The following is a 144,179-nucleotide window of genomic DNA, read 5'->3' as shown; positions in this document are numbered from 1 at the left end:
TGTATTTTTGTACCCATTAACCATCCTCTCCTTATCCCCCTCTCCCCACTACCCTCCCAAGCCTTTGCTAACCATCATTGTACTTTCTCAGGAAATTTTCATTTAACTGTTTCCCACGCAAAGCCAAGATACAGAAATTTCACACATCGCTGGCAGGATCATAAAATGGTGCCACCGCTTTGAAAAAGAGGTTGGCAATACATTAAAAAGTTAAACACAGGGTTTCCTTATGACCCAGCAATTCTGCTCCTAGATGTATACCTGTAGTAAATGAAAACAATCACCTGAACTGAATGTTTGAAGTTCAAACTGAATGTTTCTAGCAGCATTATTTATAATAGCCTATAAGTGGAAATAACCAAAATGTCCATCACCTGGTAAACAGATCAATAAAATGTGGTATAGCCAATAAATGGAACATTATTTGACATAAAAGAAATTAAGCATTGATATATGCTACAATATGAATGAACCTTGAAAACCTTATGCTAAATGAAAGAAGTCAACCCCAAAGGCCACATTGTATGATTCCACTTATTTGGGATCTTCAGAATAGGCAAGTCTGCACAGACTGAAAATAAACTAGTGGTTGCCATGGGCTAGGGGGAGAACAAAATAGGGAGTGATGACTAAAGGATACCAAGTTTCTTTTAGGGATGATGAAAACATTCTGGGATTAGAGAGTGGTGATGTTTGCACAGCTCTGTGAATATGCTAAAAAACACTAGGTTGTATGTTTTAAAATAGTGAACATTTTGATATGTGAATTATATCTCTATAAAGCTCTTTTTTAAAAAACAATCATACTAGACTGTATTAAAGGTAATGATAAAAACAGACAACAACTCCACAATTTAAATCCCCCCCACCACCGGGAACAATTTAATATACTTCCTTTTTGTATTTTATCATGTGTATATTTTATTATTTATGATCAGCATATAAATTTAACTTTGTGTTCTGATTTTTTTTTTCACATTAGTCCTAAGCATTTTTTTCAGTTTGCTTCCTGGTCTTGGTGTAACTATCTTCAACAATAATCACTTAATTTCCACAAGTGTGGATGTACCATATTTTATTTAACAGTTCCTCTATTTGTTACTTGATTTCTTTCCATTTCTTTGCTATAATAAAAACCACAATAATAAGTATCTTTGTGCACATAGTTTTTGTCAGTTATTTCCTTAGAGATTTTAAAAAGCAAAGTGTTAATGCTGTGTGAAAGTTTTTGATCATTTCCTGATGCTTGATTAATATTGCCAAATTTTATTCCAGAGGAATTTTTCTATTTTATCCTTTGGGATGAAACACATTCCACTAAGTATTATATAGTTGAGTAACTACATTACCACTAACATAATATGCAGAGGATTTTCTGCAGACCCCATGTGTGAAAATTCACCCCAGACCTTTGAGAAGCTGACCATGTGCCATTGAGTGGGTGAGAGCAGGCGTGAAATTGGTTATGAACAGGTGAATTGCATGACTGATTACCCAAGCCTCACTGTCTCTTCTTTAATTAATCAAAAGCTCTTTATAAGAACCACATTGCAGAGGAGCCCATCACTTATAGAGCAAGGAGGGCACATTATACCAGGAATTAGGAAAGAATGGAGGATACGGTTGAGTAAGGAAAACAGACCAGACTGTCATTTCAGGGCAAGATTCTGTTCCCGTGGGCGTGGAGACTTCACATCATGGCAATACCCTATACGGCTTCCTGTCTGAGCATTGAAATCTGCGGAGTACAAGCTTATTTTCTGAGGCCTACTCTTTATAAAAGTTCTGTAATTGCTAAGGGAACCAGGTTTCTTTGTGCCAAGTCCCTGCAGACTCTGGAAGTCACATTTGGAAAACACTCACCCACCCATAGCCAAGAGTTCTCAACAAGCTTTCATAAAGGAGAGTTTTGTCATTGATCTAAGTATTCTACCTGAACATACACATCATATGCTGGCTCACGGGCCCTTTTGAGCCTAAAAAAGGAACATTTTCTTACTTATTTCAATGCAGAGCTGAGGCTAAGACCCAATTCTAGGTGGTCCACCAAAAACAAATGGTGGTGTCAAGTAGAACAACTGGCATCTTTTGCAACATGAGCTCTCCGGGAGAGAAGCTTAAGGCAAATCACCAACTGGCATAGCATTCTAATTTCTGACAGGTGTATTAATCACAATGTTTCATTTCCACATGCCCACACCCTCACTTCACTCTTGCATACATAACTGATGCACTTAGTCCATAGTTCACATCGGTAGGTGTAATCTCCAGGGTAGATTCAGTTAGAGTTTTGACTGATCTCTAAAGTAGCTACATGCTCATGTGGCTTTCAGATTCATTCTAGGAGGAGTCTACATTTCTGCTATAAATGTGAAGATGGTTGCGTTATACCACTGCTTTCCTTTTTTTTTTTTTTTTTTTTTTTTTTAACGTTTCAAAGGTCTGAGGGTTATATTTTTCTTGCCATCACAGCTTTTGGGAAAGTTCCTATAATTTATCCATAGTATCTTTGAATGTAGGGTATCTTGTTTATAATTTTTCATGTTTTCAGAATCCACTTTGACTCTACGTCTTTGAATATATTCATTTGACAGTCTCCTCCTGCAATCCTGTTCTGCAATTTGTTTGGTTTTTTTCATTCAATTCAACTGTTTTTATATCCATCTGCAAACATGGAATCATTTCCAACTACTAATATAGAAATGGCAAATCAGGCCAGGTGCAGTGGCTCATGCCTGTAATTCTAACACTTTGGGAGGCTGAAGTAGGCAGATTTCCTTAGCTCAGGAGTTCGAGACCAGCCTGGGCAACATGGTAAAACTTCACCTCTACTAAAAATACAAAAAATTAGCTGGGCATGATGGCATGCATCTGTAATCCCAGCTCCTGGGAAGACTGAGGCACGATAATCACTTGAACCCAGGAGGCGGAGGTTACAGTGAGCTGAGATTAACTTATTCAACAGTGTTTTAAAATTGAGTAACTCCTGTTTTTCCTTCACTCTGCTAAGCCACTAGTAAACAAAAATTGTCTCCCTATCTTCATGAACTTATAGTCCAGTAGAGGTGCCAGAAAAGCAAATAAGGACAAGATTTTTAAAAACAACTACAAAATTGTAACTGCTATAAATGCTCTGAAGGAAAGGTCTGTGATGCTGGGAGGATGTATGAGAGGAGGATATGACCTGGTCAGGGAAAACTTTTCTGAGAAAGTGACACTTCTCTGGTACATGAAGGATAAATAGAGTTACTCATGTGAATAAGGAAGAGGAGATAAGATGTTTAAGGCAGAGGGAACAGCATGTACAAGCTTTGTCATAGGAGCTGAAAGTCTCCAAGACTCTGAAGAAAGTCCAGTGTGGCTAGGAGAAATACCTAATGTAGGTGACATGTTGATGGGTGCAGCAAACCACCATCTGCCATGGCACATGTATACCTATATAACAAACCTGCACGTTCTGCACATGTATCCCATAACTTAAAGTATAATAATTTTTTTTAATAAAAGACCAGTGTGGCTGAGGTATATGGAGAAAATCAGAAGCGTGGAAGGAGATGAGTTTGGTGAAGAAAGCAGTGGCCATATTAATATTTGTCTTTGTCCTAGGAACAGTTACATTAATATCAATTATCACTGTCTTAGAGCTGCAAATGTTGATAATGTATAACCATTAGAATCATTATCTAAGCTATTGATTTTGCAGTATCCAACAGCAAATTTGAATTAAAAACCCATATGGACTAAAGCAGTTACAGGTGTTACACTGGCCGTTTGCATATGATTTTTTTTTGCATTTGCAATTGAAAATATTAGTTTTAAGTACCCAATAAAGTTTTTTTATTCTATATTTCCCCTACCTAATCTTTTATTGTAGTGGTACCTAGCATAGTGCTTCATGCTTAGTTGATGCTCCATAAATGCTTGCAGAATGGTGAGAAAAAGAGTGAGTCTGAGGCTGCAATGTGAAGAAATCATCAAGAGAGCCATGCTCATATGTTCATCTACAAATTCATTTATGATACGACAAAAGATAAACAGAGTGGAGCTATGAACACTGTTTCAAATTCAAGTGCATTGCTCTCTGAGTCATTACTACTTCTGCAATTGACTTCTGCATTCTAAAATGATTCCTTCTCTTTTCACATTCATTGTATGGCTGTTATTTGGTTCGGGTGTTGACTGATGTAATCAGAGCAGACAGTACACCCATCTGTTTCAAAGATGTCTCTTGCCGTGGGAATGTGAGAGTGTGAAACATCAAACAGCATTGCAATAGATCACTCACTCCTGGGTTGAAGATAATTGTTTCCTCAGAGTAGTGGGAGGCTTTATAATAACTTGGCTAAAACCTGTGAATCTAGTTAAGCTTATTTCAGTTCTGCAGACCTTCATGGAATGGTTTCTATGTGCAAGACACTCCCTACGTGAGCCGAGAGATACGAAGATGAATGTGCTGTAACTCCAGCCCTTTAGAGGAACTCACAATTTCATGCACAAACATAACTCTAATTCAAAGCAGATGTGATACTTGCTATAGAAATTAGATACTTGGAGAGCTTTGGTAATGAATGGGAAAGAGCGCTAGTTGTAGATAAAGTTGGTGTCTTAGTCCCAATCCACTTATATTTTAACCAAATTTTTTTACTCAACGATACCCATTGAGTCCTAATTTTTGTGTTTGGTCCTGGAAATAAAAGGATAAGACATTTCTAGCCCTGGAGGAGCTCACAACTTTTGATGAAAATATATGAATAGATACATATTTTAGTATGATAAAATGTGGCAACTATTTATATGATATCAGAGGTATGTGTATAATTCTAAGGAAACACAGAGGGAAAAGCCTGGAGCACAGGGTGGAGCTGAGACCATTTTTCAGTGGAGCTGGTAGGAGCTGGGTCCTAAAGGATGAGTTGGCAAGGGACAGGTCAGGTCAGGGGGGAAGGATACTGAAGGCGGTGGGAAGAAAATGTGCAAGACTCAAAGAAGTAAAAGCTTGCCATGTCTGGGGAATTACTAGTCATTCTAGACTCAAGAAGTATAGTGTGTGTAAAGGAGATAGAAGGAGGAGATGCTAGACAATTTGCTGAGAGGAAAATTTTAACCTGCCTTAGGGAGTTTAGACATTATCATATAGGGCACCTATAAGTCAGAGAAAATTGTAGGCAGTGGCATGATCTAATACATATTTTAGAGGGTGCATAGAAGAGAGGAAGCTGAAGGCAGGAGACCGAGCTGTAGACAAATGCACTGACCACACAGGAACACACTGACCACAGGTGAGGGCAGGGCAAGAAAAACAGCATCAGTGTTGCTGTCCACCTGTTTCAGTATCCCATGCAGGCATAAAAGGAAAGAGTATTTTGCTGTTTCTCTGTTTTTGATTTGGCTGTCATAATACATGCAAATAAAATGCACCATATATTAGATTCCCCCACAGATTTGTTCTGTGTAGTTAAATTAGACTGAGTTAATTTTCTAAAAGAATCAGAAACAAATTAAGCTAATCATGAACACAAATAAGATTTTCAGTGCCCGTATGCAAAATGAGGATAATAATGAGACCGTCCTCATAGGGCTGGTGTGATGATTAAATGAGATGACATCTGCAGAGCACTTGACGCTGTACTGGCATGTAGTTGACAAACAAAAAGTGTTAGCTTCACATGTATACATATGTAACAAACCTGCACATTGTGCACATGTACCCTAGAACTTAAAATATATTTTAAAAAGTTCAAAATAAAATTAACTAATGTTAAAAAAAGAAAAAAAAAGTGTTAGCTTCTATATGAATGGGTGTCATGCGATCTGATGGTTTTAAAAATGGGAGTTTCTCTGCACAAGACCTCTCTTTGCCTGCTGCCATCCATGTAAGATGTGATTTGCTTCTCCTTGCCTTCTGCCCAAATTGTGAGTTCTCCCCAGTAATGTGGAACTGTAAGTCCAATACACCTCTTTCTTTTGTAGAAAAAAAGTGTTAGCTATTATAATCCATTCAGAGGATAATTAATAAGCCACTAGTCTGAACCCTCAGACACTGAGGCACAAAGTTATGAAGAGAAGTAAACCCTGCTCTCCTTAGTCTCATAGTCCTTTGGCAGAAAACACTATATAAAGAAATGATTAAAAGAATAGGGCAAGTACTAATAAAGGGTATGAGAAGGATGTTAGAGGTTCTAGAAAAGGATATATAGAGGGACAAAGTGCAGGAGCTTTTGGGGAAAGGACCATTTTGAGCCTAATCACAGAGAATAATTGAGAAGGGCATTCCAAGTAGTTGCATAGAGCCTTCCTACTCAAAAGGATTCACCAAACTAGCAACATCAGAATCAGCAGCACTTGGGAATTTGTAATAAATGTGAAATCTCAGGGCCTGCACCAGACCTGCAGAATCTGCATTTTAGCAAAATTCCGAGACAACCTGTGTGCATATTAAAGCTGGAGGAGCAGGTACAAAGGTGAAGAAGTGGAAATGAACTAAGTACAGCAAGTACATTTATTTACTGAATCCAAATGACTCATTAACAAAAAATCAAAACCTAGCAGATGACAAATTGATGTTTTTCTTTTTTAAAAAATGTTTATTTTAGGTTCAGGGTTACATGTGAAGGTTTGTTATGTAGGTAAACTTCTGTCACAAGAGTTTGTTGTACAAATTATTTCAACACCCAGATACTAAGCCTGGTACCCAATAGTTTTTTTCTTCTAATCCTCTCCCTTCTCTCACTCTCTTACCTCAGGTAGGCCCCAGTGTCTGTTGTACTCTCTTTCTTCCATAGGTTCTCACTATTTAGCTCCCACTTATAAGTGAGAACATGTGGTACTTGGTTTTCTGTTCCTGTGTTAGTTTGCTAAGAATAATGACCTCTTGCTCCATCCATGTTCCTACAAAGGACATGATCGCATTCTTTGTGTGGCTGCATAATATTCCATGGTGTATGTTTACCACATTTTTTTAGACAGATTCTTGCTCTGTCAACCAGGCTGGAGTGCAGTGGCATGATCTTGGCTCACTGCAATCTCCACCTCTCAAGTTCAAGTGATTCTCCTGCCTCAGCCTCCCAAGTATCTGAGATTATAGGTGTTTGCCACCATGCCCAGCTAATTTTTGTATTTTTATTAGAAACAAGGTTTTACCATGTTGGTCAGGCTGATCTCAAACTCCTGACCTCAGGTGATCTACCTGCCTCGGCCTCCCAAAGTTCTGGGATTACAGGTGTGAGCTACCACATCTGGCCATATTTACCACATTTTCTTTATCCAATCAGTCATGTAGGTTGATTCCATGTCTTTGCTATTGTGAATAGTGCTACAGTGAACTTACATGTACATCTGTCTTTATGATAGGATGATTTATATTCCTTTGGGTATATACCCAGTAATGGGATGGTTAGTTCAAGTGGTATTTCTGTTTTTAGCTGTTTGAGGAATCACCACACTGCTTTCCACAATGGTTGAACTAATTTATACTCCCTGCAACAGTGTTTAAATGTTCCCTTTCCTCCACAACTATATTAGTCCATTTTCCCCCTGCTAATAAAGGCATATTTGAGACAGGGTGATTTGCAAAGGAAAGAGGTTTAATGGAGAACTCACAGTTGCATGTGGCTGGGGAAGCCTCACAATCATGGTGGAAGGCAAGGAGGAGCATGTTACATCTTACATGGATGGTGGCAGGCAAAGAGAGAGCTTGTGAAGAGAAACTTCCATGTTTAAAACCATCAGACCTCATGAGACTCATTCACTATCACAAGAACAGCACAGGAAAGACCCGCCCCTGTAGTTTAATCACCTCCCACAGAGTTTCTCCCACAACATATGGGAATTGTGGGAGTTACAGTTCAAGATGAAATTTGGGTGGGCACACGGCCAAACCATATTAGCAAACTTGCCAGCATCTGTTATTTTTTGACATTCCAGGAATAACTGTTCTGACTGCTGTGAGATGGTACCACATTGTGGTTTTGATTTGCAGAGAAATTGGAATTTCTCCCTTCCATAATTAAATTATTGAACTTTACACTTAAATGAACTTATATGCCTAAATAACCAGTGGATCAAATAAGAAATTACAAGGAAATTAGAAAATAATTTGAGATGACTGAAAATGAAACACAGTCTATCAACTGATGGGATGCAGCTAAAGCAGCTATCAGAGGCAAATTTATAGCTATAAATGCCTACATCAAAAGAGAAGAAAGATCTCAAGTCAATAGCCTTACTTTCCACGTTAAGACACTGGGGAAAAAAGAGCCAACTAAACCTAGAGCAGGCAGAAGGAAGGAAATAATAAAGATTAGAGCAGAAATTAATGAACTAGGGAATAGGAAATACAAAAAAATCAATGAAACTAAAAGTTGGTTCTTTTAAAAGATCAACAAAATCAACAAACCTTTAACTAGACCAGAAGAATGAGAAGACTCATTACTAAAATCAGGAATGCTTAACAACATGCAGAGAACATAGTGGACACTCAATAAAAATGAAAAATTATAAGTAGAGGTGTCATGAAAATACTATATGATTATTCTCAAAATATTAAAGTTTTAAAATCTGTTAGATGAATATGAAATAATTTGAAGTGAATGAAAGTAAACTGTGGAACAGAATTGCTGGAGAAGAATTTCCAATGAATATATTCAACAAAGCAGATGCATGCGCATAGATCAGTAGGCTTACTATTGTTAAAATGGCAATACTTCACAAATTGATCTTGGATTCAACAAAATCTTGATTTAAAAAACCCAGATGGATTTTTTTTTTACAGAAATTGGCAAACTCATCCAAATATTCATATAGAAATGAAGGAGACGCAGAAGAGTCAAAAAATCTTGAAAAAGAAGAACAAAACTATAGAACTTACATTTTTCAACTTCAAAACTTACTACAAAGCTATAGTAATCAAGACAGTGTGATACTTGCTGAGGATAGACATAGATCAATAGAATAGAATTGTTCAGAAATAAACCTTTACATTTATGGTTCATTGATTTTTGGCAAAGGAACCAAAACAACTCAATGAGCAAAGAGTAGTCTTTTCAAGAAACAGTTAAATTGAGCTTGTGGAAGTAAAGAGTAGAATAGTGGTTATTAGAGGCTAAGAAGGATTGGAGAGGGAGGAGGCTAAGGAGAGGTTGGTTAATGGATATAAAATGACAGCTAGACAGGAGGAATAAGTTCTAGTGTTCTGTAGCACTGTTAGGTGAATATGGTTAATGATAATTTAGTTTATATTTTCTTTTTTTATTTGTTCATTTGTGGTTTTTTACATTTTTTTTTCTTTATTATACTTTAAGTTCTGGGATACATGTGCTGAACGTTCAGGTTTGTTACATAGGTATACATGTGCCATGGTGATTTGCTACACCCATCAACCCGTCATCTAGGTTTTAAGCCTCGCATGCATTAGGAATTTCTCCTAATGCTATCCCTCCCCTTGCCCCCTACCCCTTGGCATGCCCAGGTGTGTGATGTTTCCCTCCCCGTGTCCATGTGTTATCATTGTTCAGCTCCCACTTATGAGTGAGAACACGTGGTGTTTGGTTTTCTGTTCCTGTGTTACTTTGCTGAGAATCATGGTTTCCAGCTTCATCTGTATCCCTGCAAAAGCCATGAACTCATCCTTTTTATGGCTGTATAGGATCCCATGGTGTATTTTTGCCACATTTTCTTTATCCAGTCTGTCACTGATGGGCATTTGAGTTGGTTCCAAGTATTTGCTATCCTAAATAGTACTGCAGTAAATGTATGTGTGCATATATCTTTATAGTAGAATGATTTATAATCCCCTGGGTATATACCCAGTAATTGGATTGCTTGGTCAAATGGTATTTCTCGTCCTAGATCCTTAAGGAATCGCCACACTGTCTTCCACAATGGATAAACTAATTTACACTCCCACCAACAGTGTAAAAGCATTCCTATTTCTTCACATCCTCTCCAGTATCTGTTGTTTTCCTGACTTTGTAATGATCGCCGTTCTAACTGGTATGAGATGGTATCTCCTTGTGGTTTTGATTTGCATTTCTCTAATGACCAGTGATGATGAGCTTTTTTTATGTGTTTGTTGGCCACATAAATGTCTTCTCTGGAGAATTGTCTGTCCATATCCTTGGCCCATTTTTTTGACAGGGTTGTTTGGTTTTTTCTTGTAAATTTGTTTAAATTCCTTGTGAATTCTGGATATTAGTCCTTTGTCAGATGGATAGATTGCAATACTTCTCTCCCATTCTGTAGGTTGCCTGTTCACTCTGATGATAGTTTCTTTTGCTGTGCACAAGCTCTTTAGTTTAATTAGATTCCATTTGTTGATTTTGGCTTTCATTGCCATTGCTTTTGTTGTTTTAGTCATGAAGTCTTTGCCCATGCCTCTGTCCTGAATGGTATTGCCTAGGTTTTTTTCTAGGATTTTAGGTCTTACATTATGTCTTTAATCCATCTTGAGTTAATTTTTGTATAAGGTGTAACGAAGGGATCTAGTTTCAGCTTTCTGCATATGGCTGGCCAGTTTTTGCAACGCCATTTATCAAATAGAGAATCCTTTCCCCATTGCTTGTTTTTGTCGGGTTTGTCAAAGATCAGATGGTTGTAGCTGTGTGGTGTTATTTCTGAGGTCTCTCTTCTGTTCCATTGGTCTATATATTTGTTTTGGTACCAGTACTATGCTGTTTTGGTTTCTGTAGCCTTGTAGTATAGTTTGAAGTCAGGTAGCATGATGCCTCCAGCTTTGTTCTTTTTGCTTAGGATTTTCTTGGCTATACAGTGTTATTTTTGGTTCCATATGAAATTTAAAGTTTTTTTCTAATTCTGTGAAGAAAGCCAATGGTAGCTTGATGGGAATAGCATTGAATCTGTATATTACTTTGGGCAGTATGGCCATTTTCATGATATTCATTCTTCCTATCCATGAGCATGGAATGTTTTTCCATTTATTTGTGTCCTTTCTTATTTTCTTGAGTAATGATTCGTAGTTCTCCTGGAAGAAGTCCTTCATGTACCTTGTCAGTTGTATTCCTAGGTACTTTATTCTCTTTGTAACAATTGCAAATGGGAGTTCACTCATGATTTGGCTCTCTGTCTATTATTGGTGTATAGGAATGCTTGTGATTTTTGCACGTTGATTTTGTATCCTGAGACTTGGCTGAAGTTGCTCATCAGCTTAAGGAGTTTTGGGGCTGAGATGATGGGGTTTTCTAAATATACAATCATGTCATCTGCAAACAGAGACAATTTGACTTCCTATCTTCCTATTTGAATACTCTTTATATCTTTCTCTTGCCTGATTGCCCTGGCCAGAACTTCCAATACTGTGTTGAATAGGAGTGGTAAGAGAGGGCATCCTTGTCTTGTGCTGGTTTTCAAAGGGAATGCTTCCAGCTTTTGCCCATTTGGTATGATATTAGCTATGGGTTTGTCATGAATACCTCTTGTTATTGTGAGATACACTCCATCAATACCTAGTTTATTGAGAGTTTTTAGCATGAAGGGGTGTTGAATTTTATCAAAGGCCTTTTCTGCATCTATTGAAATAATCATTTGGTTTTTGTCATTGGTTCTGTTTATGTGATGGATTACATTTATTAACTTGCACATGTTGAACCAGCCTTGCATCCCAGGGATGAAGCCAACTTGATTTTTGGTGGATAAGCTTTTTATGTGCTGCTGGATTCCTTTAGCCAGTATTTTATTGAGGATTTTTGCACTGATGTTCATCAGGGATATTGGCCTGAAATGTTCTTTTTTTTGTTGTGTCTCTGCCAGGCTTTGGTATCAGGATGATGCTGGCCTCATAAAAAGAGTTAGGGTGGAGTCTCTCTTTTTCGGTTGTTTGGAATATTCTCAGAAGGAATGGTGCCAGATCTTCTTTGTACCTCTGGTAGAATTCGGCTGTGAATCCATCTGGTCCTGGGCTTTTTTTTTTTTTTTTTTTTTTTTTGGTAGGCTATTAATCACTGCCTCAATTTCAGAACTTGTTATTGGTCTATTCAGGGATTTGACTTCTTGCTGGTTTAGTCTTGGGAGGGTGCATGTGTCCAGGAATTTATCCATTTCTTCTGGATTTTCTAGTTTATTTGCATAGAGGTGTTTATAGTATTCTCTGATGGTAGCTTGCATTTCTGTGGGATAAGTGGTGATATCTCCTTCATCATCTTTTTATTTTGTCTATTTGATTCTTCTCTCTTTTCTTCTTTATTAGTCTGGCTAGTGGTCTATTTTGTTGGTCTCTTCAAAAAACCAGCTCCTGGATTCACTGATTTTTTGAAGGTTTTTTTGCGTCTCTATCTCCCTCAGTTCTGCTCTCATCTTAGTTATTTCTTGTCTTCTGTTAGATTTTGAATTTGTTTGCTTTGCTTCTCTAGTTCTTTTCATCGTCACGTTAGAGTGTCGATTTTAGATCTTTCCTGCTTTCTAATGTGGGCATTGAGTGCTGCAAATTTCCCTCTACACACTGCTTTAGCTGTGTCCCAGAGATTCTGGTACGTGTGTCTTTGTTCTCATTGGATTCAAATAACTTATTTATTTCTGCCTTAATTTGGTTATTTACCCAGTAGTCATTCAGGAGCAGATTTTTCAGTTTCCACATAGTTGTGCAGTTTTGAGTGAGTTTCTTAATCCTGAGTTGTAATTTGATTGCACTGTGGTCTGAGAGACTGTTATGATTTCCGTTCTTTTGCATTTGCTGAGGAGTGTTTTACTTCCAGTTATGTGGTCAATTTTAGAATAAGTGCGATGTGTTGAAAATAATGTATATTCTGTTGATTTGGGGTGAAGAGTTCTGTAGATGTCTATTAGGTTTGCTTTGTCCAGAGCTGAGTTCAAGTCCTGAATATCCTTGGTAATTTTGTGTCCCGTTGATCTAATATTGACGGTGGGGTGTTAAAGTCTCCCACTATTATTGTGTGGGGGGTCTAAGTCCTTTGTAGGTCTGTAAGAACTTGCTTTATGAATCTGGGTGCTCCTGTATTGGATGCATGTATATTTAGGATAGTTAGCTTTTCTTCTTGCATTGATCCCTTTACAATTATGTCATGATCTTCTTCTTTTTTGATCTTTGTTGGTTTAAAGTCTATTTTGTCAGAGACTAGGATTGCAACCCATGCTTTTTTTTTTTTTTCACTCTTCATTTGCTTGGTAAATATTCCTATATCCCTTTATTTTGAGCCTATTTGTGTCTTTGCACATGAGATGTGTCTCCTGAATACACCACACTGATGGGTCTTGACTCTGTATCCAATTTGCCATGTTGTGTCTTTTCACTGGGGGCATTAAGGCCATTTACATTTAAGGTTAATATTGTTATGTGTGAATTTGATCCTGTCATCATGATGCTGGCTGGTTATTTTGCACATTAGTTGATGTAGTTTCTTCATGGTGTCATTGGTCTTTATCTTTTGGTATGTTTTTGCAGCAGCTGGTACCAGTTTTTCCTTTCCATATTTAGTGCTTCCTTCAGGAGCTCTTGTAAGGCAGGTGACAAAATCTCTCAGCATTTGCTTGTCTGTTAGGGATTTTATTTCTCCTTTGCTTATGAAGCTTAGTTTGGCTGGATATGAAATTCCAGGTTGAAAATTCTTTTCTTTAAGAGTGTTGAATGTTGGTCCCCCATTCTCTTCTGCATTGTAGGATTTCTACAGAAAGATCACTGTTAGTCTGATGGGCTTCCCTTTGTAGGTAACCTGACCTTTCTGGCTGACCTTAACATTTTTTCCTTCATTTCAACCTTGGTGAATCTGACAATTATGTGTCTTGGGGTTGCTCTTCTCGAGGAGTGTCTTTATGGTGGTCTCTGTATTTCCTGAATTTGAATGTTGGCCTGTCTTGCTAGGCTGGGGAAGTTCTCCTGAATGGCATCCTGAAGTGTGTTTTCCAACTTGGTTCCATTTGCTTTGTCACTTTCAGGTACACTAATCAATCGTAGGTTCGGTCTTTTCACATAATCCCATATTTCTTGGAGGCTTTGTTTGTTCCTTTTCATTCTTTTTTCTCTAATCTTGTCTTCATGCTTTATTTCATTAAGTTAATCTTCAATCTCTGATATCCTTTCTTTTGCTTGATCTATTCAGCTATTGATACTTGTGTATGCTTCACGAAGTTCTCGTGCTGTGTTTTTCAGCTCCATCAGGTCATTTATGTTCTCTAAACTTAGCAATTCTTGTAACCTTTTTTCAAGGTTCTTAGCTTCCTTGCATTGGGTTAGAACATGCTCTTTTAGCTCAGAGGAGTTTGTTGTTACCCACCTTCTGCAGTCTACTTCTGTCAATTTGTCAAACTCATTCTCCATCCAGTTTTGTTCCCTTGCTGGGAAGGAGTTGTGATCCTTTGGAAGAGAAGAGGTGTTCTGGTTTTTGGAATTTTCAGCATTTTTGTGCTGGTTTTTCCTCATCTGCATGGATTTATCTATCTTTGATCTTTGATGCTAATGACATTTGGATGGGGTTTTTGCATGGGCATCCTTTTTGTTGACGTTAATGTTATTGCTTTCTGTTTGTTAGTTTTCCTTCTAACGGTCAGGCCCCTCTGCTGATCTACTGGAGTTTGCTGGAGGTCCGCTCCAAACCCTGTTTGCCTGGGTATCACAAGTGGAGCCTGAAGAACAGCAAAGATTGCTGCCTGCTCCTTCCTCTGGAAACTTCATCTTCAGAGAAGCACCCGCCAGATGCCAGCCAGAGCTCTCCCATATGAGGTGTCTGTTGACCCCTGCTGGGAGGTGTCTCCCAGTCAGGAGGCATGGGTGTCAGGCACCCACTTGAGGAGGCAGACTGTTCCTTAGCAGAGCTCGAGTACTGTGTTGGGAGATCTGCTACTGTCTTCAGAGCCAACAGGCAGGAATGTTTAAGTCTGCTGAAGCTGTGCCCACAGCCACCCCTGCCCCAAAGCGCTCTGTCACAGGGAGATGTGAGTTTTATCTATAAGCCCCTGACTGGGGCTGCTGCCTTTCTTTCAGAGATGCCCTGCCCAGAGAGGAGGAATCTAGAGAGGCAGTCTGGTTACAGCTGCTTTGCCAAGCTGTGGTGGGTTCCACCCAGTCTGAACTTCCTGGTGGCTTTGTTTACACTGTGATGGGAAAACTACCTACTCAAGCCTCAGTAATGGCAGGCATACCTCCCTGCACCAAGCTCCAGCATCCCAGGTTGACTTCAGACTGCTGTGCTGGCAGTGAGAATTTCAAGCCAGTGGATCTTAGTTTGCTGAGCTCCATGGGGGTGGGACCCACTGAGCAGGACCACTTGGCTTCCTGGCTTCAGCTCCCTTTCCAGGGGAGTGAACAGTTCTGTTTCACTTGGGTTCAAGCACCACTGAGGTACGGAAAAAAAATCTCCTGCAGCTGGCTCTGTGTTTGCCCAGTCGCCCAGTTTTGTGCTTGAAACCCAAGGTCCTGGTTGTGTAGACACCCGAGGGAATCTCCTGGTCTGTGGGTTGCAAAAACCATGGGAAAAGCATAGTATCTGGGCCAGATAGCACTGTCCCTCATAGCACAGTCCCTCATGGCTTCCCTTGGCTAGGGGAGAGTGTTCCCAAGCCCCCTTCACTTCTCGGGTGAGGCAACACCCCACCCAGCTTCTGCTTGCCCTCCATGGGCTACACCCACTGACTAACAAGTCCGAATGAGATGAACAGTGTACCTCAGTTGGAAATGCAGAAATCACCCATCTTCTGTATTGGTCTTCCTGGGAGCTGCAGACTGGAGCTGTTTCTATTTGGCCATCTTGCCAGATCCCTGTCAGTCTAATGTATATTTTCAAAATGGTAGAAGAGAGGATTTTGAACATTCATGACATAAAGAAATGATAAGTGTTTGAAATAATGGATATGCTAACTACCCAGATTTGATTATTACATATTGTATACATGTATGGAAATATCATGCTATATCCCATGAACATGTACAATTATTACATGTCAACTGGAAATAAAAGAAAAAAATATTTGAACAAATTGAAAAGGCAATCATGTAACTGCATTGTAAGGGAAATGCTAAAGTGTTGATTTCTTAATTTATGGATCTTAAATTTTTAATTAAACTTTTAAAAAAAGAAAGGATGCTAGAACTATTGGTTATCCACTTACAAAAGAACAGAGTTGGACCCCATCCTCATGGCATAAACAAAAGATGAACTCAAGATATATCACAGGCCAAAATATAAGAGCTAAATCTGTAACTGTTAGCAGAAAACATAGAGTAAATCTTCATGACCTTGGATCAGGCTATGATTTTTTTCCTATGCCGTCAAAAGCCTAATTGACCCCAAAATCGTAAAGTCCAGATAAACTGGACTTTACTAAAATGAAAAAATTGTGTCTTAAAGAACACCATTAAGAAACTAAAAAGACAACCCGGAGAATGAAAGAATGTATTTGTAAATCTTTTGTTTATAAAATACAAATATGATGTATATCATATATGTATGATAGGGACTTATCCAGAATATATAAAGAATGCTTACAACTCCACAGTAAAAATACCAATTACCCAATCAAAAAATTGACAAAGGATTTTAACAGACATTTTCCAAAAAAATATGTGCAAATGGTCAATAATCACATGAAGAGATGCTCCACATCCTTAACCATTAGGAAAATACAAGCCAAAACCATAATAAGATACTACTTTGCCCCCTGCCAAAATGCTTAAATTAATAAGCATATATAACAAGCATTTGTGAGGATGTAGAGAAATTGAAGCCTCCATGCATTGCTGGAGGTAATGTAAAACAGTGCAACCACTTAGAAAAACAATTTGGCAGTGCCAAACATGTTACAGATGAGTTACCACATGATCCAGCAATTCCACTCCTAGATATATACCCAAGAGAATTGGAAACATGCATCCATACAGATACCCATGGATATTCATAGCAGCAGCATTCATCACAGCCAAAAAGTGGAAGCAACCCAAATGCTTATCAACTTATGAATGGATAAACAAAATGTGATATATTCATACAATGAAATATTATTCAACAACATAAATGAATGAAGTACTGTTCATCACAATCACTGATACCTCATGATCAGTATCATTGATACAACATCATGGATTAACAACATCCAAAAGAACATTTCAACGAATGATGTAAAGAAGCCAGTCACGAAGAAAAAATCATGATTCCATTTATCTAGAATGTTCAGAATTGACAAATCTTGGAGAAAAAAAGAGTAGATTCATGGTTACCTAGGTCTAGGAGAAACTGAGGGAAAATGGGAAATTCCATCATTAGTGGAATTTAGGATTTCTTTTTGGGTGAGAGAAATATTCTAAGATTAATTGTGGTGATGGTTTGTATAAGTGTAAATATACTAAAAATTATTAAATTGCATAATTTAAATGATCAAATTGTATGATATGTGATCTTAATAAAGCTGCTTTAAAAAAAACCTATATGTATATGGGTCTTAGTCTTATGTCTGTGAACCTCTTGTCTAGAGCTAACCACCCAATATAGTACCTCCTAGCCACATGTGGCTCTTTAAATGTAAATTAAATTAACAATTCAGTGCCTCATTTGCATCTGCCATATTTCAAATGTTCAATAGCCACATGTATTTCATGGCTACCATACTGGACAGTGTGGATATGAACATTTCATCACAGAAAAGTTCTCTTAGCAAAAGCCTAGAATATACATGGTGAAATGTTCACTGGATCCACGAAAACCTGGAAGTGAATCTGAAACCTTGAACATATTTGCATTTTTGGGGGGGCAGAGGTATATAGCTTTCATAAGATTCTCAAAGGAGTTAAGTGCCAGTGTGAACACAGCATTTTCTATAACCACTAACCTGAACTATTAAAAAAAATCAAAGTAATGTCCCACTAATCCTGTACCAAACTAAAATTTTACTTTATTTGAGGGTCTGATTTTACTACCTATTAAAGAATTTAAAAATCTGGAGGAGTGATTTTTGTTAGCACTGTGCCGCTTTTACCTGAAAAACAAAAAGAATTCATAGAAATCTCATTAAATTATTTCTCCCTTAATTAAATCAGAACACACAAATGAGTATTACCCAGAGCAGTAATTATTATGCAATAACCAGCACTTGTGAGGCTCAGAAGGATGTTGACCCACAAAGGAAAGTGAAAGCAAATGTCACACTGAATTTGAATTGACATGAAAGTGGGCATATTGATGAATGATAATGATGAGAACAGGCACAGTGGTGGAGAGGCTGGAACAATACAGAAAGTACAGGAAAATCTGAAGGATCGCTCATGGCATTCACAAGGTATACGTGCTGCAGCACAGTCCTTTGAAGCTCTGACCTCAGAATGAAGGTAAATTCCGGGGGGAGTCCCTGAGAGAAAGGTCATCACAAATCGCACACTGTGGAGATGCAAAGACTTAGTATCTGAAACTCTTTAATTTCATCTGGCCTAGTATGCTTGGCGGAGAAAAAAAAAAAAAAAAATTGAAATCCGCCACCACAGCTGTCCCTTACCACTGTTTGTTTCTAAAATATCAACACCTGGCACCCCACAGTTGTGCTCTCAACTAAAGTTGCTTTGACTAAAAGGAGCAAGCATGGAAACAGCAAGCACATGTGACTGTGGCTGACAAATGGCTTGTGTCAAATTCTTGGGAGATAAATATGCGACCCCCTCCCACGGAGGCTGCACAGATGGATCTTCTTGTAAATCCAACCTCCAGTCAAAGCCACTCTTTGCTTAGGTCACAAGAACTCTAGCTTTTACCTCTCAATGATGAGAAGCCGACATTAAGGACAACGACCTCCCGACCCCTGCCCCACTAAATCATACCACCGGGAAGATCCCAGATCATGAGGTCAAATGCAAAATCATGGGACATGCTGGTGCCTCGTGGTCCAGACGTCAGATGTCATACACACACAGTAGCCTCAGTCATTCCTGACAGTGCCATTTCAAAGGGGGAAAATGTTGTTTTTTTCTCCTTTTGGCACAATATTCAGTTAATATTTCAACATTTACAAGAAACCACAATCTGCTTTCTTTTTCTTTGGGATTCACCTTGAATTTCTTAATATGACAGAGTAGTTAAAAGCTTGAATCTTAAGTGGAGGCCTAGCTGTGACTTCTAGCTCTACTGCTCCTTAGCTGTATGACCTTGGGCACAGTACTCTCTCACTCTGAGCTTTAGTTTCCTTATCGGGAAAATAGCAAGAGTAATAGTATCTGTTTTGAAGGACAGTAAGAAGTAAATAATATGATTTGCGTATAGTTCACAACAGTGCCTGTTGTCGAGCCAATGTCAGAGCTCAAGAGTTGGTGGGTATTGTAAAACCTCAAAGTGGTGTTGATGGCTTTTCTTATATTATCTCATTTCATCTTAATCATGTTAACTGATGAAATCAGAAAAAATTAATGATTGGGAAAAAAATATGTTCTGAAATTTTTTTGAAAGAAAAACCCCATTGCTATAGGAAAACATATCTTAGTATTTTGTATACCTTTGTAATTTTGTGTGTGTAAGTTTCTGTGATATTTGAAAGAAGTACCTTTTCCCATCAATAATGTTCTCTCATCCTGTCTGATGAATTTAGCTCCAGGTAAAATTGATCAGGGCACTTTGATATTTAGCCTTTCACTGAATGAACAGACCATTTTGCTCAGCACAAGGCCACTGACTATAGGGCTAGGAGGTGATGTCATTAAGTTGCAAAAGGGGTGAACCCCAGAATAAGCAGAAACAGAGCAGGAGTTGCTTTAGGAGACTTGTGGTTTGGGGGGCCTTTGGAAGTCAGAGAAGTATATGATGAGGAAATAAGATGAAAAGATAGGCCAGGGCACAGTGGCTCACACCTGTAATCCCGGCAATTTGGGAGGCAGAGGCGGGTGGATCTCCTCAGGTCAGGAGTTCAAGACCAGCTTGGCCAACATGGTAAAACCCCGTCTCTACTAAAAATCCCCAAAATTAGTCAGGCCTGGTAGCAGGCACCTGTAATCCCAGCTACTAGGGAGGCTGAGGCAGGAGAATTGCTTGAACCTGGGAGATGGAGGTTGCAGTGAGCCAAGATCATGCCACTGTACTCCAGCCTGGGCAACAAGAGCAAAATTCTGTCCCAGAAAAGAAAAAAAAAAAAGAAAAGATAAATACTATTCAGGATTCAAACTGTTTATTTCAAATGACAGTTGTATTTTTTTATTTCTTCCTCTTTGGCGATATATCTGAACTTGAAACTATAAAGTTTGAATAGTTGCCAACAAAATAACCCAGTAAGCTTTATGATTCATTTTGCTTCATTTCCTTTGAAGATCAAAATTAATCTGAAACTCACTTATAAATAACTAAAAATTAAATAATACTAATTGTTCACCTTCTTGGGATTGATCCATAACTAGGTTCCAGTCAGGTAACAGAAGAGCTATTTGATAATCCTGACCTTTGGAGTTCTCCTCTTAAATATAAGATGATTACAGGCATGAGAAACAGCCTGGCTCCTTCATAACATGTTCACCGTAAGATTTCTACTTCAAGAAGTCTATTTGGAACTCAACTCTGCTTATTAATCTGTATGAGGAAAATGTCTTCATTTTCAGAAAAAAAAGAGGCCTCAAGATGCATCTACTCAATTCCTCAGTAATTTCTAAGGCACATTTTTTTCCATTTGGAACCTTATGACTTATGAGAGGAACACTCAAAGACCCTCTCTACTCCATCTTACACATGTAAAATAATAACCCAAGGTCACATAGACTTTCTGTCATTGAGCTGGATCTAGCAGTTAGGTCTTCTGATTCTCGGTTCAGTATTCCATTCAGTTAATGAAATAAATGCAGAAAGAGTTTGGGGGACGTTTTTAGTGTATTTTCTTTATGGAATAATACAGTCACATTGACTTTCATCAGCAGGCTTATTTAAATCCTACCTAGTTGTTCCCCTTTATTACCAACAATGCTTCTATAAAGTGACTTGAGGTACATGTAATTAAATGTTAACTGGAACATAGAATAACTGAATATGTAATTGTAGTGTACCAGGTAGGGTTACATGGTTACAAGGAACAAAACCTGGACAACTGAAGCCAAAAATGAATGTGTTGAAGGACTTGAGGGATCACACGGAATCAAAGCAACACTTCAAGAACAAGATCCTGAAGGGCAGAAAGCAGGGTAGTACTGGGGTCTCGTTATCCAGGTAGCAGAATTGGATCAAGCTTCTCCAACTCAGTGCAATTGGCCCTTCATATCTGTAGATTCAGCATCTACAGATTCAACCAACTACAGATTGAAAATGTTCAGGAAAAGCTAATAAAAATAATACAACAATTTAAAAAAGATAATACAGCATAACAACTGTTACATAGCATTTACATTGTATTATGTATTGTAAGCTAGAAATGATTTAATGTATACAGGAGGATGTAGGTAGGTTATATGCAACTATTATGCCATTTTATAGCAGGGACTTGAGCATCTGTGGATTCTTGTACCTGCTGGGGCAGATGCCAAGGATGAATGTATGAAGTTTTCATTGATGTTGAAGTTTTTTTTGTCCATGTATGACTCTGCTCAAAATTTGAATTTCCAGGAGGATGATTCTGAATGGCAGAACTCAGGGCACTTACCTATCCTCTGACCTTAAAGCAAGACTGTGCATGTTAGGGAAATGGGAGATTAGGTACTTTGAAAAGTTCAGGATGAAGTTACCAACGGAAGGGTGAGAGGATGCTGGACAGCGGAAATCACTTCCATCACTCTTGGCTTCCCTTTAGGGCGGTAATACAGTCCTCTTTGACAAAATCTCTCAAAGTCCAAGCATCTTTAACTCAAGCACATCTTTTAGAAGATGTGACATAAGGACAGGGACAACTTTCTATGTTTCTTTAATGTTCTCCCCCCATCATCCTCTCTCCTCTCTTGCGCCACAACCAGGACTTAATAGGCACTTATTATTAGATTGACATGGACTGAACCACTCAACTAAAGTCATTTGCCTATTGAACAATTGCTCATGGAATGAGACTATTCCATGAGGTTTATAGTCTTATGGACTATTAGAGCCAGGAGAGCTACTTCATAGACAGTTGAAGTAAATATCATGGACTCTGCAGTGTCATGGTTGCACATCATTTAGTTTATTTGTATCATCAATATCAATGCTAGGAGGACTCAAAAGCACATGTGCCAAGGCCAGATTACCCAAAGTTGAGTACATTGTGCCATTAACCACCTATGTAATTTTAGACAAGTTATTTAAACTCTGTATGTCTCAGATTCCTCATCTGTAAAAATGGAGTTAATAAGCACCTATTTTATATTTTGTTGAGGAGTAGACAACTTAATATATGCAGAATACTTAGAGTACCCAGTTGATGACAACTTAGTTGCTGTCATTATCACCATTATCAACATCATCATGGAAACTTTCAGACATTTTAGGTGACATTTGAGTCAGGATAGTTTCTGTGCCCTTTTTGGGATGTGGCATAAGATGGGTTGTAACAACAAGATAATGTTTAATAAGCTAACTGCATTTGCAACTTGTGCTAAAGGTTTACTTTTTCCTCTTAAGCTCTTCCTTAAAAATTGCCTTGACAATTTTTACTTTCTTTGTAAATACAAAACTTATAAGCAGAATCAGCGAAATTCATGGAAGATCTGCATTTATTTCTTTGTAAGGGTTCGGATCTGCATTTACAATGGCTACACATTTAATCAGTGAATTGTGTTGTGATTATTCACTGCCCATTAATCAGCTTGCCCCCTTAAAAGGTGACAAATGGTGGTTCCTTTTAAGTTTCAAAGAGGCCAGTTTAATCTGGGCCTTCTGTTGCTTTGTTAGGGAAATCAAACTCCCAGAATTGTTCTTCGGCTTTCCCTTGTTGCTCAGAGGTCATGGGAAAGTCGATGTGAGAACCGCAGCGTGATTCATCATTGCCTGATGAAATAATGTGACGCCTAGAAACCGCATTCTAACCAGTGGCACTAACATTCTCTGTTAAATCATCTACTAGAAAGCAAATGCAGTGGTGACTCTGAGCACGATAGGTAATATGTGGTCACTCCTGGTGTTAAAGCTGTTTCCAACTAGAGTGATATAAGTGACAGAAGATAATTGGGTTTTTCAACCCCAGTTTGTGTCTGCCTCTATGAAGAACGTTTTTAGAACCTTCCTTCTTTCCTTGAGTCTTTACTTTTTATGCATTTGCAATAAAGGTGATAAAATAACTGCATAAATAAAACTTCGCAGTCCATGTCAAAGAACAGCCTACTCCGAGAAAAGGTATTTAAATATGGCCCTGTGAGCAGCTGTCTACGTCTTGTAGATTTTTATGCTCAGGATGTTCTACACAGTGAATTTCATTACACAGTGAATGTTCTCATTTTGTAGAAATTAGAGAATTGTCTGTTGGAGACCAACTTCAGTCTCTTGATTAGTGGTCAGCTTGGTGACTTCTATTTCCTCTCCTTTTTCTGGCAGAGAGCCTTCCTTGATCTCAGAGAGGGAAGAAACTTTCATCTTAGAGGCAGAAATGTATCTGGAAAATGCATCCAGTTATGACAGCTACATGCTTACATGCCTTCAGTGTACAACCCCTTTCTGCTCAAAACTACATACCTTTCTTTTTTCTCCTTTCTTTCCATTCTCTCCTTCCGTCTCCTGCCTCTCCTTCCCTCTCCTTCCTCCCCCTCCTCCCTCCCCCTCCACCCTTCACCCACCTCCCTCCCTCCCTCCCTTCCTTCCTTCCTTCCTTTTCTCAGCATCTTGCTCTATCACCCAGGCTGCAGTACAGTGGCATGATCACAGCTCATGATGACCTCGACCTCCCCAGGCTCAGGTGATCCTCCCAACTCAGCCTCCCGAGTAGCTGAGACCACAGGCGTGTGCCACCATGCCTGGCTAATTTTTTGTATTTTTTGTAGAGATGGGGTTTTGTCATTTGCCTAGGCTGGCCTCAAACTCCTGGGCGCAAGCAATCCACCCGCATCAGCCTCCCAAAGTACTGGGATTACAGGTGTGAGCCACCATGCCCGGACCTTCCTTCCTTTTGTTTCTTCCTTTCTTCCTTCCCTCTCTGTTTCCTTCCTTTTTCCTTCCTTACACATATTAAGCATTTACTTTCAACTCCTATGTGTCATCTCGGTACTAAGCCCCTCAGAAAGAGACTAAGACAAGGTCCTGTCCCCTGCCTTCATTTTGCCCAGAGACAACTGGGGAAACAGACAAGTAAACTAACATGAAAAGGTTAGAGCCTCACTATTCCAAGTGTGATCCCCTGGAAACTTGTTAGAAATACAGAATCCCAGCCCCAACCCAGACCTACTAAGTGAGAGTCCATGTATTTGCAAGTTCCCCAGGTGATCTTGTTAGATGTATGTGCAAAGTGCTGTACTGTGAAAGTCTAGGGGCCAGAGAGCCAAGTGAGGGCACAGGCTGTGAAACCATCTTAACTCTGTGAGTTCCATGTCTTCCCACGCACAATCCCATAGTAACCCTGCGGTCCAGTTAGCACTGTGTCCTCAGGACCATGCAGCTGTACTGTGCCAAGAGTGTGGGGGAAAAGTAGGTCAAACTCTGCAGACTGCAGGCCACAACTCCAGGGGGTGTGACTCACACCCCCTTATATGCAACACCATTAGGTATCCCTAAGGCAAAGAATAAGCCTTTTGCTCTTCTACTCACCCACAGTCCCTACAGAGGAAAGGGAAAAACTTAGGTCAAAGGTCAAAGCCCCTGAATAGCAGATTAAGTGAGGTTGATCTGGTTATATGTATTTCTCTAGTAAGTTTTCTGTTTTCACCCTCCTACTTCTAATACTTCTTTGAAAATCTGATGAAAGTTATGTGTCTTTTTCCCAAACACAGAGGGAAGATACATGAATTTATACATCCTTTAAGACACTTAAAGGACCCCTCAAACCCAATTCAGGACCCCCTTAGGTTCACCTTTCTCCAGGAGGTTAAGAACCACTGACTTGCAGAAACGTTTGATGGATTTATAATAGCTACATTTTCTATAGCATATTGAAAGCTTTTACGCCATGCCAGAAATTATACTGAGCAATTTCCAAACATTTTATTGATTAATGCTTGCAGCAGTACTGTCTGGTAGGCCTTTATGAACATCATTTTACAGATGAGGAAACTGAAGGATAGAGAGGTTTTCAAATCGTCCAAGGTCATACCCTACAAAAAGACAGAAGTGGAAATCAAACAGCAATCTATTAGACTGCAGCACGCATGCAACTTCATCACACAACTGTCTCCTCAGGATGAAATACTACCTTTGAAAAAAAAAAAAAAAGGCAACAAATACATGTAATGTCATTGAGCTGCATACTTAAAAAATGGCTAGAATAATAGATTTTATGTTATATACATAAGGCAACAACCAAGAATATATGCCTCGCAGAGCATGATGCTTGGAAATGTTCAATGTTTCCAAGTCCCTCTGGACTCCTTGATTCACCATCCTTTTTCTTATAAGGTAATGAAATACTGTCTGCACACGGTGGCTCATGCCTGTAATCCCAGCACTTTGGGAGGCCAAGGTGGGTGGATCACTTGAGGTCAGGAGTTGGAGACCAGCCTGACCAACATGGAGAAACCCCATCTCTACTAAAAATACAAAATTAGCTGGGCGTGGTGGCACATGCCTATAATTACAGCTTCTAGGGCTACTAGGGAGGCTGAGGAAGGAGAATCGCTTGAACCTGGGAGGCAGAGGTTGAGTGAACCGAGATCGCACCATTGCACTCCAGCCTGGGCAACAAGAGCGAAACTCTGTCTCAAAAAAAAAAAAAAAAAAAGAAAAAAAAGTAATGAAATACCAAACCAAAATTTAGGCATCTCTGTCCCTTGCTCACCACAATTGAAAACCCTAACTACAGAATGATCAAACTACAGACCTATCTAAAGTCCCCAAGTACTGTTTATAGGATAGACTTTCACCTTGTGATTACCCTTGAATATGCCAGATATTTGATATATTCATGTAGGCCTTTCAAGTTATAGAACTTTTTTTATTTCAGTTGGTTTTCAGGAGCAGGTGGTATTTGGTTACATGAATAAGTTCTTTAGTGGTGATTTCTTAGATTTTGGTGCACCCACAACCCAAGCAGTGTATACTGTATCCAGTGTGTATTCTTTTAGCCCTCAAACCTTCCCACCCTTTTCCCTAATTCCCCAAAGTCCATTGTATCATTCTTATGCCTTTGCATCCTCACAGCCTAGCTTCCATTTATGAATAAGAACATATGATGTTTGGTTTTCCATTCCTGAGTTACTTCAGTTAGAATAATGGTCTCCAGTTCCATCCAGGATGCTGTAAATACCATTATCTTGTTCTTTTTTATAGCTGATTAGTATTCCATGGTGAGTGTATATATATATATATATTTATATATATATGGCTGAGAAGTATTCCATGGTATATAAATATGCAATATATATATCACATTTTCCTTATCCACTCGTTGCTTGATGAGCATTTGGGCTGGTTCTATAATTTTGCAATTGTGAATTATGCTGCTACATGTCCAATTTGATCAAGTTATAGAACTTTTAAAGAAACATCATTGTTCTTTATTCTATCCTTAGCTAGCAATATGAGAAATCCTATCGAATAGCAATGTTTAAGTATTTTATTCCCAGTGTTAAGGGCCACCTAGAAGAGTGGTTTAAGAGCATGGATTCCAACTGGTTCAAATCTTGCATTATTAGTTCTGCAATCTAGGGCAAGTTTTACCCTTTATATGGCTTCACTTTCTTATCAGTAAAATGGAGATAATAGTGAGATAAGCCTTCCAGGGTGGTTGTGATGATTAAATGTGATGATACAGTAAAATTTCTTGTAGAATGCCTGGTCCATGAAGAGTGAGTGCTGAACAAATACTAGTGTTGGTGAGAAGGGGATGATGATATCGTTATTCAGATTCTGAAGAGTCTCCTGAATCATTCGGCATGTCATCTCATGACTTACTTCCTTCAATACTCCATACCTGTGACCTTGATCTCTGTGGATTTTCATTGTTGACAAAATAAGCACCTTTTCCATTTTATGAAGAATAATTGAAGTACACCAAAATACACATATTTAAAATGCATAAGTTGATGTGTTGATGTTTGTATTTACCCGTGAAACTATCACCACAATCAAGATAATGAACATATCCATCACCCCCAAAAGTTTCTTTGTACTCCCTTTGTTATCCCTCCCTCCCTCTCCCAACGCCAACCCTAAGCAACCACTGATCTGCTCTCTGACAGATTCCTCTTGAGGTATATTAAAGCATACTGAGGTTTCCTCTGCGTTTTCTATTTGACTGAGCATATCATTTTGCCCTCTCCTTAAATGTAATTACATATTTAACTTCTCTTAAAAGTGACAAGGGTTTCTGATGGGCAGGTGTTCAGCAACGTAGCCTTTCAAGATACATAATAGCCTTTCAAGATACATAAATCAAAAATGCCAACCTCTCCTCACTTTGAATTTCCATGAGTTATCCTGACAAATTTCGCAGATTCTCCTGCTGTTATTTGCGTTGCCTGCTGTGTTACCAGCAGTCCTCTGCTTACCACATATATTTGTGTTTCAGGATTGCATCACAGTATTACCATTTTAGAAAACACCTGACATGTTTTCTAAATGCATAAAGCAACTGTCAGGTGTCCCCAGGTTCAGTTAAGATTCACAGGACCACTGTGAGGTGTCGTTTCTAGAAATGCGTCCATTTACTTAATATGCAAGGGAAGATGACATCACAATTTATTTCTCTTCTTTGAAAGTTTTTTTTTTTAAATTTCAATTGTTAGATGCATCTCAATTTCAAAAATATTAAATATGGAAGGAAAGATGTGCATCTTAGGACCCAAGAAAGGTGGTAACTCTCAACTGCCATTTGGTACTCTTATTTAGCTTTTGTTTTGTTTAAATGATTTTCTTCCAATGGGGAGATGTTGGTCAAAGGGTACAAAGCCTCATTTAGACAGGATGAATATGCTCTGGAGATCAATTATACAGCATGGGGATTATAGTTAACAATAATGAACTGGATACTTGAAAATTGCCAAAAAAGTAGATCTTAATTGTTCTCAGCACAAAAACATTATATGTGTGTAAGTGGATGGATATGTTAGTTTGATTTAATCACTTAACAGTATACACATATATCAAATATCACATTGTGCTCTGTAAATATAACTTTTATTTGTGCCAGTTAGACTTTAAATATAAATTACGTTTCTTTATACTCAATATAAGGCCTAACACATTGCTCAAATGCATACGGACTCGCATACACAGAAAGAAAGTCGAAGTTTATTTAATCTATTCCTCTCATTTTGCAGAGAGGCAAACAAATGATACATACATGCCTGGATTCACATCGTCTTTACAGAGTCAGGATTTGATTTTAGATTCCCTAGTTCTCTGTCTACTGGTCATTTTAGCACAGGCAGGATGGAAGCTGGGAAATGACACTTTGAAAGCTCCCCAGGCAGGTAATTCTTATATGCACTAGGATTTGACTTGCTGTACACGAGATTCTCAGAATTTGCACTCTCGGTAATTCTAGTTTCAGCCATTTGAGAGATAGCAGGTATATGAATATAATTGCTTATAATTTTGCTGAGCCACTTAGTGAAATTATACTGTAGGCTATAAAACAAATATTTGAGTGTGAGTCAATTACCTAGTGACTGAGGCTTACTGATCACCCTACATCTGCATTTAAATTCTGTGTCATTCATTCATTCATTTGTATATTCATTCATTTAGTCATTTATTAAGCTCCTGTTTTTCGCCAGGTACTACCCTAGGATTCAGACACCATTATGAGGATGCAGTGCTGAGTAAGACTGGCAAAGTTCCTGACTTCTGGTGCAGAGGAGGTAAACAATAAATAAATAATTAATAAGGCAGGCAAATAATACAGCCATTGCAAGCCTTAACAAACATTGCAAAGGAAAATAATAGGAAGTTGTATTCATCCTGAAACCTGAAGGAGGAGCAGAAATCATAGGTGAAGAGTAACTCTTGACAACATATCTCAGTATTTTCTTTGGACACAAACACAATGTAATATTAATGTTTAATCGTGACTCATACTCCATAGTTCTAACAACTAGAATATGCCTAGTGTTTTTATTCCAGCTATTATGTTCCAGACGCCTAAAAGACTCTAAGTAAACATTTTATAGATGCCTTGGGAAGCAGCAGAATGCCTTTGAAAGGAACTTGCTCATGAGCTGAAGTCCTGATTCTCTTTTCTTCTGTATCCCCAGCCCTCCCTTAGCAATGAGTATATCATGAGTCTGGCAACCCTCCTTAAGTGTCTGAAGGAACCCTTAAATGTTGGTCATCCTTACTGCATTATAGGGTAAGATAGCTTTCAGAAGTGTTTGGGAGGTTTCAGCTCCTATGTCTTGTGCAAATTGAGTATCTGCTCTAATATACCCATGCTTCTCATGACATTTCTTTGAGTTTCATCCTAGTGAAGCTGTCTTCAATCATTTCTGCCTCCTTCAAGCATTTCACCTTATATTTAGTATTCTTTTATCCACACCCTTGGTGGAATGTGTGAGTTAATTTTATTCTCTAGTACATATTTGGATGAATAGGTTTAAATTATTTGTTTCATAAACTTTTGTAGTTATAAAAATGTACTTTAGGCTGGGCACGGTGGCTCACATGTGTAATCCCAGCACTTTGGGAGGCTGAGGCAGGCAGATACCTTGAGGTCAGGAGTTCATGACCAGCCCGGCCAACACGGTGAAACCCCATCTCTACCAAAAAATACAAAAATTAGCCGGGCATGGTGGTGCACACCTGTAGTCCCAGCTGCTCAGAAGGCAGAGGCAGGACAATGGCTTGAACCCAGGAGGTGGAGGTTGCAGTGAGCCAAGATCGCGCCATGGCACTCCAGCCTGGGTGACACAGCAAGACTCCATCTCAAGTACTTCAGACTTTACAATTTGAAGTGAAACATATTAAATGTACCAGAGACATATGAATATCAGATATTTGGGGTGAAGCATATTAAATGTACCCAAAGACATGTGAATATCAGATAAAAAAATATTTTTCAGAGTCACGTCTAAAGAATTTTCGCTATGGGCTTGGAGCCAGCTGCCTAGATTCAAATCCTGGCTCTGCCATCTTACTTGCTGTGTGACTGTGGGTAAGGTATTAAACTTATTTGTGCCTCAGTTTCTTCATATGTACAATGTGTTGTACAATGCTTATGTGCAATGCTTATGTAATAGCATTAGGGTTGTTATCAGAATATAGCAAAATGAAATTAGGTAGTGTATGTCTAGTACTCACATTAGTGCCTGGTGAATTATAAGCCCTGAATAAATTAACAGGTGTCATTATTTTCTCTGGTCTATTAACCAGTAGTACCTGATGAGACAGGATGAAATCCTCTGAGAAGTGAATCTCATTTGTTCATACAATACTATTGAAATGTTGCTATCTTTCTCTGTATCAACATCAGCCCTTAATTTTGGAACATGTAAATTCCTTCTTTGTGAACTCCAATGAAAATAAGTATTTTTTTAAAAGACTGATTTCAGTAGTGCCATACAGGCAATTATGTGCAAATCATTTCAGATTCTTTAGAAACGATTGTTCCCAGAATTGCCAAAAAAAAAAGTGTACCTGAGATACATAGGAGGGCAGCTCCTCCATGCAGAAATTATTGAAAGGTTAGCAACAGTAATAATAAACCACTAACTCATAAGCCTTTATTCTATATCTATATTAGTCTGTTCTCACCCTGCTATAAATAAATACCTGAGACTGGGTAATTTATAAGCAAAAGAGATTTAATCGGCTCATGGTTCTGTAGGCTATATAGGAAGCATGGTACCAGCATCTGCTGAACTTCCAGGGAGACCTCAGGAAACTTATAATCATGGCAGAAGTCAAAAGAGGAACAGGCATATCACATGGTCAGAGCAGGAGCAAGAGAGTGAGGAGGAGGGCCACACAATTTTAAGCGAGCAGATCACACAAGAACTCACTATCACGAGAACAGTAATATGAGGGATGGCACTAAGCCATTCATGAGAAACCCACCCCCAGGATCCCATCACCTCCTACCAGGCCCTACCTCCAACATTGGGGATTACATTATGAGATTTTCGCAAGGACACACATTCAAACTATAGCAGTATATATTTTACTTTATTAGTTTTTCCCCTTTCTCCCCTTTTGCCCTCCCCCCACCATCACAAATCTCTTCAGGATAATAAATTGAGAGAAAATATATTTTTAAATTAGTATATAATGTTCTGTCATATAGAAGAGCCAGTTCACCCAATTCTGCCTATTCGATGAATGACAATAATTGATTTTTAAAATTTTGTTTATTATACTTTAAGTTCTAGGGTACATATGCATAATGTGCAGGTTTGTTACATATGTATACATGTGCCATGTTGGTGTGCTGCACCCATTAACTTGTCATTTACATTAGGTGTATCTCCTAATGCTATCCCTCCCCCCTCCTCCCACCCCCTCCCCCCTCCTCCCACCCCATGACAGGCCCTGGTGTGTGGTGTTCCCCTTCCTGTGTCCAATTGATCTCATTGTTCAATTCCCACCTATCAGTGAGAATATTTGGTGTTTGGATTTCTGTCCTTGTGATAGTTTGCTCAGAATGATGGTTTCCAGCTGCATCCATGTCCCTACAAAGGACATGAACTCATCCTTTTTTATGGCTGCATAGTATTCCATGGTGTATATGTGCCACATTTTCTTAATCCAGTCTATCATTGATGGAAATTTGGGTTGGTTCCAAGTCTTTGCTATTGTGAATAGTGCTGCAATAAACATACATGTGCATGTGTCTTTATAGCAGCATGATTTATAATCCTTTGGGTATATACCCAGTAATGGGATGGCTGGGTCAGAGAGTATTTTTGTTCTAGATCCTTGAGAAATCGCCACACTGTCTTCCACATGGTTGATCTAGTTTACAGTCCCACCAACAGTGTAAAAGTGTTCCTATTTCTCCACATGCTCTCCAGCACCTGTTGTTTCCTGACTTTTTAATGATCACCATTCTAACTGGTGTGAGATGGTATTTCATTGTGGTTTTGATTTGCATTTCTCTGATGGCCAGTGATGATGAGCATTTTTTCATGTGTCTGTTGGCTACATAAATGTTTTCTTTTGAGAAGTGTCTGTTCATATCCTTTGCCCACTTTTTGATGGGGTTGTTTTTTTCTTGTAAATTTGTTTGAGTTCTTTGTAGATTCTGGATATTAGCCCTTTGTCAGATGATTAGATTGCCAAAATTTTCGCCCATTCTGTAGGTTGCCTGTTCACTCTGATGGTAGTTTCTTTTGCTGTGCAGAAGTTCTTTAGTTTAATTAAATCCCATTTGTCAATTTTGGCTTTTGTTGCCATTGCTTTTTGTGTTTTAGACATGAAGTCCTTGCCCATGCCTATGTCCTGAATGGTATTGCCTAGGTTTTCTTCTAGGGTTTTTATGGTTTTAGGTCTAACATTTAAGCCTTTAATCCATCTTGAATTAATTTTTGTGTAAGGTGTAAGGAAGGGATCCAGTTTCAGCTTTCTACATATGGCTAGCCAGTTTTCCCAGCACCATTTATTAAATAGGGAATCCTTTCCCCATTTCTTGTTTTTGTCAGGTTTGTCAAAGATCAGATGGTTGTAGATGTGTGGTATTATTTCTGAGGGCTCTGTTCTGTTCCATTGGTCTATATCTCTGTTTTGGTACCAGTACCATGCTGTTTTGGTTACTGTAGCCTTGTAGTATAGTTTGAAGTCAGGTAGTGTGATGCCTCCAGCTTTGTTCTTTTGGCTTAGGATTGTCTTGGCAATGAGGGCTCTTTTTTGGTTCCATATGAACTTTTAAGTAGCTTTTTCCAATTCTGTGAAGAAAGTCATTGGTAGCTTGATGGGGATGGCATTGAATCTATAAATTACCTTGGGCAGTATGGCCATTTTCACGATATTGATTCTTCCTATCCATGAGCATGGAATGTTCTTCCATTTGTTTGTGTCCTCTTTTATTTCATTGAGCAGTGATTTGTAGTTCTCCTTGAAGAGGTCCTTCACATCCCTTGTAAGTTGGATTCCTAGGTATTTTATTCTCTTTGAATCAATTGTGAATGGGAGTTCACTCATGATTGGGCTCTCTGTTTGTCTGTTCTTGGTGTATAAGAATGCTTGTGATTTTTTGCACATTGATATTGTATCCCGAGACTTTGCTGAAATTGCTTATCAGCTTAAGGAGATTTTGGGCTGAGACAATGGGATTTTCTAAATAGACAATCATGTCATCTGCAAACAGGGACAATTTGACTTCTTCTTTTCCTAATTGAATACCCTTTATTTCTTTCTCCTGCCTGATTGCCCAGGCCAGAACTTCCAACACTATGTTAAATAGGAGTGGTGAGAGAGGGCATCCCTGTCTTGTGCCAGTTATCAAAGGGAATGCTTCCAGTTTTTGCCCATTCAGTATGATATTTGCTGTGGATTTGTCATAAATAGCTCTTATTATTTTGAGATACGTTCCACCAATACCTAATTTATTGAGAGTGTTTAGCATGAAGGGCTGTTGAATTTTGTCAAAGGTCTTTTCTGCATCTATTGAGATAATCATGTGGCTTTTGTCTTTGGTTCTGTTTATATGCTGGATTACGTTTATTGATTTGCATATGTTGAACCAGCCTTGCATCCCAGGAATGAAGCCCACTTGTTCATGGTGGATAAGCTTTTTGATGTGCTGCTGGATTTGGTTTGCCAGCATTTTATTGGGGATTTTTGCATCGATGTTCATCAGGGATATTGGTCTAAAATTCTTTTTTTGTTGTGTCTCTGCCAGGCTTTGGTATCAGGATGATGTTGGCCTCATAAAATGAGTTAGGGAGGATTCCCTCTTCTTCTGTTGATTGGAATAGTTTCAGAAGGAATGGTACCAGCTCCTCCTTGTACCTCTGGTAGAATTAGACTGTGAATCCGTCTGGTCCTGGACTTTTTTTGGTTGGTAGGCTACTAATTTCAGAGCCTGTTATTGGTCTATTCAGGGATTCAATTTCTTCCTGGTTTGGTCTTGGGGGAGTGTATGTGTCCAGGAATTTATCTATTTCTTCTAGATTTTCTAGTTTATTTGCATAGAGGTGTTTATAGTATTCTCTGATGGTAGTTTGTATTTCTGTGGGATCAGTGGTGATATCCCCTTTATCATTTTTTATTGCATCTATTTGATTCATCTCTTTTTTTCTTCTTTATTAGTCTTTCTAGCGGTCTATCAATTTTGTTGATCTCTTCAAAAAACCAGCTCCTGGATTCATTGATTTTTTGAAGGGCTTTTTGTGTCTCTATCTCCTTCAGTTCTGCTCTGATCTTAGTTATTTCTTGCCTTCTGCTAGCTTTTGAATGTGTTTGCTCTTGCTTCTCTAGTTCTTTTAATTGTGATGTTAGGGTGTCAATTTTAGATCTTTCCTGCTTTCTCTTGTGGGCATTTAGTGCTATAAATTTCCCTCTACATACTGCTTTAAATGTGTCCCAGAGATTCCGGTATGTTGTGTCTTTGTTCTCATTGGTTTCAAAGAACATCTTTATTTCTGCCTTCATTTCATTATGTACCTAGTAGTCATTCAGGAGCAGGTCATTCAGTTTCCATGTAGTTGAGTGGTTTTGAGTGAATTTCTTAATCCTGAGTTCTAGTTTGATTGCACTGTGGTCTGAGAGACAGTTTGTTATAATTTCTATTCTTTTACATTTGCTGAGGAGTGCTTTACTTCCAACTATGTGGTCAGTTTTGGAATAAGTGAGATGTGGTGCTGAGAAGAATGTATATTCTGTTGATTTGGGGTAGAGAGTTCTGTAGATGTCTATTAGGCCCGCTTGTATAGAGCTGAGTTTAATTCCTGAATATCCTTGTTAACTTTCTGTCTCGTTGATCTGTCTAATGTTGACAGTGGGGTGTTAAAACCTCCAATTATTATTGTGTGGGAGTCTAAGTCTCTTTGTAATTCTCTAAGGGCTTACAAAGTCATATTTTGACATATTCTATCTTTATCATTTAGTAAAATTATGTGCCAATTTTCTTTACAACTTTTTCTTTGATCTTCGAGTTATCTAGAAGTATACTGTTTAATCTCCAAGTATACTGTGTGTATATATATACACACACACATATGTATGTGTGTATATGTGTATGTGTATATACAATATGTATATATATGTGTATATATGTGTATATATATTTTAAACTTATTTCTGATTTAATTTCTGTTTGGTCAGAGAACACACTATGAATGATTTTATTTCTTTTACATTTGTTGAGATTCATGCTGTGGCCCACCAAATGGCTGGGGTGCATGTATTAATAATTAATATGCATACTTGAAAAGAATGTATATTCTTCTATAAATGTCAACTGGATCAAACTTTGATACTGTGTTCAAATCTTCCATATCTTTACTGATTTTTTTTCTATGTAGTTGTTTTAATTTCTGAAAGAGGAAAATTAAAATATCTAAGAACTCTGGATTTCTCTATTTCCCCCTTAAATCCTGCTAATTTTACTTCATGTATTTTGATACACTATTATTAGGCATATTTGCATTTATACTTGTTACACCTTCCTGATGAATGGATCCTTTACCATCATGAAATATTCCTATTTATCTCTGGTAATGTTTTTGCCTTGATGTCTATTTTTTCTAATGTTAATATACTTACTCCAACATTTTAAGGCTTACAGTTTGCAGGATGTAGCTTTCTGGTCTGTTAATTTTCCCCTATCTCTCTCTTATTAACATTTAAAATTTGTCTACTATAGACAGCATATGGTTGGATATTGCTTTTTTAAAATTCATTCTGACAAGTTCTGCCTTTTAATCGGATCATTTCATCTATTTACATTTAGTTAAATGATGTAGTTCAATTCAGGTCTACTATTCTGTCATTTGTTTTCTCTATGTCCACTCTGATGTTCCTTTGGATCTTCTTCCTTGCCTTTTATTGAATTAATTGGATATTTTTAAAATTCCATTTAAATCTATCTGTCGACTCATTAGCTATCTCTTTTCATTACTTAGGGTTTCTTCAGGGAATACATTCTTAACTTTTCACAATCTACTTAGACTTAATATTGTTTCATTTTACATAAAATGTGTGGGACGACCATTGCAACATTTATTACTCTATCACCATCATTGTTGCTATCATCATATTATTGCATTTATTTGTTAATTTATTTATTTATTTATTTATTTGGAGATGGAGTCTCACTCTGTCACCCAGGCTGGAGTGCAGTGGCACAGTCTCGGCTCGCTGCAACCTCTGCCTCCCAGTTTCAAGCAATTCTCCTGCCTCAGCTTCCCACGTAGCTGGGATTACAGGCATGTGTCATCACTGCTAGCTAATTTTTATATTTTTAGTACAGACAGAGTTTCACTATGTTGGCCAGGCTGGTCCAAACTCCTGACCTCAAGTGATCTCCCTGCCTCAACCTCCAAAAGTTCTGGGATGACAGGCATGAGCAGAAATTGTGCCACAGCACTCCAGCCTGAGTGACAGAGCAAGACTCCTTCTAAAAGGAAGGAAGGAAGGAAGGAAGGAAGGAAGGAAGGAAGGAAGGAAGGAAGGGAGGGAGGGAGGGAGGGAGGGAGGGAGGGAGGGAGGGAGGGGAAGGGAGATTGACTGTAGTTCTTAGGTTTTACGTTTTTTTTAACCCAGTGGTTCTTTTAGAAACAAGTTCTTAGATTTGATCGTGTGTCAGAGTCTCTATATTTCTTTTGAAATTTTTAAGGTCTATTTGAAATGCCTTTATTTCACCATTTGTCTTAAATAATTTTTTGCTGGATTCAAATTCTGCATTTTTTTTTTTTTTTTTTTTTTGAGACAGTCTCGCTCTGTCACTCAGGCTGGAGTACAGTAGTGTGATCATGGCTCATTGTAGCATTGGCTTACCAGGCTCAAGCGATTCCCCTACCTCAGCTTTCCAAGTAGTTAGGACCACAGATGTGTGCAACCATGCTCAGCTAATTTTTTTTTATTTTTTTATTTTTAGAAACACAGTTTCCCTATGTTGCCAGGGCTGGTCTCAAACTCCTGGGCTTAAGCAATCCTCCCATGTCTGCCTCCCAAAATGCTGGGATTACAGGCTTGAGCCAATGCACCTAACTTTGGATTTTTTTACAAAAACTTTTAGCATTTTAAAGATATTGTCTTATGACCTCCATTGTTTCTGATGAGAAGTCAGCAATAATTCAAATTGTTTTCCTATAGGTAATATATCATCTTCCTCTGGCTGCTTTAAAGATTTTCTCTTTAATCTTGGTCTTCAGCAGCTTGATTATGATATGCCTAGATGTGGTTTTCATTGAATATGGCTTTTGGTTTGCTGACATTTCTGAATCTGTTTGCTTTTTATCAAATTTGGAGATTTGTTATTAGTTAATAATAAAAATAATATAAATAAGATAAAAATAAAAATAATAATAATATAAAATAATATAATAAATAATATAAAATAATAAATAAATATAAAATAATATAAATATTTATAAATAATATAAAATAATAAATATTTATAAATAATATAAAATAACAAATAAATAATAATATAAATAGTATAAAAATAAAAATAAGTTATTATTTCCGTAAAAATGTTTGCTCTATTCTTTTCTTTCATTCAGAAACTCAAATTATATGTAATTTAAATAGTTTTATATTGTCCCACATGTCCCCGAGGCTCTCTACTTTAATTTTTTTTCTAGTAGTTTTCCTCTGTGTTCTTCAGCTTGGAAAATTTCTATTAATCAATTTAAAATTTGCTTACTCTTTTTTCTGTCATCTTCAATATGCTAGGCTCTAACAGTTCATTTCAGATATTATATTTTTCAGTTATTGATATGGTTTGTACCTGTACCTGCCAAATCGTATCTTGAAATGTAATCTCCAGTGTTGGTGGTGGGGCCTGGTGGGAGGTGTTTGCATCATGAGGACATATCACTCATGAAAGGCTTGGTGCCATGCCCTTGGTGATGAGTAAGTTCAAGGGAGATCTGGTTGTTTAAAAGTGTCTGGCACTTCCTTCTCTCTCTCCCACTCTTGCCAGGTGAGATGCCTCCTCCTCCTTCACCTTCTACCATGATTGTAAGCTTCCTGGAGCTGTTAGCAGAAGCCAATACCGGCACCATGCTTCCTGTAAATCCTGCAGAAACACAAGCCAGTCAAACCTCTTTTTAAATAAATTACCCAGTCCCAGATATTTCTTTATAGTAATGCGAGAATGGCTTAACACAGTTATGGACTTTATGTTAGGTTAGTTTTTATTCTTATTTTGAGACAGGGTTTCACTCTTTGTGCAGGCTGGAGTGCAGTGGCGCCATCTTGGCTCACTGCAACCTCCACCTCCAGGGCTCAAGCAATTCTCCCACATCAGCCCCCATAAGTAGCTGGGACCACAGACTCATGCCACCATGTCTGGCTTTTTTTTTTTTTTTTTTTTTTTTTTTTCGTATTTTTTGTAGAGATGGGATTTCACCATGTTGCCCAGGCTAGTCTCGAACTCCTGAGCCCAAGTGATCGGCCTGCCTGGGCCTACCTTCTTGCAAGGGAATTACAGGCCTGAGCCATCAAGACCAGCCTGGGTTCATTTTTAAAGTTCTATTTCTCTGCTGAGATTTTCTTTCTTTTTACTCATTATAAGCATTTTTAAAAAAAACCTTGACATCTGGGTTATCTTGAAGTTGGTCTCTGTAGATATTTTTTTCTCTTTTACTGGATTACGTTTTTTATTTCTTCATATTTTGAGTAATTTAAGATAGGATTGGAAACATTGTGAATGATATCATAGAGATTCTGCATTCTGTTGTCTCTCTCTGAAGAGTATTAGGGTTTTTTTGTTTTTTTTTTTTTTCAAGTAGTGCTTAACTTGACTGAACTCAACTTGATAAGTTTGTCTTCTCTGCAGTGGCTTACAGCTAAAATGTTAATTTGCTTCTTTTTAGCCTCACATGGGCTACTTGGAGTCTTCTACTCATGCACAGTTCAGAAATCAATTTGGGCCAAAGTTTTTTTGGTTTTGTTTTGTTTTTAAACTTTCATTTTAAGTTCAGGGGTACAAGTGCAGGTTTGTTACATAGGTAAACCTGTGTCATGGGGGTTTGTTGTGGAAATTATTTCATCACCCGGGCATTAAGCCTAGTACCCATTAGTTATTTTTCCTGATTGTCTCTGTTCACTCTCCAACAGGCCCTAGTGTGTGTTGTTCCCCTCTAGGTGCCCATGTGTTCTCATCATTTAGCTCCCACTCATAAGTGAGACCATGTGGTATTTGGTTTTCAGTTCCTGCATTATTGGGCAGAATGTGTAAATAGAAATGGGTGCTTTCATTTTCTGAATCTCTTCTTTTTGGAATTTTCTCCATTGTTTTCCAACACCTCTAGTTTCTCTAAACTTTGTCCTCTGTTACCTCAAGCCAATAAGACTACAGGTGTTCTGTCTGAATTTAGCCAGCAAGGAACAGACCAAAACTTAGCATCAGGCTGAAGGTTGTAAAAGATTAGGAAATTCATCCAGTGCCATTCTCTTCTTGCAAGGGATAATTCCCCTCCAGTATCAGTGCCTCCAGAAAACATAAAAACATACTTGTTTTTATGTTCCTATTTATGTAAGGGCATTGCCTGTTAGGGGCTACGTGGTCACCACTAGAATCAGAATCCATGTATGTATTCTTGGTGCCTCTTTTTTCACCTTCTCTTGCATATTCACTTATCATTGTATTGAGAACCTACATAATATACTCACATTTTTCTCCTTGTTGTGGAATATCCTTTACTGTTATCTTTCTGACAATCTCAATATCCTATGGAGTAACTGCCAGATTCCCGACAGCTCAATGAAATATTGATACTCTCACCAATTAAAACTTAGAAGTGGATATTCAGACAGCTTTTTGGTTCAGGCAGTTTACTCAGTGCCTATGTCCTTTCTCTGTTGACAAGGTGGAGGGTATAATAACCACATCTACTTGTGGTAGAAATAAATATCTTTCCATGTCAGGCAATCAGGTTCCCAAATCAGAGTAAAAACTAGTATGAAACATATGTAAGGATTAAGCTAATCTTTATTTGAGTTCCATCTCTGCAACTTTTAAGTTGTGTGACTTTGGGCAAGTGGTCCTGGGCCTTGGTTCCATCATCTGCAAAATCCAAAAAAAAAATAGTTTTGACATGTAGTAAACCATTACTAAATGTTCACTGTATATATATTTTGCATTTATGTAGATTGATTACACTGATAAATTTGATGTAGTGGGTATATCAGTCAGGGTTCTCCAGAGGGACAGAACTAATAGGATGTATGTATATATGATGGAGAGTCTTTTAGGGAGAACTGGCTCACACCACCACAAGACCAAGTCCCACTATAAGCTGTCTGCAAGCTGGGGAAGAGTAGTGGCTCAGTCCAAGTCCAAAAGCCTCAAAAGCAGGGAAGCTGACGGTACGGCCTTCAGTCTGTGGCTGAAGACCCAAGAGCCCCTGGCAAACCAGTGGTATAACTCCAAGAGTCCAAAGGCTAAAGAACCTGGATTATGATGTCCAAAGGCAGGAGGAGCAGAAGGAAGCATTCGGCATGGGAGAGAGAAGAAAGCCAGAAGACTCAGCAAACCAGTTTATCCCACCTTCTTCTACTTGCTTTGTTCTAATTGCTTTGATTGAATGATGCCCACCCACACTGGGGGGAGGGTCTTGCTCTCCAGTCCACTGACTCAAATGTCAATCTCCTCTGGCAACACTGTCACAGACACACCCAGAGTAATACTTTACCAGCTATCTAGGCACCCTTCAATCCAACCAAGTTGACATCTAATATTAACCATCACAGTGGGGAATCGAATTATATGAAGACCTGATTTCAGACTCTGCCATAGGATGGAATTTTGGCTGTTGGTTTACTGGAAGGGATTTTATTTCATGATATGATATGATAATATGTTCTTACTGAAAAACAAAACAAAATAAATTGTTTCTTCCCTTTAGAAGTGACTTACTGGATCAGGTGTGGTGGCTCACACCTGTAATCCCAGCACTTTGGGAGGCCAAGGCGGGTGGATCACAAGGTCAGGAGTTCGAGACCAACCTGGCCAACATGGTGAAACCCCGTCTCTACTAAAAATACAGAAAAAACAAACAAAAAAAAATTAGCCAGGCGTGGTGGCACGCGCCTGTAATCCCAGCTACTCCAGAGAGTGAGGCAGGAGAATTGCTTAAACCTGGGAGGTGGACATTGCACTGAGCAGAGATCATGCCACTGCACTCCAGCCAGGGTGACAGGGCAAGACTCCATCTGGAGTGGGGAAAAAAGTGATTTACTGTCATCTGTCATTGGGGACCAAAAGGAAGGGATTTATAGGCTCTTTGATGTCTCCTTGCTCATTGGTTCAGGACCAAAATAGAAGGTGAAGAAGTTCTCTGTGTTCTGGGACGTGGAGCTCGAGCAGTTTTGGAAAGCTAGAGAACAAGAACACACTGGCCTTGGAAGTTTAAGTGTGACAAGCTGGGCCTTTCTAGAGCTAGAGAAAGCTATTGGGGCTATTACAGAAAGCAGAGTACCTAAGGTTTTCCTACATGCTTTCCCACATTCTGGCTTAAAATTTAATAAAAAGATTTAAGTACTAAATTAAATAACTAAATTCTGTCAGTGGTATAGTACTTCATTAGTACACATCACACATTGTCTCTTTTAAAAGGAATCAAAGAGAACAAGGAAGACTAGGATCTCTTAATTCTTGTAACTTTAGAAATCTTAGGAAAATAGAAACCATTCAGACAAAACATTTATTAAAATCTAACTTCTATTATAAAATAATATCTGATACTAACTTATGCCCTTATTATAGGCTAAATGTCTACTAAATAATAATGTTACATGTTAATTACTACATCTTCATAAATGATCATTAATAATAATACCTTTCACTTTTCTTATGTTTTTCAAAGTAGCTTCTTACAGCAGCTCCTTGTTACAGTACAACCTTGAAAGGTAGATAGGACAGGTATTATTAGGACAGGAAGCTGGCACATAGGGAGATACAATTATTTTTTTTTCTTATCCTTAGAGAGAAATAGCTGAGTCAGGTCTAGGACACTGTCTCCTTCAATTCAGGTAGAATGAAACACGGTGTTCTGTCTCCTGAAGAGATAATTGCCGTTTACATCATTTGTTACTCAAAAGAAAACAAATAATATAGGATATCATTTACTTTTTCTTATGAGAATGGCAATAAATGCCATGTGGAAAATACAGAAGAATACGAGAATCAAATTGCCTTCTTATTACCCAAGATAATGTATTCTTTGATGTTTGTTTTCTGTGCATAAACATAGAGACTTATATAAAATTTATTTTACTGAATTGGAATATTGTGTAATACTACTTTTTTTTTCTTTTCGCTTTACGGTGTTGGAAAACTTTTCCATGTCTGCAACATGACTGTTAATAGCTCTTTAATTTTCCATCATGTGAACAGGCCAAAATTAATGTAATCCCAGTGGTACTTTTAGTTTCTCTCTACGTTTCATGCTATTATTGATAATATGGCCTTGAGCATCCTCAATGCACATCTCTGATAATTTCATTAGAACATTTTTATAGAGGTAAGGCTACCAAAACAAAGGATGACCTATACAATTTTAAATCCTATATTACTTATATGGCTTAATTAATAGACAAAGATTTGAAGTCTTCACTCACTATAAGATCTTGGCTTTTTTGAGCTTTTACAAAATGCCCTGGAATGCTAGCTTTCTGGTTATATGATTCACTTTGCAGGAAAAAGACTTACATGTCGTATTTCCCAAAATATTATTTAAACACTATAAATGTATATTAAAATGATTGAATTCAACCTAGATGTGTTTTTAAAATTTCATAATATCCCCTGTGATAATTGATGACAAATATATATCAAAACCAAGATTGGGAATTAGTGGTCTAAAGCCCACATAGCACCAAAGGATTTATTTAGGCTGGTGACTTTGCTAAAACGTTTCTAAAACGATTTCACTTTATATTGCTAAGTTTTAACAACTATCAATTTCAGTAAACTATCTGTCCAATAGAAATGAGCATTAAACCCTCTGCTCAATTATATACATCTAATACCAGTTTTCATAGCTTCGGCCCTTCTGTTATAATTTGCGTAGTTTAATATGATCAGAGTGCCAAAAAGCTTAATGTGCCTGGGTGATTTCACAGGATAGATGATGATCATTAAAATATTATGTTGTTTATTTCACTTGAGATAAAAATGAGTGATTAAGAGCTGAGAGATGGAAATGTCATTGAAATGACCCATTTCTTCCATAATAGCAATAACAGGTTTTGTTTTCTGCATGGCAATAGTGTGTTAGTTGGGACTTTTAGTCCAGCAGAGCAGAAATACAGTGCAGGTAGCACAAGCAAAAGCAAAGGATTGTTATAAAGGATAGAGATGCAGCTGGCCTGAAAACTGAGCTAAAATCAGTGCCTTGAGCACAAGGAGAAATCCTGGGAGTCTTCTCCATCTTTCATTTCTGTGACTCCTTTGTGTTTTAAGACTACATTGTGTCTTTTTTTTTTTTTTTTTTTTAAATGGAGTCTCACTCTGTTGCCCAGGCTGGAGTGCAGTGGCGTGATCTCGGCTCACTGCAAGCTCCGCCTCCCGGGTTCACGCCATTCTCCTGCCTCAGCCTCCCGAGTAGCTGGGATTACAGGCGCCCACCACCACACCCGGCTAATTTTTTGTATTTTCGGTAGAGACAGGGTTTCACCGTGTTAGCCAGGGTGGTCTCGATCTCCTGACCTCGTGATGCACCTGCCTCGGCCTCCCAAAGTGCTGGGATTACAGGCGTGAGCCACCACGCTGGGCCCATTGTGGCTTTTTTATACTTCTACCGCAGAGAAGAAAATGGTCACCAACAATAGCTAAATTTACATTTCAGCCATTCAAGAGACTAGGTAAACTGAAGCTGAGATTGTTTCATCTTTATTTAAAGTTTCCAAGATGAAATTTACAACAGCATCAAAAAGAATAAAATACTTAGGAATAAATTTAACAAAAGGTATAGAAATGTCCTCTGAATACTACAGAACATTGTTGCAAGAAATTAGACATCTAAATAAATGGAAACATATCACATCTTTCTCCCAAGTCTTCATAGATACAAAAACATGGTATTTGTTAAGATTGTAATGCTCCCCAAGTGGAACTACAGATTCAAAACAATCCCTGTCAAAATTCCAGATGCCAGTCTGGCAGAAATTGATAAGCTCATCCTAAAATTTATATGGAAATGCAACAAACCCAATATAGCCAAAATTGTCTTAAAGAAACAAAGTTAGAGGACTCACACTTCCCCATTTCAAAACTTTCTATAAAGCTATGGTAATCAAGGAAGTGTGGTATCATAGATCAGTGGAATAGAATTGAAAATTCCATTCAAAAATAAACCCTGGCATTTACGGTCATTTGACTTTCTACAAAGGTGCCAAAACAATTCAATGAAGGAAGAGTAGCTTTCCAGTAAATGGTACTGTGGCAACTGTTCATCCACATACAGCAGGATGAAGTTGGACTCCTACCTCATTTCAAACACAAAAATTAACTCAAAATGGACCATAGACCTAAAACTATAAAACTATTCAAAGAAAACACATAAATGTATCTTCATGACTTTGAATTAGGCAATACCTTCTTTATGAAACATGAAAAGCCACAAGTGACAGAAGAAAAAGTAGATAAATTGAACTACATCAATACTTCAGAAAACTTTCCTATTGTAAGAAAATGAAAAGAGGCTGAACACAGTGGCTAACTCCTGTAATCCCAGTGCTTTGGGAGGCTAAGGCAGGAGGATCACTTGAGACCAGGAGTTCGAGACCAACCTGAGCAACATGGCAAGATTCTGTCTTTTAAAAAATAAAAGAAAAAAAATAACTGGGCATGATGGTGCACAGCTGTAGTCCTGGTTACTCAGGAGGCTGAGGCAGGAGAAATTGCTTGAACCCCGGAATTCAAAGCTGTGATAAGCTAGGATTGCACCACTACATGTTTGCCTGACAGACTGAGACCCTTTCTCTACAAGATAAATGAAATAAAGAAATGAAAAGACAATCTAATGAATGAGAGAAAATATTTGTAAATTATACACATAATGAGAGACCTGTATCAAAAATAGATACATCTCAGGCTATATTGCTGTTTAAGAAAAAAATATGTTTTTATTGAGTTATAAGATATATATATAATAAATTATATATTTATATGTTATATATGTAATATATGTTATATATTATACATAAATATATGTTATATAAGTTATAGATATATCTATAACTTGCAACTCAATAAAAAATGAGCAAAGATTTCAATAGACATCTATATAAAGAAGGTATACAAGTGACCAATAAGGACATGAAAAGATGCTCAACATCATTAGTGGTTAAGGAAATGCAAATAAAAACCACGTAAGATATCACTGCATACCCAAGTGTTGGTGAAGATGTGGAGAAATGAACACCCTCATTCTTTGTAGATAGGAACGTAAACTGACGCAGCCATTTTGAAAAACAGTTCGGCAGTTCCTCAAAATGAGTAATCACATGAGTTACCAATTTTCCTCCTTGGGTAAATACCCAAGACAAATAAAAACATGTCCACACAAAAACTTACATGCAAATGTTCATGGCAAGCAGCATTATTCATAATACTCCCAAAGTGGGAACAACACAAAGGTTCATCAACTGAGGGCCGGGCGCGGTGGCTCAAGCCTGTAATCCCAGCACTTTGGGAGGCCGAGACGGGCGGATCACGAGGTCAGGAGATCGAGACCATCCTGGCGAACACGGTGAAACCCCGTCTCTACTAAAAAATACAAAAAACTAGCCGGGCGAGGCAGCGGGCGCCTGTAGTCCCAGCTACTCGGGAGGCTGAGGCAGGAGAATGGCGTAAACCCGGGGGGCGGAGCTTGCAGTGAGCCGAGATTGCGCCACTGCACTCTAGCCCGGGCGACAGAGCCAGACTCCGTCTCAAAAAAAAAAAAAAAAAGGTTCATCAACTGATAAATGAACTATGATATATCCATACAATGGGATATTATTCAGCCATAAAAAAGAATAAAATTGGTACGTGCTACATTGTGGATACACCTTAAAAACATTATACTAAGTGAAAGAAGGCAGTCACAGAAGACCACATATTGTATGATTACATTTTCATGAAATACCCAGAATAGACAAACGTATAGAGACAGAAAGTAGAAATAGTGGTTGCCTAGGCCTGGGGATGGGAGGCATTAGGGGAGGGCTGGGGTTGAGGAGGAGGCGGAACGAAGACTGATTTCTAATTGATATAAGATTTATTTCTGGGTGATAAAAATGTTCTAAAATTGACTGTGATGATGGTTGTACAACACTGGGAACACACCAAAAGCCATTGAATTGGGGAAAAAATTCCCTAGGGATAGAACTTGAATGATCTGGTTTGGGCTATATATCTACCCCTAGAACCATCAGCTATGGCCAGGAAGATGTTTAGTGAACATATCTACTTCCATAAATACGTGGACAGAAGGATGTGGGGGAGGGGGGAAGGGGTAGTTTTCAAAAAGAAGCTGCCTAGATAGATAAGTAACACATCAGATGACTCAGAGCTAAATATTCTCTCTAACAGCACACTAGTAGATTAGTATGATGAATATGAATACATTATTTAAACTTACCCTTCCCTCTTTTTTATTTAGTCCATTGTAGGGTAGCTAGAATTTGTTAAAAACATTACTGGATAATATAAGCAATATTTTAACTTACATACAAGTTTTGACTCAATATTATTTTTCTTTTGTCTCTGAAAAGATATTTTTAACCAAAGGCTGTTAGTGAAAAGGCAACTGACGTTTGCTTTATTTGCCTGTCCTCTCAGAACACAAATACTCCTATGTGAAATGCCACCTGGAGACAGTGGCTATGGCCCATAAATTTAATTACTAACCTTTAATTCATAGCTGGCAAGATCAGTTCTGGAAGCATCTAAGCTAATCAGGCTTCTCTGACAATGCTAATCAATTGTTCAGCAGTCTACCTTTGGCTTAATTACTCGTGCACTACATTACATTTTCAAAATGTCAAGAATCCTCTTCTGGAAATGCAATTAAATCATGCCTACATGGTGTAGTAGAGAGCCCGTTATTCCCTCACACCTGACCCTGGCTGCGTGAAGTTGAAATTGATCATTTACTGCGGTGGTGCAATGTTACAGAGAAAGGAGCTTCAATAAGAATCATAGCACAAAAGAAACAAAGAAAAAACACAGGGCGGGTTTTCAGCACATCCTTTCTTCAGCTGAAATGAACCAGGTGCCGTCAGATGTTTTTAAAGGTTTCTACGTCCGCAGTAGTATTTTCTGAAACAGATGAGTGTTGAAGCTTTTACACTTCTGAAATTGTTATCTAAGCAGCATAAAACTACCATCTCAGCAGAAATCCATTTTGAGTCTCACTAGAAATTCAAATCCAAAAATGACTGCTGCTTTTTCTGCTACTTTCATGTAAATTTTGTTAAAAGTCATCCACAAATAATTCTCAGAAAATCAAAAGAAAGGAGAAAGGCGGGAGAAGAAGTTTCAATGTTGAGATTTAGTATATGGTTTAGAGTTGGACCTGGGTTCGATTCCTGTTGCACCACTCAGTATCTGCATGAAGCGGAGCAAGTAATTTAGCCTGTGTATGCTTCATTAGCCTCATTTGTGCACTGGGTGTAGTAATGGGTTCATGCCTCTAAAGAAGTGGTTAACCAGCAGTGATTTTGCCCTCCAGGGGACATTTTGCCATGTCTGGAGACATTTTTGACAACCACAGCTGGATGAGGGGTGTATCAAGTGGGTAGAGACCAGGGATGATTCTAAGCATTTTACAGTGCACAGGACAGCCCTCATTACAAAGAATTACCCAGCCCCAAATGCCGATAGTGTGGGAGTTGAGAAGCTCTGTTCTAAAGCACTTAGCACAGTTCTTGACACAGAAGAAATATTCAGTGAATCATTACTATTACTATTTTGATTTGTTTGATTTAAATAAAGCCACTCCTACCACAAATAAAAATTCCCTCTCTCTCCTTAGCTGATTGATATTAATACATCATCAATAAAATATTCTATCTGTAGATAATATTAGAGTTTTTTTTCCTTAATAATAAATGAAATAGGGCTTTTTCTCTTTACTAGTATTTAGTGCCTTTAAATGATCTCAAAATAGTGATTGAGATAGTGGTTTTTCAGTTTTAAAGTTGTCTACCATGAGTGAATATGTAGATCAGCTTTTAAAATCTCATTCAGTCTTTCAAGGACAAATCTTTCTTTGACTCATAGACTCTTGGAGGCATGTCACAGGATGATATAAGTCTTAGATGTCATTGGGTCTGATCTAATACACAAAGCAGAACTCCATCGGGTTTAAAATAATTATTCCATGATTATAATAAATCAGTAGCTCGGTTCACTTCTTAGCTTACTGGTTCTCACATGTAGGTTGGAAGACAGAGAAGGCAGAGTTTCCATGGGTGCCCTGCCTGGTAGGCCTCACTACGAGTCACTCCCAGTGATTACCAGTACATCTGGCTTGGGTACTGTCCAGTTGCCGTTCGCCACCCTTCCTCTGCTCTCCTTTGTATTACAGGGGTCTCTCTCTACCTATTACATTCTCTAGGCTCCCTTGCTAACTGACCTCTGACTACATTAACCCATGACAGCCACTGATGGGACACAAAACAGGAGAAGGCAAGAAGCCAGGGCGACGGCTTTCTGTCTCTCTCTCTGCTTCAAAAATCACCTCTCCATGGTCCTGCCTCCAGCTAGGTGGCCCTGATTCCTGGATTCTGGTATCAAGCATCTCTTCACCTTGTCCCTTAGCTGAGCGATGATATATACTTCCATTTTGTTAATCCCTGAGTTGTCTCACCATCCCATTTGAGATCTTCCAGCATCTCTTTTTGCCAGCATTTATTTTGTAAACTAATTTTTCCATGTTGAACATCCTCACTATATATATATTATATTAGAGAATATTTGATTCTGCCATAGGAAACAAGCAAAAAAAAATGATAGAATTAGGTATAGAAGCAAATATCTTACAATGTGTTAGGCATAGAAAGACCTTGTCCAACCTGTGACCCATGGGCCACATGCAGACCAGGATGGCTTTGAATGCGGCCCAACACAAATTTGTAAACTTTCTTTTTTTTTTGAGATAGAGTCTTGCTCTGTCGCCCAGGTTGGAGCACAGTGGTACGATCTTGGCTCACTGCAACCTCTGCCTCCCAGGTTCACGCCATTCTTCTGTCTCAGCCTCCCAAGTAGATGGGACTACAGGTACCGGCCATCGTGCCTGGCTAATTTTGTGTAATTTTAGTAGAGACAGGGTTTCACTGTGTTAGCCGGGATGGTCTCGATCTCCTGACCTCATAATCCACCCACCTTGGCCTCCCAAAGTGCTGGGATTACAGGCATGAGCCACTGCGCCTGGCCATAAATTTTCCTAAAACATTGTGGGATTTTTTGTGATGTAGCTATTATTAGTATTAGTGTATTTTATGTGTGACCCATAACAATTCTTCCAGTGTGGCCCAGGGAAGCCAAAAGACCGGACACCCCTGGCATAGAAAATGTGAGCCAAGCACAAGTGTGCTTGGAAGGCATAGAAGGACCAATACAACTTTAAATGTCTCTGAAGCACCAAATATTCACACTACGCCAAATAAACATGAGGCTCTGGAAGCTCTCAATATCTGTGATGCTGTAATTGGTGACACCCATTCTGGCCCTTCATCTCCTCTGCCCACAAAGCACTGGCTGATTGGTGAGTCACATCTGTAGCTGGGTGCACTTGACCCTACACCCCTCCCACAGAGCAAGCATGTTGGCTCTGAGCTCCTTCCACCTGCCAGGCCCTTTGCTGAAACTTTAACTCTTGTCTTTGTGGCTAGTGGGGAAGGCTGATGCAACACAGTTCCTAGCCTAGAGTAGGACATATAAACATGGCATATCCTCAGTCAAGCACAGTGGCTCACGCCTGCAGTCCCAGCACTTTGGGAGGCTGAGGCAGGCAGAATGCTCGAGCTCAGGAGTTCGAGACCAGTCTAGACAACATGGCAAAACTCCATCTCTGAAAAAAAAAAAAAAATTAGCTGGCTGTGGTGGCACCTGCCTGTAGTCCCAGCTACTCAGGAGGCTGAGGTGGGGGGATCACTTGAACCCAGGAGGTCAAGGCTGCAGTGAGCCATGATTGTTAATGACACAGGCAGACACTGTCTCAAAAAAAAAAAAAAAAAGAAGAAGAAGAAGATTGCGTATCCTAGGTGTGGTCCTTCCAGCCCACTTGCACCCTAATCTAAGTGTTAGTCCACATCTCTCACTTCTTGCTCTTTGGTAAGTGTTGTAGATTAATTCAAACCAGGTGCTTCCTGACTCTTAACTAGGCCCATGAGCCTTTCTTTTCGATGGCTTCTAGGAGAGCTTTCCTCTTAGTGTACTGGGAAGTTACCATCCATCAAGGTAGTTTCCCACATGCCATTTTGAATCAGGCTTTGGTTCATGTAAAGACCCTGACATGTTTCTAGGGCCCGCATGTTGCCCCTCAGGAACCATCTCTCCAATCCAAATAAGAGACATTTTCCATCAGCTTTCTGAAGAGTGAAATCTCAGTGTGTCAGAACTCAACTTGGATTTTATGTTCTCTAGTAAAGCGCTGGGAACCTAATCTGGTAGGGCTTTTGACAAGTATGGTCTAAAAGTTCAACCTCCATGAAAAGCAAACCGGCCTGAAACTGAAGGCCGTTCACCAAAAGAACATACATACTACGTCAGGCTGGCCAACAGTCTTTAAAACCTGTTGTGGGTCTTGGTTGGTAGAGATGAGACAGACATCCCAGGTGAATAACAGAGAAACTAGTTTAATGAGGTCAACAATGCACCTAAAATATGCCCAGCTCTGTACTGGGCACTTTATATAATTATCTCACTTAATCCTTGAATAATCCCAAAGGTAGATAATATAATCCCTATTTCACAGAGGAGGCATTAGAGGGTCTGAAAAGTTCATCCCACAGTCACTGAAGCAAGAAGTGGGCATTTCGTGCTGAAAGCACAGACTATGGAACCAGGCTGGCTGCATTCAATTCCCAGTTCTGCCACTTTCAAGGTAGATAACCTTGGATGTTTTATTTGTTCTCTTGGTTTCTTTGTTTGCAAAATGGCGCTAATTACAGCTTCTACTTCAGTTTCCTACTTCATTGAGTGAAGATTCGATTAATATTTTAAAAGAATGTATAACAGCTCCTAGCCTAGAGTAAGTGCTAAAATGTTGGTTAAATTTTTAAAAACCCAATCTTCTTGACCCCAAGTCCACTATTCAGCTTTAGCTCACTCTAGAGCACTCTAGACTTGCTTGTCAGGGTATGGCCTGCAAATGTCTCTAGTGGGTTTACTGGAAGCCTGGCTTGAGATAGGGTTTCATATGGAAGTACAAGGCAATGCCCTCTGGAGAAATCTTTCAGGAAGTGAGGGAAGCAAGTGAGGGAAGGAAGTGAGTAAGGTATGCAGTTTCAGGTGAGGTTTAGCTCCAGCCTGCTCCCACTCTGCTGAGGAGCTCTGAAGCAGAAACTATACCCTGAATTTGGCATCTTGCGGCAAGGGGGGTGGGCTTTTGGGCCTCTGTATCTGTGAGTCACTGGATACCAATTGCAGAGAATGAGGTGGGGAGGGGCGAGACATGAACAATAGCCCAAGGGCAGTCCTTCAGAGACTTTAGCAGCAAAACAGATATCCACTGGGGAATGGACACACTGAATCTGGTAAAAGGAATCCCAGTGGACCCACGTAAGGCACCAACAGCTAGACTCCTCCACTGTGGGAATCCGTGGCATTGGCATCACCTTTTGAAACAGGAAACATTTCCTTATTCCCTTTGCAGGGCATGCGATGGGGGTGTGGCTCGCTTCATTGGTGCCCCGCTGCTCATACCTCCAGGGGGAGCATGCAAAAGGTCAGGTTGTGGGGAGTGCTGACCCCACAGCAGCATCTAGGCTTGAGCCTTTACAGCTCTCGAAGCCCCAGTGGGTGTGTGTTACAGCGTGCGCTTTCAGTTTTGCCATCTGCTGGCGGCTTGTGTTAGTCAGCTCAATTAGACCCTCTGCCTAATTGCAAGGACAGAGGGCTTTCTGTATTCCAGGTTCTTGCCTTAGTGTACCAGAAAAATCCGATCACGTGTGGGCTTGGAGAATAAGTGCAAGGTTTTTTATTGAGTGGTGATAGCTCTCAGTGAGGTGGATGGGGAGGTCAGAAAGGGAAGGGGGTAGGAAGGTGGTCTTTCCCTGGAGTCAGACAACCCAGCAATGGGACTCTCCTCCAACCGAGTTCTCCTCGGCATCCATGTTGTTCTGCCTGCCGGAGATGGCCTGCCAACGTCTGCCGGTGTGTTCCTCTCGACGTCCAGCTGCTTGTGTCTGTGCCTGCTAGGGTCTCGGGTTTTTGTTTTTTTGTGAGATGGAGTCTCACTCTGTCACCAGGCTTGAGTGCAGTGGCATGATCTTGGCTCACTGCAACTTCTGCCTCCTGAGTTTAAACGATTCTCCTGCCTCAACCTCCCGAGTAGCTGGGACCACAGGCATGCGCCACCACGCCCGACTAGTTTTTGTATTTTTAGTAGAGACAGGATTTCACCATATTGTCCAGGATGGTCTCGATCTCTTGACCTTGTGATCCACCCGCCTCGGCCTCCCAAAGTGCCAGGATTTCAGGCATGAGCCACCACACCCAGCCAAGTCTCGGGGTTTTTATAGGCACAGGATGGGGCATGGTGGTCCAGGGTGGTCTTGGAAAATGCAACCTTTCAGCGCAAAATCAAGAGTGCCTGTCCTCACCTAGTTCCAGGGACACAGGCCCGAGGGTGAAGCCCTAGCCAGGGACCCCACCTTTCTCTACCTAGCACTTCCCTTCCCCCCTCCTATATCACTTTGAGTTTGTTGGAAACAAACAATTTCAGGATCCATCCCAGACCTTCTAGGTCAGAGACTATGTTTTACCAAGCTCCCCAGATGTTTGCTCGTTGAGGATTGAGAAACTCTTTTTTAAAGAAGTTTTGTGTGTGTGTGTGTGTATGTGTATGTATGTATATACACCCATGCACATGAATACAAATCTTCAGTACCACCTCCAAGTCAAAAAACATTTCTATCAGAGAATACCTCTTATTTCCGTATTCCAGTATTTGGTAAACCACACCTGTAGCATTCCCTTCAACAAAATGGATAAGGAGGCAACAAATATTGTGTCTTAAAAACAACAAATTGGAAAACAAGAACCAGATGCCGAGCTTTAACAGGGATCCGTAGCTAAACTTTGCAGTTTTCCAGAGCTGGAAAGCCTCCAGGAGCTCACTGAACCGTATGAGTAGGACGTGGCATGTGCCAGCAAAACACATGCTCTCCAGGGCCTGGCTCTGACCTGGCTTTAGAGTGGCAGTCGATGAGCTTCACAAATATTTGTATTCATTTTACTGGAGGCAGAGCTCTCCCTGACATGGGGCCAACAGAAAGCTACAAAATTCCCTGGAAAGAAAGATCCAATTTAGAGTTCTGATCAGTGGAATTTTTACAGCCAGAGCAGGTGGCCAGTATTTTGCATCATAATGTTTGTGAGGTCTGGCCTAGGGATTTAGAATGGTTGTACTAAAAGAGGTGAATTCATACGCCATCAGTAATTTTTGCCAGGCCTTTATACTTTAATAAGAATTTAGTGGAAAGGTTATTTGTGATATTCTTACTTTTTAAAAACCCAAAATGCCTTCAAACTTCTTTTTACCCCAAGATCCTACATTTCTGACATCTGCATACATCTTATAATGATAATACTTTAACTTTGTGCTTCTTGTAAACCAGGCATACACACACAGAAGAGGTGACAAGTGACCATCCATCTCTATTTCTCACTTACTCCCTAGAGAGTAGATTTTCCAGATCCTTTTGGTTTAGACACACCCATGTGACTCCTGCCCAATGAAATGTGAGTGGAAATAACACATCAACCTTTCTGGATGGAAGCATCTAAGAATCAACGTGCTAACCCACATCCTCTTTCTCAGTGATTCAAGTTGGAGAGGATCTGGTTCTCTATTTCACAGGACAGAGGGAGTGCCTTCTGACTGACCTGTGATTGACTTTGCATGAGTGAATAATTTTCTTTGCTGAGCCACCGAGATTCAATTTGTCTACTGTACAACCTCAGTTCCTTACCCTGTTTATTACAACATTAGCAATCAAGACCATGGAATTTTGTTGGCTAAAATATTAAGATAGCCTAAGAGTTGTGGATTTGGAGTCAGAAGACACAGATTCAAGTCTCAGCTCCAGCACTTACTAAGTGTGTGACATTACGAACACCATTAACAGTCTCTGGACTTAAGTAAAATTAGATTGAGTTACATAATCTCTAAGATCCCTTCTTCCCCAACTCTAGCATTCTATGATTCTTTAAAACCCCATACCATGTTTTCTCCTTTTAGACTAAAGCTACTCCCTACACACTTTTATTGGAAAATGATTAAGTCATTGCATGTATACACGCAAGTGTATATATTATGCAAATTCTACAAGGATATTCTCTATAAAGAGTCATGGAATCAGTTGGTGCCTCTAAAAATACAGTATTTTTTTCTGTGGAGAAAGTTTTATAGTTATATAAGCTATATTTACAAGACCATGCCTTATATTTGCCTGACTTATTCATCTACCCGATTCACAACGGAGTCTAAAGGAGCCATTATTGTCACATTGAAGGGTCTGCCCAAAAACGAAACTCATATGAAACTGAGCTATTTTTGCTACCACTAAACGGATGACTTTCCATCTAGATTTAACCATAGTCTAATCTTCAACTTGAATACAGGAGATCAAGGTAGATTGCAGCTGAGAAATGTATTCTCTCTCAAATTTTAGGAGCTATATTGACCCTGACTCCTTTGAACTGCAGGTTACCACTTAGTAAATTACTTGTATGTAGATTGATTTGGGGGTCTTCAAGTCTTCCTCTCCAAATCCTCCTTTTGTTTTCAATGCTATTGCCATGACACTGAGTCTCTCCTCCTTGTTCCACACATGCATTCACCCCCTTCTCTTTTTACTCTTGCCTTTGATACGTCAGATCTTACACTCTAGAGTTTGGACTGCAGCAGACACCAGACTTCTTATTCACCTTTGAAAAACAGACACAAACATTCCACATTGAACATGAAAGAACAGCCTACTATAGGTTTTAAAACGCTGAGCTCTCGGCCAGGCGCGGTGGCTCGTGCCTGTAATCCCAGCACTTTGAGAGGCTGAGGCGGGCAGATCATGAGGTTGGGAATTCAAGACCAGCCTGGCCAATATGGTGAAACCCCGTCTCTAATAAAAGAAAACAAAAACTAAAAAATTAGCTGGGTGTGGTGGCAGGCACCTGTAGTCCCAGCTACTTGGGAGGCTGGAGCAGGAGAATTGCTTGGACCCTGGAGGCGGAGCTTTCAGTGAGCTGAGATTGTGCCACTGCACTCCAGCCTGGGCAACAGAGTGAGACTCCGTCTCAAAACAAAAACCCTGAGCTCTGAATATTGATCTGAGGGAAAACTCAGGGGATTGAACTGGCGGAAGGGAGAAATTGGGGTGAGGAGGGGCAGGTAGGAATAATGCAGTGGTAATTTCATGTGGTGCATTGTTCATGAAATGAATATGTCCTCCCAACTTGTTTCATCTTTTCAGAGTTCTTCTGAAAACAGAATGTATTTGGTTGGTGCAAAAGTAATTGTAGTTTTGCCATTACTTTTAAGCAAAAACCACAATTACTTTTACACCACCTAATATTTGCTTTCTCAGTGCCTATTTATGGTTTGTCCTTTCTGGGGCTGTTCCAGCCACTGGAGCCTCGATCCCTGCTGCTCCTAGATGAATTATCTTGGGCCTCCTGTTTCGGTGAGCCGCTATTTCAGAGGGAAGGCCCTTTTGTCCCAACCTTCTCTGGCTTCACAGCTCAAATGCATATTCAGGAGTCCCAGAGAAGAAAAAGCACTTCCATCTACGAGGAAATGCAGAGATAACTGCTTTCTCGCTACAGGGCAGAAAGAAAATAGATTTTTCTCATCTTTTCATAGTGGGTGAAAGTCTGTGAGGACAGACTTTAAAGTAGCAGACAACAAAAAATATTGGTGGAGTTTTGGGGATTTTGTTTTTCTGCATTTGGTCCTTTTGTTTTTGTATTTCGGGACTGGATTGGAAATCTAGGTTCTTCTAAGTTGTTCTTTATCAAGTTTGGATAAATAAAAGCTGCTATTGTAAAAGGGAGCATTTTTCCTAAAAAGTCATACTAAAAGGAACATTACATTTAGTTGTATGTTGTACAGTAATTTATTCTCCTATAGTCTCTGAAGTCCTTGTAATCTTTAGAGCTAAACTTTAATCTTATTTTTATTCTTTGACTTCAAGCACACATGTGTTGTTATTGAACCCCCTGATTTTGTCTGTCCCCATATTCAACAGACTTTGAAATTGCCTTTCTCTCTCTACAGGTTTCTATTGCCATTAGTCCTCTAGAGTTTGTTGTCTTCCTTCCTTCCTTTTTTGGAAACATTTCAATGTATCTTTTCTTTTAAATATTGTTGTTCTACGCCCCTTTCCTGTCTAACCCTATTTCCAAGTTCTTAATTATTCTTTGCCTTTTTCTTTCCAACTTGTCTCAGAATCCAAATCAAATCTACTTCCTTTTATCCCACTGTTAGTTGTTACGAATTATATTAGAGTGTAGAATAACAAAATATTTGACTCATTTGTTTACCAAGAAATTTAAGTGTTTGTGATTCTTGTAAGGATAACATTCCTTCTGTGTGCTGGTAGCATAAGGAAGATAAAATTCCATCAAACCAAACTCACCATAATCTTATTCTTCATGAAATATTGCTAATTTATCTTGATAGCAAATTAAAGATAGCCAAAAATGTTTGATCTCCCATTTAGAAATGGGATCTCCTCCTGAATTGGGATGGACTCTGACTTCTTTAATCCATAAAATGTGGTAGAAGTTTGACTGTGCTCAGTCAAACAAAAGTTTGACAGTATGAGGGCTCAGGCCTAAGAGACTGACACCTCTGCATCCTCTCTGTTGGGACACTCATTCTTGAAGCCCTAAGTCACCATGAAAAAAAGTCCAAATCCCCTTGATGATGCTGGAGAAGCCATGTGTAGATGTTCCACTCAATCGTCCCAGCTGAGCCCAGCCTTCTATGCAAGACTCCAAACACACAAGTGAAGCTATCATGAGCTCCAGACCAGTCCATCCATCAGCTGAATACCACCCCGGAACTTCCAGTTAATGCCATAGGGAGCAGAGGAAGCACTCTGTAAAGCCATACCCAAATTTCTGACCCACAGAATTCTGGAACATAATAAAATAGTTGTTTTGAGACATTATGTTTTGGAGTAATTTGTCACCTAGCAGTTTATAACTATAATACCTTTCTTTAATGCCACCAAGCTTGACCATGAACTGGTGGGCCAAGAGGTACTCTTGAAGGAAACATAGTTTTCCCTTGGGCCAACATGGAGACAGAGAAGCAGTTGACCATACTTCTTCCTGGTCACTTGAGCAAAAGGATTATATCCTACTTGGCCTGAGGCCAGTCTAGGTGATTTGAATCTCAATCTGCCATGTCATTGTGTGAGAGATTTAAATTTATTTTTATCCAAACAACTTCTTCTTTAAGCTTTTATTCCACTTCCACAGTGATCATGGAATCCTTCCCTTACCCTGGGATCAACGAACTATGACCTATGGGCTGCCTGTTTTTTTTAGGTCCTCCAAGCTTAGAATGTTGATGTTACTGTTTTACATTTTTAAACTGTTGTTTTAAAAAAGGAAAGAAAACTATGCAGCAGAGACAATATGTGGCCTGTGAAGTATAAAATATGTGCTGTCTGACTCGTACAGAAACAAGTTGCTAACCTTTGGTAATACCCTGGGTATTGAGAATGATATATCAAAGAGTGTGATGGTGAATATTTAGTGTCAACTTGACTGGATTGAAGGATGCAAAGTATTGTTCCTGAATGTATCTGTGAGGGTGTTGCCAAAGGAGGTTAACATTTGAGTCAGTGGAGTGGGAGAGGCAGACCCTCCCTCAATCTGGGTGGGCACCATCTAATCAGCTGCCAGCGTGGCTAGAATAAAGCAGACAGGAGAAGCTGGAGAGCAGACTTGCTGAGTCTCCTGGCCTCCACCTCTCTCCCATGCTGGAAGCTTCCTGCCCTCGTACATCAGACTCCAAGCTCTTCAGTTTTCGGACTCTTGGACTTACACAAGTTTTGCCAGGGGCTTTCGGGCCTTTGGCCACAGACTAAAGGCTGCACTGTCGGCTTGCCTGCTTTTGAGGTTTTGGACCTCGGATTGATCCACCACTGGCTTCCTTGCTCCTCAGCTTGCACATGGCCTATTGTGACTTCACCTTGTGATTGTGTGAGTCAATTCTCCTTAATAAACTCCCTTTCATAGATACATCTATCCTATTAGTTCTGTCCCTCTAGAGAACCCTGAGTACTACAGAGAGGCTCTGGATTCTGTTATGCTCCTTTGAAAACTATTTTTGGTTATTTTTGCAAGCAGCAAGTTAACTTTGCTGAACACAAAACTGCAAACTATTTCTCCCCTGCTGTGAACAGCAGCTGAAATCTTAGTTCATTTAGTCTTAGCTGGATTTCTGGGCATCTGACCCATGCGTGTATGACTCAGGACCAGCCACAGATTACGACAGCATTTATACACAAAATTTGCAGCTCCCTCTCTCTGGCTCTCTCCTTCCTATTATATACCACACCCTTACCCCCAACCCTGCCATTTTCCAGCTACTGCAATCCCCTCAGACCCTGACATCTGATTTTTCAAGCTAGTATAACTGCAAGTGTTCTGAATGTATCAGTTGCCCTACATAGCAGACTACAGACTGCCCTCAGGCAAAAAAAAAAAAAAAACAAAAACCTAAAAATATGGGAAACTCACCAAGTGCCATTCCCTTGTTTTGAGTGTCAACTCTAATGCAGTATCTGCTTTCTTCTGATTTTTATCCCATGCCTTTAGATAGTTGTTTTGTTGCACTTTGTCCAGAGTTTATAGTTATTATCGCCAGGAATGCTAGTCAACTTAAAAATACTCAAACAATGCCCAAAACAGAACCCTCCCACTCTTTTTATAATTCTTCAGTTACTCATATATCTTCCATTCGTTGGAGAGCCCTTTACGAGGCTGTATTTTGTTCATCTGTATTTATGATGCCAAGAGTCTTTCCACTCACTGTGTGATCCCTGGACCAGAAGCACTGGCTTCGCCTGAAAGCTTGTTAGAAATGCAAAGTCTCAGGTTCCATCCAAGACCTACTAAACCAGAATCTGTGCTATAACAATGTCCCAGGTGATATCACTGCACATTAAAATTTCATAAGCACAGACACAGGGCACACTAAGGGCCACATCATGGGCACTTGGAAAATGTTTATCGTAAAAGTAAATAAAGAAATTCCTCAGCTCAACATCCTTTTTCATTTTTTACAGTTTTATTAAGGTATTATTGACACAGAATAAATTACACATACCTAAAGTATAAAGCTTAGAGATTTTTGACATGTTTGCTCTCTGAAACCATCACATAATCAAAATAATAAACATTTGTATATTTCCAAAAGTTTCCACTTAATCTTTGTTACCTTTCTGTCCCATTCCACATCCCTTTCCAGGCAACTACTGATCTGCTTTCTGAGATTGTGTATTAGTTTCCATTTCATAGATGTTTACATGAATTAAATTGTGTAGTATATACTCTTTTCTGTCTAGCTTCTTTTCAGCATAGATATTTAAGATACATCTTGTAGTAGTATGTATCAATGGTAAACTTTTATCATTGTGTAGTATTTCATTATAGGGATACATCACAGTTTGTTTTATCCATCTGCCAGTTGATGGACATTCAGGTTGTTTCTAGTTTTTGACTTTTGCAAGTAAAACTGCTATAAGTTTTTGTCTGAATATGTGGTATATCTAGGAATAGAATTCACTGGGTCATACAGCAGGTCTATGTTCAACTAGTTACAAGCTGCCCAGTAGTTTTCAAAGGTGGTTGTATCATCATACATTTCCACCAACACTGTATGAGAGTTGGTTAGAAGAATAACCTTGTTTTTCTCAAATTATAATCAAGAATTAGTACCTGACTCCTCAGGGAATAGAAATTAAAATCCTGAGTAATAGTCCCTTGAGGACCTTTTGTCTTCATTAAAAAATCATATGCGGTTGGGCGCGGTGGCTCACGCCTGTAATCCTAGCACTTTAGGAAGCTAAGGTGGGTGGACTGCCTGAGGTCAGGAGCTCAAGACCAGCCTGGCTAACTAACATGATAAAATCCCATCTCTACTAAAAATACAAAAATTAGCCGGGTGTGGTGGCGCATGCCTGTAGTCCCAGCTACTCTGGAGGCTGAGGCAGGAGAATGGCTTGAATCCAGGAGGAGGTTGCAGTGAGCCGAGATCATGCCACTGCACTCCAGCCTGGGCAACATAGCAAGGCTCTGTCTCGAAAAAAAAAAAAAAAATTCATGCTAAATGTACCAAGCAAGGTCTCCTGGAATGAAATTCTTTTGATTCCACACAAAAATAAAAAATATGTTTTGAATAAATTAAATAATTTGCTAATGATTTTGGAGATTGTTGACTAAGCCATGGAAATGCCTCTTCAGAACAGCTCATATCTTCTGAGGATCTCAGGTCAACATTTACTACTAAGTAAGGCATGCTTGCATTAAGAAATCATTTTCCTTTCAGATTTCAATGTCAACATCTAATTCCAAATATTTTCCTCATCAGAAAACTCTTCCTAAACAGGTGGGAAATTTTGGTTGATAAATATGGGTGTAAACAATAAAGCAGAACTATTTTAAAGTTCTGTCTAAACACAGAAAATGTGACCAATGCCAGCCACTTTGTTTAGAGGGATGCCAACATCGTGTGTGGTTGTAATTGAAATGAGAAACTTTATGGATCAATTTTTCCATCTACTTTTCTAAAAAGTTTCTCCCCCAACCTCTAGGCTGGAGATGAAAATCTCTCTCAAAAAAGAATCTTCCACCCCCACTCTATGCATAAATTCACCCAGATAAAAGCATTCTTCTTCATTGGCAAGCAAAGCTGATGATAATTATGGTCTCTGGCAAAGCAAACCCTGTCATAAAAATATTTCTGATAAATGTTTATAGTTTAGGAAACTACAAAATAATTTGCAAATATAGAACACAGAAAAAGCTTGACACAAACCAATTGAGTGTACTCCCTTTACATTTAAAAATGATCCTACCCAGGTAAAATTTTCTTCACTCGCCTTCACCTAATGGTGTCCTTGATGTGATTTTATGTGTTGCCTTCTTTAAAGGAAAATTATAATTTAGGAGCATCCAAATGAAAAGCCATGCCAGTGAACAAAAAGAACCAATAAATAGTGAAAAGTTACAGAGAAAGCAGACAAAAAAGACTCATCAAGAAGAATTTGTAAAATATATACAAAGAAACAACAAAAACATGTTTGTGTATGTGAACCTTGATCATTGTTTGACCCATGAACAAGACAACAATGTCAAAATTCTTACCCATAATGAAATTAATTAGTCTAACATTCCTCCCTTTCAAAGTGATCTGTAATTCCTATTACTACATAGTAGGCATAAGCTAAAGTAGTTATCTTTTTTTTTATTCTGGGTGTATAATGTTATTATTTAAGAGTAATTTGTAAAAACGATGCTTCTAAATAAGAATGGAACAACACATTTAATAATAAACTGTCTTCAAAATGAAAAATGTCATTTCTATTTGAATGTCAAAGCAAATGCCTTTCTTAATCAATATTTAAAATAGCTATCAATATTTGCAATCAGCTAATACTTGGTAGCCATAAGTTCTCAAATTCTAGAAAAGGAGAAGCAATGGAATGACTAAGGAAATGAAGAAATAGGTTGTCAACATTAAAATGGACAATTTTCAGTTTTTAGTAGAAGTGGGCATTAGTATTGGCCAAGAATATAACTGTTAGCTAATTGTACTAATTTGTTGAAAGCTTTAGCCGGATCCCAGTGGACCAAGGGCACAGAATCCCTTCCCCTTGACTTTCAGTGGGCTCACTGCTAATGGAGAATGTGGGTCCATTTCTATGGATTTTCTATTATTGAAAGATCATGAGTTAGCAGCATGAGTTCTAGGGTCAAACAGTTTAAACTGGCTCCACCATATATTAACAATGTGACCTTCTGCAATGTAATGAACCATTGGTTGTTTTAGACAAGGTCTTGCTCTGTCACCCAGGCTGGAGTGCAGTGGCATAATTATAGCTCACTATAACCTCAAACTTCTGGGCTCAAACAATCCTCCTGCCTTAGCCTCCTGAGTACAATGTAGTGAACTCTTAAACCTCTATTTATCTTTAGAATGAGAAGGAGTTATAATCTCCCTCATCTCGTAGGACTGTTGAAAGAATTAAATGAGACAATTCATGGAATGTCATTAATTATATTATTATAGTGCTTAACACGGAGTCAGCAGTCCGTGAGTGGTTACTTCTCCACCTCCTTCTCTGTCTCATCCTCCTCCCTCTGCTCTTGCCATAAGATTTTCAGAATATAAAATCTGTTCAGTGGGTGGTAAGTGATATGGAAGTAGGAATAATTTCACACTAGATACTGAGAGGTGACAGTGTGCTAGCAGCCCTCACTCTCAGCACCTCCTCAGCCTCCACGTCCACTCTGGCCACTCTTGAGGAGCCCTTCAGCCAGCCATGGCACTCTGGGAGTCCGTCTCTGGACTGGCTGAGGCTGGAGCCGCCTCCCTCTGCTTGCTGGGAGGTGTGGAGGGAGAGGCACGGGCAGGAACCGGGGCTGCGCTCGCGGGCCAGTGTGAGTTCCAGCGGATGAGGACGCGGGCTCGGCAGGCCCCGCACATGGAGTGGCCTGCCGGCGCCGCTGGCCCAGGGTAGTGAGGGGCTTAGCACCCGGGCCAGCAGCTGTGGAGGTTGCGCCGGGTCTCCCAGCAATGCCTGCCCGCCGGCGCCTCACTCAAATTCTGGCTGGGCCTTAGCTGCCTCCCACGAGGCAGGGCTCGGGACCTGCAGCCCGCCATGTCTGAGCTTCCCCCTGCGTTGGGCTCCCACGCGGCCTGAGCCTTCCCTACGGGAGCCACCCCCTGCTCCGTGGCGCAGGTCCCATCCACAGCCCAAGGGCTGAGGAGTGCATGTGCCGCTCCAGACTGGTGGGCAGCTCGGCCTGCAGCCCCAGTGCAGGATCCACTGGGTGAAGCCAGCTGGGCTCCTGAACAGGATGGGGACTTGGAGAACTTTTATATCTAGCCAGAGGATTGTATGTGCACCAATCAGCACTCTGTATCTAGCTAACCTAGTGGAGACTTGGAGGACTAGCACTCTGTGACTCTGTGTCTAGCTCAGGGATTGTAAATGTACCAATCAGCACTCTGTGTCTACCTCAGTGTTTGTAAATATACCAGTCAGCACTCTGTGCCTAGCTCAGGGTTTGTAAATACACCAATCAGTACTCTGTGTCTAGCTCAATGTTTGTGAATACACCAATTGGTACTCTGTATCTAGCTAACTCTGTAACTAGCTAACTAGCACTCTGTGACTCTGTGTCTAGCTCAAGGATTGTAAACGCACCAATCAGCACTCTGTCAAAATGGACCAATCAGCTCTCTGTAAAATGGACCAACCAGCAGAATGTGGGTGGGGCCAGATAAGGGAATAAACGCAGGCTACGTGAGCCAGACAGGGGCAACCCGCTCTGGTCACCTTCCACAGTGTGGAAGTTTTGTTCTTTACTTCTAAATCTTGCTGCTGCTCACTCTTTGGGTCCACTCTGCCTTTATCAGCTGTAACACCCGTGAAGGTCTGCAGCTTCACTCCTGAAGCCAGTGAGACCATGAACCCACCTGGAAGAAGGGACAACTCCAGACGCGCTGCCTTTAAAAGCTGTAACACTCGGCCGGGCGCGGTGGCTCAAGCCTGTAATCCCAGCACTTTGGGAGGCCGAGACGGGCGGATCATGAGGTCAGGAGATCGAGACCATCCTGGCTAACACGGTGAAACCCCGTCTCTACTAAAAATACAAGAAAATTAGCCGGGCGAGGTGGCGGGCGCCTGTAGTCCCAGCTACTCGGGAGGCGGAGGCAGGAGAATGGCGTGAACCCGGGGGAGCGGAGCTTGCAGTGAGCCGAGATCGCGCCACTGCACTCCAGCCTGGGGCACAGAGCAAGACTCCGCGTCAAAAAAAAAAGAAAAAAGAAAAAAAAAGCTGTAACACTCACCCCGAAGGTCTACAGCTTCACTCCTGACAGCGAGACCTGAACCCACCATAAGGAAGAAGCTCCAGTCACATCTGAACGTCTGAAGGAACAAACTCCGGACACACCATCTTTAAGAACTGTAACACTCACTGCGAGGGTCTGTGGCTTCATTCTTGAAGTCAGTGAGACCAAGAACCCACCAATTCCGGACACAATACCAGCCTTAATTCTAGAATAATGTCTAGAGCAGCATTGTCCAACAGACTCCCTGTGATGATGGAAATGTTCTAACCTGGGTTGCCCAAAATGGTAGCCACTAACCACATGTGGCTAAGGAGCACTTGAAGTGGGGCTTGTGCAACAGAAGAGCTACATTTTAAATTTTATTAATTTTAATTAATTTAAATATAAATACAACTAGCTGCACGTGGTTACTGGCTACTGTATTGGACAATGTAAATCTAGAGCAAGAATCACAAGCTCCAATACAATACATAACAAGAGCAGACGAGTAACATAAATGAATGCAATGTGGTCAGTAGATAATAGGGCCAGTGGGACTTGTGTAACTTATGCACACATATCTTGTCTAAGGGACTCAGCCAGTCTTAGCCTCAGCCAATGCTGCTAGGTAGATATAGGTCCAGTTTTCTAATGTTTGAGAAGAAGCTAGAAATGCATGTTTTCATGCAAGGCCTCTCTATTCTTTCAAGTATCAAGTAACTAAAAAAATTTTGGAACACAGTGCAGGCCAAACAAAACATATTTACTAACCGAATGTAGATCACAGAACATGAGCATGCATCCTTTACTTCGGAACCTACCCCTGAAATCATGGAAAAGTCTTCAAATTAGACTGTCCGAGGGAAAAGCAGGGGGCATCAATCTTGTTACACATGAGGCCGGATTTGGGAACTGCGTTAATATTAGCCTCACTGCCTTCAGTGGGCTCAGCAAACCTTCAGAAGCTATCTCAGTCCTGGGACCTCCTGAAAATCAGCTAGTCTTAGAAGAACCTTGCAAAGACATTAGTGCTTCCTGGTCCAGCTAAACCCCAATGCTGAGTGTCCGCTGATGTCAGCATCTCCCCCAAAGAGGAGAGTGAGAGGGACAGTAACCAGGTCAGACCTCCATGTTGGAAATCCTTAGGACTTGAAAGCAACTAACTCCTAATTGATGGAAAAATCAAAAAGATTTGTCTTGCTTTAAACATGAAGCTAACTGGACACTATTAAGCTACCAGAGTTCCCTCCAGTGTATTTACTCATTCCTTCATTGATTAAACACATATTTTTTTAAGCGGCCCTTCTGAATCACCAGCGCCATCTCCGTGCCCACCACATGAATCTGAATGGTTGCAGAGTCAGCTTTCAGCCTGGTTTTCCTGGAGGAACTAGATACAAAGGCAACAGAGCACCGAGGTTAACAGCATTATCTTTGGCCTCAAACAGGGCTGAGATTCAGGTTGCACACATACTATCTATGTGGCCTTAAGCAAGAGACGTCTTTACTTCTTAGTCACTCATCTACAAATTGGGAAAAGTAAGAGTGCCTTCCTTATAAATTAGTGAGTAGATTAAATGAGAAACTTGTGTAAAGGGCTTAGCATAACCATAACAAGCCCTCAATAAAGAAGACATTTCCAGTTAATAGAGTAGTCTCTGCTCCACACAGTTGCATACTAAAGTGAGGCTGTGATGGGGGTTCTCTGGCCCAGCCAGGAGGGGTATTTTTTCAGTGACTTATTTAGAATTGCTGGTGTAGGTTGGTCCCCCTTGGAATCATTGGTCAGTTGTGTATATATTGGTGAGTTGAAATTAGGTGTCATGCAAACGTAGACTAAGAACTTAGGATGTAAGGTGACCAACGTGTACCAGCGTGCCCGAGACTTTCTCACATCGAGCACTGAGAGTTCCATCTTCCCTCAGTCCTGTGCAACGGGGACAGTTGGTTATCCTGTACCTGTCAGGCATTAAGTAAAGATGGTGGGGAAGATAAGAAGCCTGGGTTCAAATACCAAGAGTTTGAATGGCATTTGTATAACAACAAAGGAGAAAGAACTACTCACTAAATGTGTGCATGCATGTGCACACATATGCACACACAGATTCATAAGTTTCAGAGCTTGGCTCACATAGGCTTTGCCAGATCCCCTGCCTTTAGCCTCACACAAACATCTGCCTCTACCCACTGATCACCTCCATATGCCCAGACTCATTTGGCTGAGCCTGGAAGTAGTGAGTTAGCAACCATCTCCTCATGCCCTTTCTTGTCTCATGTGTTTTGATGTGCCTGCTAAGGGAATGTTCAACATGTTCTCAAGGAGGCCACACAGACATGCAGTCTGAGCCAAACTGATCACTGCATAATTGATAATAGGCCTTTTGTATTCACATTCTATTTAGATGATTGTATGGAGCAGGTGACAGGTGTTCCGAGAACACTACCCAAGCTGCCTGTTGCCGAGAACATCCTGAGACCAGCTGGGGCGAGGAGCCCAGAGGAAATCCCCATAGTAATTTAATAGTTCACAGGGCTTTGGGTTTGTGAGGATTACAATGAAGAATTAAAGTGATATTGACCACCCACCGAAGAAGGGCCTTTGTGCTTTTCCCTTGATATTTCTACATTTATTATTTTGTTCCCAAGGAAATTGCTACAGGGTGACCAAAAGCAATTTTTTCTTTTTTTTTTTTTTTTTTTTTTTTTTGCAAAGGATGTATGTTGCCACTTAACTGGAGAAACAAACAGGAGAAACAGAAACCATGTATTAATGTTAGTGAGAAGCCTGCTTTGAAACACCCAGCTTAGGGTATACCAGTTTTGGGGTGGATGAGGATTGCTAACTACTTTTTTCAAAGGATTTGTACCAGAGCCAGATATTTAAGGAAAATCGTAGAATGTGACTTTCAGAATTAGAAGTGGGTTCCGAAACAGAACTAGGAGGAACATTTTACTTGATTTCTCACAACTCATACTCTGGGTTCACAGACACCTTTTTCGAAGTTGATAGAGCCACTACCTGGCTCTGCATTCTAAAATTTAGTTTCAATTGGCCTCACCTGCTTTCGCAGGCAGTTTGGTTGCTTAGAACAAGCCTGGGTCAGAATTTATTCATTGGCTCATTCCACAAGCATTCATCAAGTGTGCCAACTATATTAAGTCCACTCTGTGAGACACAGTTCATTCAATATTCATCTCAGAGATACTTCTGCGGCATCAGCTGTGTGACACACCCTCAGCAAGCCAAGCACTGGAGACACAGTCTGCACTTGGAGCTTACGTTCAATGAGGCTCATGGAAACTTCTAATGATACTTGCTTTGGAGAAAAATTAAGTCAGGTAAAGAAAAGGGGCCGGGTGCGGTGGCTCACGCCTGTAATCCCAGCACTTTGGGAGGCCGAGGCGGGTGAATCATGGAGTCAGGAGATCGAGATCATCCTGGCTAACACGGTGAAACCCTGTCTCTACTAAAAATACAAAAACAAAACTAGCCGGGCGCGGTGGCGGGCGCCTGTAGTCCCAGCTACTCGGGAGGCTGAGGCGGGAGAATGACGTGAACCCGGGAAGCGGAGCTTGCAGTGAGCTGAGACTGTGCCACTGCGCTCCAGCCTGGGTGACAGAGCGAGACTCCATCACAAAAAACAAACAAAAAACAAAAAAGGTAGGAAGTGCTGGAGTAGGGAAGTCGAAGGTAATATTTGAGCAAAAACTTGAAAAAGGTGAACAAGCTAAGTGGATATTTGGGTGGGGGAAGTCTTCTGACAGGACAAAAGCCTGTGCAAAGGCCGCAGGGCAGAAAATACTGGCATGTTTGAAGCTATTGTGAGGACTTCAGCTTCACTCTAAGTGGAAAACCTCCGTGGCGCTTGGACAAAGTAGTGTGATCCAACTGAGGTTTTAACAGGATCACCTCAGGGTGCTCCTTGAGAAATAATGTAAGGGGAGAAAGACATATTCTACCCCTCAACAGGCAGAAACAGACATTTGTAACATTTTATTTTACATGAGGCAGAAAGAAATAAAAATGAAATAATAAAAGGCCTGCTGAGCAAAGGGTGGTTAATTTCAAACATGAGGGACAGCTTCTTAGAGGAAGTGACTGTAAGAGAAAATTTTTTTCCTTCTCATTCTTTAAGTCCTCACTTCCTCTCTCTCTTCCTTCTTCCCTCTCTCCATCTTCCCATATGTCTTTCAAACATTCTCCAAAGTAGATAGGTATGTCAGTCTATCTACTTTTGTGAATGTTTGAAATGTTCTCTAATAAAATGTTTTTAAAACTCATTAGGTCATTCTCATGAAAAACTGCAATCCATAACATTAAAGGCTTGGCATGTTTCAGAAATTATATCTCTGAAAGCCTTTTTGTGGGGAACCAATCTCTGAATGCAGTGGTTCATAAGAGCAAACATTTCAGGAAATAACCATTTTAAATACAGTCGTGAACCATACAATGATGTTTCAGTCAGCCACAGAGCACATACACAAAAATGGTCATCTAGCAAGCTAAGATCAATTTCCTGTTGAAGAAAGAAAAAATACTTTTAATAAATCCAGAGTCACCTAAGTGTACAGTGCTTGTAAAGTCTACAGTAGTGTGCAATAATGTCCTAAGCCTTCACATTCTCTCATGACTCACTGACTCACCCAGGGCACCTTCTTTTTTTTTTTTTTTTTCCCATTTTTTTTTTTTCATTATACTTTTAAGTTCTGGGATACATGTGCAGAACGTGCAGATTTGTTATACAGGTGCACACATGCCATGATGGTTTGCTGCACCCATCAACCCATCATCTACGTTAGATATTTCTCCTAATGCTATCCCTCCCCTAGTCCCCACACCCCCTGACAGGCCCCGGTGTGTGATGTTCCCCTCACTCAGGGCAACTTCTAATCCTGCAAGCTCCATTCATGATAAGTGCCTTTTACAGCTGTATCATTATTTATCTTTTATACTGCATTTTTACTGTACCTTTTCTACATTTAGGTATGTCTAGATACACAAATACCATTATATTACGATTGCCTGTAGTATTCAGGACTGTCATATGCTGTACAGTTCTGTAGCCTAGGATCAATAGGCTATACTGCATAGCCTAGGTGTGTAGTAGACCATCTAGTTTTGTGTAAATACACTCTGTGATGTTTGTACAATGACGAAATGATTGAACAATGCAGTTCTCAGAACATACCCCCATCATTAAGCAACACATGGCTGGATATAAACAAGATAGTGCATGTTTTTCTCTGTCTCTTGATTTAACTTACTGATGTGCCACCACTTATTTTTTACTCTTAGTTCCGTAATATTGTCTTAGTTCCATAATATGTAATGCATACCAAACAGAGGTACTTCAAAGGAAGGAGGGTGCTTTGAGGCAGTCATAGAAAGAGGAAGATCTTAATCACCAGGTTGTAGCACATGGTAGATATGTAACAAATATTTGTAAAACTGATCTTTGAAACAATTTGTATCCAAGTATCTAATCACTACTAGACTTAGTCTATTAATTCTTAAAAGAACAGAACACTAGAGGTCAGTCTTCACATTGAGAAAGAATGGAAAATATAGTAAGATAACACAATCTCTTTGAGTCTTTTAAATAGTGAGAAAATTGTTAGAATAACTTTCACAAATATCATGCAACTTTCATTATTAATAGTTTAGAAGTACTAAAATCATTTAGATACACAGTATATAAATGTATATGTGTTTACATTTTCATGGAGTCTATGAGAAGTATTGTATCACAAATTGGATTTTTTTCCAGCACTCAGTCTAATACGACTTATTTTAAGAATTTTTTTTTTTTTTTTTTTTTTTTTTTAGACAGAGTCTCATTCTGTCACCAGGCTGGAGTGTAGTGGCGCCATCTTGGCTCACTGCAACCTCCACTTCCAGGGTTCAAGCGATTCTCCTGCCTCAGCCTCCCAAGTTACTGGGACTACAGGCGTGCACCATCACACACAGCTAATTTTTGTATTTTTAGTAGAGACAGGTTTTCACCATGTTGGCCAAGATGGTCTCAATCTCTTGGTCTCATGATCCACCCACCATGGCCTCCCAAAGTGCTAGGATTACAGGCGTGAATGACCATGCCCGGCCTATTTTAAGAATCTTAAGCCTAAATTAGAAGACAGAAAATTGAAATACAAAGTCAGACAGGTTAAATAAACTCTCTGCAAACATACCCTGTAAACTCCAGAGCAGTTTAAATGCTTCAGCAGAGACTGGCTTCTGTCACTGCTTCTTTTGAACCAATTTTCCTTCCCAGGTAGTGGCTGGGATGGACCCGGGGCCCTCAGTTCCTCAGCTTCCAGATAACTAGACCTTTACCAGTTGTTTAAGGCTACCAGATTCTTCTTTCTTCAAATGTCCCATTTTCTTCCCTTTACACAGACTATATCTACCAAAGTCTTGGACACTAGCATATTTTCTCCGCCGAAATTCTGCCCATTTTCTTTTTCTGTACTAGAAGAGTCTTCATTGTTTGCTGATGCTGAGACAGCATGTTAAACTCACACAGAGTAATTTCTCATTCTCTTCTGAAGCTATGTCCCTAATAATCTCCTAAGAGGAAAAAAAAATCTCTTCATTCTATAGTTACAGATCTGAAAGAGAAACAAAAAGCATTTTAAACAGCAATAAATGTTAAATTACTGGCCGGGTGTGTTGGCTCACACGTTTAATTACAGCGCTTTGGAAGGCTGAGGCAGGCAGATCACTTGAGCCCACGAGTTTGAAACCAGCCTGGGCGACATGGTGAAATCCCATCTCTACAACAAAATACAAAAATATTAGCCAGGCATGGTGGCGCGTACTTGTAGTCTCAGCTACTTGGGAGACTGTGGTCGGAGGATTGCTTGAGCCCAAAAGTTCAAGGCTGCTGTGAGCTGTGATTACACCACTGCACTCAAGCCTGGGCAACAGAGTAAGACCCTACCTTAAAAAAAAAAAAAAAAAAGTTAGGCCGGGCGCAGTGGCTCACGCCTGTAATCCCAGCACTTGGGAGGCTGAGGCAGGCAAATCACCTGAGGTCGGGAGTTTGAGACCAGCCTGACCAATATGGAGAAACCCCATCTCTACTAAAAGTACCAAAAATTAGCCGGGCATGGTGGCGCATGCCTATAATCCCAGCTACTTGGGAGGCTGAGGCAGGAGAATCACTTGAACCCAGGAGGCAGAGGTTGTGGTGAGCTGAGATCGTGCCATTGCACTCCAGCCTGGACAACAAGAGCTAAGCTCTGTCTCAAAAAAAAAAAAAAAAAAAAAAAGTTACATTACTAAGAAAAAATAAACATAGTTATTTTAATGCCTCAGAAACATACCTTTAAACTATAAGGCAAATGTTTCCTTAGAGAAAGCCTAGTTAAAGCAGGTGGGAAGACAAGCTACAGAATGGGAGGCAAATAAATATATAAAGAGCTCTCGAAATTCAACAGGAAAAAAAATAAACAATCCAATTACAAAATGAATAAAACACAGAAATAGACATTTTCACGAAAATGATGTACAGAACAGCATATGAAAACATGTCCAAGCTCATTAGCCATCAGAGAAATGCGGGTTAATGAGTTACCACTACCCACCTGTCAGAATAGCTAAAATAAAAAGAGCAACAGCACCAAATGCTAGGGAGCATGAGGAAAAACTGGATCACTCGTATATTGCTAATGACAATGTAACGTGGTGCCCTCCCTCTGGTAAACAGTTTGGCAGTTTCTCATTAACTAAATATAGTAACCAGAAAGCCCAGCAATCATACTTTTAAGTATTTATTCCAGAGAAATAAAAAACTTTATATCCACATGAAAACCTCAACAGGAATGGGCATAGCAGCTTTATTCATACAGTCTCAAACTGGAAACAACCCAGATGTCCTTCACCGAGTGGATAAACAAGCTGTGGTGCATCCGTCCATAGCAGGTGATGTGGTTTGGATCTGCATCCCCACCCAAATCTCACGTCAAATTGTAATCCCCAGTATTGGAGGTGGGACCTGGTGGGAGGCGATTGGATCATGGGGGTGGTCCTTCATGAATGGTTTAACATCATCCCCTTGGTGCTGTTGTCACGATCGTGAGTGAGTGTGTGTGTGTGTGTGTGTGTGAGAGAGAGAGAGAGAGAGACAGAGATCGAGATCTGGTTGTTTAAAAGTGTGTAGCACCTCCCTGCTCTCCCTCTTGCTGCTCCAGCCATGAGACATGCTGGCTCCCCTTTCGCCTTCCACCATGATTGTAAGTTTCCTGAGGCTTCCTCAGAACCTGAGCAGATGCCAGAATCATGCTTCCTGGACAGCCTGTGGAACCATGAACCAATTAAACCCCTTTTCTTTATTAATTCCCCAGTCTCAGGTATTTCTTTATAGCAGTGCAAGAATGGACAAATACACCAGGGAATACTACTTAGTAGTAAAGAAGAACAGACTATCAATATTGCAGCAACTTGGATGATTCTCCAGGGAGTCATGTTAAGTGAGAAAAAAAAAAAAGCCCAAAAAATTACACACTAGTGACTCCATTTATAGAACATTTATGAAATGATAAAAATTTTAGAAACTGAGAACAGATTAGTGGTCGCTAGGGAGATAAGAAACCATAGGAGGAGGATGAAGAGAGGGAGGGAGTTGGATGTGGTTGTAAAAAGTCAACATGGGGGATCCTTGTGGTGATGGAACTGTTCTCTGCCTTGACTGTTGTGGTGAATATATGAACCTACAATGTGAAAAATTATATAGAACTAAATACAAACACAGCAGCACAAATGAGTCCAAGTAAAACTGAAAAAAATCTGAATATGATTGGTGGATTATATCTATGTCAATTACGTGGTTTAAAATTATACTGTAGTTCTGCAAAATGTCAACATTGGGGGAAACTGGATAACAGGGATACAGAATCAGTCTCTCTGTATTATTTCTTACGCCTAAATGTGAACCTTCAATTATAGCCAGAAAAAAAACTTTCAATTAAAAGTATACATAAAACAATGGTTAAAGAATTCAATCAATACAGCCAGTCAGTGAATGGAGGTTTAAATATGGCTTCAGACTCTTTTTTTTTTTTTTTTTTTTTTTTTTTTGAGACGGAATCTTGCTCTGTCACCCAGGCTGGAGTGCAGTGGCCGGATCTCAGCTCACTGCAAGCTCCACCTCCCGGGTTTACGCCATTCTCCTGCCTCAGCCTCCCGAGTAGCTGGGACTACAGGCGCCCGCCACCTCGCCCGGCTATTTTTTTGTATTTTTTAGTAGAGACGGGGTTTCACCGTGTTAGCCGGGATCGTCTCTCGATCTCCTGACCTCGTGATCCGCCCATCTCGGCCTCCCAAAGTGCTGGGATTACAGGCTTGAGCCACCGCGCCCGGCCGGCTTCAGACTCTTAACCAATTTTTTCTGCTTGTTCAGACTTAAATTCTATATGACATTATCTGCAAATTGGTTGTTTCCATGTCCTGAGTTTACTGCTAAAGAGTTGATCAAAATAATCTGAGATGACAGTTCTCCAAGGCAAAAGAAAAAAACGTAATTTTCCAAGTAGATTGGTCATTTGAAGAATTGCCACCAAAATTACAGTACTGGAGAAGGAAAATGGTAATGTTGTGGCAGCACAAATCTTTCCTTGCTTATCATGCTTTCAGAATATTTTGCCAGGCTGTGTGGATGAGAACAAGAAATGGAGTCTCTAATTGGTGTGTGCATTCACATCATGTGGGGAGTGTTGGCATTAAAATCTTTTTTTTTTTCTCGCCTTTGACAGAATAAGCCCATCTATGCTTCTGCCGCCACCCTTCTTCTCACATTATTATCAGGTCTGTTAAACACCAAATTTCCCAGGCATTCATTTCTCAAGAAGCCTCACTTTCCCAAACCAATTCAAGTAACATAAATTATTTTCTAAATAACTAAAAGCAAAGGAAAAATTACGCATGTTTCCCCCAACCCCTTCTACCATCCCAGAATCACCTCTGATCTCCCAAATGACCAGAAGAAACACTTTAATCAGTAATTTCTGGCCAAAAGACGACTTTCCAGGAATTAGGTGGCCTTTAAGGTCACACCTGAATGTGGAAGAGGCTGGGTGGATCAGGCAGGGTAGGGAATCTCTGCTGTGATAATAACATCAAAACCTTACAATGACAGGGTTAAGCTGTACATGTGACCAAATCACATGGTACCTCCCGCTCCCCCACTCCCCCTACACACAAAGGACTGCCTCTAAAAACTGGAAAAAAACTGCATAAAGTCTTTAGTCTAGCTAATAGTGCTATACCAACGTCAGTTTCCTGGTTGATATCATACTACAGTCATGTACCGTGTCACCACTGGGGGAAGCTGGATGAAGGGTTCCTGGAACACTGCATCCTATTTTTGCAACTTTCTCGAAATCTACAATGATCCCAAATAAAACATGCCAGGTTTCCTTCTCACTCACACAATTCTCCCTCTGCAACGGGGCCAAGTTCTCTCTAGGCCCAGGCTGAGAGGACAGTTCCCATCTGAAACGTTGCCCAGGGAAAGCAAGCTTAGAATTATCCAGCCCTGGCCAGAAGCAACACACGAAACTGTTTCTCACCACTTGTTGCCAGATCTCCTAGTCACAAGGGTGGGCAGAAGGGGCAAGGAGGAGGGAATTATGTAATCTTTCTAAGTGCTCAGAAGGTAAAAACCTGAGAATATTTGGTGAATAGCACAAAGTATGACCACACTGAATCAAGTGACAAGCTGAAAAACAAGCTGTCCCTGTTCTAAATATAAATTCTAAGCCCCTAAAAAAGATATTCAGAAAGGACCTACTCACCTTATTAGAAAATAAACCTCTTTTTCCCCCAGGTGAATTCAGGTTTCACTACTTATTAGCAATGTGACTTGGAGCATATTACGTACACCAGGTGCCTCTGAGCTTTAGTTTCTTCATCTGTGAAACAGGCTTGTGGGGAAGATTAAAGGAGATGACATATGCAAAATGCTCAGTGTGGAGTCTGCAGGGAGGCATTCAAATAGTAAATACACAATACATGTTAGCAGTTACTGTTACCATTACTATTTTGCTATCATTATTTTGTTGTTATTAATTGTCTCCACTATCACTTGCCCTTCCAGGAGTGATTAAAACTCAGTCCATCAAGACTTAATATGAAGGAGACTTAATTGAAGGAGAAATAGGGAGAGGCATGCTGGAAGTTGAAGGACATCCATTTATAAATAATTTGATTGAACTATTATTCACTCCTCTTAAACCTTGATTCTTATACTCTCACGTATCCAGTGCAATCTCTCTGAAACCCTATGAATCTTAGTATATTAGTAATATTAATATGTTAAGAAGGAATATAGAACAGTGGTTAAGATTGATTCTGCAGCCTCACCACCTGGGTTTGAATGTACTTTCGTCATTTATTAGCTATGTGACCCGGAGCAGGTTACTTAACCTCTCTATGTCTCAATTTCCTCATCTAGAAAACTGGCTGTTATAAGATTAATTTGGGTTTATATTTTACACCAAATACCAGGGAAACAGCATCAGCCACACAAGACATGATGTCCCTTTCTCCTCTCACTGATCAAGTAGACAAATATTCTGAAAACATACAAATTCACTCATACTTAATAGTCCAGTTCTCTCAAAATTTAAGCACTCCAGTTTTAGGTGGTGAGAAAAGCAAAGGTGTGTAGCTGAATAGAAAGGAGCTGATTTTAGAACTTTTTTTGTTTTTTAATTAAGGAAACCTAGGATTCACTCTGGGTGGTGAATAATCTCAGAGTTCACAAAAGTAACTCCTTTTCTTGGTTAATCGTATGTCACCTTTGCACAAGGCAGAAAAGGGACTGCTGTTTCCCTGCATGGTGCAGAGGAGTAACACCTGTTCATAGGTAGAAATCCTCTGGAAATGCCCTGAGGACTCCTTCATTTCCTCATGGCTGCTGGTGGAGTTGGAGGCTAGTCCCAGAACCTTTTATTCAGACGACATTTTAACAACTGTGTCCCCTGTGCTCTTGCTGCATTTCCTCAAAGGCTAAAAAAAAAGCCTATCTAATCTGTCAGAAGGGCCAATCTAATCTGCCTTGTTAACTGTGTTTATGGAATAAAATGTTTTATAACATTATATATCATAAAACTCAACATATAAAGCAGATGCAAAATGTCCCTGAAACTGCAAATATTGACCAATCTCTTTTCCTCCCCAAGCAGATAAACGTGTGATATAAGAAATGTATTATCTGTCATCAAAGGACAATAATAGAGAAAGTCACAGTTGAACTGTTTCACCCACCACATCCACTTATTCAGTAATGGCCATTATGGCCCAAGCTGCCTAGAAACATTTTATAATAAAGCACGATTTTTAAACTCTTTTTCAAAATTACATTGGCTACTTTAAATCTGCATGTAGTCAAGTGCACCATATCTAAAGCTCTAGTCAAATGTTTCCCATCACCTACTATTATTTCTTAACCTCCAACCTAGTTTCTCCCAAAGTGTAGCCCACACAGCCAAGTAACTGGGGAAGCTTCTTAAAGATGCAGGGTCCCCGGCCATCTGAATTAGAATCTCCGAGATTAGGGCCCAGGAAACATCATCTTGGAATTGCTGCAAGCCCAACAAACATTTAATAATATATTAATAGTTATAATTTAAATATAATTTTAAATGTTTTAAATAGATAAATTTGTACTATATTTCCTCCTTTAAAAAATGTCTTTTTTTTTTTTTTTTTTTTTTTTTTTTTTACCATTTCAAGTCTCTGTGTGCCTTGTTAATTCTTTTGCATACATCATCTCTTTCAATCTCAACAAACCCATTTCACAGATGAAGAAACTGAAGCTCAGAGACAGCTGGTGTAATACGCCCAAAGTCACATAATTAATAAGTAGCAGAGCCTGAATTCACACAGGGAGAAAAATGGGTTTATTTTTTAATAAGGTGAGTAGGTCCTTTCTGAATGTCTTCATTAGAGGCTCAGAATTTGTTATTGTTAATTCTTTCTTAGAGTTACATACTTTACCTTATAGACCACATAAACACTATAGATAGATAGATAGTAATAAATAGCTATAAATTTGATGGATATATAGAGAACTTTAGCTAACTCTAAAAATTAAATTCCCTACAGTGCAAATAGCAAATGCTTTTTAAAAGAAAAAACAGTCCAGGCACAGTGGCTCACGCCTGTAGTCCCAGCACTTTGGGAGGCTGAGGTGGGCGGATCACGAGGTCAGGAGTTCAAGACCATCCTGGCTAACACGGTGAAACCCAGTCTCTACTGAAAATATGAAAAATTAGCCGGGCGTGGTGGTGGGTGCCTGTAGTCCCAGCTACTCGGGGAGGCTGAGGCAGGAGAATGGCGTGAACCCGGGAGGCAGAGTTTGCAGTGAGCCCGAAATCGTGCCACTGCACTCCAGCCTGGGTGACAGAGGAGGACTCCATCTCAAAACAAAAAAAAAGAAAAAAAGAAAAAACAACAACTATCTTACCCAAAAGTAAGTTTTTTTTTTTTTTGGTGACCCTTATTAAACCTAATAAGAACATGTATTTTTGAAATTTAAGAGACTAAAGGGATTGTTGTTAGTTGTTGTTATTTGTTTTTCATTATGTTTTGTTTGACTTAAGGTATTTTCTCTCATGAGCAGTGTGGTAGTTTTAAAAAGATTAAAATGCTGGCCGGGCGCGGTGGCTCAAGCCTGTAATCCCAGCACTTTGGGAGGCCGAGACGGGTGGATCACGAGGTCAGGAGATCGAGACCATCCTGGCTAACATGGTGAAACCCCGTCTCTACTAAAAAAAAATACAAAAAACTAGCCGGGTGAGGTGGCGGGCGCCTGTAGTCCCAGCTACTAGGGAGGCTGAGGCAGGAGAATGGCGTGAACCCGGGAGGCGGAGCTTGCAGTGAGCTGAGGTCCAGCCACTGCACTCCAGCCTGGGCGACAGAGCAAGACTCCGTCCCAAAAAAAAAAAAAAAAAAAAAAAAAAAAAAAAAAAATCAGTGACTTCAAATTAAAATGCAAGTCTTAGTAAGAAGAGAAAGGGCAACTATCACCCTTAATTTTGCTGAATGACAGGTCAAGCCTGGTGACAACATCATCCTAAACCAATGCTTCCCAAAGCAGTTTCCAAGAACACTAGCCCCATGGGGTGCACCTCTAGGGAAGGGTCCTTGTGCCCAAATATGTTTGCAAATTGTGCCAAACTCTCTTTCCTGTCCCCCACCACAGTGCCTCACAAAAGTACGTGTTCACATGAACGGCTCTCTGTAAAGTCCTGCAGTAAAGCAATTGGTGAATTTTGATCAGGCAAAAGCATTTTGCAAGCTTATTTGTCCTTAAATCCCCCTTATTTTAAATTGCTTATATCACTTTGTGAACAGTTCCACAAAGCAAGGGAACTTTGAGGTTGCAATAAGCAGCTCTCATATCTGTTGAGTCAGGGCTGTGGGGTTAAATTTCATTTCCGTACGTGTCAGTTGGATAAATCCTGTTCCATAGGCGGAGACTTTACCCTCCCCCCCTCATCTTTTAAATCCAGGCCACTGGTCATTAGTGGCAGGAACCTCCAAAGCACCCGCATTCCCACTGCCAGAAAGCAGGCTGGAAACCCATGCCCTATTTACCAATGACACAGCCTGGCATAAGCAGGACAAGGTGTCAGCATTTGTGGCCCTAGGCTGATATCTAGACCTCTTTAAGGACTCCAAAAAAAGTGATTTCCTAGGCTCCCTTCCTAAAGGATGTATCTCTTCTCTCTCAGAAATCAGAGATTTCTGTCTAATAAGCTCCAAATTATATGTGGTCAATGTGGTCACCTAGGGCCATACGTTCCAAGGCCCTGTATTAGCAGTTCTGGAATAGCTGAGTTGTGAAATACTACACGTGGGTAGTCTTTCAACTTTGCAGTTTAATACTTCTTAAATGATTTGTCTAGCTCTGGGGTCCAACAGCAAGAACTTCCCCCCTACCCATTGCCCATTGGATTTCAGCACATCTTGTTCACCACTATCCCTGGTGCCTAGAACAATAATGTAGCCTGTAATTGGCGTAGAGTGGACATTTGATGAATATTTGTTGAAAGAATGAATTAAGCAGAAAGGCTGTTAATCTAGAGCAGGGATCCCCAACCCCCTCCCCCCCGCCCCACTCTCCCCACACCCCTGGTTATGGACCAGTACCAGTCTGTGGCCTGTTAGGAACTGGAACTGCGCTGCCCAGCAGGAGGTGAGCAGCAGGTGCGCGAGCATTACCACCTGAGCTTCACCTCCTGTCAGATTCACAGCAGCAGTAGATTCTCATAGGACCACAAACCCAATTGTGAGCTATGCATTCAAGGGATCTAGGTTGTGTGCTCCTTATGAGAACCTAACTAATGCCTGATGATCTGAAGTGGAACAACTTCATCCTGAAACCATGCCCCCTGACCCCAATCCCTGGAAAAATTGCCTTCCACGAAACCTGTCCCTGGTGCCAAAAAGTTGGGGACTGCTGCTCTAGAGCATCTCTGGGACTGATCCATCAAAATCATACCTATTCCCTTAGGATGGGCAAACCTCCTGAAACTTGTGGCCATCTTCTATACACTCCTTCCACTTCCACAACTCTTGTTGCCTTAGGGCAGGGGCAGTATCCTTAAGATCCTGTTGGAAGGCCCCTAGAGTACTGAGTGAGTGTAAAAAACCAATGCCTGCAGTCAAATGCATAAAACCGGTTCTTGTTCCATCCATCACTAAAGGAAAATCACTAAGCAAAATCAGTGATTTATTAGAACAGGATAAAGGAGAAATAAAGTCCAGATTGGAGAAATGACCACTGGGCTGCTAAGAGTACAACGGTCTTTATGCAGCCAGGCTCTCTCTTGAACCTATGTCATGCCCACGTCCACCCAAATATGCTGGGGGCATGTCTGACACACTGATGAAGGAGCCCCGCATTTTCTCTGATTCTGGGCTTTTTTGCTTCCTCCAAGAGGACTCCCCTCAAAATAAAAAGATAAGTGGCACAATAAACTAAATAATAAACCTAGTAATCAGAGAACTGAAACGATTCCAGGGAAAGCTTGTTGACCGTTACTCCAGGGACTCATCTCCGGAGGAGCCCTCTGAGGACATGTCTAGCTTCAAGAGAGAGGGACTCTGGTAAACACTGGAAGTGCCATTTCCCTACATTTTAGGTCAAATTAGTTGAAAATGCCTGTTTAGAGCCTTGTATTAGTTCATTTTCACCCTGCTGATAAAGATATACCCAAGACTGGGCAATTTATAAAGAAAAGGAGGTTTAGAATACTCACAGTTCCACATGGCTGGGGAGGCCTCACAATCATGGTGGAAGGCGAAAGGCACATCTTACGTGGCAGCAGGCGAGAGAATGAGAGACAAGCAAAAGGGGATTCCCCTTATAAAACCATCAGATCTTGCGAGACTTATTCACTACCATGAGAACAGTATGGGAGATTCCATACTGATTCAATTATTCGTATGGAATTAACCCCCACGATTCAATTATCTCCCACTAGGTCCCTCCTACAATATGTGGGAATTATGTGAGTTACAATTCAAGATGAGATTTGGGTAGGGACACAGCCCAACCATGTCAGGCCTCTTTAACAGAGCATCACAAAAATGAAAAAGTTATTCTTTCCTCCTTCTACCAGTCTCATGCACAGTTTTTGTGCACAGAGGGCTCAGTGTGTCTCTCTCGGCAGGGAGCTACAGTTTTCGGCAGATCAGAAGGAATGCTTCCTTCCCTGAGAAACAGGCCAAGTTCTTTATAGTGCCTGGAGGCCGGGCAGCCACCACCTGCAAAGAGCTCCCTGCTCAGGAGAGCAAAGACTGGTGCTTGAAGCTTCTCAGATACCATGGGGGTAAACTTGCTCCCACAGATATCTGTGGGGAGGACTCTGTGGGAAGCTGGACATCTTGTATGTGCACAGGCACAGGTAGGGGCCAGGGGTTGGGTTGTTTTATTGCAAAATAATAAGTTGACTGTAGGATGATAAGACCTTGATGGCCAGTAAGTTTGGGCTTTAAGGACCTCCTCCTTTGGGATATCTTGAGCATGTCTACATGGATTGGGAAACTACCATTTTAGAATAAATGTTCTAAGAGAGGAACTACAGACTCAGGTTATAAAAATCAAATAATTTCAGTTGTAAGATGAACTTTGAAGGTGATTTCATTCAAATGTGTTATTTTACAGATGAGGAAACTGATGCAAAAAGGGAAGCATGGAAGGTCATTTAGTTAGGGGAAGGAATAATTGCTTTTTCCCCAAAACCATAGTATTAAGTGATGGTTCTATTTCAGTGAATCCTGTCATGGCCCTGACGTTTCAAGCTGGGCTCTGGGCCTTGTGGTAGACCACTGTGCAGCCTACAGAGCAGCAAATGCGATTAGTGCAAAGTTCATCACTGGGGAAAGAGCCTTGTTGCCCTGGAGATATCTAAGCCCACAGTCATTGATCTCCAGAGCAAGGCACCTACTCCAGGCATAGCGGGAAACACCACCCTCCAAACCCAAGTCCAGAGTTCTGCTAGAAAAGCTGCTCATGACTGCAATGCCAGTCAATTGGCCCCAGAGGTGTCCTGGGAAGTCAATGCCTCTGGTAACACACTAAGCTGCCCACCATTAGAACTCCCTGGGCTCCTGGGTTATGTTAGCACAGGAATACACTTCTCTTTCCTTTCCCATGTGAGCTGCACCATGGCAGTGAGTTGGGGTGAAACAAACCCTTGGCAGCCATCTGCAAGGGGTAAAAAAGACTTCAACTAATCACACTTGCAGATAAAAGGCCCAACTCCTCCCTGATTCCAGGGGAATCTTTAAAAAGGCCCTTTCTTGGGCTGGGCACAGTGGCTCATGCCTATAATTTCAGCACTTTGGGAGACCTAGGTGAGCAGATCACTTGAGGTCAGGAGTTCAAGACCAGCCTGGCCAACATGGTGAACCCCTGTCTCTACTAAAATTACAAAAATTAGCCAGGCATGGTGGCACATGCCTGTATTCCCAGCTACTGGGGAGGCCAAGGCAGGAGAATCGCTTGAACCTGGGAGGTTGCAGTGAGCCAAGACTGTGCCACCACACTCCAGCCTGGGCAACAGAGTGAGACTCCGTCTCAAAAGCAAAAAACAAAACAAAGAAAACAGAAGGCCCTTGCTGGGCCTATTCTGGGAAGAGTCCTCCAGCAGACCCAGAGAGAAATTGTTTGGGGGGGGGTTCTCTTAAGCATTTCAATACTAAACTACTCATGGCTTTGTTGCAGGCCTCTCCAGAAATTCAAAATCATACAAATTTGAAGAACAGACATCGTAAATTTCACACGAGGATAAGCACAGAGAGGATCAGTTGGAGTCTAGGCATCACAGACCCACCCCACCAGCTTTTTTTTTTTTTTTTTTTTTAAGAGACTGGTCTTACTCGGCTGCCCAGGCTTGACTGCAGTGGCATGATTATGGTTCACTGTAATCTTGAACTCCTGGCCTCAAGCGATCCTCCCATATTAGCTTCCTGAGTTGCTAGAATTTACGGTCACATGCTGCCACACCTGGCTCCCCCGATCCCCTCTTCTACCAGTTCTCCACCTGCACAAACTGGATCTTCTTTAACTCTCACTTTTTTAAGAGAGAATACTTGCCCAGTAATCCATTTATCCATTCATTATTTATTTAGTGAGTCCCAGACACTGTGCTAAACATCAGGGATGCAACCATGACATGACATATGTTCCTGTCTGCAATGAGCCTGTGGTGTGCTGGAGATCTCGATGACGGCTCCACAGGTAACAAATGCCGGGATTGGCATCAGTAGCCAATGACAGGATAATGCACTGGAAGGGCACCTGACTCAGACTTGGAGGGTCAGGAAGGGCATCTTAGAAGAAGTGATGTTTTAACCAGGATCTTAAGAATAATCCAGTCACTTGTGAAAGGTGAAGGTACAAGGGTGATATAAGATAGTGGGACTGCACATAGAGGAAACAGTTTGTAAACTAAAGCTCAGGGGCGAGAAAGGATTTCTGGTTCATCTAGAAATCTGAAAGATTAAGATGATTTCGATTAATGAAAAGAAAAGAACATAGAGATGGGAGTCCCAGGTCCACGGCTCTGGGGCTGGCACAGTGATGTACTAGCAGTGTGACCTTACACAAGTCACCTCTCTTGGAGCCTCGGTTTCCTCATCTGTAATACAAAGGGATTGGCCTAGGAGACAATAGAGAGTAGAGGAACATAAAGCCCCCACCCCATGTCACTGGCACAAAGATCCTTGAGGGACTTGTGCTGGAGGGGCAAGGCCGGTCACCTTGGTCTCCGTCTTTGGAGCTACTCCATGTTCCTGCAGTCATGTGGGAAGGAGGGCACCAGGGAGGCAGTGGAAACTTTCCCAGGACCTGGGGCCACTGAAGTCGCCAACGAGTTCTATTATCAGAAGGAGACATTTGTACAGTCCTCGCTCTTTGATAGTCTGTGTCTAAAATGTTTTGTTAAGCCTGGAAAAAGGCAAATACTTAGGTGTGATTAGATGGCATGCTGAAAGAACCTTCAATGCTAATGAATGGAAAGCAAATATTGATTGGAACTTGTTAAAATGGTGTATAGCATAAAAAACAATGTTTACTAAGGCACTTATGCTTGTCCTACACATAGTAGGTACTTAGTAATTATTTTGGCTTGATTTAAATAAACATGTATTACATCTAGTAACCCTGATACTAGATGTTTGTTACATAGGAATTGTTACTATTTGATTTCCAAAAAAAAAAAAAAAAAAAAGTCACCTACTTTTAGGCCAAGTTTTCAATGTATTAACTTAAACTCATGGGATGTTTTTCTCCATGTAAATAATTTTCTTCTGACTTGAAACAGTACCCGTGGCAGTGACCAAACAAATGTCAGTCAAGGCAAAGCCGTATCATCACACCACAACATGTTGTAATCAAGGTCATAGACCAAACTCATGCTTTATCTCTCATCTACTAAGGTCTTTGTGCTGCTGAGAACAACTGTTACAAATACTGGAAGATATTGCTTAAAGGCAAACAGAATGAATACTTGGAGGAGGTGGCCCCATAAATTATATATTTGATAACTGATTCCACTTTTAAAGGAAGCTGCTTCTGTTTTTAAATACCCATGAGATAGGTGCCCCCTGCAGAGCTATAACCTATAGTCTTTTAAACTATACATAAGAACCATTTAAAATACGTTGGTAGGTAAGACTGTGTTAACAGAAACAAAGAGGTTAAGTTTGGGAAGGTTATACTTTGGTTTCACGAAAACACATGTCAAGCTGTTCAGCCCACGTTACACCTGGTGCAGACATCACACTGTAATCACTCAAGCCATGCGTCATTTCATCTCCACTCACCCAAAACAAGAGATGTCACCAGTGAAAGATATTTTCTAGGTGGGAGAAGTTCAGGTAAGGATTTCAAAGGCAAGATAATTTAAAAGCAGCTAGTGTGAACTTTTTCTCAAAAAACCCTAAAAGTTAGAGAAGAGCATATGCGCTCTTTGGAACAGACATGTAACTGGAATGTCACCACCCCTTCTTGAGTTTGAGAGGCACCAATATGTATTCCCAGACCATGTGTTTTCAAGCACCCTCACTTGTCTGAGAGCCACCTAGGAAATAGCTGATAACAGCTCCAGAAATCACCACAAGGGGGAGCATTGACCTGGCGAGTTAAGCCCTAGGGGGCAGTGTCAGGTGGAGTCTACAGTCTGGACTTAACAGGGCATGTCATGAAGCCAACTTCCATCATTCACAGGTTCAGCCATTACCCAGGCTGCAAGCCAGCCCTGTAACACTTAGTCCATGTGAGCTGAACATCTACCACCTTTTAGGATCCCAACCAAACTCTTTTTTTTTTTTTCTTTTTTTTTGAGACGGAGTCTTGCTCTGTGCCCCAGGCTGGAGTGCAGTGGCACGATCTCGGCTCACTGCAAGCTCCGCCTCCCGGGTTCACACCATTCTCCTGCCTCAGCCTCCCAAGTAGCTGGGACTACAGGCACCCGCCACCTCGCCCGGCTAATTTTTTTGTATTTTTAATAGAGACGGGGTTTCACCGTGTTAGCCAGGATGGTCTCGATCTCCTGACCTTGTGATCCGCCCACCTTGGCCTCCCAAAGTGCTGGGATTACAGGCATGAGCCACCGTGCCCGGCCCCAACCAAACTCTTATCCTACAAGTCACCCCAGGGGTCTGGAAGCTTCTCAAGCAAAATGTTTTCTTTACTCCCTGTCCTGAACATTGGAGTGTGCTGCGTAAACCTCTCAAGAAAGCTCAACTCAAATGTCTGCAATCCTTCTTAGAAAGGGGAGGATCTGTCTTTGGGGCCCTATGGGTAATTTCTAATGCTGACCACGGGGACTCCTCAAAAACATTTCTACTAGAGCAAGAATGTTGAACAATTTGTGTAACCTCTCCCAGGTACCTACTATAACCCATACTAGAAATCTAAGTAGAAAACTCTGTTTTTCCATCTAGTGTCCATGCAAGGATGGTGCATTTCTGCCAAAAATAAGTTTGGGGTCTGGCGTGTTATCTCTAGTTGATTCTTAGAAATGACTGACCAAAGAAAGTGAAGGGGAAAAGAAAACAATTTGTGGAAAACTCGTAAATAACTCTTTGTCCCCCTCCCCCAAAACTCTGTAAATGTAAAGAACACAACGTATAAGGAAAATACACCCAAATTTAATGTGCAGTTTGGTTGCCATGTAGCTGTTCATACATATTTTGCCACCTAAAGAAAATTGTACAGCTTCTAATTGTTTTGTTCTGTTTTGTTTTGTTTGAAACGGAGTTTTGCTCTTATTGCCCAGGCTGGAGTGCAATGGCTCAGTCTCGGCTCACTGCAACCTCCGCCTCCCGGGTTCAAGTGATTCTCCTGCCTGAGTCTCCCAAGTAGCTGGGATTACAGGCATGTGCCACCACACCCAGTTAATTTTTGTATTTTTAGTAGAGATGGGGTTTCTCCATGTTGGTCAGGCTGGTCTCGAACTCCCGACCTCAGGTGATCCGCCCACCTTGGCTTCCTAAAGTGGTGGGATTACAGGTGTGAGCCACCGTGCCTGGCCTCTAATTGTTATTGTGACATATTTTCTTCTGGCTTTACAATTTATTTTTGTAACTGAGGCCTTAGACCCTAGATCCTAAGACAGTGCGGGTCATTTTTGTGTAGAAAGTTACGCTGATCTTGACAATTCACTTTTACTTGACAATTCACTTTTTGGCCAGAGGAAATAAAAAGAAAGTATATTGGTGTGCAATATACCAGCTTTGGAAAATGAGAACAGTTTAAGGATCTGTTTAGAATTTACATGTCTCCCAACCCAAAACTCACTGTTGTTCCTATTATTGCAGTTTCATTGGAGTAGAAAATTTAACCCGATGACCAGGAAACTGAAGAGACTCAGTAGCCTAAGAAGGGGATTATTCAAAGGAAAAAGGTCCTAACTTACGTGTTGAAATTCTCCTGTTCAAAATCTTCTAAGGGAGAGAATAGGCCATGTAGGAACATTACTGATATTGGTCATTTGTGTTTCTGAAACTCTTCATAGGAAACCACCTTGGCATACATTGTTACTTTGAATTTTCACAACAACCCTGAGAAACTGGCTCGAGGGCAGTTATTATTCTTTACAAATAAGAAAATTGTAGATGTCAGGCTCACAGTCACCCAAATAACTGGCAGAATCAGCCCTCAAGTCCAGACCTTCTTTCTGAATTTGAAAGTTCACTGCTTTTTTTGTATTCTTGCTGCTACTTCTTAAGAAGCAGAAAACAGGCTCATTTGATTGTGAGGCCTTTCAAGAGTAACTATACTTGCAGGCAAATAGTGTCTCCACAATAAAACTGCCTACTTCTTTGCAAGAGATTTCACAAAAAAAGGCTTTTTCTACTCATGCTTACTGTCAGCAGTGAGACATAAAACTGAAAATGTCTTAAAGGACTAAGTTAGCATTTTGATGCCGTGAGCCTTTTAAATACCCCATTGTCTCTGAAGAGAAGGACAATCAGCCTTTGTACTGCCGGGGCATTCTTCATCCATCCCGGATCCCTGGAAGGCCCCCATTCCTCAGAAGGGCTGTTGTCTTTTTCCTGCCACAACATCAGCGCGACATATCTCACACTTAAGACGGCAGCCTACTCAGTCCCCATTCATAGATTCCTCTGGAAATTAATGTCTGCTACCTCCACCCCCTCAAAAAGAAAAAAAAAAAAAAAAGAAGCTCTGGCTTTGTGAAAAGAGTTATTGGAAATAGAACTTGTGAAAAACCCTTACTATGCAATGGGAACTCAGACAATAATGTTTTGTAACAGTTCTGTTTGATGTGTACTGACGGGAATTAATCATTTTAGTTAACAGAATTGCTCTTTGTTATGTAAACTTTGTAAAGTCTGCCTCATATGACCTCTTGCGTTTGGGGAATCCACTGTTCAAAACTGTCATCTTTCTGTGGACAGCAGTATTCCTCTGGCCACTTATGGGACCACATTACTACTTGACTTCAAAATCTGCCCCGCTGCTGGGTTGGATGCCAAGCTAAGCAAAGATGAAAATACTGTAAAATATGTACACATACAAGTCCCATTCCCCAAGAAATGATTAAGTGGAATGAATATTTGTTTTCCCACTTCGCCTTTTCATAAATAGCCAGCCTCTATCAAAAATGACCACAACCCTAAAAATACACCATTTCTAGATTAACACACTTCTGTTCACTTCAGATCTCTGTCTCTTCTAAATGTATAAAATGAATACATTGAGTGCCTTGGAGAACATAAATAGTTTGGCCTGGGATTGTGTGTTTTTATGTTGGATATTTAAGGTAGGTTCCCACCAAAATCACCATCTCCCCAGTCCCCCTAAAGATGGAATTCTCTCCTCACATGGTTTCCCTAACCTCTCTGATATGGCTTGAGCCAGCTCTTCCCATCTTAGCTAGTAGGTTTGCATTCTGTAAAACAGCCCACCGCCATCATCACAGAGATTATCATCAGACTGTTAGAATCCATTCTTCAGTCTCTTTGTGCCCATGAGAATCTAGAATGACTTCACTAACAACCAAGATTCATCAAGACCCCTTGAACTAGAGCTAGACTCTGTCTCCTAGGTTAACCTCCTACAGTTGGCTGTGAAGTAGTCAGTCCCTATGTTTACCACAAGTGTGTAGCTGATAAGCCCATTGTTAGCCTCAAATTGTTTATCTGCAAATGCAAGGGACATACCAATACATCAACATAACGTACAGAGAAAAAAGCAGGTGTCAGACTAGAAAAGATCTGAGGTTGCATTCTTTTTCTGCTACTTGCATATAACCTGTATGATATTGCAAAGAAATGTCTCAGGACTTATTTCTCTCTTGTATAGTAAGGACAACACATGGTGGAAATTGAACTAACACATACTAAAGCAGAACTTAACACATGGAGCGTAGTAGGTGTTCAACAAATGACAGCTGCTATAATTACTATTGTTATAGTCTCTGCTATGACTCCTTTCTATTACTAAAATAAAGTCAATTTTCCACATGGTTTTCAAGAGAAAATTAGGAAACCATCCCAGGAAATAGATCATTATTCTATTTAAATTCTAGCTTTTTTTTTTTTTCCTTTTCTACCCCAGGTTTTCAGATATGTAAATCTTTAAACCCCTGTGGAATGCTCATTGACATCAATAAGGACACATGATAATTTAATCATGTGTTCTTGATTCAGTTGGTTTTTAAAAGAAAAGGATAACATAATGGAAAATTACAAAAGCAAAGCACTTAGCCCCTAATACTTCTTTCTTTGAGGTGACAGAAAAAGCCCTTACTGGTTTCACACAAACTTTATCTGCCATCTAAGTGAAACAAGATTAAAGTTCTCATCTATGCATTTAGCACAACTGATAATTCTGTAAATGCAAAAAAAAAAACAAAAAAACAAACAAAAAAAAACACTAGTGGGAGCGTGCTATTTGTCAAGCACAACGGTTGCCTTATAACCCTACCTGGGTCTTCAGTGATCCCGCAACCTTATCAGAAGCTGATGGGAAATTCAGGGCACTTGTTCACCAGCTGCAGGGGGATACTGTGGCTCCTCCAAATAAAGGTAATGACAGGCATAGACATTTGAATACTTATCTGCCAAGGTATCTGGCAGCCCATCAAATGTTCGCTGGTAAACAGGTAATCTGAACTGGTGAATTCCTGCAGACAGGGAGCAATTGAGGTCCTCTTGCCAGAGAGGGAAAGAAGAATTTGCCTGATTCAGAATGTAGGTGCTGGGCCTGCTGGCTGCTGAATAGCCTCCCATTAAAGAACACAGAAGCTTTTGCATTGGTATCGAAAGCTTGGGCATATGGGCATTGAGCCCAGCTGGGGCCTGAGGTATCTTCCTACGAAGACATCTGAGACCAGACTAAGCCAGCAAAGCTGGATCCCAGGCTTCCTCCAAGGAGACCTCCTTCTGCTCTTGCAAAGGAAACCTTCAGCACAGATGTTATTTAGTTTTTCTAACGCCGTCGACTACAGCAATGTAAAAACAGATGTATTTGAAACACACATTTGGAGAAAAAAAATATGGAGTTTATTCTATTTTTATTTATTTTTATAACATGTATTAATTTAATACAGAGAAAGAGAAAACAAATGGGCTATAATCTTACTGCCCAAGAATTTCTCTTGGCATCATTTTTGGACCTTTTTTCCCCAGCTTAACACATGCAGAAATATGTACAAATCAAAAGCGTAGAGCTTGATGAATCTTCACACACTGAACACACCTTTGTTGCTGGTACCAGCTCCCAGATCAAGAGAAAACATCGTCAACCCTCCTCCAAGTCTCTTTGGTGCCTTCTAGGCATGACCCACCTCCAAGGGCAATCTTGAGCTGAACACACAGCATAGATTAGTTTTGCCTTGGCATTTTTTTCCCCTTAATCAACACAAATAATACAGTTCTGTGTAATCAGAGAAACTTAGAAATACAGAAATATAAACTTGAAAGCAAAGCCCTCCCTTTCTTCTTACCTCCTTGTCCCTCAATGCAACTTCCATTAATAGACTTTTTGTTTTGTTTTATTTTTGCCTTTTTCCAGGGAAATGTGTATGCTGTTTGCTAACATTATTATGTCTTCTTCTCTTTCTCCTCCTGCCCTCCTCCTTCTCTCCCCTCCCCTTCCTCTTCCTCCTCCTCCTCCTCCTTGTTCTTTTACTTTACACACAGCACATCATATATATGTATTGTCCTATTAGTTGCTTACCTTCTTTGTACCACTTTTCCTCATCGAGGGCTGTTTGTACAAATTTCATACTACTCTGTTAACAATGTTTCAGTAAATACTTTGGGAGACAGGGAGGAGCAACATTTCATGTTTTGTAACCAAATAAATTATGTTCTTGAATAGTAGAAAGAAGAAAAATTTTAAAAGATACCTTTTTGTCCCCTTCTGTAAAAAGGCAAACAGTGGCTCACATCTGTAATCTCAGTACTTCAGGAGGCTGAGGCGGGAGGATTGCTTGAGGCCAGGATTTGAGACCAGCCTGGGCAATGCAGAAAGACCTCATCTGTACAAAAAAATCTAAAAATTAGCCAGGCATGGTGGTGCACACCTGTAGCCCCAGCTGCTTGGGAAGCTGAAGTGAGAAGATTGCTTGAGGCTGCAATGAGCTATTATCACACTACTGCACTCTAGCCTGGGCAACAGAGCAAGACCCTGTTTCAAAAAACAAACAAAAAAGTGAACTAAGTTCCCTGTGGCAATTCCTTTCTCTTCTCCAGATTTCTGGGTTCTTCTATAACAGACATGAGAAAAGAAAACCCACTCAGCCCGTGTGAAGGACCCTCTATGCTCAGACTCCAGAAAACTCAGCCCCATCGGGGTAGTCCTGCAACAACTGTAGAAAAGCCCATTCCTGATCTATGGTGTTTGTTGGTCTAGTATTTCATGAATATTTAATATTTTCTTTGCTATCAGGTTGAAAAATGAAAGCCTTTCTTTCCAAAACAAAATACCTAGAGATCACCTAAGTTTCCTTCAGTGAGCTGGCTTAACTTTGTTTTACTTTGGCAGAGGAAATTGCCATCCTAGAGAGGCATTTTTCAGTATTGCAGACTTTAAGCCTGCAACTTTATTTTAATTAAAATATATTTTTTCCAATAGGTGGCACTAGTGTGTTTAGCAATGCATGCCCAGTGAGGGGAATTGTGCAGTTCAAAGTAGCTGCACTTAGCACTTATCAGCACCTTTCCCATACACTCCTAGAGGCTGTCTTGACTTCTCAGCACTTCCAATGAGATTGCAAGATACCCAAACAAGCATTTCACAAACTGGCCCTTGACTTGTGGCTAATGAAAAATAGATTACAGAAAGGGGAGAATGGATCGCCAATGAAGAATATTCCCTTTGCCCTTTAGTTCATTTAAGGAAGTATTAATATCTGAAATTTAAAGTCCAGAACTGACATTTTCCCTGTACATACAACTAAACACTGATGAAATACTAAAAGGCTAGCAGGCCTAGAAGTCAGCTACTTAACACGAACATCCAAAGAGAGCCATGCACTTTGCTTCTGTTTCAGATTTTCCATTTGTGAGAAAAAAGTAATAGTGTCTTTCCCCAAAGAATCATTATATTTGATGATGTCTCAAGAGAAGACATCAAGAATGCACTCCATTCAAGGTCAATTTATATGATGCTCTCAAAAAGACTTTAGCCTCCACCACCTTTCAGCAATATTGTAAAGGGAAAATTAGAGCTACTCTGTGCATCACAGAGTCTGGGAGAATATAAAATGATACACCATGTGGGTTGTGTTGAGTACAATCCTAGTTTCTTCCCTTTTCTGACTGTATCACCATGGAAGAGTTATATAAACTCTTTGCTTACTGTCCATCTGAAAAATGGAATTCAATATAACAACTTATTTTATTATTATTATTATTATTATATTTTTTCGAAATGGAGTCTTGCTCTGTCACCCAGGCTAAAGTATAGTGGTATGATGTCGGCTCACTGCAACCTCTGCTTCCTGGGTCCAAGCGATTCTCCTGCCTCAGCCTCCTGCGTAGCTGGGATTACAGGCACCTGCCACCGCGCCTGGCTAATTTTTGTATTTTAGTAGAAATGGGGTTTCACCATCTTGGCCAGGGTGGTCTCAAACTCCTGACCTCGTGATCCACCTGCCTCGCCCTCCCAAAGTGCTGGGATTACAGGCGTGAGCCACCGCGCGTGGCCTCCTTTTGTTATTAAGAGTAAAACAAAAAGCCAGGTCTTTTCAAATCTTCAGGCTTGAGTTGTGGATACGGTCTTATTTTTTCATAGATGTAATATTGTGAAATATATATCTGGTCTTCACCCAGTTTTCTGTCATGTAGCTCCTAAAATCCTCAGACTCTCCAGAGTGATGAGTGTCTTTTGTATGCTAATGAGATGATTGGCGGTCTGGGGCTTGCTGGGTAGCTTCAGGATGGGAGATGGTCATCAGGCAGACCAAGCCACAATTAGAGGGTCAGCCCCACCCCCCAATCTCCAGGGAGAGAAAAGGGCTGAAGGTTAAATTGTCCAGTGGTTTAATCAATCCTGACTATATAATGAAGTCTTCTTAAAAACCCAAAAGGACAGGGTTCAGAGAGCTTCTGGATAGCTAATACCTGGAAGTTCCTAAAAGGCGGCTCGCCATGGGAGGGCATAAAAACTCCATGCCCCTTCCGGCATGCCTTGACCTATGCATCTCTTCATCTATATCCGTTGTGAAATCTTCTATAATAAACCAATGCATGTAAGTATTTTCCTGAGTTCTGTAAGCTGCTCTAGCAAATTAAGGGAACCCCCAGGCAGGGTCATGGGAACACTGACTGATAGCCAGTTGGTCAGAGGCACAGGTAAAACAACTTGAGGTTTGCCATTGGCACTGGAAGTTGGGGGCAGTCTTGTGGGCTGAGCCCTCAATGAATGGGATCTGATGCTATCTCCAGGTAGATAGTGTCAGAATTGAATTGAATTGGAGAACATCCCACTGGTGTCTGCAAGAGAATTCCCACAGAGTCCACTGGAGAACTAATTGGTTCTGGTGGGGAGAACACATTTTGGTGACCAGAGATGAAGTGTTGTGTATTGGCTATGTGAGAGTAGAGAAAATACTTTGGTGGGATTGTTTTCCTCCAATATCTCTTTAAAATACTGTTTTTTACATTTGATGTATTTCATAATCAAACATTAAATCGTTAATTTTCTTTTTTATTTTTTTTTGAGATGAAGTTTCGCTCTTGTCTCCCAGGCTAGAGTGCAATGGTGCAATCTTGGCTCACTGCAACCTCTGCCTCCCAGGTTTAACCTCCCAGGTTCTCCTGCCTCAGTCTCCCAAGTAGCTGGGATTACGAGAATGCACCACCATGCCCGGATAATTTTTGCATTTTTAGTAGAGACGAGGTTTCACCATATTGGCCAGGCTGGTCTCAAACTTTTGACTTAAGTGATCCACCCACCTCGGCCTCCCAAAGTTCTGGGATTACAGGCATAAGCCACCACACCTAGCCAATCATTAATTTTTTAATAAGCATCACTGAAAGACAATATAGAAATCACTGAAAAGACCCTATATACATTCAAAGTAAAAGTAACTTTATAGAACTTTTATTCATAAAAGCAACACCTGATCGTTATAAGAAATTTGGGAAATTATGAAGTGGAAGATGGGGTGGGGGGAATCACTCACCAGAGGAGAGATATACACAGTTACTGTAAACTTGAATACTTTTGGGAATTGTGAGTAGCATTTTTCAAAACAGTGCTTGTTAGGGTGTAGCAAGTACAGAAAAATAGGGCTGCTTTAGATTGCTGAAGCCCAGGACAAGCCCTGCACCTTATCGACACCCTTAAATTGTTGAGAATGTTGCGTGAGGCAGAAGAGTCAAGTAGATGGCTTCTAAGATTTTCTCCAAAACTAAAATTTTGTCATGTTATGCTTCCACTCAACAAGTACGTATTGGGTACCTACTACATGGAAGACACTGTGCTGGTAATAGTCTATATACTAGTGAGCAAAGTGACAGGAAGATAGGCATCAAACAATGCATCAGATAATTCGTAATTGGTTACAATGTAGTAAGTGAGGTTATTGTGAGATTGTGATAGACAAGGTGTCCCATCTGAGAGAGGGAAGAAGGCAGCTGAGCTTTGGACACTAAAGGAGAATCAACTAGATAAATGGAGGAAGGTGAAATGAAGGAGAGGAATGGTCTGTGCAAAGGCCCTGTGGCAGGAAAGAGATCCATATTCTCTAAGAACAGACCACAGAGATTAGAGTGATGGTGGGTACAGGGTATGTCACAGATGAGACTAGAGAGTTATCAGGAGCTCTTTGGATTGTAAGTGGACTCCTCAGACTAACAGTTTGGCTTTTATTCAAAATAAAGTGAGAGTCCATTGAGGAGTTTTCAGTAGGGAGTACCTGCTGTGCAGATTGGGCTTCCCTGATGAGTCTGAATTAGATGGTGAAAGGGTGACTATATGTGGAGACCAAGAGTCTGCTGAAATAATTCAGGCAAGAAGTGACAGTGGCAGAAGTGGATGTGGAGAATGGTATTTAAAAGTAACATCACTAGGACTGGGTGCTATTGAATAATAGAGGGGGACGGCTGTAGAAAGGATGACTTCCGGACCAAATGTATTAAATCTGGTTGTTCATGTGTAAAGTTTCAGGAATGTGACTTTGTAAAGTCAAGAAACACATATTAAGCCCTTGTTATAATTCAGGCCCTATTTTAGGCACAGAGAACACTACAATGAACAAAGGAAATTCCCATAGCACCTATGGAACCACGTTATGACAAAACTTAGACCAGATGTCAGTGAACTACAGTCATGACCAAACTTGATCTGCTGCCTGTTTTTGTAAATAAAGTTTTATTGGAACGCAGCCATGCCCATTCATTCACATATTGTTTATGACTACTTTCTCCTGGAAATGTCAGAGTTAAGAAGTTGCAATGGAGACTACATGACCCACAAAGATGAAAGCATTTACCATCTGGACCTTTACAGACAGTTTGTGAACCTTTAACTTAGATAATCTGCATGTTAATCTTATCCTTCACTCTGATTTCCTGATAACTTGGGAAAGCTAGGTAACCTCTCTGACTCAATTTTCCTAGATGTAAAATAGAGCTAGTAATACCTATGTTATTTGTCCATGTGAACAAATTGAGAAAATATCAGCGAGGGCTTTGGAATATAAAAAACTAACATGCTAGGCTGGGTGCGGTGGCTCATGCCTGTAATCCCAGCACTTTGGGAGGCCAAGGCAGGCAGATCATGAGGTCAGAAGATCGAGACCATCTCGGCTAACACGGTGAAACCCTGTCTCTACTAAAAATGCAAAAAATTAGCGTGTGGCTGATGCCTGTGGTGGCAGGTGCCTGTAGTCCCACCTACTCGGGAGGCTAAGGCAGGAGAATGGTGTGAACCTGGGAGGCGGAGCTTGCAGTGAGCCAAGCTCTCGCCACTGCACTCCAGCCTGGGTGACAGCGAGACTCTGTCTCAAAAAAAAAAAAAAAAAAAAGTAACATGCTAGTAGATGATATGAAGGTATATCATGAGAGTATGCTATTTTGATTTTAATCTTCCTTTTTTCTAGCATTTGAAGCCCTCAGCCTACTTTTCCAACCTGATACTGCTCCACCTTCTAAAAGTATTTTCTACAGAAGCCAAGCTGAAAACTGTCTCAAGTGTAGACCCTCATTTATACTGTTCCCTTTTCTCTCACCACCCCCTTCCTTCAGTTTACTAAAATCCTGCTCTATTATGGTCTTTTATAAGTGTCACCTTCTTAATGAAGACTTTCCAAATGGACTCACCCAGATGCCTCTCCTTTGTTCATATATACTTCATGCTACGTCTGTCCCTTTCTTAACTGCCTGTCCCCAATCTGTTATGGCATTGCGCTAGTTTGTCTTGTTCTGACTTATGAGATAGAAGAGAAGATGAGCACTGAAACTTGCTCATATCTATAGTTCTATAGTGCTTAGCACAATGTCTTGTCCTAGCAGAGGCTTTGAGTTGCAAGTAGGGACTTGAAAACACAATCCAAACCACAAAATATAAGCCATTGATTGAAATCAAATATATACCTAATCATGATTTGGAGTTTTCAATTGCAATCCTAGGACTGGCTCCTCCATAGGAAGAAGGCTATGCAGAAATAGAGGCTTCCCAGCAACCTAAAGACAAATGCAACAGTGGCTTAAAGAGATTCTTCATGTGAATACAGAGATCACAACCTGATGACCCACAAGTTTATTTCGGTCTCTAGAGCTGTTCTTTTTCTCTAGAATTGTGTAGACCAATGCAGGGTTATAATTTTTTTTTTTTTTTTTTTTTTTTTTTTTTTAGTTACCAGCATTTTAAAATGGGAAGATTTAGTACAAAAATCTAGATTTCTGACTTCTTTTAGAAGAAGCCTGGGTTCCCACGTGGCGACTATCTATAATAGCATAGTAGTGACTGCTCTCTGTGTATGAAGTATATGATCTCCAACTTGCCACAGTCCCCACCAATCCCTATTGTATGTCTGATGTTGTAGCTCCAACACAGTAGCTATTTATCTTTGTGCTTGCTCTGTTTATGTCTGTTTTCAAAAAATAGAATTGAAAGAAAAATAAAATATTTATTTTACCCATATTTTTAATAAAAATGTAAAATTAAAAATAATCTGAGAAGTAGCTGGTAACATACAATTAAGCTTGTGGATTCAAAAGTCAGACTATCTCGGCCCAAATCTGGTAGCCTGTCAGTTGAGTTGCCTGATAAAATATAGAAAACACAGTTAAATATGAATTTCAGATAAACAATGAATAATGTTTAGTATATCTCATGTATTTTTATTTACCAAATCTGAGAACCCTACTTGTACTTACTATGTGACATCAGGCAAGAGTTAGCCTCTCTGTGTCTCAGTTTCCTCATGTGTAAACTGGGGATAATAAAGGAACATTGTGAGTATAAAATAAATATTAGCCACTATCATTGTTAGTTTATTTAAGAAATATAGCAGACAGAATATTTTCTTGAGACAGTGAAGAACATGTCTTTATATTTGATAAAGTGTGTCTTATCCAAGATGTTGCATTTGAGTAGCAGCTGCTCTAGACAAATCTCGAAAATCTCAGTGGCCTTATGCTAAAGATTTATTTCTACTTTATGTAATGTGGACTATAGGTCAAAGGCCAGATAGTTCCCTCTTACGTGGAAGATGTGACCTCCAAAGGCACCACAGCAGAGGAAGGAGATGGAGAAGGCATGCCCGCTGGAAGTGATACAAGCAGCTTCCCCTAACAGCCCATTGGCCATAACTAGTCACATGGTCCTAACCTAAATGCAACGGAGACTGGAAAATACAGGGGAGCTTATAGACTGGTGAGCAGTAACCGTTTATCTGCCTGGCTGCTATAGACAACTGGACTTGTAACTCCAGTATTTGCAATGGATTCAAAATCAGAAGACCCTCCTTCTTGTTCTGCTCTTTCTCAAGCCAGAGAAATATAGCCAGAGGATTTTTCTTTCCCTGGGAGGTTCATTTCCTCCCCCACCACTGGAGAAACAAAAGAGATTTCTTTTTTTCTTCCTGTCAGGAACAGGAAGTTGTTCTAAGTTCAGTTGATTATATTGTTGACTTAGAAACTTTGAAACAGAATCCAAAGTCAAACAGAAGAAAAAAGGGAAGGGGGAAATTAAAGTATTCTGATTAAGGACCCACAGATATCACAAGTAGTAAAGTCTTTCCAATTTGTAGCACATAAACCAGGTCTCATTTTTCATTTTGGATTTGGAGCTTCCTAAACCCTGATTCTTCCAGCATTTGCAGAGTAATTCTCAGAGGATAGACAAATGCCTGCACAGGTCCAGTCACTGGGGTGAATCCAGGTGTTTGCCTGGAATGGAATTTCGCCAAAAGAAATTCAGTCTGCGGCTTTGCATTCAGGAGAATGACACATGGATCAATACAGCAGCCAGCACCAGGCTCACTGGCTGGTCCTGGGTTGAAGGCCAATGCAGTCTGCCGGGTTGCCAAGGTTAATGAAGCTGTGTTGTTCTAATCTCATCTTAAATGAGGTTTTTGAGCTGTGAACAGGGAAGGAGAATGGGTGAACCTATGATGAGTGATGAGGCTTTGTCAGTTATACCCCATGTGTACGATTCGTAAGTCAGGTAATATTTCCTGATCTGAAAATCTGAATTTGCAGCTTTGGTGATGATTTTTAGATAAGTTCTGAGGAGTTGCAAGTAGAGACTTGAAGATACAATCAAAACCGCCAACTGGTAAGCCATCTGTGTGTGTTCAAGGAAGAAGTTCATTTAATCTTTGTACTCTGAAAGAAAAGGAAGGTACTGTTGACGGATCCATAAAATACATGTGATGCTAGAGTGGCAGAGACTCAAAGATGGGAAGAAAATCGTTTACCCAACATTATCGTTCTGCCTGGATCATCATCTAAAATTTCATAAGCATTAGTTCTAGTGCCATAATAATCTTTAAAAAGAAAACGTTCCCAAAATGATAGACTTGTTCTATACTTATTATCATCATTGGGAGGCATTTGCTAGAAGTTTACTAAAGTCAAGGGAGACTTAGTGGCACTTAAATTCTTTTGAGAACTATATTGATCCCTTTCATCTATCCTTGGGTTTGCCTCTGTCCAAAATCCAGAAACCTCTTACAGTTTCATGTTCATAACACATGCTAAAACCTTTCTCCTTAGGGGAAGTAATGATTTTTAATATGAAGGCTATTAAAATGCCAACAAGGAGTTTTTTATAATATGCTAAATTGTTTTTACCTCTACCTAAGCAATCTTTACTTAACTGAAACGTTGTTGATTTCTTTTTTTATGTCATGGTTTCTTTCATGAAGAATCTATGCGTTTCATCTGCTTGAAGGTAATCCTTCCCAGACCAAGTACATGGTCCACAGAATTGGAAGAACTATAAAGTAGTATTTTTATCCAAACCCTTTTACTTGATGTTAATATGGCACTTGACACTGAGATGATTCTACTCTAGTTGAATTTCTAAAGAACTCTATCTGCTCTTCTTTAGCATACCCATTAATCAGTTTGATTCCCGAGTCTGACCTCTCCAACACATGGCATTATGTTTTCTCAGCACTTCCTTCTCCTTGGCATTGCACAGAATTCTTTTGACCCTCATCCTGTCTGTTCTCTTTTTTTTTTTTTTTTTTTTTTTTGAGATGTAGCCTCCCTCTGTTGCCCAGGCTGGAGTGCAGTGGCGCAATCTGGGCTCACTGCAACCTCCGCCTCTCGGGTTCAAGCAATTCTCCTCCCTCAGCCTCCTAGTAGCTGGGACTACAGGTGCATGCCAACACACCCAGCTATTTTGTGTGTGTGTGTTTTTAGTAGAGATGGGGTTTCACTGTGTTAGCCAGGATGGTCTCGATCTCCTGACCTTGTGATCTGCCCGCCTCGGCCTCCCAAAGTGCTGGGATTATAGGCCTGAGCCACCGCGACCTGTTCTGTCTGTTCTTAATACTGGTATCAATTTCTTTGGATTTGGTCAGAAATTTGCATCCCTAGATTAAGCTCGAATATCATATTGTCAAAGTGGTAAATAGGAATTAGTTGTTTTTAGTTTTTAAAAAGTCCTAGATCCCCACCAAAAGCGTTACCCAGGAACTACTGTAGTTAAAATAGAATCCATTCGTCTTGCCAGAGTTGTTAATTGGGGACTTACTATGGGTAGGATTGACTCAGATGTTAGCCTGATTTAGAGATGAATGTAGCATGTCCACCCCTGTTGTAGAAGCTCAGAGAATAAAATTCTCTATAGAAGATCATTTTTTATTTCAGACTCACTTTACCAGTCATGATTTTGAGTATAAATGTAAGTGTCCCAGGGTCTCCGAGGTGACAGGAGAGGGTGGAGGAAAGGAGGGAAAAGAGAAGATGGTCGTAAGGCAAAGAGGCTGGTTAAGCGTTATTTCAGTCTCCTCAGTCCTCTGGAATTCTTCTCTTGCCGTGTCACAGATAATGGAAACATCAGCTTAAAGAAGTCTGGCAACATTTCCCTGGTCACACAGCCAGTCGGAGCCACTTGGTGGACTGCAAAGCCTATGCTCTTACATCTCATCTCATCTTTTTTTTTTTTTTGAAACCAAGTCTCACTCTGTTGCCCAGGCTAGAGTGCAGAGGCCTGATCTTGACTCACTGCAACCCCTGCCTCCTGGGTTCAAGCGATTCTCTTGCCTCAGCCTCCCAAGCAGCTGGGATGACAGGCGTGCACCACCATGCCTAGCTAAGTTTTGTATTTTTAGTAGAGACGAGGTTTCACCATGTTGCACAGGCTGGTCTTGAACTCCTGGGCTCAAGTGATCTGCCCGCCTTGGCCTCCCAAAGTGCTGGGATTACAGCATGAGCCACTGTGCCCAGACTCTTCCATCTCATCTACCAAACTGCCCCACAGATGGGGAGTGGAGCGTGGAGGATGATGGGTGAAAAACCAGGACAAGTGGTTCTGACCAGTTGAAAGGCCTCTTATTCTTATTGTTACAGAATCTGAAAAGTTAAGTAAAATCAAAGAAAGAGTAGTCAAATGATTTTAACATTTGACTATTGTTAACAACCAAATTAGAAGGCATTAGTACAGTCTGTTAAATTTCTAAATGTGCTTATCTCTACCAGTCATTCTACATCTTTGTGTCTCCCTGAGAGAAATACTTGCACATTGGTAGAAAGAAGCATGCACATTAATAGTGAAATTGTACCTAATGTGCACAAATTAGAAACAACAGAAATATTCATTAATGGAAAAATAAATAAATTTTGATAAATCTGTAGTATTGAATACTATGGAGATAAGGTAGATCCATACATGTTGAACTAAAAAAGGATTTTCAAGACATATTACGCGGAAAAAAATCAAGTAGCAGAAAAATACATATAGAATGATCATACTTATGTAAAAATTAATTTAAAAGTCTATATTTCAGAAAAGGGAGTGATGGGTTAAGAGGGAAATAATACTTTCAAATTTGGGAGGGAGAGAGCACAGGTAGTTTCACGTAGAGAAAATATTTGAATTGGGCGTTGGAGGATGGTGAAATGTAGAGATGGTCAGGATTTACCCTAGGTTACCTTGCTAATAAGGGGTGGAGTCAACATTTGAAGTCAGTTCTATCTGAATCCAGAGTTGGTGCTTTTAACTAAGATTCTTCTCACAACACAATTGTAAACTGAATATAAGTTGTAACTGTAACTGACATATGTAGTTACACGATGTACACATGTATTTTTTAGGTATGTTAGGTACTCTCCTAGAAATCCCGTGGAATACCCAGATGAATTAGAGCACCTGGCCTTAATAGCTTCAAGTCTAGTAGAGCAAAGAAGATGTATTTACAAATCTTTTTAATATATGAAAGAAAGTTAGCGAGGCTGTAAAGCAAAATCATAGGGAAATTCAAAAAAGGATTGGTAAATCAAGAGAAAATTAAGATACTCCCAGCTGAGGGGCTAGAAGCTGTACCGGGTATAATGCATTCAGCTGCAAGAAACAAATGAAGTAACAGTGACTTAAACCATAAGGTTTCGTTTCTTAGCAAAAAATCAAATGTTAATGGTACAATGATGTACCGCATTCATCTCAACAATGTCACTGAGGATATAGTTCTGTGATGGTTAATTTTATGGGTTACCTTGGCTAGGCCAAAGGATGCCCAGATATAAATGTTATTTTGGGGCATGTCTGTGAGAAATAAGCATTTGTATTGGACTGAGTAAAGCCGGTGGCCCTCCCCAATGTGAATGGGTATCACCAATCTGCTGAGGGCCTGAATAGAATAAAAAGACAGACAAGGGCTAGATTTACCCTTCCTCTGCCTGACGACTTGAGCTGGGACATGAATCGTCTCCTGCCCTTGGTGTGCTGGTTCTCAGGCCTTCAGATTCAGACTGGAATCTATACCATCAGCTACCTGCCCCTCAGGCCTTTGAACTATGTATACCACGGGCTTTCCTGGGTCTCTACCTTACAGATGGCAGATCTTGGGACTCTCAGCCACCATAATCGTGTGAGCCATGCCTTTTAATAAATATCTCTCAGATCAGGGGCAGTGGCTTACACCTGTAATCCCAGCACTTTGGGAGGCAGAGGAGGAGGATTGCTTGAGGCCAAGAGTTTGAGGCCAGCCTGGGCAACATAGTGACACCTCAACTCTACAAAAATTAAAATTAAAATTAATTAGCTAGGCATGGTGGCATGCACCTGTAGTCCTAGCAACTTGGGAGGCTGAGATGGGAGGATCGCTTGAGTCCGGAAGTTTGAGGCTGATAGGAGCTATGCTCAAGTTACTGCACTTCAGCCTGGGTGACAGAGAGACCCCATCTGTGAAAAAACAACAACAAAACTCAAAGATAGATAGATAGATAATCTCCTAATGGTTCTGTTTCTCTGAAGAACTGTGACTAATACAGATTCCCCCTGTCCTTTCCAGTCATCCTTCATCTTTGGGCTTGTCATAGTCCAACATGGCAGCCACAGTTTCTGGTGTCTCAACCACATTCAAGGGCAGGAAGCAGAAGGTAGCCAGGGAAGCAAAAAAGGTTGGGGAGCTTAATGAAGGACACTCTGCATGTCTGAAAATAATTTTTTCTCAGATGCCTCCTCCAGAGATTTCCTCTTATATTTCATTGCCCAGAACTGGGTCATAAGTCCTTGCCCTCCCCTGTGTACTTCCTGATGGGACACTGACAGTGACAGTGACAGCAGGATTCTGGCTTTCCTACCCTCTGTCATTAAACACCAGCTAGGAAGAAGGAGCCTCTTGGTACTGGGAAGCATCCAAGAGTGTCTGCCACCGCAGCTTACGTGGAGGAAGCCATAGCTGGGTTGGGTCTTAAACAGTGATGAAAAGGACATTTATTAGATTGTCTCCCCAGTGTAAGTAGGAGCTGCCCAAACCATATAGTATGTTCCCATTCTCTGGGGATACATTGTAATAGATTTTAATAGATCCTGCCAAATTACCGTTTCCTTTTGTTTGTTCCTCTCTAGGGGCGTTTCTCGCTTTCTTCCTTTTATTGAAGCTAATTGTGTAAGCATCTCACTCCTGCTGTGCTGTCCGTTTGACATTGTTAATTCTCTGTGCTTAGTTTCCTGTGTTAGTCAAGATCCCACTTATTGTATTAGAGTTTAACACCAAGTATTATTAAACATGTCTTAGAAAACTGAAAAGGCAAAAAAGGAGCCCAGAGTATTACACGGGAAGTAATCGCAGGAAGCTGCTACCACCCCAGCTGTTGGAGGAACAAAGAGGTCAGGATTGTTAAAACTTAACGGAAAACCTTAAAAGAGAAATGAGGGTAGAAACGGGGAGAGAAGGTAAAAGGCTTGGGAGAGGGACCCGACAATGCTGGATCTCGGACTTTTGAGGAGGGGATACCTGCTGGTGCCAGCATCTCTGAGACAGTTTGATGCACCTGGTTCTGATAGTGGGAAAAACTGCAACTTGGAACGAGCTACCGCTCCTGGAACCAAGGACTTGCCAGCTTTAAACCCCTGATGCTGGAGAGATCCGGACTGCAACAGCAAGCCAGACCAAGAGGGATGAGTCCCTTTCCTCTCCACCTGCAAGCTCCCTCTAGTGCCTCCTATTGGTGACCTAACAAAGAGCAGCTGGCGAAACAGAAATTAGGTTTGTTGGTATCAGCTGCAGCATCACGTGATGGCAGAGGATGGAAGATTTAGAGCTAAGAGCTCCAAACAGCACAGCCTTTATTATTATTATCACATCCTTATTAAGTAGAAGTAATAATAGAAGTTACCTCATAGTGTTATTCTGAGGGTTAAATGATGTAAACCATGAGAAGTAAACAGCTGAGTACCTACAGCCTAATAAGCACTCAGGAAGTATTAGCAGATGTTTTGGTTTTGTTGTTGTTGTTTTGTTTTTTGCTATACTGTATTCTTCTTTTATTTCATGCATGCAAATTTAAGTTTATTAAGTCAATCAGTAGTGCTACAACTACAGACATATAGCTATACTGACAATTTTTAATATGTGGTTCACTTTTAATAGTAAACATCTCAGTATAATATTAGTTCAGAAATTTAATTGTTAGACGTTAGCTAAAATGGATCTTTTTCTGAAACAGTGCTGCCAGATTTTAAAAAATTAATAGACATTGCGTAGAACAGTTTTGAATTAACATAAAAATTGAAGAGGTAGTGCTAAAAGTTCTCATATTACTTTTACACTATTTTTTTAAACTGCATCCTTTTAAACATTTCAACTTTTATTTTAGATTCAGGGGTACATATACAGGTTTGTTACCTAGGTATATTGCATAATGCTAAGGTTTGGGTCACTCAGATAGTGAACATAGTACCCAGTAGATAGTTTTTCAGTCCTTGTCTTCCTCCCTCTCTCCTGTCAATAGATACTTGTAGTACTCAGTATCAATTGTTCATGTGTATGTCCCTGGCCCAGTGTTTAGCTTCCACTTATGAGAGCATGTTATATTTGGTTTTCTGTTTCTGCATTAATCTCTTAGGATAATGGCTCCAGCTTGTATCCATGTTGCTGCAAAGGTCATTATTTCATTCTTTTTTATGGCCATGAGGTATTCCATGGTGTATATGTACCATATTTTCTTTATCCAGTCCACCACTGATGGGCACCCAGGTTGATTCCATATGTCTTTGTTATTGTGAATAGCGCTGTGATTAACATACGAGAGCATGTCTTTCTTATAGAATGATTTCTTTTCCTTTGGGCATATACCCAGTAGTGGGATTGCTGGGTCGAATGGTGGTTCTAGTTTTAGTCCTTTGAGAAATCTCCAAACTGCTTTCCTGTTAGTAGATGTTATCACTATTTATTCAACAATTATTTCTTGTGTGCCTACTACGTGCCAGGCACAGATCTAAGCCTTGAGAATACAGTGGTGATTCAGATAGATGAGGTCACTGGCCTTGTGGAACTTGCATTCTGGTTAGGGGTGGTCTGTAGTAAACAAAATCATTTCAGAAAGTGATAGGTGGTGAGGAGAGAATAAAACAGTCCTGCAGCTGAGAGATGCAGAGAAGAAAGTAGCTAGACTTCAGACAACAATGAAAAGACAAGCCACAGACTGGGAGAAACTATATATGAAACACATAACTGATAAAGGACTTGTATCTAGAACAGTCATGTGCCACTTAACAAGGGGGCTACATCTGAGAAACAGGCTGCTAGGCGGTTTTGTCAATGTGCAGGCATCATAGAGTGCACTTCCACAAACCTACATGGTATAGCCTGCTACACACCAAGGCTATATGGTATAGCCCATTGTTCCTTGGCTCAAACCTGTACAGCATGTTACTATCCTGAATACCCTAGACAACTGTAACACAATGGTAAGCATTTGTGTACCTGAACACACCTAAAGATAGAAAAGACACACTAAAACTATAGTATAAAGGAGAAACAATGGTACACCTGTATCGTGCACTTACCATGAAAGGAGCTTGCAGGACTAAAGTTTCTCTGGATGAGTCAGTGAGTGAGCGGTGAATGAATGTGAAGGCCTCGGACATGACTGTACACTTTGTACACTGTAGACTTTATAAACACCGCACACGAAGGCTACACTAAACTTATTTAAAATGTTTTTCATTCTTCAGTAATAAATTGACCTTAGCTTACTGTAACCTTTTGGCTTTTTGTAAAGCTATACAAAGATATTTTCTTTCTTTATATCCTTATTCTATAAGCTTTTTTTTTTTTTTTTTTTTTTTTTTTTTTTTTTTTTTTTTTTTTTGAGACGGAGTCTCGCTGTGTCACCCAGGCTGGAGTGCAGTGGCCGGATCTCAGCTCACTGCAAGCTCTGCCTCCCGGGTTTTTACGCCATTCTCCTGCCTCAGCCTCCCGAGTAGCCGGGACTACAGGCACCCGCCACCTCGCCCGGCTAGTTTTTTGTATTTTTTTAGTAGAGACGGGGTTTCACCGTGTTAGCCAGGATGGTCTCGAACTCCTGACCTCGTGATCCGCCCGTCTCGGCCTCCCAAAGTGCTGGGATTACAGGCTTGAGCCACCGCGCCTGGCCTAAGCTTTTTTTCTATTTTAAAAACTACATTTGTACTCTTTAAATTTTTTTTAATTAAAAACTAAGACACAAACACACCCTAGGCCTACCCAGGGTCAAGATCATCAATATCATTGTCTTCCACCTCCACATCTTGTCCCCCTGGAAGGTCTTCAGTGGCAATAACATGCAGGGAGCTGTCATCTCCTGTGATGACAATGCCTTCTGGAATACCTCCTGAAGGACCTGCCTGAAAGTGTTTCACAATTAAATTTTTTAAAGTAGGAGTATACTCTAAAATAATAATAAAAAGTATAGTATATTAAATATATAAACCAGTAACATAGTCATTTATTATCAAGTATTATGTACTGCACTTAATTTTATGTGCTAGACTTTATACAAGTGGCAGCTCAGTAGCTTTGTTTACACCAGCCTCACCACAAACACATGAACAATGCACTGCACTACAATGCTAGGATGGCCATGACCTAACTAGGCAATAGGAATTCTTCAGCTTCATTATATTCTTACTGGACCACCATCGTATAGGCAGTCCGTCATTGACTGAAATGTTGTCATGTGGCACATGACTATATATAAAGAACTGTCAAAACTCAATCATAAGAAAACAATCCAGTTTAAAAATGGGCAAAAGGTTTGAAGAGACACTGCATCAAAGCAGATCTACAGATGGCAAATAAGCCCATAAAAAGAGGCACAACTCTATTAGACATTAGGGAAATGAAATAAAAACCACAATGAGATTCCACCACACAGGTACTGAAGTGCCTTTTTAAAAAGCTGACAATACTGCTGACAAGGATACAGAGCAACTGGAACTCTCGTATATGTGGATGGGAATGCAAAATGGCACAGCCACTTTGGCAAACACTTTGGCAGTTTTCTAGAAAGTTACACATACACTAACAGTATGACCCAGCCATTCCTGTCCTAGGGAAGAATAGTTTTACATATTCATTATTTTTTAATCTATATATACATTTTCCCCTTACTCTTCCCCTCATTTAAGCAGATAGCCGGTTCTGGGCTTGGGAGCCCCAACTAAATTTTGTGGCAGAGCAGAAAGCAGGGTAGCCTATCTTTTTAAGGGCAGAGGCAAAGAGGGTAGCAGTTGAGAGTAGGCTTGAAGAGGCATGAAGAAGAGTCCTATGGGGCCAGCAGGAACAAGGACCAGGGTTCAACTTCCTGGCAGCACCCTGAGAAGATGCCAGAATCCCAGAGAAAAATGGCTCCATGGAACATCTCAGGCAACACAGCAAAGGAGTTCTAGTCCTCAAACTTCACATCAAAGCATCCACAATCTTTGGAACCAGCCTCCGTGGATGACGACAATGGTAAAGCTTTGTGGCTATCTGGCTATGTGACCTTGGAAAAAGTCACTTAATATCTCTAAGCCTCAGTTTTCAAAATCAGTGGAGAGGAGGAGGTGAACCATACACCCGGAGCTGCCACGAATGGTTGGGCAAACCATGCTTTGCAAGCACGGTGGCTCACACCTGTATTCCCAGCACTTTGGGAGGCTGACGCAGGCGGATCACTTGAGGTCAGGAGTTGAAGACCAGCCTGGCCAACATGGTGGAACCCCATCTCTACTAAAAATACAAAAACTAGCCAGGCGTGGTTGCGTATGACTATAATCTCAGCTACTTGGGAGGTTGAGGCAGGAGAATCACTTGAACCTGGGAGGCAGAGGTTGCAGTGAGCCGAGATAGTGCCACTGCACCACAACAGAGTGAGACTCTGTCTCAAAAAAAAAAAGAATGCCCAGTCAAGGCAGCACAGAAAAAAACAAGCCCAGAAGTCCAGCCCATCCTCTACTCATCAGCCCTGTGTTCTGGGACACACAAATTTCATTATAAGAAAGTTGTTACCATGTCAGGTACAACCTCCAGGCACCCTAAAGATACCTGCAAAGTAAGACTATTTCCTTTTTTTCCCCACCCTAATTTCTTGATACAACAAATGAACAGGGAGATTTGTCCAGTCAATAGCAAATGAAATTGGATAGTAATCCACCTTCAGGTCTCTGGTTAGCAGGCCTTGAGGGAAACAGAGGCTACAGGGGAGTTTCAGGTCCAGCCAACGGGTCTTCAGAAAAATATGCTCTTTTAGTTCTGTTTCTGAAAACCACATTGACGGTCTCAAGCTGTGGGGATCGGGGAACTGTTGTTGCCTCCTTCCAGAAGGCCTCCTCCCTCACTTGGAGAAACAGTTCTGAAGTTGCAGCAACGCGGCTCAGCTGGGGTTTCTCAGAAGCCCGGCATTCACCCATGACTGAGTCCTGACGGAGCGCTCTGTAGGGAAGCCAGGCAGCGAACACATCCTGGGGAAATCATTGTCCTGCCCCCTGCTTGGCCACGGAAGGCGGACACCCGGTTTCAATGTTGTCTTTGTTACCAGCTCCAGTAGGCGCTCTGATGTGCATTTTAATGAAAATGGGACACCTGCGGCAGCGCTCTCGGATCAACAGCAAGGAGGGAGAAGCCCCAGATATGGACCGGAGTCCGGGGGATCCCCTTTCAAAAGGCAGCCGGGCATTCCAGAGAGGCTGGGAAGAAACGTCCCTTTATCTGCATCGGGCCAGGGCCCTGCCCCGGGGGCCCCCTGGCGTGTCGCCGGGACCCTCAGCAGCGTGTCCACCGCTTCCTCCCGGCCCCCTTGCGGGGCTCCCAGGAGCAGCCGTAGGAGCGCCCTGGGGTATTTTTTCTATCTTCTGGCTTGAGCTACACGAGGCAGTTGAATTAGAGTCATTACTGTAATTTAATTTCTCCAAATTCAGAGCTATTTTCTTTCCAAATATATCAGGGGCCGGCAAACGTTCAAAGAATTGGAGAAACCATTCCAAATTCAGAAAGGTTAAAAGGAAGACCAGTCATAGGGTGAACACTACTACTAATATCATATTTCATAATAATTATATATTATACAACTGAATGTATTATATGGCATGTAACATATATTATTACTTATGACAATGTATAGTAATAATCCCATAAAGATATATCATCATTATCATAGTATGTTATATATTGTGTATAGACACATAATGTGTCTAATATTCCACCCTAATTTATTGATACAACAAATGAACAGGGAGATTTGTCCAGCCAGTAGCAAATGAAATTGGATAGTAATCCACCTTCGTGTCTCTGGTTAGCAGGTCTTGAGGGAAACTAAGGCTACAGGGGAGTTTCAGGTCCAGCCAACGTGTCTCCAGGAAAATATGCCCCTTTCCTTCTGTTTCTGAAAACCACACTGACTGTCTCAAGTTGTGGGGATCGGGGTCCTGTCTATATTATGTATAGATACAATGTGACTTCTTTCACTGAGCATAATGTTTCCAAAATTCATCTATGTTGGAACATGTATCAGTACTTCATCTTTTTGATAGCTGCATGGTAGTCATTGTATGGACATACCACATTTTGTTTATCCACTCATCACTTAATAGACATTTGAGTTGTTTACACTTTGGGGCTATTATGAATAATGCTGCTATAAGTACTTATGAGCAAGTTTTTATATGGATGTATGCTTCTGTTTCTCTTAAACATACTGTGTTTCACCCCATTTTACAGATGAGGAAATTGAGGTTCAGAGATGCTATGTAACTTGCCCAAGGTCACACAGCGTGTGAAGGCTCTGAGACTCAAACTTAGCTCTGTGTGATGCTCTTAGTTACTCTGCTCTGTTGCCCTCCATTTTATCAAAGGTTAGTATGTGGAGGGCAGAGACTCCTATCCCTCCTGGGTCTCTCAAGAGATACTGAAGAAAAACAAAGCAGGAAGAGTTTCTGCTGGAGCTGAGAATGAACCTGCTCCTGTTAAGGGTAGTTAGTTAAGCCTGGAAGTGATTGCCAAGAAAGTAGTGAATTCCCTTTTGGGGATGAAAGATCCTCTGTGGGGTGGTTCAGACACAGTAGGGATGCCTCACTCCCAGGAATGGGGTTTGGCTCAAGCCTGTCCAAATGGCAGCCCTCATTCTGCATCAGGTGTCCAAATGGTATGAGAGGGGCCAGGCTGCATTTCAGGCCTCCCTCACTGCTTCTCACCCTCACCCCACCCCAACCACCCCAGCCCCCCAAGCCTGTGTCCAGGGTCTTGTCTCTATACAAGGTCCCCCAAACCTCCTTCCCATACAGCTGGAGCCCTGACCTGCCCCACCTTCCAGTTCCCTCCCACTGTGGAGGCAACAAAGGGAGATGGCCAAGGTCCAGCTAAACCAGGGCTAGGGTTGGGTGTTGGTGGGGGAGAAAGGTGATGGAGTGCAGGGAGGGAGGGATGAGTGGGAGGGCCCAAAAGGGCCCAGAAGCCTCAGATTACCCAGGGCAGGACAGGGAATCGGGAGAGAAGCCACAGTGCCTCCTCAGGGGAGATGCTGTTTATCAGAGCACATGATTATAAAATGAGACCTCTGTGCCTATGTGGCTGATGAAACCAGTGCCGTTTGAAATATTTCAACAGAGCATGGGGTTTTAAAAAAAACAGTCCTACCATAAACATCCTGAATCCTAAAATTGTAGTTGTACCCGTCATAGAAAAAGCAAAATCTACAGGTTTTTTTTGTTTTTGTTTTTGTTTTTTGGTGTAGGGGTGATGTGGACCTAGTCATGAAATGTGGTAGAAACCATTTCAGTTTTTTTGTTTTTGTTTTTTTGTTTTTTTTTTTTTTTGAGACGGAGTCTTTTTTGTTTGTTTGTTTTTTTGAGACGGAGTCTTGCTCTGTCGCCCAGGCTGGAGTGCAGTGGCCGGATCTCAACTCACTGCAAGCTCCGCCTCCCGGGTTCACGCCATTCTCCCGTCTCAGCCTCCCAAGTAGCTGGGGCTACAGGCGCCCGTCACCTCGCCCGGCTAGTTTTTTGTATTTTTTAGTAGAGACGGGGTTTCACCGTGTTAGCCAGGATGGTCTTGATCTCCTGACCTCGTGATCTGCCCGTCTCGGCCTCCCAAAGTGCTGGGATTACAGGCTTGAGCCCATATCAGTTTTAAAGTCAGTGACAGCACCTGTCCCCCCACTGGCTATATGACCCTGAGCAATTTTCTTAACCTTGCAGATCCTCAATTGTTTTCACACATAAAATGGGAATAACAGCAATACCTGCCTTTTACAGTTTCTGGCGCATGATCAAATGGACCTATGCAGCTTTCCCCAGTGTATGTTCTTAGCAACCACACTTCTATAGGTTATTGTAATGTGAGGAGCACAGAAGGCCCACAGGCTGGTGATTTGGGCGAGTAGTCATTTAAACCAAGCTAAATAGCTTCCATTCTGACACTACTCTCCGAGCATTTAATATTGACCTTCATCAAGAATATTGAAGAAGGATGCCATTGTGTTGCATTTTGCAAATCTAACCACAGAAATCTTGATATAACATCCAATGTAGAGATTGAAAGCCAGTGGTCCGCGGGCCAAATCTGGTCCACAGATGTGAAGTTTTTTTGGCCAGCACAGTGTTGCCTTCAAAAGTTTCCCGTATTTAAATATAGTGAGATTTCACACATACATCACAAGATTTCACATAAAAATTAACTTTCAGCTTCTCTTGAAAAACCTAAAGATTAGAACAAGCTGCGTCCTCATTTTCACGCGGTGACACTTAACCATAGTGGATGGTCCACCCAGGCATCCAGTTTGCCACTCCGAGGGTCTAGTACTGCTCAAATGCTGAGATAAGACATGTAAAAGGGTGAGTTTTGGCCGGGCATGGTGGCTTACGTCTGTAATCCCAGCACTTTGGGAGGCTGAGTCAGGTGAATTCCTTGAGCTCAGGAGTTCGCGATCAGCCTGGGCAACATGGTGAGACCCCATCTCTATAAAAAATACAAAAATGTGCCAGGTATGGTGGCATGTGCGTGTAGTCCTAGCTACTCAAGAGGCCGATGTGGAAGGATTGCTTGAGCCTCGGAGGCAGAGGTTGCAGCAAGCCGAAATCGTACCACTGCACTCCAGCCTGGGTGACAGAGTGAGACTCTGTCTCAAAAAAAAAAGAAAAAGAAAAAAAAAAAGGGTGAGTTTTATCTACACACCCCTGCATTTAAAAATTGTTGAATATCTGCTTTTTATATCATAGTCATGCATTATTGAACATGATATGTACATTATAAAGAATAATTTAACCAAGAATAATTTAACAAGATGAGATGAAAAATAAGCATAAATCAGAAGTTTTACTCTTCACGCTTCACCCTTTAGAGGCCACTGGTACAGCTCCTCATACAGAGTTGGGGCTCATTAAATTATTATAGTTACATGTAATTCTTGGTTGATGGGATCTGAGGATGTCCAACTTCCCCATTAAAATGAAAAGCTAAGCCTGCGACCACCACCCCTGCTGCTGACACTGAACTTGGGTCTTGTGTTTTGGCACTCATCAGTCCTTACAAGGAGATTGTGGATTGAGTGCTATTTGGCTTTTAGTTTGCCCTGGAGGGTATTTTTTTCTTTCTTTTAACTATGCCCAGTAGCATAAACAATAGTTTTTTGAACCCAGGCCGTGCCTGAAATACTAATTTAGGCAAACGCCAATCTAAACAAACAAACAAAAAATAGGTTCACCATATTTTTTTCTTTCAAATATTAGTGAAGTGCGTGCTTTAGCCAGAAAGAGCCAGGAGAAAATTATACAATTTAAAGGGACTCTTCGAGTCTCGAAGCAGCCACACTCCATTATAGTTCCCAAGGGAGTAATATAATAGTAAATAGTAACCGCTTGTGAAGTCGTCTGAGAGTTTTGGATGAAAGACCATGCAGAAACATGAAAAAGTGTTATTTAGTGTGCCAGTTTCAGGGTTAAATGTTGGATGTTTCAACCTTATCCCCTACCAAATTTTCAAAATAGCAAGCAGCAGTGTGACTGGCAATATTAGATTTTCCTCCTCTTAAAACCTAGTAATGAAGCCAAGGGAAGCAATTATGACTGGGCAGTGAAGCCTTCCCCTCCCCACCTTGCACCAGAACATTTTCAGTGCAGCTTCGGGGGCCTCCCAAAGACTGAGGGAATCCCGGTTTCTTGGGATCCTGCTGTAGCTGCAGCCCATGCTAAGACTTTGGGTGCCACTGCTTTGATAAGTTGAAAAAGCAGGCATTGCATGCTTCCTATGACATGGAATCTGTCAACAGGATAGCCTCATGGTCGAGACTTTCGGCTCTGAAGTCACCCCTGTGTTCCAATTTTCACCCTACCACTTGTCAGCTGGATGACCAGAGCAAGTGATTCAACATCTCCAGGCCTCCATTTTTTTTTTTTTTTTTTTTTTTTTTTTGAGACGGAGTCTCGCTCTGTCGCCCAGGCTGGAGTGCAGTGGCCGGATCTCAGCTCACTGCAAGCTCCGCCTCCCGGGTTTACGCCATTCTCCTGCCTCAGCCTCCCTAGTAGCTGGGACTACAGGCGCCCGCCACCTCGCCCGGCTAGTTTTTTGTATTTTTTAATAGAGACGGGGTTTCACCGTGTTAGACAGGATGGTCTCGATATCCTGACTTCGTGATCCGCCCGTCTCGGCCTCCCAAAGTGCTGGGATTACAGGCTTGAGCCACCGCGCCCGGCCTCAGGCCTCCATTTTCACAGCTGTAAAATGATTACAATCATAGTACCTCACTTGTGGAGTTTAAAAGAGAGAATGTATGTAGAGTGCTTGGCAAAGTAGTCAGGCTCATGAAAAGTACCCAGTATGTATCCCTTCATGTGTTGCAAACCAGCCGTTTCTCTTGCTCTTCTGCTCTCAGGATCAGAAATCTAGTTGTCCTCGTTTAATTCTTTGAAGTTCCTATTTTTCAGCTACTCTGACCCATGTTTCAGCAGCTTTGATCCATTTATTTAGCTGCTCTGTCTCCTTTATTTAAGCAGGGAGTTAGAAAATGTTTTCCATAAGGGGCCAAATAGAAAATGTTTTCACCTTTGTATTCCATACAGTCCCTGTTGCAACTACTCAACTCCGCCTTTGTAGCTAAAAAGCAGCTAGGGTCAACAAGTAAATCAATGGGTATGGCTATGTTCTAATAAAACTTTATTTACCAAAACAGGTAGCAGTAGGATTTGGCTGATTTAAGCTCTGTTTCTCCCTGAAATATGCCAAAAGCAGTCAGGAGGCCACTTGAGAGAACCAAGTGTTCAGCACATTTTCTTCCAAAGGAACCAGGGAAATGAGAGTAACTTGTGTGAAATTTTTTTTAAAGGGAGAAATTGAGACCTCTCTCCCAGCAAAAAAGTCACCTAGACTCTCTGCAGAGCAGAACAGTCTCCAAGTGGAAAGACAGGGGCCGTTGGGGCAGGGAAAGTGGAAGTGATGTTTGGTGCACATCAGACACCAAACTCTTAGACTCTGCTCACAGGGCTCCATGCTCCTAGCATATGGTGCTACATTCCCCAGTGTTCAAAATCCCTGGCAGATGGAGGAGACATCTGCAAGTGTCTGCATCAACAGGAGCTTTGAAAGGGTTCCAGAACAATCCCCTCAAAACGCTCTTGGTTTTGCTATATGGAGAAGGTGCCAGACATTCCCAGAAGCCTGATGAAATCTTTAAGAAATGGGCATTTGAGAAAAATACTTCCTAGTATTTGTTTGTGTCCCTCTCTAATAACCCTATACCTTTGACTTCCTCCGACATTATCTGCATAGGGCAAATATCTTCTCAAATCATCAGTTCCCCGTGATGGAAATCATTTATGCCTGCTCTGTTTCCATTTTTCTCTGGAAGGAGAAAAATCTTTTCTCGCTGCCCCCCACAACCTGCCCCCTTCAAGCTCTTGAGTAGAGAAAGAAATACTTTCACAGGATGAACCAGACAGCTTCTCCTTAGAAGTGGCACTACCTCCAGTGCTCTTCTTTTCATCTGCCCTGCCTTTGAGACCAGAAAACATCTGGAAGTGCCGAGTGCCTGGTGTGTCACAGATCCCTGAAATGGGATCTTCATGTTTGGGGAAGGATCTCCAAAATGAAGTAAGGCTTCTCTACCTCCCTTCCACCTTTGGTCCCCGTTGATCTCCCCCACTAACCCTCAACATCTGGCATAGGTCAGGTTTTTGGTGTCACTCTTCTGACACTCCAGAAGGTATCTCTGTGGTGGCATGCAGGGCACAGGCTCTTGGTGGTTTGCTTACTTGTGTGTGACTCTTGGAAGGGTCCCTGTGGTACTAAGCTGATAATGGAACTGGGATTCCGCCTTGAGTGGAGATGTTTATTTTCCAACTCTCCTAACTGGGGTAGATGTTTGATTAAAAGATGACGGGTCCCCATGGGAGCATGGATTCCGGTTTATCTGATGTGAGCTCAGGTAATAATCAAGCTGAGAAATTTCCAGAAGTTTATATGCCCACCCTCTGGGCTGCCCAGACAAAAGCTCTGCTTCTGCACACAAAAATGATAATAATAGAAGCAATTTTCCATAATCAAGAGGTTTTCAGACTTGAGTGTGCATTAGAATAATCCAGAATGTATCTGGAATAGAAGAAAGACAAAAGAAAGTCACTAGGCCCACCTTTGTTAGGACTGGGGGAGAGCCTGAGGAACCCCATCTTCAATATGTACTCTGTCCACCCTCTCACTCACCTAGGTCATCTTAATGTGGTGAGTTAGGAACCACAGTTAGAGACGTGCTTGCTTTACCTGAGGATGGGGAAAACGACAGGCTAACTCTGAGACCTGATTCTTTAGACCTCAAGTGGGTATTAATGGCCTGTGTTGTAAGGATGGTTCTTGCCAAAACCTAACAACTCCCAAAACTTCCTCAAGGAAACTAACATAGGAGGAATCTAAAGACACAAAGAAACTTGAACCAGATGGCTTGAGAATCTTCCTCTATCTTTCAAATTCATCAAACCACACAGTTTACAAAGCATTTTCACATACATTATCTCATTTTTATTAGAGTTTCTTGATTCCTGGAGTCCGTGGACTCACAGGAATATGTGAATCAATTTCAGGGAGACTAAACTTAGATGAGAACTTTTTTTTTCCCACTGAACTCTAACTAAAACTTAGCATTTTTTAAAATTATGAACATAAGTAACAAGTCACAGTCCTGGCAGTACCTGTGACTTTGACTTTGTCACCAAATGAAATCAGATACTTTCATATCACATCACTACTGTTGTAGATACCTCAAAGTATCATTTAGACTCATCACCAGCTTGAAAACACTGTGGTTTTTAGACCCACTGCTAAATCTTCTTATTTAATGCACTAATAGAAATTTATTTTTATATTAATTGATTTAATACTTTGATAATTGTGTTTTAATACAATTGGTTTTGCTGGCAGTCCTATATATTTTATTTATTTAAAAACACAATTCTGAGAAGGGATTTTAAAAAAATAATTTAAAATCCCTCATCAGATTATTACAATTATTTCTTGAAGATGGCCAAGTACTTGCTATTATCCTCTCTCCAAAGATGAGGAAGCTTAGGCAAATCTCAACTGACATGTCCAAGATGGTAAAACTAGTGGGTGACAGGGCCTGAACTCAAATTAGGTCCTCAGGGTTCCTTACTGACCAGTTAGCTCTGTGGGAGGGAACCACAGCCCCTTTCGGTGCAGTAGCCAGCACATGGAGCAATAGGGAAGAAAAAAACATTGAGAAATTCTTGCATCTGGGGAAGGCTTTAGAGTAATCACCGGAACAGCCGGAGGATGAGCTGCAGCAAAGAGCCGGGCCTGTCACGCTGGGGTATGGTGATTAATTGGTGCGGGGAACACAGCCAAGAGCAGAGAAGCCACACCAGGCCACCATCCATTTGTCCATGCCCTGGGGTCAGAAATGGAGCAAATGGAATCTTTTATAAGAGAGGAAAGGGTGGAATGTAGCCATGGGGGAGTTCTGCAAGGAATTCACAGGTGTTTTCTTATTGCATTTCCCCTTCCCTAAGGACCTCTGTGTGTGCAGTTAGCAACAGAGAGAAGGGGTGGGGGTGTGGCTGGGCTGGGCTCTGCAATCTCTCACGCACCCCTCCTCCAGCTCTGTGAGCTATGGTACTTTCAATTGAAATAGCAGAAACCATGTTCAAGTCACAGGGAGCTGGGTCACTGGGAAACTCATTGAATTCTTTAGATAATTTCAATAGGTGGACATGGTGGGCCTTGGGTTTTTGAGGCAGTCATTTCAGTAGGGTCACTCTAATCTGGGCCATGAGCAGACCTCTTCCCCACTCTGTAAGTCACCCCATGACAGTGATTCTGCAGATTCCAGTTCACGAGCAATTCTGCCAACTTTCCTTTCTCTTGAAGGAAGCAAGCAAGCTACAGAGGTTGGTTCAGTTCATTTCTTCCCATTGAAATGCTGGCAAGAGCATGTTGGTAATTGATATTCAGAAGCATTATTGATGTGGAGGCACAGCTGCTGTGGATCAGGAGGTCATTGTTTTCCCTAACATTTATTTGAATTATGAAATGATAGAAGATTTGGGAAAGTTTTTTTAAAAAAACAAAAATAAAAATCACTTTTAATCTTACCCAGGAAAGCCAGTATTACTATTTTGGTGCGTTTTTTTCTGGACAGACATGCAGAGAGGCAACCTCCCTATGCCCATAATGTTTAGAAAGCAGGCAAGTACAACCATTAGATCTATTTTTAAAATTCTCATTAGTAGGCTATAATGAACACAGAGTCCTACTACGTTGCCTTTTGTGCCAGGCCAAATCAGGTTACAGATTTATTTTATTTTATTTTGAGATGGAGTCTCGCTCCGTCGCCCAGGCTGCAGTGCAGTGGCGCAATCTCGGCTCACTGAAACCTCCACCTCCTGGCTTCAAGCTGATTCTCCTACCTCAGCCTCCAGAGTAGCTGGGATTACAGGTGCATGCCACCACACCCGGCTGATTTTTGTATTCTTAGTAGAGATGGGACTTCACCATGTTGGCCAGGCTGGTCTCAAACTCCTGACCTCAGGTGATTCACCCACCTTGGCCTCCCAAAGTGTTGGATTACAGGCGTGAGCCACTGCATCCAGCCAGGTTCACAGATGTTATAGGAGGTCTTCCTTCTTTCTGTTTCCCCTCTCTTCCTCTGCTCGCCTCTCCATAGCTTCTCAACTTCATCTTCTATCCTGCAAACTGTTATTGTCAGAGACTTAGTAACAGAGCACAAATTCTAACCTAGATCCTCTAATTTGGGAGCCCTTATCTGCAGCAGACCATATTTTCCCTGTAGTCAGCAGTTTCCTCCAAGGGACCAGGACCAGGCGAAGGGTTTCAGATTCTTTGGATGAGAAAAGGTACGAGACTAATAATCCCTTCCCTTTTATTCCAGTATCAGTCATCTCTTACAGTGTAATCTAACTTATTATTATGCTAAAAGACCCTTCGTTCCCACTAGAGAAAGGAAAAGATGGAAGTGGGTGGTGAGAACAGAGCATCCCCCAGCTACATTATATAATAAAACCTGACTTTTTAGGCAGTTAACATGTGCCAAGTACTATTCTAATTGTTTGATATGTACCTCACTGAATCTTCACATCAATACTATGAGGAAATTGAGGTACAGGGAGTTCAAGTCTTTACTAGCCCAAGGTCATACTCACCCAAGGTTAGCAAGTAGCACAGCAAGAATTCCAACCCGGGCCAGCTCACCCTGAGAGCCCCTATCTTGGCATATTGTCTTTTCCAAAGATGGCGGCATCAAAACATATATCTCATCCCACATGACATTTTACAAAGTATTGTGACACCTCTTCATCCAGCAGGGAGTCTGTTTCCTCTCTTTGAACCTGGGTAGACTCTGCTGTCTTGACCAAGAGTTTGAAGGAAGTGACACTGTGTGACTTCCAAGGACAGATTATAAAAGGCAATAAGATTTCAGCCCAGCTCTCCTCTGTCTTCAAACGCTTCCCTTTTAGAATCTAGCCACCATGTTGTAAGGAAGCTCAGGCCACACAGAGAGGCCCTACAAGGTGTGTTCTGGCTGACAGCCCCAATGAGGCTTCCAATCAAGAGCCAGCATCAACCACCAGAAAAGTGAGTAAATGGGCTTTTAGATGATTCCAGGCTCTAGTTTTTGAGTCTTTCCCCTGAGGCTCTAGACACTAGCGAGCAGACACAAGCTGAAGTTACTATGCCCTGTTTGAATTCCTTATCTACAAAAATTATGAGAGATAATAAAGGATTACCATTGCTCGAAACCACTAGGTTTTGGACTAATTTGTTACATAGCCAGAGTATGGGAATGGTGCTCCTAACTATTACAGTAAGACTAGCATACGCTCTCAGCAGCTCTCCATCCCCACCTTTATCCTGGCTGGCTCAGGCATCACCAAGCTTAAGGTTGCCATGAGAGAAATTTTGCACAGATTTTTCTTGGTCCAACTCCTTCCAGGGAATTAGTCCCATTAGACTTTTTATTGTTTAAGTCTTTGCATTTTCATTAGTCTTCACAGGTCTTTTCTTGGGGAATGAGAAGAGGTTGCCTCAGAGCCTGCAAGCCAAATGCCATTTTAAGACAGATGTTAAATTGGCCTCTATTAGGAAAGTGTAGCCCTTCCTTCAATAATTGTTGAGTAAGGACTTACTGAGACCAGTGCTGGGCTTTGTCCAAGTGAGTTTTTCAGGCAAGAGGAAAGCTGTACAATAATATTCTTTTTATAAAAAGTAGAAATGTGCCAGGTGCTTAAAAACTTGACCATTAGATCTTCTCTATACTGCCCTGTTCTGAAAAGAGAAAAAGAAAGATGGAGGTGGTAGGTGGGGAATTAGCAAACCAAAAGAAAAATGTAAAGGCCCAAGAACCAGGTGAGAGCAATCTGCTAATGTTAAACTGGATTGCAGGAGATTCAGAATGTTTATTTCAAGGCTTTGGACTGTAAGCTTGTTCCCCAGCCCCCACCCCAGTTCCAGAGCTTTCGTACATCTTTAGAGTTTTGTCATTAGATATAAGTAAGGTTCACTTCTTTTAGCCCTCTGCTCAGATTTCTTTATGAAATGTTGATAGGTGATGATATACTTTCAATGGTTTTGTGGGGAAATAGGGAGTAAAGGTGGTAGCAGATAATCTTCTCCCACTAACATAAGGAAAATCTGTGTGCCAGTTTCACATGGATTTTAATGCCCAAATTGGCACCTCTAGGTGTACATCTATTTGTTTATTTTATATCCCAGGTTGGAGAGTTGTACTCCCTGATAAGTTACCTCCTGAAATCCTGTATATGGCTCTGTATACATATTCCTACACCCTCACAGTTCATAAGACTGGAGGGGAGGGGAAGAGGACAACTAGAAAAAGAAAGCAGACCAAAATTAAATGCATAAATACCCTGGTTTAAGTTTTTAAAGATTCAGTATCACTGTACTAGCTCAGGGTCCCAATAGGGGCAGATGGCACACACAAAATAAGATAATTTGAGGAGGAGGTTTTATTTGCGAAGAGTCTGTTTACAGTGGTGTGAGTGTAGGAAACCACAGGGGATAGTGCATAAACTGGGTACTGGCACTAGTGAAGTTGTCATCACCCATAGGCCTGAAGGGGACACGGAGGCTACCAGGACTTAAAAAAGAGTCACATAGAACAGGCTGCTTTGACCTTCTGTCAAGATATAGTTGAGAAAAGAGGGAACCTGGGGAATGAGTAGTACCCTGATCTTACTATCTTCTCTCCCTTTTATCTTCTGGAACTTTCCTTCGGCCACCTACCTGAAAGCCAGAGGGCCAGGAGGCTATTGAACTAACACATAGAAATAGTTCCTGGGGCAGACAGCAGGATATGGAGGGAGAGTGGAGCCTGGGGGCTAAAAGGGAACAATCCAGTACAATTGCCACCCCATACATAGAAAAGGTTTTTCAAAACCAGAGAATGCTTGCTTGGAGACAGCTCTAAACACTATTAAGAATGCCTAAAAAGTACAAACGCAACTTTAAACCAAATACAGATTCTAGAAAGACATTTACAAGAGCCCAAGGTTTATCACTCATCCCTTGGCTCAAATATAATTGAGTACTCTGGGTGTGTAGCAATAAACTCCATTCTGATTTATCTCCGTGTGGTTGATCTTCACAGTGATAGCAACTACACTATAAAGTCCTGGGCATTGTGCCTCGGTAAGTGATCGTTTTAAGATATAAGTCCAATAAAATTTCTTTTCTCTTAACCACCCTCCCTCATGGCTTGGAATAAAAATTATAGTCTTTACAATGGCTTACAAGACCCTTGATAATAAGCCCCTGGCTATTTCTCTGTACTTACCACTACTGCTATTCTCTCTCTTGCCTTCTTGACTCCAGCCACACTAGTTCAAACACATTCATTATAATCTGCCCCTGGGCCTTTGCACTTGTTTTCACCATTCTTTCCCAAATACAATGTGACTCACTCCCTCACTTTCATGGGTATTCAAATGCCACCTTTAGAGAAGCCTGTCTGACAACACTGTATACAATAGTAACTATAACAAATGTCTTTCCAAAAATGGCCATACCAATATTTCCGGTCCCACGTGATGTTTTGGAAACTTGCACTTGCCATTAACAGGTGGAGTCTGTCTTCCTTCCCCTGGGGAAAGACTTGCAACTATCTCAACAAGTAGAATGTGGTATAAATAATGCTGTGGACTTCCGAAACTAGGTCATAGAAGGTGATATGGCTTCTTTCTGATGCTCTCTTTTTTGGGAAATTGGCTCTTGGAACTCACCCACCATTTTGTAAAGACGCCAAGGCCACATGAACAGACCGCACATAGATCTTTCCTTCAGCAACCCTCGCTAAGGTCTCAGGAATAGCCAGCATCAATCAGCAGACATGGAAGTGAGTGAGCCATCAAGTGGTTCCAGCCCACAGCCTTCAAGCAACCCCAGCCAAGGCCAATGGAGTAGACAGAAGCTATCTCTACCAAGACCTATCTATGTTACAGATTCATGAGTGAAATAAATGAATATTTATGCCACCGTTTTCTGGAGTAATTTGTATACAGCCATAGCATTGGATCATATTTTTTGTGTCAAAGTAAGATGTGGTGGCAATAAAAAACCATGTGAGAGTGGCTTTGGGACAAAGTAGTGGGCAGAAAAGAACTCTAAGGAGAGTGTTAGTGAAAGTCTAAAGGATCTTAAAGAGGCTGTTAGAGGAAGCCTCATAACCCTTGATGAAGCTGTTAATTAGGGCTTAATTAAAAGTGAGGAAAATGTTATTGGAAACTGGGAGAAAGGAAATCCTTGTTAGTAGTGGGAGAAAGTTTAGCAACACTGTTCCCACAATAATTGAGAAAATCGAAGACATACCTAATTAATCAGATGATCTAGCTAAAGAAGTTTCAGGCAGAATACTAGAAGTGCCTCTTGGCTTCTTCACATTGTCTATACTAAATACGAGAGGAAAAAGATGACCTTTTATAAAAGGAATTATTTACTCTTCAAGTAAAATTTAGAGAAAATATAGGAACCAGGACTTGCAGTGTTCAAAAATAAACTCTTATTTAATCCCAGCCTCTCTAATATTCTGAAATTAAGAGAGGGCTTCCGAGCAAAGATTAAAGATTATACCCATAATATTATTTGTTAAAACCTCAGAAATACCTAGGGCAGTGCCTCAAGAACTGTTTAGTTCAGACGAAGGGACCTATAAAGATCGTCAAGAAGTGCTTCATAGATTTTCTCTGTTAACCACTAGAACTCTTAAGAATTTAAGGAGTCCTTCTGCAGCTTTATAGCAAGCCCAAGGTGGAAAATCTTTGCAAGATTTGTGGATGTAGCTTTTGTCTGATGGAGTGTATCAGAAATCAATTCATAAGAAATCCACAAGGTTTTTAAAATAATTATATCAGCTTACACAAAAAAGATGCTTTAATCAACATTTTACATGCAGGAAGCTGACTGAGAAAACTATTCAACTGCAAAATGGGCCACTTTTTTATGGAGAAGGAAAGAGGATATGGAGGGCATAACGCAGAGCCACAGTGAATTATATACAGGCAGTAGGACTGTACCCTCACCAAGGAACTGGCAACAGGAACCCGGCTGGATTTCAAAATGGTTACAGATTCCTGAGTGCCTCCTGTTTCGCCTTTTTTGAAAAGGATGCTCGATGGTAGTTATGCTTGTTTCACCATTACATGTTGCATCTCTAGGGAACAAGCAAATTGTTCCTTTTTTTTTTCTTCTTTTTTTTTTTTTTTTTTTTTGAGACAGAGTTTCACTCTTGTCCCCCAGGCTGGAGTGCAATGGCACGATCTCGGCTCACTGCAACCTCCGCCTCCCAGGTCCAAGTGATTCTCCTGCCTCAGGCTCCCAAGTAGCTGGGATTACAGGTGCTCACCATCACACCCAGCTAATTTTTATTTTTTTTTAAATGGAGTCTTGCTCTGTCACCCAAGCTGGAGTGCAGTGGCGCAATCCCGGCTCACTGCAAGGTCTGCCTGCCGGTTTCACGCCATTCTCCTGCCTCAGCCTTCCGAGTAGCTGGGATTACAGGCGCCCGCCACCATGCCCAGCTAATTTTTAAAAAATTTTTAGTAGAGACAGGGTTTCACCACATTGGCCAGACTCGTCTCGAACTCCTGACCTCAGGGGATCCACCCATCTCAGCCTCCCAAAATGCCGGGATTACAGGAGTGAGCCCCCACGCCCGGCTGCAAATTATTTCTTGAGGTGACAAATCTTAAGATAAACAAGAACTGTCTCCAGAAGCTCTCTTTGAGGAACCAAGCTTAAGGAGCTTCAGGTGGACGTGAACGTGATCTTACTGGCAAGATCTTAGACTGTGAGCCTGAGCTTTGCAGACTGTAGGGGAGAAGGTAGGGGTTTTCTTTTGCATATGACAAGGACATAAATTACTGTGGCCAGAGGATAGGCAGTAGCAAAGTGTATTTTCCAAGAATAGCCACAGAAGTATTTCTGGAGCTGCATATTTTGCCAGAAGCCTGCCACTTGCCATTAAGAGGTGGGGTCTATTTCTCCTCCCTTTGGACAGAACTTGAGAAACATGACACCCATAGAAAAGCAATGATAAACTGCTGTTGAAATGCTTAAAAGAACACTGAAATAAATGAAGAAATATTTATGGATAGGATGCCTCAATGTCATACAAATGTAAATTATCCCCAAATTATAAATTCAAAAATTTTGAGTACCATTTTAACAGGACTTTTCGTAGAACAAACCGAGCTCATCCTAAAGTTCATTCATCCTAAAGGAAACCGCTACGTAAAGTCAGGGCAGTCACAAATAAGAAGAAAGTGGGATGTGGAGGGAGATATTTGCACTGGCAAATAATAAGATTATACAGCTAGAGTAATAAAAACATTGTGGAATTAGGACACAGATAGATAGATCAACAAAACAGACTTGAGAATCTGGAGATATTCCCTTGGACATATGCATACTTGATTTATGATAAATGTGGCCATACAGAGCAGTAGGGAAATGGCAATCTTTTCAATAAATAGTGTTGGGACATTTGGGTATCCATAAGGAAAAAATTTAAATACAAATTCTCTATTCTAATTCCAGGTGGATTTTAGAACTAACTGTAGGTAAAATTATAACATTTTCAGGATATTATGTAGAAGGATGTATGAATGACTTCGGGGTAGGGAAGGATTTCCTAAACAATACACAAAATGCACTAATTATAAAGAGACTGATTAAATTGACTACACTAAAATTCAGAACTTCCAGTCATCCAAGGACACCAAAAATAAGATGCAGAGAAGCTCACTGACTAGGAGGAAATATTTGCAATGTATATGAAAACCCACAAATAATTATCATCCAAGACATATAAATAATCCCTTTTCATCACTGGGAATTAGGAAAATGCAAATTGAAACAAAGATAAAATACTATTCAGAGCCCTCAGGTTGGCAAAAAATTTTAGTCTGTCCACACCAAATGTGGGCAAGAATGTAGAAGAAAGAGAAATTTCAAATATGCTAATGGATTATAAATAGGTCTTTAAAGAGCAACTTGGCAGTCTCTAATAAAGTTGAAGCTGCACATGGTATATAACCTAGTATTTCTACTTCTAGGCATGTACCTTATGATAAATTTCTGCATACATGCACAAATTTTCATGTTCAAGAATATCTTGTAGAGGCATTGTTTGTTATAAGAAAACACTGGAAACAATCTACATGTTCATCGACTGGAAAATGGAAAAACAAATTTTGGTTTGTTCATATAGTGGAATGTTTTATAGCAGTTAAGATGAGGGAGCATTTAGCTACATATAAACATGGATAAGTCTCTATAATATCAAGTAAAAAATCAAGTTGCAGACTGATGTAAACAGAATAATCCACTTCTATAAAGTTTAAAGACATTCAAAGCAATACTATAGTCTGTGATACCATCTGTGTAAGTAAAAGTATTAAAACATCCTTAAGAATGACAAAAATAAAATCCAGGAGAAAAACAAAGTCCATCTGGGAAACAAAGGGAATAGGAATGGAAGAAGTAAAAGAGAGTTTCAAGCATATTTGTGTTGTTTTGTTTCTTTAAAAGGAAAAGGGGTGCCATCTCAAAATGTTACGATTTCATCAAGTTTTGCTGTGGGTAAGTGAGCACTCCATATATCATTATCCTTTTCTGCTGACATACTTTTTCAAAGAGCTTAATGGGAGTCATAAGCTTCATTGAGTTCATATGGCTTGTGGGCTTATGTGTGGATCTAGTAATACATTTGTTATATAACTTCTGCAGACAATATTCTAAAGGTATGTATGAAATTCTGTTCATATTGTACTCTAAAGTCAAGTCTACACATTGTCAGCAAAGCTCTTCCATTTTAGATAAAATGAACAATCGGTTATTCTCCCTTTCCTGACAGAGGAGTTTCTTTGAAATTTATCATCAGAAAATCCACTCAACAACCAGTTCAATCTCCATAAGAAAGATAGGATGTAATCAAACTCTCCCCTAAACTGTCTAAAGACCAGAATGAAAAGAAGATCTCAGCATATCCACTGTGGTTACTAGGCCATATTAAACATCAATTTTCGATTTTCCACAATGAGAAGAAAGGTTGAATCATCAAAGATGACTATGGGGACTTGCACTAAGAGTCTACAAAGTCTTCATTATTGGAAAGTTTCTAAGAGGTTAGTCCTTCTCCCTGGCTGCTTCTACATCTGGATTTGCCTCACCGTTTTAAGAATAAGAGTAGTACAGGATTGGACGTGATTATCAGGAAACAATAGCAAGTAGATAGCTTTGTTTTATGTTATTTCTTTCTTTCTTTGTTTTTTCATTTTTAGATGCAAAGCCGGAAGATATACTCTTTGGTTGTATTCTCTAAAAGCAAACCCTTAGGAAAGGATTTAGGTGAAAGCAATTCATCTGGGGAGGAAATCCCAGGCAAGACAATGAAGAAGTCGGAGAATGAGACTAGGAAATGAGGAAAAGTAATGTAGAAAATGTGAATGAGCAGGTTGCTGCTGTGGGCATCGGGGGCTCATTTGTGCAGAAGACTCTTTGAGAGACTGCATAGAACAATCCTTACACTCGGCCAGACAAAGTATAAGGAAGCAGGGGTATTTATCCACCAATTCATGATTTGATGGCTATTCTTGGGGATTTAACTCTGCACTCCAGGCCTGGCCCTCCTGCATGCTAGCCATGCAGGATCCTATGGGCCATAGAAAGACCTCAGGCTGAGTTCAGAAGCCAGCTGCATGCAAAGGAATGGTATAAAAATTTCAGATGGCATCCTGCATGGGCCAAAGGAATCTGCCAACAACATCTGTCAAAGCTATCTACAATAGAGTATGTTGTATCATGTTTTCCCAAGCATGAGACAAGTACCGCCAGTGGTTCAGGAGATGATTTTAGATGGTTCTGGGTCATGGAATTAAATAACATTGAATTACATGGTCGGGGAGTTCTTTTCTTTTCACTTCTCTCTCATTCCTTCTGACTATCCAAGGACAACCTCTCTTTTTGCTACTAATTATGGCTTTATTATACCTCCAATCCTTGCAAGCTTCCAGTTTAAGCAGAGAGTCAGACTTGGGCCCTGGATGTTTACTGACAACCACATTTGGCTGCAATGTGCTGACACGTTCCTCTTTTCATTGTATTTATTTTTCCAATCACCTTCAACCTATGGCAAGTGATATTATTTCTTCATTACCAGCAACAATGCAAAGTTAGCTTTTTGAATAAATTTATTTCATCTTTTAAGCCAGTCAATTTAAAGAATAATATTGAGCAAATAATAGAACCACAAAGATGGTATGAAATGCTAAATTTGGGGAAATTCCATGAGCTCACAAGCTACGTGTTATGATGGAAATTTTGGGGAGATCACCTAACCCCTCTAAGCTTGACCCTCCCTAATGTTGCAACCCTTCATTGGGTTGTTGGGAAAATTCAAATGGGATATTTGTCAGGCAACAAGCCCTCCACCTGGAAGTAATACAAAATCAGTAGATGTTAGTTCTCTGTTCTTGAAATGTTTATAAGAAAATATAGGTATTTTTAAAAATAGACCCTAGGGAGTTTATTAATCAGATATCAGGACGCTATTAATCAGATATTTATCAGGTTTAATGTGATTTTCTTTAGAAAAGCTCCTTTCCCATCATAAGAAACTAGGTACTGCCAGCTGGGCATAGTGGCTCGTGCCTGTAATCCCAGCACTTTGGGAGGCCAAAGCGAGCAGATCACTTGAAGTCAGGAGTTCAAGACCAGCCTGGCCAACATGGAGAAACCCCATCTCTACTAAAAATACAAAAATTAGCCAGGCGTGGTGGCAAGTACCTGTAAGCTACTCGGGAGGCTGAGGCAGGAGAATTGCTTGAACCTGGGAGGCAGAGGTTGCCGCAGTGAGCCAAGATCATACCACTGCACTCCAGCCTGGACAACAGAGTGAAACTGTCTCAAAAAAAAAAAAAAAAAAGAAAAAGAAAAAGAAAGTACTGCCATTACTGGGTCCTTTTGATCTGTTTGGAACTGCTTATTGTGGTTGGGAAGATGACATTGTACATTGGAAAGCCTACACATAACTGGAGTAGTGGTGTAGTCACCACTTAAGTCTTGCTGTAGCATATTAATGCGTGCATTTTGGTTGTAATTCTTGAACCACAGTGTTTAAAACTGTTTTTTCTATGACTTTTTCTCTCAACAGAGGAAGAAGTCACATTTTTAAAATCCAAATAGAAGAGCAAGGGGCGCCCTAAGAGCCTTCCTCTGGTGCCAGAAGGGAGGACTTTTCAGTAGAGAAAAATTCATCATTTCGGAAGTCTTGAGATTTGTTCTGAGAACGTAGTTTGTCTCAGTGTTTTTCAAACGGCAAAAATGTCAATTCAGAATACAATGTGATGTTTCTTTCATGGGGGGTATAAAAACTACATGCAAGTCTCCAAAGTATGAGTTGTTATTGTCAGGTTTGTTTCTTGTTAGAATGTTTCAGTTTGAGGTTTTGGCTTTTTAATGCTCCTAACATTAATGCCTCCTAACAGGGACGTATTGAAGGTCTGGCATTGTGTCTAGAATCCCTTACCTGCTGGCAGGATTTTCAGGAATGTTATCTTCAGTCATTCAAAGGGATGCAATTCCTTTAATGAATATGCCACCTATGGTGAGTAAAGGAAAGGTGGCTCTCAGGGAAAGTGAGGAGCTGAATGCTAGGGTGAGGAGAGGATGTAAATAACCGAGTCCTATCTGGCCTTAGGTTATTCTTGAAATTAATCAAATTCCACCATGTGGTAGACTCTTGAGCAGAAGAGATGAGCAACTTCCAAGAACATAAGAGAAAAAGTCTTGGAGCTTGCGTTCTAGTACGGGATTTTAACCTCTTCTTGTGCCATGGACTCCCATGGCAGTTTCATACAGTCTATAGATCCTTTCTTAAAACAATATTTTCAAATGCGTAAAATAAAATATGTAGAATTCAAAGAAAACAAATTATATTCAAATTCAGTAACTTGCCACACCGTGCTTGACCTGTGTAACTGTGCAGTCTGTTAGCAATGTTAAAGAGCATACTTCAGTAATTATTTCAACCATCAAATATATTTGAATGTTTATTCTTAGCCTGCACACTATCCTTGTTGTAAAATGCCATGTGCCCTTATGGAGAATTAAGAATTCTCATTTGAACTGCCCAGTCTTACTTCAGTTTAAACAAACAATAGACACAACTCATTCCTTCAATGTATTGATAAACATTGTAAGTAGGAAATACTAAAAAGCAATGAGGTGTCTGGGTCACTAACACCAACACAATTTGGTGACTGAATGACAACCAGGCATAGAGCTGCGCTCTAATCTGCCAGCTGCACCTCATGAGGATCTCTAAAAAGGAAGGCTGCAGTCACACGCCATCTACCTGCATGTGCCTAACGACTACCACAATTTCAAAGCAATCAGCACAATTTATATTTCAAGGTATTGTCAACAATTGTAATGTGATAGGAAACACATCTGCAACTTCTTGTTGATAACAGGTCACAGGCACTGCTAAGTCATGGAGTTTTCCATCTCTACTCATAATTAAAGGAAATGCTCAATTTCAGTTAGAAGATAGTCAAAACAATGATACGATTATTTTCCTAGCCAAAGACCTCCTGAAATCCCAGGTTAACTCCAGGTAAATGCCCCTTGTGGAAAAGTTGGTAGTAAATAAATAACGTACAAGGTGGTGGTAAATGTAATATAGGAAAATAATGCAAAGGGGGATAGAGAGAGCCACGTGTGGGTGGTGGTAAATGTAATATAGGAAAATAACGCAAAGGGGAATAGAGAGAGCCAAGTGTGGGGAGAGGGAGCAATAGACAGGGAGCAATTTTCTTGAGCAATGTTTGTGAATGATGAGAGTAGGTGGAATTCAGTACAAAGTGGAAAAATCCATCCTAGAAAAGAACAGGAATGGTTTATCCATAGTAACAGGACAGAAGTAATAGCAGAGAGCAAAAACATAGGTGAGTAAATATTTTCTCAGTCAAACTGGACTCACGGTCTTCAGCTAACAGTGACAAGCAGGGAATGCATGTTGGCAAGAGAGGAAGGTATTAACTAGTTGTCTAGGTTACTCCTCTTGAGGGAAAATGGTCTGGTGTGATGGCATGAGCTGCAAAGCTTGGGGAGAGAAGAATGACCAGGAAGAGGCAACAAGCAAGGAGGATACCTGTACCCTCCAGGTCCAGCAGCTGTGAAAAAAGCAGCCACATTCGAGAGGGTTGTCCGGGAAGCAGCATCCTTAAGGGAGAATCAGTTTTCAGTTGGAGCAAGAAGGTGAAAGGACATTCAGAGAAGAGGTGGAAGATGTGGGGGCTTTGCTGAGAACACACCATGAGTTCCAGGGGCACAGAAGAGTTTACTTGTAGGGGAGGGGTGGGCAGGACCCAGATGATAATAGCTATTCTGTGGTTAGTGAGCTTCATATGGTGTCTCTGACAGAGAATGATATACGGGATATGATGAAATTAGTCCTGATGGTTCTTCAGGCCGGTGCAGTGGTGAGCTTGTTCATATTGTTGGGAGAAATTGGGGCTTGCTGGGGCACCTATAGCTCTCTGAAAAGGTCTGGTTTGAATTCCTGCCAGCAGCCTGGCTATCCTCTCAGCTTCTTGGTTACAAGAGCAAGTAATTTCACTTCATCTTTTTTTCAATATTATATCATGAATCGTTTCAACATACAGCAGTCTAAAGACGTTTTCAGTGAATACTTAAAGGCTATCTTTTATATTTTGCCATACTTTCATGATCATATATCTATCCATATATCCATCCTTCTCTCAGTCCATCAATTCAACTTATTTTTGATACATTTCAAAGTAAATTGCGTGCAGTTTACCGTATATAAAATGGAATCCTTCTCAGCAATAAAAAGGAATGAGCTCCATGTAACAGCATGGATGCATTTGAAAATTATTATGCTATATTATTAGGAGATATACCTAGTGTAAATGATGAGTTAATGGGTGCAGCACACCAACATGGCACATGTATACATATGTAATAAATCTGCACGTTGTGCACATGTATCCTAGAACTTAAAGTATAATAAAAAATAAATTTTTTTAAAAATGAAGGCAAAATAAAGACTAATAATTCAAGAAAAAAATTATATGCTATATGCTATTGTGCTTCAGATGGTGTGTCTGACAAGAATACTACAGCATCCACATCACTAACTAAATACTTTAGCATCCATGTTATTAAGTGGAGATCAATATTTATTTATAATTTTATCTTTTGAAGTAAAATTTGTATGCCATGAAATGCACAAAACTTAGTTGCAATTTGCTAACATTTTTGTTTTTGTTTTTGAGACAGTGTCTCTCTCTGTTGCCCAGGCTGGAGTGCAGTGGCAAGATCACAGCTCACTGCATCATCAGCCTCCCAGGCTCAAGTGATCCTCCTGCCTCAGCCTCCCAAGTAGCTGGGACTACAGGTGTACACCATCATGCTTGGCTAATTCTTTAAAATTTTTTTGAAGAGACAGGGTCTAGTGCCTAAACTGGTCTTGAACTCCTGGGCTCAAGCAATCCTCCTACCTTGGCCTCTCAAAGTGCTAGGATTACAGGTGTGAGCCACTACACCGGGCCGACAAGTTTCTACGTTTTGACAAATGTATACATCTATGTAACCCAAACCCCTACAAAGATATAGAACATTACCGTCACCTTGGAATGTTTCTTCTTGATCATCCCCCATCCGAAACCTCTAGAGGCAACTACTTTTCCAATATTTTTCCACATAGTTTTGTCCATTTTTAAATTTCATATGTGTGGAATCACATAGTATGTATTTTTTGTGTAAGGTTTCTCTTAGCATAATAGTTTTTGGATTCGTTCATATTGTTACATGTAGCTTATTTCTTTTTGTTGCTGAGAAGTATTCCATTTATGAAGAGACTACAGTTCAGCTGTTCTTCTACTGATAGATACCTGGGATGTTTCCAGTTTTTGTGTTCTATGAAGAAAACTGCTATGAAGATTCTTGTATAAGTCTTTTGTGGACATGTGTTTTTATTTCTCTTGGGTAGATACCTACAGATGAAATGGGCCAGTGGTTAAATCTTTTTATTTCTAAAGACTAGTGTGAGTTGAGTTTTCTGTTGCTTATATGCCAATACACACTCCATAGATGAATTACCATAATCCACACTATCCCTAAAGTGGACTGGGTCTTCAGTGGGTGCCCCTAATGCCAATTCCCTTATTAAGAACAGTATTTACTATGTGTTCTTGACACATTATCCTCTTAACAAATGCAGAAGGTTTTTATTTTTCTTTTCTCTTTTTTAACCAGGCTAGCCCCAATATGAACCACAGAACTCTGTCCTTATAAATCTCCAGGGTTCTGAATTTTCCTACCACCGAAGAGGCTGCTTTAAGGTAAAAGACCTAGCTTGAAGAAACTGAATTATTTTAAATATGTTTATATTTATACACACATATATCCACATATATTTACATATGTGTATAGTTACATATATGTAGAGATATTATCTACATTTGTGTATATTTACATACATGTCAATATACATACACATAAATATACACACATATCTGTGTATTTATATACACATACATACATGCACACACCAAATCCTCGAATGTCATTTAGTTCGATGTCATTTAGTTAGGATGTCAATAAGAAAATATCACATCCCAGCCAGGGCCACTGTGTGGGGTCTACACATTCTCGTTTCTGTGTAGGTTTTCTCCGGGCCCTCCAGTTTCCTCCCACATCCCAAACCTGTACATGTTAGGTTAAGTGGCATATCTACACTCCCAGTGTGGGTGTGTGAGTGTGGGTGTGTGAGTGTGCCCCACAATGGGAGGGCAACCTGTCCAGAGTGGGTTTCTGTCATTTGCTCTGAGCTGCCAGGATGGGCTCTGGCCACCCAAGACCCTCAACTGGAATAAGTGGGTAAATCATTATCTTACTTGTTTTTATGAATCTTTCCTAAATGTATATATAACTCACATTTATTTCAATGTTTAATATCAGAGGTGTCTTGGTCTTTATTTAGAAGTTTGGTGATGTTTTTGTGACCAGAAATATGCTGTAGAAACTTAATTCTTGTTTATCAATTGGCCTATGATAAAATTATCTCAAGTCATTTCCTAAGAACCTATCAATGATGTGAACGGAAGACTTACCATATATTTGTTGAGACCCTTCTGTGTACCCTGCACAATGACACTGTTCTAGGCATGTGGGATTTATCAGTGAACACAGCAGACAAAAATTGCTTCTCTTATGGAGTTTCCATTCTGGCATATGGGAGAAAAACAATGGCGTGAAAATAATTAGGTAACATAATATTTCTAAGTACTTTGGAAAATAATAAGCACACCACAGTAGGGCAGTCAGGAGTGCTGGGAGGACTGGAAAGGCAGGTTGCAGTGTTAAACAGAGTCAGGGAAGGCCTCACTGAAATGTGAGCTGTTAGAGATAAAGGAGTGGGCCATGTGGATATCTGGGGGCAGAGGGAACTGCTAAAGCAAAGGCTCTGAGGCAGGCACATCCCTGGTATGCTCAAGAAACAGCAAGGATAAGCGGGGGTGCAGGGGCGGGAATCCATAGATGAGGTCAGAATGCACAAGGTCAGGAGTTTTGAGTCTTGAAGTCCCTGTAAGGACTTTAGCTTTTACCCTGAGTGAAATAGGGAGCCATCACAGAGTCACAAAATTTAGAACTGAGAAAAGGGCATCTCACTGTTGACACATGCTAGGAATTTCATTCTGTAAATTCATTCTCAGATACTATATTTTTGAACTAAAATGCAGAGATAGCCTGAACTCATTGTTTCCAAAACCAGATAAGAAAACTTGAATCTCTCCTAGAGGAATAACAACAGCAGAAAAGAAAAATGGGAGCATGAGCCAAGACCAAGATATCAATCTTCACAACTGCAACTCAAGAAAGGGGGACTAGGCTCACCTGAAGACGTTCTTCATGTTCTTGGAAAAGATTTCAAATGGACTGAAGCAACCTTGCTCCAGGATCCCTTGGGGCTTGGAATTCGCCCAGACTTGGTATTTGTAGGCCCCGAAACACTGACTGGGACTTCCCACAATACACTTGATGTTGATTAATGATAAAAGGCCTCCCTGTTCTGTTCCTCTGAGTATAGGAAAACCCCTATCTCTGGAGATCTGATCTGCTGGCTGGAAGAGTTATTCTTTATTATACTGCAGACCCTCAAGTGGTAAAAGATTCCAGCTCTCATGGAGACCTAGATTGGAGAATCTAACCCAAGGGCTAGCCAATGGCAGTCACGTCACCAAATCCGTACTGTTTGAGTCCAGCTGTTAAACCGGAATGGTTCCTTCTCAAATTGGTTACAAGACTACCATCTTCATGATGGAACCAACTCACCCAAAGGATGGGAAACAAACTTCCCAAGAAAGGCACTCACTACCTCTCCAATCACGTCACTCTTAATTCAGGGCCAGAAGATCCAGCACAAACTTCTTTTATATGCAGGGGAGGTAAAACCTGCCATTGAAAGCAGGTTAAAAAAATACATATGTATATATAAGTACTATTTTGGATTACTGGGCTGGCAAGATGGCCTAATAGGAACAGCTCAGGTCTGCAGTTCCCAGGGAGATCAACACAGAAGGCTGGTGATTTCTGCATTTCCTTTTTTTTTTTTTTTTTTTTTTTTGGCAGAGTCTCGCTCTGTCGCCCAGGCTGGAGTGCAGTGGCGCGATCTCGGCTCACTGCAAGCTCCGCCTCCCGGGTTCCCGCCATTCTCCTGCCTCAGCCTCCCGAGTAGCTGGGACTACAGGCGCCGCCACCACGCCCAGCTAATTTTTTTGTATTTTTAGTGGAGACGGGGTTTCATTGTGTTAGCCAGGATGGTCTCGATCTCCTGACCTCGTGATCCACCCGTCTCGGCCTCCCAAAGTGCTAGGATTACAGGCTTGAGCCACCGCGCCCGGCCAATTTCTGCATTTCCAACTGAGGTGCCCAGCTCATCTCATTGGGACTGGTTAGACGGTGGGTGCAGCCCACGGGGGGGGGCAAGCCAAAACAGGGTGGGGTGTCACCTTACTTGGGAAGTGCAAGGGGTTGGGGAACTCCCTCCCCTAGACAAGGGAAACCACGAGGGACTGTGCTGTGAGGAACAGTGCACTCCGGCCCAGATACTATGTTTTTCCCATGGTCTTCACAACCCACAGACCAGGAGATTCCTTCGGTGCCTACACCACCACGGCCCTGGGTTTCAAGCACAAACATGGGTGGCCGTTTGGGCAGACACCAAGCTGGCTGCAAGAATTAGTTTTCATAACCCAGTGGTGCCTGCAATGCCAGCGAAACAAAACTGTTCACTCCCCTGGAAAGGTGTTGGAAGCCAAGGAGCCAAGTGGTCTAGTTCAGCAGATCCCACCCCCATGGAGCCTAGCCAGCTAAGATCCACCGGCTTGAAATTCTCACTGCCAGCACAGCAGTCTGAAGTCAACCTGGCATGTTGGAGCTTGATGGGGGGAGATACGCCTGCCATTACTGAGGCTTGAGTAGGCAGTTTTCCCCTCACAGTGTAAACAAAGCCACTGGGAAATTCGTACTGGACAGAGCCCACTGCAGCGTGGCAAAGCTGATGTAGCCAGACTGCCTCTCTAGATTCCTCCTCTCTGGGAAGGGCATCCCTGAAAGAAAGGCAGGCGCTCCAGTCAGGCACTTATAGATAAAACTCCCATCTCCCTGGCACAGAGCACCTGGGGGAAGAGGCAGCTCTGGGTGCAGCTTCAGCAGACTTAAATGTTCCTGCCTGCTGGCTCTGAAGAGAGCAGTGGATCTCCAAGCATAGTGCTCAAGCTCTGCTAGGGGACAGACTGCCTCCTCAAGTGGGTCCCTGACCCCCGTGCTTCCTAACTTGGAGACACCTCCCAGCAGGAGTCGACAGACAGCTCGTACAGGAGAACTCTGGCTGGCATCTGGTGGGTGCCACTCTGGGACAAAGCTTCTAGAAGTAGAAACAGGCAGCAATCTTTGCTGTTCTGCAGCTTCTGCTGGTGATACCCAGGCAAACAGGGTCTGGAGTGGACCTCCAGCAAACTCCAGCAGATCCGCAGCAGAGGGGCCTGAAGGTTAGAAGGAAAATTAACAAACAGAAAGGAATAACATCAACATCAACAAAAAAGACGTCCACACAAAAACCCCATCCGAAGGTTACCAACATCAAAGACCAAAGGTAGGTAAATTCATGAAGATAAGGAAAAACCAGCGCAAAAAGGCTGAAAATTCCAAAAACCAGAATGGCTCTTCTCCTCCAAAGGATCACAACTCCTCACTAGCAAGGGAACAAAACTGGACAGAGAATAAGTTTGACAAACTAACCAAAGTAGGCTTCAGAAGGTGGATAATAACAAACTCCTCTGAGCTAAAGGAGCATGTTCTAACCCAATGCAGGGAAGCTAAAAACCTTGGGAAAAGGTTAGAGGAATTGCTAAGTAGAATAACCAGTTTAGAGAAGAACATAAATGACCTGATGGAGCTGAAAAACACAGCATGAGAACTCCATGAAGCATACACAAGTACCAATAGCAGAATCGATCAAGTGGAAGAAAGCATATCAGAGATTGAAGATCAACTTAATGAAATAAAGCATGAAGACAAGATTAGAGAAAAAAGAATGAAAAAGAACAAACAAAGCCTCCAAGAAATATGGGACTATGTGAAAAGGCCAAACCTACATTTGATTTGTGTACCTGAAAGTGACGGGGAGAATAGAAACAAGTGGGAAAACACTCTTCAGGATATTATTCAGGAGAACTTCCCCAACCTAGCATGACAGGACAACATTCAAATTCAGGAAATACAAAGAACACCACAAAGATACTCCTCGAGAAGAGCAACCCCAAAACACATAATTGTCAGATTCACCAGGTTGAAATGACAAGAAATATGTTAAGGGCAGTCAGAAAGTTGGGTTACCCTCAAAGGGAAGCCCATCAGACTAACAGCAGATCTCTCTGCAGAAACCCTACAAGGCAGAAGAGAGTGGGGACCAATATTCAACATTCATAAAAGAATTTTCAACCCAGAATTTCACATCCAGCCAAACTAAGCTTCATACGTGAAGGAGAAATAAAATCCTTTACAGAGAAGCAAATGCTGGAAATTTTGTCACCACCAGACCTGCCTTACAAGAGCTCCTGAATGAAGCACTAAACATGGAAAGGAACAACCGGTACCAGCCACTGTAAAAACATGCCAAATGGTAAAGACCATCAACGCTATGAAGAAATTGCATCAACTAACGGGGAAAATAACCAGCTAACATCATAATGACAAGATCAAATTTAAACATAGCAATATTAACCTTAAATGTAAATGGGCTAAATATCCCAGTTAAAAGACACAGACTGGCATATTGAATAAAGAATCAAGACCCATCAGTGTGCTGCATTCAGGAGACCCATCTCACATGCAAAGACACATATAGGCTCAAAATAAATGGATGGAGGAATGTTTACCAAGCAAATGGAAAGCAAAAAAAAAAAAAAAAAGCAGGGGTTGCAATCCTAGTCTCTGATAAAACAGACTTTAAACCAACAAAGATTAAAAAAAAGACAAAGAAAACCATTACATAATGGGAAAAGGATCAATGCAAGAAGAGCTAACTATCCTAAATATATATGCACCCAATACAGGAGCACCCATATTCATAAAGCAAGTTCTTAGAGACCTACAAAGAGAATTAGACTCCCACACAGTATCAGTGGGAGACTTTAACACCCCACTGTCAATATTAGATCAATGAGACAGAAAATTAACAATGATATTTAGGACTTGAACTCAGCTCTGGACCAAGTGAACCTGATACACATCTACAGAACTCTCCACCCCAAATCAATAGAATACACATTCTTCTCAGCACATCACACTTAGTCTAAAATTGGCCACATAATTGGAAGTATACCACTCCTCAGCAAATGCAAAAGAACGGAAATCATAACAAACAGTCTCTCAGACTACAGTGCAATAAAATTAGAACTCAGGATTAAGAAACTCACTCAAAACTGCACAACTACATGGAAACTGAACAACCTGGTCCTGCATGACTATTGGGTAAATAACAAAATTAGGCAAAAATAAATAAGTTCTTTGGAACCAATGAGAACAAACACAATGTACCAGAATCTCTGGGACACAGCTAAAGCACGGTTTAGAGGGAAATTTATAGCACTAATTGCCCACAGGACTAAGTGGAAAAGATCTAAAATCAACACCCTAACATCACAATTAAAAGAAGTAGAGAAGCAAAAACAAAAAATTCAAAAGCTACCAAAAGACAAGCAATAACTAAGATCAGGGCAGAACAGGAGATAGAGACATGAAAAACCCTGAAAAAAATCAATGAATCCAGGGGCAGGTTTTTTGAAAACGTCAACAAAATAGATAGACCACTAGCCAGACTATTAAAGAAGAAAAGAGAGAAGAATCAAATAGACACAATAAAAATGAAAAAGGGGATATCACCACTGATGCCACAGAAATACAAACTACCGTCAGAGAATACTATAAACACCTCTATGCAAATAGACAATCTAGAAGAAACTGATAAATTATTGGACACATACACCTCCCAAGACTAAACCAGGAAGAAGTTGAATTCCTGAATATACCAATAACAAGTTCTGAAACTGAGGCAGCAATTAATAGCCTACCAACCAAAAAAAAAAAAAAAAAAAAAAAAAAAATCCAGGACCAGACAGATTGACAGCTGAATTCTACCGGATGTACAAAGAGGAACTGGTACCATTCCTTCTGAAATTTTCCAATCAATTGAAAAAGAGGGACTCCTCCCTAACTCATTTTATGAGGCCAGCATCATTCTGACACCAAAAATGGGAAGAGACACAACAAAAAAAAGAAACTTTCAGGCCAGTATCCCTGATGAACATCAATGCAACAATCCTCAATAAAATACTGGCAAACCAAATCCAGCAGCACATCAAGACGATTATCCACCATGATCAAGTCAGCTTCATCCCTGGGATGCAAGGCTGGTTCAACATACACAAATCAATGAACTTAATCCATCACATAAACAGAACCAATGACAAAAACCACATGATTATCTCAATAGATGTAGAAAAGGCCTTTGATAAAATTCAACAGCCCTTCATGCTAAAAACTCTCCATAAAACTAGATATTGATGGAACATATCTCAAAATAATAAGAGCTATTAATGACAAACCCACAGCCGATATCATACTGGATGGGCAAAAGCTGGAAGCATTCCCTTTGAAAACTGGCACAAGACAAAGATGCCCTCTGTCACCACTCCTATTCAACATAGTATTGGAAGTTCTGGCCAGGACAATCAGGCAAGAGAAACAAATAAAGGTATTAAAATAGGAAGAGAGGAAGTCAAATTGTCTCTGTTTGCAGAAGACATGGTCGTATATTTAGAAAATCCCATCATCTCAGCCCAAAAACTCCTTAAGCTGATAAGCAACTTCAGCCGAGTCTCAGGATACAAAATCAATGTGCAAAAATCACAAGCATTCCTATACACCAATAATAGACAAACAGAGAGCCAAATCATGTGTGAACTCCCATTCATAATTGCTACAAAGAGAATAACATACCTAGGAATACAACTTACAAGGAATATGAATGACCTCTTCAAGGAGAACTACAAACCACTGCTCAACGAAATAAGAGAGGACACAAATGGAAAAACATTCCATGCTCATGGATAGAAAGAATCAATATCGTGAAAATGGCCATACTGCCCAAAGTAATTTATAGATTCAATGCTATCCCCATCAAGCTAGCTTTGACTTTCTTCACAGAATTAGAAAAAACTACTTTAAATTTCATATGGAAACAAAAAAGAGCCCATATAGCCAAAACAATCCTGAGCGAAAAGAACAAAGCTGGAGGCATTGTGCTACTTGACTTCAAACTATACTACAAGGCTACAGTAACCAAAACAGCATGGTACTGGTACCAAAACAGGTATGTAGACCAATGAAACAGAACAGAGGCCTCAGAAATAACGCCACACATCTACAACCATCTGATCTTTGACAAACCTGACAAAAGCAATAGAGAAAGGATTCCCTATTTAATAAATGGCATTGGGAAAATTGGCTAGCTGTATGCAGAAAACTGAAACTGGACCCCTTCTTTACACCTTATACAAAAATTAACTCAAGGTCAATAAAAGGCTTAAATGTAAGACCTAAAACCTTGAAAACCCTAGAAGAAAACCTAGGCAATACCATTCAGGACATAGGCAGGGGCAAAGTCTTCATGACTAAAACACCAAAAGCAATAACAACAAAAGCCAACATTGACAAATGGGATCTAATTAAACTAAGGACCTTCTGCCCAGCAAAAGAAACTATCATCAGAGTGGAAAGGCAACTTACAGAATGGGAGAAAAATTTTGCAATCTATCCATCTGACAAAGGGCTAATATCCAGAATCTACAAGGAACTTAAATTTAGAAGAAGAAAACAACCCCATCAAAAAATGGGTGAAGGATACGAACAGACACTTCTCAAAAGAAGACCTTTATGTGGCCAACAACTGTATGAAAAAAAGTCCATCATCACTGGTCATTAGGGAAATGCAAATCAAAACCACAATGAGATACCACCTCATGCCAGTTAGAATGACAATCATTAAAAAGTCAGGAAACAACAGATGCTGGAGAGGATGTAGAGAAATAGGAATGCTTTTACGCTGTTTGTGGGAGTGTAAATTAGTTCAACCATTATGGAAGACAGTATGGCAATTTCTTAAGGATCTAGAACCAGAAATACCATTTGACCCAGCAATCCCATTACTGGGTATATACCCAAAGGATTATAAATCATTCTACTATAAAGACGCATGAACACGTATGTTTATTGCAGCACTCTTCACAATAGCAAAGACTTGGAACCAACCCAAATGCCCATCAATGACAGACTGGATAGAGAAAATGTGGCACATATATACCATGGAATACTATGCAGCCATAAAAAAGGATGAGTTCGTATCCTTTGCAGGGACATGGATGAAGCTGGAAACCATCATTCTCAGCAAACTAACACAAGAACAGAAAACCAAACACTGCATGTTCTTACTCATAAGTGGGAGTGGGACAATGAGAACATGTGGACACAGGGAGGGGAACATCACACACTGGGGCCTGTCAGGGGGTGGGAGGCTAGGGGAGGGACAGCATTAGGAGAAATACCTAATCTAGATGATGGGTTGAAGGGTGCAACAAACCACCATAGCACATGTATACCTATGTAACAAACCTGCACTTTCTGCACATGTATCCCAGAACTTAAAGTATAATAATAATTTTTAAAAAGTACTATTTTGGAAGGAGGTTGAAGAGGGATTGCCCAATACTTGGAATACATTTTAAGATCGAGTCCCATCATCTATACAGAAAATTGTATGTAGTCCATTCCCGGAGGCACTGTGATGAAATCTCCTGTGGAGTAAACAAAAAGAGAATAAGCATCAAGACCCAACAAGACTGACTCAACCGGAATCAGAAGAGGACTGGCAAGCTCACAACAAAATCATAATACTGGTCACAAAATCCTCCCTAAGGCTGCCAGTTTCCAGAAGTGTAGCCAGAGCAAATCAGCATGCTGAAAGACAAGTATGAGAGGCTCAGACAATGAGACTTTTTTTTAAGGCACAGCACATTCTATAGCTCACCTAGAGAGGTGCTGCAGATGGTGAGAAAAATGGAGGTCTTCTTCTGCAGAGAGAGTAAGACGTGAAAAAGATTGCAAACCCCAGGGTGATTTAAGAGTACACTCATTGTCTTTTGATTTTTTAAAAAAGTATTGAATTAGGCCCCTGTTAGCTAAAGATTTACAGACCCAGGCCAAATTCCAACAGTCTCAACTCCTTCCAGCCAGCTCCAGGAAGCTGCTGTACAAATTTTTGGGAAGGGAGCCTAAAGAGCTGGAACCACCTGGTTTCAGGGTTACTTGGGGGCATCGAGTTTGCTTGACCTGGTTCATTAAGGGCCATAAAATAATAACCAATTTTTCTAATCTGAGCCTTGTTACTGAATAATAAGTTGCCTATTTTATTCCTGCCCTGGGTAAGGAAAGCTCCATTTGTCTTGTTCATCCCTGAAATGAGAATTGCCTACTTTCTGATATGATCCACTGACAGAAACATTGTCTTAATAAATTTTTCTGAGGAATTTCCCAGACCACAGTGAAGTATGAAAACCAAGACTCTGGAAGCCAGCTGGGGTGCAACAGACCCAGGGTCCAAGGATTTCCCAAAAGTTATCTCTTTCACTCAAGTTGGTGGGAGAGTTTCAGGGCCAAGGGAAGTCATCACATTGCCCGACAACCAAGGAGGGCCCTGTCATCGTCTTCAGCAGAGAGACTGACAGCATCGCTCTTGGATCTGCTAGTCATTTTTTGGAATCCCCCTAGAACTTAGAACAAATTGGAGAGCTGAGTGTCTTCAGAAAACCTTTGCAGAGTGAAAGTCTGTAAACCAAAGTTGCTGGTTTTGATTTGAGGCCTGTGCCAAACACACACCCTCCTAAGCTGACAGGATCAACCTAGCCATCAGCCCCCAAAACACAAACACCCAAAGAAAACAAAGATTCCAGATCCTGAGAATACCTCTACATTTAACTGCAACCTTTACCACCTTTGGTAAGATAAACAACTCAGACAGGGCTTCAAGTGACCTTTTAATCACAATAAGGGGGCTGCACAGGGCCCTCTGGCGATTGTAATTGGGCTCACTTGGAACAAAAGGCAACCTTGACCACAAGCAGAGTAAAATCAGACAGGGGCACAACCTCTGCCCGTGCTCTGTACACTCCCAGCTTTTTCTTTATATATTTTTATTGCTGATTTAGATTTTTAGCACTTGACTCCAAGATAAGAGCTCATGCAGCCTAGTGTTATCAGTCTGCTTTTTTGGGAAAAAAAATGGCATTCTGTTTATTTTATTTAAACTATATTGGCCAGGCGTGGTGGCTCACGCCTGTAATCCCAGCACTTTGGGAGGCAGAGGTGGGCAGATCACCTGAGGTCAGGAGTTCAAGACCAGCCTGGACAACATGGTGAATCCCTGTCTCTACTAAATATACAAAAATCATCTGGGCGTGATGGCATGCACCTGTAATCCCAGCCACTCAGGAGGCTGAGGCAGAAGAATTGCTTGAACCTGGGAGGTGGAGGTTGCAGTGAGCCGAGATCGCAATGCTGCACTCCAGCCTGGGCAACAGAGTGAGACTCTTGTCTCAAAAGCAAAACAAAACAAAACAAAACAAAAACTTTTTACTGAAAATCAAGCAGAAGAGAGAGACGGAGCAGGAAGAGAAGAATGGAATCATCCTGAACACTTCTTAATCGCAACGAGCATCATTTATTTTCTCAACATGTGATTCATAGGATTTCATAAGGCATCTAATCCACCCTTCTCATTTTACGTGTGAGGAAATTGAGGGCCAAAATAACTTGTCTAAGGTCGCACATGTTTATGAGTGCAAACAATGTTAAAACTTATTCCTAGCTACTGATTAGCTTATTCTTATTCAATTTCCTGCTCGTTCTTTCCATGAGAGTTGATTAGCATCCAAAAATTTGTGTTTAAGGAAAAGCCTGGCTTGTTACTACCAAAAAGAAGGGGAAACTCAATTGGACCAGCCATTTTCTGTCTGTCACAGCCTGGGAAAGCTGTTGCACCAAGCCCTGGTAAACAATGCCACCTCGGGTAACCAGATAGCCCTGAGGGTCACAGTTGCAAGACTCAGGACAGTAACCTCACTTCCACTTTACTCTCTGTGCTTGGAAAAGAAAACTCTAGAATTAGCTATCCCACTGTCTTACTAAGACATGTTTTTTGTTTTTTTGTTTTTTAACCTGCAAGGATTCC

General features: G+C 40.7%; 3 long non-coding RNA genes across 3 annotated transcripts; 1 reads left to right on the top strand and 2 right to left on the bottom strand.

The window, feature by feature from the left end:
* The first annotated feature begins 22,940 nt into the window (after positions 1-22,940).
* LOC105483678 (uncharacterized) lies at positions 22,941-132,706 on the top strand. Its single transcript, XR_011619408.1, has 3 exons — positions 22,941-23,207; positions 28,733-28,816; positions 132,587-132,706. It is a non-coding gene; the product is annotated as an uncharacterized lncRNA (long non-coding RNA).
* On the bottom strand, positions 40,030-45,931 carry LOC105483679 (uncharacterized). The gene is made up of 3 exons (XR_011619407.1): positions 45,637-45,931; positions 41,897-41,958; positions 40,030-40,122 (listed from the first exon to the last, which is right to left on the bottom strand). It is a non-coding gene; the product is annotated as an uncharacterized lncRNA (long non-coding RNA).
* Positions 116,707-142,064, bottom strand: LOC105483686 (uncharacterized). Its single transcript, XR_988489.2, has 3 exons — positions 141,981-142,064; positions 118,315-118,465; positions 116,707-117,161 (listed from the first exon to the last, which is right to left on the bottom strand). It is a non-coding gene; the product is annotated as an uncharacterized lncRNA (long non-coding RNA).
* Between the last annotated feature and the right edge of the window lie 2,115 nt (positions 142,065-144,179).

This window comes from Macaca nemestrina, chromosome 2 (assembly GCF_043159975.1).
Source record: "Macaca nemestrina isolate mMacNem1 chromosome 2, mMacNem.hap1, whole genome shotgun sequence".
Classification (NCBI taxonomy): Eukaryota; Metazoa; Chordata; class Mammalia; order Primates; family Cercopithecidae; genus Macaca; species Macaca nemestrina.
This window is presented reverse-complemented; position numbering and strand designations above follow the sequence as displayed.